We start from the raw sequence: 144179 nt of genomic DNA, 5'->3' as shown, positions 1-144179 counted from the left end.
GACATGCCAGATGCTTATAAAACCATAAGATCTCATGAGAATTCACTCACTATCATGAGAACAGCATGGAAAACCACCCTCATGATCCAGTTATCTCCACCTGGTCCCACCTTTGATACGTGGGGATTATGGGGATTGTGGGGATTACAATTGAAGATGAGATTTTGGGTGGGGACACAGCTAAACCATATCACCATCTCACACTAGTCAGAATGGCTGTTATTAAAAAGTCAAATAACAACAGATGTTGGAGAGGCTGAGGAGAAAAGGGAATGCTTATACACTGTTGTTGGGAGTGTAAATTAGTTCAGCCACTTTGGATAGCATTTTGGAGATTTTTTAAATAACTTAAAACTGAGCTACCATTCAACCCAGCGATTTCATTATTAGGTATATGCCAAAAGAAAACAAATTACTCTACCAAAAAGACACATGCACTCATATGTTCATTGCAGTACTATTCACAATAGCAAAGACTTGGAAGCTACCCAGGTGCACATCGGTGGTGGATTGGATAAAGAAAATGTGGTACATATATACCATGGAATACTACACATTCATAAAAAGGAACGGCATCATGTCCTTTGCAGCAACGTGGTTGTAGCTGGAGTCTAGAATTCCAAACAATGCGGTAACGGAAAACCAAATACTGCAATTTGTCACTTACAGGTGGCAGCTAAACTTTGAATACACATGGACATAGAGATAGGAACAATAGATACACAAACTATTAGATGAGGAAGGGAAGGAGGGGGGCACATTTGAAAAACTACCTATTAGGTGCTATGCCTACTACTTGAGTGACAAGATCCATACCCTAAACCTCAGCATCATGCAATATACCCATGTAACAAACCTGTACAAGTAACCCTTGTATCTAAAATAAAAATTGAAATTATTAAAAAAACTGAAAAATTAATAATTATATAAATGTCTTGGCAGGCTTAAAATGTATAAAGATGTAATTGGTATGAAAGTAGTAACATACAGGAAGACTAGAAGGATAGGAGCATACTGGAAAAATATTTCTATATGCTACTGAAATTAAGTTAGAATTATTGCAAAGCAAATTGTTTCAAAATAAGATGCTAGTTATAAAACCCAAGACATCTTAGAAAATATCTCAGGAATAGAGTAAAATATACGAAAAGGAATTTAAGTGACACATTAGAAAATATTTTACTCAAAATCTGACAGTAATGGAAGATTACAGGAACAAAGGTGACATAAGATATATAGATAATACAAAAATGGCAGATTTCAGTTTTCTTGTCTGCATTATATGTAAATTGTCTAAACACTCAAATGTCAGAAATTGGAAGAATGTATTTTTAAACAAAAGTTCAACTTTAGGCTGCTTATATTAGACCCATTTTAAATAAAATGACAAAAATAGTTTGAAAGTAAAAGATATACCATGAGCATAGTATCTAAAATAGAGCTGAAGTGGCTGGAGTATTTCAGAAATCAAATGACTTGAGACTTAAAATTATTACTGCATATGAAGAGACATTTTATAAAGATAAAAGTGTCAATCTATCCGGAATATATACCAATTATAAGTATATACATGTATATGTATGTGTATATATATATTATCATATATTATACACATATATATGATTACATATTATATTTATTATGTATTATATATATCACACATATATTATGTATTATAATATGTTATACACACTATCAGAAGATCTGCAGTTACCTATAAAAGATAATTCAAAAACAAGAATTATGTAGTATTAACATGAAATAGTTTTCCGTGCTTTAGAAAAAATATTTTTCTTTGCTTTATGTGTGTATATATATTATAACATACATGCACACATATTATAAAGAAAGCATAGAAAAATATTTTAAAAATATCTTTATAATATGTGTGTATATGTTATAATATATATACACACATATTATATCACACACACACACACACACACAACAACAGAGCCTGAAAAGACATGAAGCAAAACCAACAGAATTTAATAAGTCATAAACAACAATGTTAGTTGGAGGTTTAAATATCCCACTGTCAGTAATGGGTAATTAACTAGCCAGTAGATCAACATAGATATAGAAGACTTGCAAAAATCAGTGAGATCTAATAGACATCTGTGGAACATTCCATGTAATAACAGCAGAATAAATATTCTTCTCAGGCATACATGGAATATTCTCCCAGATAGACTATGTCTTACAACATAAAATAAACCTTAATAAATTTAAAAGTGATGTAATGGTGTACAGTATGCTTTTTGACAACCACGGAATTAAATTAGAAGTCAAAAATGGAAATAAATTTGGGAAATCCTTGAATATGTGGAATTTAAAACAACATACTCCTAAATAACCAATAAGTCAGAGAAGAAATCACAAGGGAAATTAGAAAATGATATGAGATGAGTGAAAATGAAGACATAATTGACCAAAATTTAGGAGGTGCACCTAAAGCAGTGCTTAAAGGGAAATTTGTAGTTGTGCATACCTGTAGTAAAAAAAGAAGAAAGATGTTAAGTCAGTTACCTAACTGTGTCTTAAGTAACTAGAAAAATGAGCAAATGAAAGACAAGGCAAGTGCAAAGAGGCAGTAAGAGAGAGTAGAGTGAAATAAAATGATATGGAAAATAAATCAATAGAGAAAATAAAATAAAAACAAAAGTTATTTGAAAAGGTCAGTAAATAAGCTAATTTACCTTGACTGACAGAAAAAGAGAGAATACTCAAACTCCTGAATTAAGAAATGAATACGGAGACACCACTATCTACCTGAAGAAATAAATTAGAGATAAATACTAAGAAAACCTGTATGCCCATAAATTTGATAATTTGGAAAAAACTGACCAATTTATAGAGTTAACAAAAACTATTGAGCTGACTCAAGAAAGAATAGAAATATGATGCACCTACAACAAGTAGAGAATTAGCATTTGTGAGACTTCCCACAAAGAAAACACAGTCTTAGATGGCTTTAATAGTGGATTTTACTCACAGTTGAAGAACTAATATTAATGTTTCACAAACACTTCTAAAAAGTAAAAGAGAAGTAAACATATTCTGACTTCCACTTTGAGACCAATATTATTACCTAGATAATAAATCCAGACAGAGGCATCATGGAAAATGAAAACTACAGATCAATTTTCCTTAGGATTATAGCCGAAATACTCTCAAGAAAATATTAGAAAACTGAATTCAACAACATTTAAAAATGATTATACACCAACATAGAATATATGGAATTGTATTACCAGAATCTATGGCGATATATGGACTTTCCTTACACTACTGGAGTGTTTGAAGATTCCTAGAAAAGAGAATTCAAAAACAAGTGTTGGTGAGGGTGTGGATAAAGGAAAACTCTTTTAAACTGTTAGAGTGTAAATTAGTACAGCCATTAAGATAAACGTTATGAAGTTTCTTCCAAAAATTAAAAATAGAATTATCATATGATTCTGTAATTCCACTGCCGGGTATATATTCAAAAGAGGTGAAATCTCTATGTCAAAGAAATATCTGCACTTTCTTGTTCATTGAAGCATTATTCACAATAGCCAAGATATGGACTGAACCTGTGTCCATCAACAAATGAATGGATAAAGAAAATGTGATATATACACAATGAAATACTATTCAGTCTTAAAACGGAAGGAAATCCTGTCATTTGTGACATGGATGAACCTGGAGGCCATTATGTTGAGTGAAGTAAGCCAGGCACAGAAAAGCAAATATTGCATGATCTCAATTATATGTGGGATCTAAAAAAGTGCAGTTCATGGAAGTGGAGAGTAGAATGGTGGTTATCAGGGGCTGATGAGGGGAGTTGTTGGAGAGATGTTAATGAAAGCACACAAAATTTCAGTTAGATAGAAGAAGTAAATTCAAAAGAATTGTTAGATCTTGTGTACAACGTGGTTATGATAATTACAACAACGTATTCTTGAAAAGAGCTGAGAGAATAGATTTTTTGTTCACCACAAAAATGGTAACTATGTGAGATAATGCATAGATTAATTAGTTTGATTTAGCCATTTCACAATGTATACATATATCAAAACATCATGTTGTACATCATGTACAATTTCTCATCCATTAAAAGTATGAAAAAGTTTTTTAAAGTATGCTAAATAAAAAAGTCAGTGACAGAAGTCCACATCGTACTGTTTAATTTCATTACTAATAATTGTTCATAATAGGCTCATATGTAGAGACACAAAGTAGATTATTGTTTCCCTGAGCAGTGGGGAGTAGGAAGATATAAGCCTCCAGTAAACTGAAAGTTGGGTTTAGCCAGGGTGTGGTCAAATGCTGCTTAAATATTTTTTATTTGTTTTATTAATACTGATGTAGAAATTTATTGAAACGGTTCATCTCTTTTGTATATCAAACTGCCTAAAGACAATTGTGCATGATTGATGAGAGCTATTCAGACCTTCTAAGCATCAATGATCTTGATATAAGTAGTAACAGAATATAAGCATTATTTGTTTTGTAAGAATAATTTCCTTTGTTCCATTTTTAAATAGGTTTGTTCTTAGATTTCTCTTCTACCAGATGTAGAATTTTTCTGGCTTGCTGTTTTTTAAAAAAGTGAATGATTTTATTGGAAGTATTTAAATTAAATTTCAGTTTGTTCCATGCTTTAAATTGTTACAGTAATTTCATGTAGTGTAATGTACTAAAGCATAGAAAAATATTTTATGTTGATACTACATAATTCTTTTTTTGAATTATCTCTTATAGGTAACTACAGATCTTCCGATAGTGTGGGGAAATCCACAAATTACTGTATACCCTTATAAAGAAATTCTGTACCTGATTCATGTGCGCCCTTGGAAACGTGGTATATTGAAAGGTATAAAATCCATTAATAAAATATTAGTCATTTTCCTACTACACTAGGATGGAAATATGATGAGACAAATAGAAATGCAATTTGTATTTCCACTTTCTATTAAATGACTCAGAAGAAAATTTAATTTTATATTTCAGTCATTAGCTTTCTAAATAATCAGGGCTTTGATGCATACATTTTATGTCTAGTGCTATATTATCTTGGCCATTTATTCACATTTATTTGTGAAACAAATTTCTATAAATGAAAATATTTAATTAAGGGTATTTACATTTAAAATGTGATAAATACTTTCAAATAGTTATACCCGTGTGTCAACCCAATGACATTTTAAGAGAGTGTTTATTTACAGGACTGGATATTATAAAAACATTCACATGCACTTACTTGATATATGAAAAATAAGTTAAAGGTTTGATATATGTGAATTTTTTTCCTTTATCTTCCCTTGTCTGTCATAAAGTATTTATTTATGCAGATTTCCCCAATGGTCCCAGAACAGAATTACTTACATGGGAATAGGAGGGAGAGGTGTTCCTGTTACTTTTTGAAGGGAGAGGGGTAAGAAGTGATAGAAGAGTAATAGCTAGTACTGAGGGATTGATTCATCAAAGGAATAAGTTGTCCTGTTTGAGAGAAAATTAAATTCCCTATGGTAGTTGGATACTGTTGAGGAAATTATTATAATGTAGGTAAGTGGATACAACTGTAGAAATGTAGAAAGTATATACATATACACATATTCTTTCTACACTTACATATGTAGCAGTATCTACTGCTCCTTGGATGTACTAGCCTCTCATCCCTGCTTACCTCAACAAAGTGTTTGAGGGAAGGGTTTATATCTAGTATAGAAGCGATAGAGAGCTGCTGCAAAGAAGAAAGTGCAGAGAGCATACCGGATGCCTATGCTATTAAAAAGCAGAAGGGAAATTTCAGAGTGCCAACCACAGTGATCCAATTATTACCACTGTAATAGAATTTATGTAGGAAGCAACAGCTGCCCATCCCCAATCCCTGCTTCTAGTGTGCTTAACCTCAAATGCCAACACAGCAAAAATGGTTAGCATCTTCTGAAATCTTCCCCTTGTTTTTGAGATGTTTAGATTTACAAATCCCGTTAATAAGTACTCATCTGACAGGTAAATTTGAGCTATAATGTCTCTAGTCCAAACATTTCAATAAAGTAACATATTTTACTATTTTTTAGGTAATCCATAAGAAGTGAATTGATTTAAAGAAATTTAAATTTTAGTTTTCATTTTAATTGTCATTGACAGTCCTAGTAGTTGGTATATTTTCCTTAATTTTAGAGTTTTAACTAGTCTTTTGTAAAAGGCAGCAAGTCATTCAGAATTGGCATAATTAGTTTTGATAAAACATAGTGAATTTCAGTTTCCTGTTCTATAGAAAGCAGTGAGTTCTACTATTTATGAGAAGAAACACATAAGAAACCACAAACTGTGAAACATCATTGAATTCGGAATGTTTATAGCTACCACAAAGCCCCTGGTCTGTGAATCAAACTCTTAAAGTTATTGGAATAGACTTACGAAAAATTAAATAATTAGATTTGGCAGACCTTTCCTTTGTGTAATCTTTTTTGTTGGTGGTGGTTTTAGCAGCTTTTGTGACATCACAATATTTCAATACATATTTTTACTATTCAGATATGGACTATTAACATGTTGGTTTGAAAGAATTTAGAACGTATTTGGTGAAGTTAAATGCAGCTCAGGATACATTGTTAAGTGAGGATGAATTAGGTTAATGTTTCTGGCTATACAAACCATTTTACAGGCTTCATAATTTTGAAAAATATTTACAAGATGTGATCATGTTAGCTCTTCCCAGGGCAGTGCCTTAGAGTTAAATTAATTGTCCCGTTATGCTTTGGAAAAAATAGCCTGTAAAAGGGAGCCTAGCTCTAATTTTTACTGATATTACTATTGGAAGACTTAAACTATAAATTAAACAGTGTAAATACAATTACTTCTGAACAGCTGCTAACTAATCGGAAGTGACATAAAGAAAACTAGATTGTAAAAATTTCACACGTATGAGAATTTTCCTGCTTTTGCTGGTTAAAGAACCGTATCCATGTATGTGTGCATGCATGTGTACACACGTGTGTATGTATCAGATACTTTTTAAAAATTTTGTGTTCATTTTCAATTCTATTCTTGATTATATAATAATTATTTACTACAGACCTATAATTTGGAAAGCTTTATAAACATAGTAGTTATGAACAAAGCTGACATTCAACTAATTATGCTTTGCTTATTGAAATATTGTAAAAACTGATCTTTTCTTATATGTTGGCAAATACTCAGTTGTTTGAGCTCCACTGTCAAGTAACTTTCGCCAGTCCAGACACCGCAGCCCCTCACCCAGATCTCTTGGAACCTCCCAACAATTTAGCAGCTACTAAAGTGTTAACACATAAAGCATCAGGATGCCTCAGGACCTAGATCAGGTGTCCTTTCTGGTTGGTCAGTATTGGGATAAAGGTTTGTTAATTATTTTAAATATTACCACTATATCTAAATATGAATATCATGTAGCTCCTTATTCCTGAGAATTCACATCTGGTGGTGGAAACAGGTATCCATAAATCATCTCAATCAAGGTATGCTTTGATATATCTAAAGTTTAATTATAGCACTGGGGAGCCTAATGGAAGGAAATATTAATCCCAACAATGGGGGTCTGAGAGGGCTTCACAGGGGATGGTGGGTTGGATCTGAACCTTGAAGGATACGGCAGGGGGTTGGGGAAACTTTCCAGCAGGAGAAATAACCTTATTGAAAACACAGAGAAGACAGTTTCTGTAAATTAAAAAGTGATGGGTGTGTTTGGAGTGCATGTGTGAGGTAGGGAATGCAGAGTGACATACAATTAGCAATGCAGGTAGACATTTTAGGGCAGAGTTTTGTTTTACTTATTGCACTGGGAGCCATTGAAGTTTGCTGAGGAGGCAAGAGGTATGAGTCAACTGAGTTTGAAAAAGAGAAATCTGGAGGTAACATATAAAACAGACAGGAGGGGTGAGATAGACCAGTAAGATCTGGGAGATCATTTAGGGGTCTTTGACAATATCCAAGGTAATCAGTTCTGTGTACCCACTCCCAAAAGCAAACCCTAAGGCAAGAGTTTAATTGCAAGTAGTTAATCTGAGAGGTGATCAGGAGAATCACACTAAGTAAATGGGGAAGTGAGATGCTGGAGGGAGAAAGCCAATAAGTAAGAAAGCTAGTTATCAGATTACTGCTGAAAACTGAGGGACCTCACTGGGACCTTCAGAAAGAATTGTCCTACTGAAGGGCAAGGGAGTTGGAGTATTTATCAGTTAATCCCTAATTGATTTTTAGTTTTCTCTTAGGTCAGAGATCTGTAACAGTGAGTTCCCACAGGCAAAGAGTTGTAGGAAACCACTGATGTGTATAGGAACTCTCTGCAGGGGGGATTTTTGTGAGGGCACTGACAGCATGTACTAATGTTACACCAATATTATATTTGGTATGTTTGTTGGTAGAAAGAAATGTTGGGAACTGGATGGATTTGGAATTTTCAAGGCAGCCTGCAGTGATCTACGATCATGTTCCAAGTGTGCCTGTGTGGAGGTTTGTTTTAAATGCCTGTTTGGCCATGGAACCAAAAGTGAAGATGTACCATTCTAAATCAGAGTTAAGGCAGAACAAACTAGGCAATGATAATGAATTAAGAAACAGAGGGACAGCTTCAAGAGAAATAAAGAGGGAAAATGGTGCTGTAACAGGTTGAGTTTCCAGGAAATCAGATTCCGAGATAGGAGGTTAGAATACAGGACATTTATTAGGGAAAGTGTTATGAGCAACACTTGTGGGAAAAAAAGGTAAGAAAGTATATTTAGCAGGGGTAGAAACTGAGCTCTGGCGAAGGCCCACTGAAGGCTTCAGCCAACTCATTAAGGCCCCTGAAGCTGGGATGGCCCTTCAGCGTTGTCCCGAGTTGGGAGAAAGAGACTAGACCTTCACAGTACTGTGTTGATCAGTCATTGAAAGCGGGCTACATGTGGAAGGAGGTTTGACCTTGAGTGAAGCTCTTATTTTTTTTTCAAGCAAGGCAATGCATAAAGAGGGCTGACCTGATGGCCATCTTCCAGCATTATATCCAGTAGCTATGGGAGTAAGTTCCTCATTCCTGAAAAGATATATAATTAGTGCATTGTAGTGTCTTCCACAGTTGTATTTGATGAAAATTGAATATGTAAAAGAAAGGAGAAAATAGAGTCAAATGTACTTCAGACAGTAAGCAACTCTAAGCAAAGTGAGACCAATAACTGTGAGGGGGAAGTAATCAGAAGGGTAAGTTTACTGCTTAGGAATGAAAGCCTAGTTCTATCTTGACTTCAAAGTTATCTTTTTATGTCATTAAGTTTCAGAAAAAAAATGACAGTATAGAATAAGTAAACCTAGATATAAAAACATATAACCTTAAGGAGAAACAAACAAACAAATCCAAGCAAAAATCACCATGTTTGCAGGTGCGAGAGAAATAAAGTGTTAATGACTGAATGCAATAAAACATGATTGCTTAATTCTTTCTTTTGTAACTACAAAATGGCCTATCTGGTATAGATAAATATGAAAATGCAAAAAGCTATTATTGCTGTTCATTATTACAGGATTAGTGTGTAACCAACTGTAGACACAGAGTATTGGCCTGTTGCTTATTTGCAGTGGTGAAATACGCAAATAAATTTTCATTTATCTTAGCTAGAAGCTGTTTTGTTTTGCAGAAGACTAGTATATAGGTGAAGATGAGTAGGCCTTAGTGGTGATTATATACTTTATTAGTAGTAATTCGTAATTTTATTTTGATTGCAACAACATAGTATGATTCAGAAATATGATTTAGAGATGGCTGTAAAGATGCATGTTCACAACATAAAGCAACTAATTTGTAATGTAGCGCTAGCAAAATAACTTGTAAGTGTAAGAGTTAAGACTGTATAATTTGGTATAGCTTACATATCATTTTCCTAATAATTGGCTCCAGTTGTTTGTTAATAATCTACATAGACCTCATGTCTCTGGCATGACTTTTCTGAGCTCTGTATGAAGATGTCATTAACCAGCTTAGCTTTTTTCAGCTTGTGAACATCAGGGTTAAACTACAACTTTAAAAAACATGTTTTACAAACAACAAACAGAGGACTGTGTAAACTTGTAAAGATACTTCTAGGGACCCCTTTCTATGTCTAGAGCTAGGAAGCTAAATAATTAATTTGGGGCTTGGTGATCCAAAAATATGTGAAAACTGTACCCCAAACCATGCAAATGTGAGCTCTTTAACTAATGATTTTGCTCTTTGATTCTCATTTATGGTCCCTAAAGCCAAGATTCCAGCCATTACTGAGTAGCACATGTTCCAGAACAAATGTCATCTCCAATGATGACCCACTACGGTAGATTCATGCTGTTTTAGTTTCTGTGTGTTTAACTTAAAATTTTCAGTTGAGAGAGGATTCTCTGAATATCTTTCCAACATATTATAAAAATGGAAACCCATAAATATTTTTAAAGGCTTTTATTTTATTGTTAACTAGTGCAGTTGATTTTTTAAAGCCTTAGTATAGGACTTCATAATTATCTCTTGTGGACTTCTACATGTAAGCAACAAATACACTTTCATCTCCAAGGAAAAAGTTTTTAGAATTTCTTACAGTCATCAATGATGTTTTATTTGTGAACCTGAAGGACATAAAAAGAGGGGGTAGAACTCAGTAATCGAGTATCTTCCCTTTGCCCACAGGATTGATGGAAGGGCAACAGAGAAAGGATATAACAAGAATAATTTATCAAATCATGAGCCATTTAAACGTATGAACAAAACCAGGATAGAAGACTTTAATATGTTGATCATGGCCTGGTGGCCTAAAACTATCTCCAAACATTACCCAACAAGAATATTTTCTTTTTCTTTTTTCTTTTTTTTTTTAATTGAGACAGGGTCTCACCCTGTTGCCCAGGCTAGAGTTCAGTGGTGTGAACATGGCTTACTGTAGCTTTGACCTCCTGGACTCAGCAATCCTCCCTCCTCAGCCTCCCATGTAGTTGGAACAACAGTTGTGCACCACCATGCCTGGCTGTTTTTGAATTTTTTTAACATATGGAGCCTGACCATGTTGCTCAGGCTGCTCTTGAACTCCTGGGCTCAAGCAATTTACCTGCCTTGGGTTCCCAAAGTGCTGAGATTATAGGCGTGAGCCACCACACCTGGCCAACAAGAATGTTTGCACACAGTATGTACTTTGTGCACTTACAGTGGCAAGTCTTTGGATTTTATATAACCCTACATGGACTCAGTTCACTGTAGTCACCAAGGTGCTTTAAATATTTTTACTCCATACTAAAAAACTAAATACAAAGGACCAAAGGGTTTCCAGTCATATTAGTAGTCTTCGTTTCTACCTTGAACATTCATGCTATAGTAGTGTGAAATTCTCTTATTATCCATGACCCTTAGTAGCCTGGTAGCTCCAGCAAATAAGTAAGAATGATCAATTTTGATTTTGTCAAAATTCAGCTTGTATTTTGTTTAATAGCACCCAAAAGTGCTTTCTTACTTGCTGAAAAATTACTGTGTTCATTAACACAACCATAAACTTTGTACTTGTTTATGTATAGAGAACATTCATTTCTAAAAATTTGCAATTTGGAACTTGCTACACTGGATGGGATCTTTTCATGACACTGGCATAAGAAAGCTTCATTCAAATCGCAAACAAGCTTTTAGTTCACTTTTGTAAAAGATCCCCAAACCAATAGAGTTAGCTTGAGAAATATAAAGTTTTGTTTTTATTCAACACTAAATATATCCATAGTAGGCTTATTTTGTCTTTACTTTTATAAAACAATTTTTAGATATTACTTTCTAGAATATAAAGAAATAATTTTCTTTACAATGAGAGCTCTTTAATATTTATTATTTTTATTCTGGAATATAAGCCAAGCTACATTTAAATATCCTGAATAAGCCATCTTTGATTTTTGACATTTAATTGATGCACAACTATTTTCAGGGCTTCAAACAAGAATATTGTAGCAATTGAGGATAACTTTACATAAAATGTAGTTTCAGTGTGAGTTTGTGTATCTTAGGAATATGTAATATTTTCTCAAATAAATGCGGCCTTTTAAAAATGAAAGGCCACCATCGACATATAATTATTTTTCTATATTTCCATGTTACATAAATAAAAGACTCGGGTTATGTGCCTGATACCACTTTTAGGCTGTAGAACCTCAGCCAGGTTATTCCATCCCCAGAGCATCCATTTCTTTATCCACAGAAATGCAATATAAATACTTTCTCTATCACCTGTTGCTGTGTCATCAATGGGTGATAGCACTGTGAAGCCCCTAACATAGAACATGCAGAAGGTAGTAAACAAATATTCTTATTATTTTATGCAATTTGATACACATCACTTCAACTACCAATATTATCCTTCTCTAACTGTGTAATCTTGGGTAATTTACTTAACCTCCCTGAATGTCAGGTTTTTTTGTTTGTGAAATATAGATAATATTTAGACTTTCAGGGTGGCTATGGGAATTAAATGGAAATATACGAAAAGTGTTAATTTAGTAGGTGTTCAATTAATGTTGATTGCTCTTATTTAAAACACTAACTGTCGACTACCCATCTGCCCCTCACATTTGGGAAAAGTCATTTCCAACATTGAAAAAGATCATTTAGGGGCACAATTTGCACAAAATCACTGTGTTTATTAAAATTTATCTTTTATTCTTTAAATGTAGCAAGTCCTAGAAAAAAATCTGTGTGAGAAACTGGCTTAGGGGATGCATGATACAAATGTAAAAATATACCATTTACATATATATTTGCAAAATATATAAATATATGTATGTATGTAGTATTTGAAGCTTATTAGAATTTTGCTTACAATTGTCAGTTTCATTTTTATGTCTCCTAGTAACTATTGAAAAATGCATGATTTCTTTATTAATAATAACTATTAACAGCAACTACATATACTTCTCTAATCCTCTAACACTATTTGATATAGGTACTATTATTTTCTTTGTTGTACCGAGAAGGAAACTAAGTCACAGAGAGCTTCATTTTTTAGTCACATCGTTTGTCAATGGCAGAGCTGGAATTGGAACCTGGGAAGTTTGACTCCAAAGTATTTGCTCTGCATCACCCTACCACATTGTCTCTTTATTCATTTTTTTTTTGGCCTTTTCTACTTTTATTTTAGATTCAGGGAGTACCTGTGCAAGTTTGTTACATGGGTAAATTGCATGTTGCTGAGGCTTGGTGTGCAAATGACTTTGTCACCAAGGTATTTAGCATAGTACCCGAGAAGCAGCCTTCCAACCGATGCCCTTCTCCCACTTTCCCCCTCAAGCAGTTCCCAGTGTCTATTGCTCCCATCTTTGTGCCCATGTCTATTCAATCTTTAGCTCCCATTTGTGAGAACATGTGATATTTGGTTTTCTGTTCCTGTGTTAGTTTGCTCAGGATAATGGCATCCAGATGCATCCATGTTGCTTCAAATGACATAATTTCATTCATTTTTATGGCTACATAGTGTTCCATGGGGTGTGTGTGTGTGTGTGCGTAACATTTTCTTTATTCAGTACACTCTTGATGGTCATCTTGGTTGATTCCGTGTCTTTGTTATTGTGCATAGCCCTGCGATAAACAATACGAGTATATAAATTCTTTTGATAGAACTATTTACTTATTTCCCTTTGGATATATGCCAAATAGTGGGATTGCTGGGTCAAATGATAGTTCACAATTCTTTAAGAAGTATCCAAACTGCTTTCCACAGTGGCTGAACTAACTTACGTTCCCACCAACAATGTATAAGTGTTCCCTTTTCTTCACAGCCTCACTAGCATCTATTATTTTCTGACTTTTTAATAATAACCATTCAGATTGGTGTGAGATGGTATCTCATAGAGTTTTCGATTTACATTTATCTAGTATTTAGTTAATGATCAGCATTTTTTCATATATTTGTTGGTTACATGTTTGTCTTCTTTTAAGAAGTGTCTGTGCATGTGTTTAGCTACATTTTAATGAAGAAGTGTCTGTGCATGTGTTTAGCTACATTTTAATGGGGTTGTTTGCTTTTTGTGTATTGATTTAAGTTACTTATAGATTTTGGATATTAGACCTTTGTTGAATGCATACTTTGCAAATATTTTCTCCCATTCTGTAAGTTGTCTGTTTAATCTGTTGTCTGTTTCTCTTGCTGTGCAGAAACCTTTTACTTTAATTAGGTCCCGCTTGTCTGTTTTTGGTTTTGTTGCAATTGCTTTTGGTATATTCAACAAGACATCTTTGCCAAGGTCTATGGCCAGAATGGTATGTCTTAGGTTTTGTTCTAGGGTTTTTTTATAGTTCAAGGTCTTACATCTAAGTCTTTAATCAATCTTGAGTTCCTTTTTTTGTATGGTGAAAGGAAGGAGTACAGTTTCAGTCTTCTGCATATGGCTAGACAATTACCCAGTACTATTTATTGAATAGGGAGTCATTACTCATTGCTTGTTATTGTTGACTTTGTCAAAGATCAGATGGCTATAGGTGTTCAGCTCTATTTCTGGTTTCTCTAACGTGTTGGATTGGTCTATGTGTCTATTTCCTTACAAGTACCTTGCTATTTTGGTTACTTTAGCCTTGTAGTATAGTTTCAAGTCAGGTAGTGTGATGCCTTTGGCTTTTTGTTTCTTTTAAATTTTTTTATTTTTAATTTTTGTGGGTATATAGTAGTTGTATGTATTTGTGGGGTACATGAGATGTTTTGATAAAGGCATGCAATATGAAATAAATCATGGAGAATGGGGTATCCATTCCCTCAAGCATCTATTATTTGTGTTACAAACAATCCAATTACAATCTTTTAGTTATTTAAAAATGTACAATTAAGTTATTATTGTCTATAGTTACCCTGTTGTGGTATCAAATAGTAGGTCTTACTCATTTCTTCTATTTTATTGTACCAATTAACCATTCCTACCTCCCACCAACCCCCGACTACCCTTCCCAGCCTCTGGTAACCATCCTTCTACTCTCTATCACCATAAATTCAATTGTTTTGATTTTTAGATCCACAAATAAGAAAATGCAATGTTTGTCTTTCTGTGCCTGGCTCATTTCACTTAACATAACGATCTCCAGTTGCATCTATGTTATTACAGATGACAGGATCTCATTCTTTTTTATGACTAAATCATACTCCATTGTGTATATATACACATTTTCTTTATGTATTCATCTGTTGATGTACACTTACGTTGCTTCCAAATCTTAAATATTGTGAACAGTGCTGCAACAAACATCTCTTTGATATATTGATTTCCTTTCTTTGGGATATATACTCAGCGGTGGGATTACTGGATCGTACGGTATATCTATTTTTCATTTTTTAAGGAATCTCTAAACTGTTCTTCGCAATGGTTGTACTAATGTATATTCCCAACAACAGTATATGAGGGTTCCCCTTTCTCCACATCGTCGCCAGCATTTGTTATTGCCTGCCTTTTGGATATAAGCCATGTTGCCTGGGGTGAGATGATATCTCATTATAGTTTTGATTTGCATTTCTCTAATGATCAGTAATGTTGAGAACCTTCTTACGTGCCTGTTTGCCATTGGTATGTCTTCTTTTGAGATATATTTATTCAAATATTTCTCCCACTTTTATCAGATTATTAGTTTTTTATAGAGTTGTTTGAGCTCCTTATATATTCTGGTCATTAATCCCCTGTCTGATGTGTAGTTTGCAAATGTGTTCTCCCAATCTGTGGGTTGTCACTTCACTTTGTTGATAGTTTCTATTACTGTGCAGAATATTTTTAATTTGCCATTGTCTTCCGGCATATAAAATTTCCCCTGAAATGTCTGCTGTCAGACACATGGGAGCTCCATTGTATGTTTCTTATTTCTTTTCTCCTGCTGCTTTTAGGATCCTTCCTTTATCCTTGACCTTTGGGAGTTTGATTATTAAATGCCTTGAGATAGTCTTCTTTGAGTTAAAACTGCTTGGTTTCTATAACTTTCTTGAATGTGGATAGTCCTATCTTTCTCTAGGTTTGGGAAGTTCTCCATTTTTATCCCTTGGAATAAACTTTCTACCCATAGTTATTTGCTTACCTTCCCTTTAAGGCCAATAACTATCTTTCCAAAGGCAGAGGAGCCACACCTGTAGCTGCGGGCCGTGAGGAATACTGCCAAATGACAGCCAATGTTCCTTTAAGGCCCAAGGGCTCTCAAGTCAGCTTGTGGTGAATGCTGCCTGACCTGGGACTCACCCTTCAGGGCACTGGGCTCTCCTCTTGCCCAGGGCAGGTTCAGAAACGTCATCCAATAGACAAGTCCTGAAATCAAGGACGCCAAGAGGCCCTGTGGCCATGCTGGTACCTAAGGTGCAAGATGATGTCCCTTTGACTTTTTGCTCTGCTTTTCTCAAGCAGCCACCCTATAGCCACCACAACTGGTGATGTGCTGAGTCTCACCTGAAGCCAGAAAGTCTCAGAGGCTCACCCAAGGCCCTTGATGTAGCACCTGGGTATTACTGCTGATTATTCAGGGCCCGAGGACTCTTCAGTTAGCACGTGATGAATGCTGCCAGGACTGTGTCCTTCCCTCCAATGTATCTGGTTCCCTTCTGACCAAGTGTGTGTCTAGAAATGTCGTCTGTGAGCTAGGGCCTAGAATGGGATCCTCACAACATTGACTGATGCTTATCCTGCTGTGGCTGAGCTGCTATCCAAAATGCAAGACAAAGTACTCCTCATTCTTCCCTCTCCTTTCCTCAAGGGGAAGGAAGGGGTCTCTTCTGGAGCTACGAGCCTTGCAGCCTGGGGTTAGGACTTCGGTGATGCCAGCTCTCCCTCACCCAGCTGGTGTCTCAGTAGGTCATGTACACCCCCCAGTCCATTGTCTCTGGGCTAGATCTAAGGTTTGCTTAATGATTGCAGTCTTTATAGACTATACTGCCTTTCCAGTTTATTTATAGACCCAGCACAGTTTAGCCCTTGGTTGCAAGGTTTGTAGGAACTCAAGTTCAGACCACTGGGATTGACAATTCCCCTCTGGTAAGGACTGGTTTAAATGCTCCCTCTGTGGGTGGGCATCAGCTGATTTTGGTCTGATTTTCCTTTCTGCTCTAACAGAAAAGCACTGAGTTAAATGCCCCACAATTGCTGTGCTTTTCCTCCTCCAGCACCCAGAGATGCTCTCTGCTCACTGCCACCATTGCTGCGGGGTGGGTGACGGGTGACGTTGGAGACTCAAGACTTTTTTTCTATTTCTTCAGTGCCTCTTTCAGTGACACAGATATAAAGCCAGGTACTATGAGGGCACACCTGATTTTTGGTTCTTATGAATGTATTTTTTCTGTGCAGGTAAGTGTTAAAATGCTGTTGTTGCAGGGGAGGTAATCAGTGGAGCCTTCTATTCTGCCATCTTGCTCCATCTCTCCCACCTTTGACTTTCTTCTTTTTGCTTAGGATTGCTTTGACTATTTGGGCACTTTTTTGGCTCCATATGAATTTTAAAATAATTTTTATTTCTAATTCTGTGAAAAATGTTGTTGATAGTTTCACAGAAATAACACTGAATCTGTACATTTCTTTGGGACATTTGGCCATTTTAATAAGACTTCTTCTTCCTGTGCATGAGCATGGAATGTTTTTTCATTTGCGGTGTCTTGTGATTTTTTTTTTTTTTTCCTTTGAGACAGAGTCTTGCTCTGTCACCCAGGCTGGAGTGCAGTAGCGCAATCTCGGCTCACTGCAAGCTCCGCCTCCTGGGTTCATGCCATTCTCCTGCCTCAGCCTCCTGAGTAGCTGGGACTACAGGCGTCAGCCACCTCGCCTAGCTAATTTTTTTGTATTTTTAGTAGAGACGGTGTTTCACCATGTTAGCAGGGATGGTTTCATCTCCTGACCTCGTGATCTGCCTGCCCAGTGTTTTGTAATTCTCATTGTAGTCATTTTTCACCTCCTTGGTAAGCTGTATTTCTAGGTAGTTTATACTTTTTGTGCCTATTATAAAAAGGACTGTGTTCTTGATTTGGCCCTGAATTAGGACATTTTCCATGTGTAAAAATGCTACTGATTTTTTGTGCATTGATTTTGTATCCTGAAAATTTACTGAAGTCATTTATCAGTTCTGGAAGCCTTCTGGTGGTGTCTGTGAGTTTTCTGAGTATAGAATTGTATGTGAAGAGATTGTTTGACATCCTCTCTTCTGATTTGAATGCCCTTTATTTCTTTATGGTGTTTGATTGCTCTGGCTAGGACTTCCAGTATTATGTTGAAGAAGAGTAGTGTGAGTGGACGTCCTTGTCTTGTTCCAATTCTCAAGGTGGGTATTTCCAGCTTTTGCCCATTCAGTAGGATATTGGCTATAGATTTGTTGTACATGGTTCTTATTATTTTGAGGTTTGTTCCTTCGGTGAGTAATTTGTTGAGGGTTTTGAATGTGAGGTGATGATGAATTTTATTGAAGTCCTTTTCTGTGTCTCTTATATCTTGATGTGCTTTCTTGCCATCCAGATTTTGAATTCTATGTCTGACATTTCAGCCATTTCAATCTGGTTAAGAACCATTTCTGGGAAGATAGTGTGATTTTTTTTGGAGGTAAAAAGATACGGTGACTTTTAGAGTTTCCAGAGTTTTGTGCTGGTTCTTTCCATCTGTGAGGGCTGATGTTCCTTTATCATTTGAAATTGCTGTCATTTGGATGGGCTTTATATTTTTATGGTCATTATTGCCCTTGAAGGTGTGACTGTGGTGCAAGTTGTGTGTAGTTGAATGACTTAGTTTCTGGATGCTTTCAGAGGGCCAGTGCTCAATTCCACATTGCTGGGCTATGTGATCTATCCATGAGTGGCTGGTACTGGATCCATGGCTTTGCCCACTGTTCCCTTGAGGTTAAGCCCCAGCTGAGATGTAGGAGCCGAGGCACTGCCAGATTATTGGCAACAGCACTCCATAGGGAATGGTGGGGGCACGGTGGGTGTAAATGCACCAGTGGGGGTGGTGGCAGCACTGTGGGTGGGAAGTGCTCTGGTGGGGGACTTGGGGGTGCCACAGGTGAGAGGCTCTCCAGCAGGGGTGCCATGGGTGGGATGCACTCGGGCTGGGTTGGTGGTGGCACAACTGGTGGGACACACTGTGACAGGGGTGGTAGGGGTGCCACAGGTGGGATGCACTCCAGCAAGGGTGACAATAGAAGGAAGTACTTGGGGAGGTGGGGGGCCATGGGCTGGAAGTGCTCCAGTGGGCACAGCATGGTCACTGTTTGTAGGAGGTGCTCTGCCAGGGACATTGTGAGTGGGAACCCTTCTGACAGGGGATGCCATGGGCAGAAAGTACTTCGGTGGGACAGTGATGGTGCCACAGCTGATTGTGACCCATAGGGACAGTGGTGAGATTGCAGGCAAATGCCATCTGGTGGGATGATGTCAGCAAAAGTGCTCCAGTGGGGTGACAGGAGGATATGGTTAAAGTGCTATGATGGTAGATGCTGGCAAAAAACCTTTTGGTGGGGTAGCTGAGGCTGCACTGCATGTAGGCATGGCCTGGCAGGAACTCTGGGAGGGGCTGGAGGTCAGTGGGGCATGCAGATCAGATTCGCCCTGGTCCTATGGAAAAGACAGCCCTTCTTTCTCCAGGTCTAGCAGCTTACACATGTCAGACCCACCACTTTCCTCAGGAGCTGTTCAGGGCCTGGAATGTATCCTGGCACTGAGCAATCTCATGCATGATTTCCAGCTTCCTCTTCCTTCAGTCCCAACATCTGGGCCCTCTCTTTAACCTCTCTCAGTGCATTCTTTCAGACAGTCTGGTTGAAGCATGCCATATTCCTCAATATTCTGATCTGTCTTGGTGAGAGAAGTTCTTCCTGGCTGTGTCTAGTTAGCCATCTTGTCCAAGTCTTTGACATTGAAAGAAACTTATTGACCATAGTCCCACAGAAACAGTTGAGATATTATCTAATGTAAATTTTGCTTTTTTCTGTGTTTTTCTTTCTCCTCACTGTTCCCTTCTTAATTTGATTTGCAAAAGCCAAAAATGCCAGATGATTGTATATACCTCTCTTGACAACTTCCAAATATGATATGGGCATATGGGGGATTTGGAACTTCTTTTGTCACCTCTCTATCCTAGCTTATTTCAATGAAAAAAACTAGGTAGAGTGCTATCAGTATCTTGGTTGAAACTGAATTTGGATATTTTTGGTTTTTTGCCATCACCAATATTGACTGCCATACTTGTAGAAACAAAACCAATCAGGTGTCATTGGTCTTTGAAAATAGTCATTGTTTGCTATAGAGTGGTTCATGTTCTTTTTTTTTTTTTTTTTTTTGTGACAGAGTCTTGCTCTGTTGCCCAGGCTGGAGTACAGTGGCACGATCTTGGCTCACTGCAAGGGTTCCACCTCCCGGGTTCACGCCATTCTCCTGCCTCAGCCTCCCGAGTAGCTGGGACTACAGGCACCTGCCACCACACCCAGCTAATTTTTTGTATTTTTAGTAGAGACGGGGTTTCACCATGTTAGCCAGGATGGTTTCAATCTCCTGACCTCGTGATCCACCCGCCTTGGCCTCCCAAAGTGCTGGGATTACAGGTGTGAGCCACCACGCCCGGCAAGGTGGTTCATGTTCTTTTAGGTGACAGGAGTGATTTTTAAAAGCAAGACATTGAGGCATTGTGGAGATCGTATATTTGGTATTCTTGGATGCTCTCATGGTCCTTTGGACATTTTTCTTTTATTTTACAATTTTAGCTTTCCCAGGTAGCCTATGCTCTGATGTTTCATGATGGCATTACCCTAGAGGGTTTGTGAGTACTAGACCTTTTCTTTCTGACTCTTGATACCAAAATCGAGATGAGTATTAATTCTATCCCCAAGTTGTACTCACATGATTGTCTAGAAATGAATTCATTTGTGTAAATAGATCTACAAGTAATGTCACATATGGCGTTTTCTGCCTTTACACAAGATGATCTGTCCTCTGATTGCTAGCCTGGCTTTGGCCTCCAGACCAATTCCTGGCATACAACTGCAGGTGTCCAGTCAACAATGAATAGAAGAAGCAATGCATTTTCAAAAATAAAGTTGCTCCCAATATATTTTAAAAGTTACTTAGTATTGCAATAATAAGAGTACAATAAAATATGAGAACAAGGAAGATTTACCTGCTTGTAGAAAAGTAAATTTGAAACTGTCTATACTCTGTCATGCTGAAGGAAAGACATTCCTGCAACTTAATTGTTTGCCACGAGGTCCAACACTCACTTGTAATTTTTTTTGATTATATATTAGATAAATAGTTCTCACTGGAAGTGAAGGCTATAGATGCTCTATTGAATATAAATTTGGGTTACTTTAGGAAGAAGTTTCTAGTGGCTGATGAATCCACCCATTATATTCTAAAGAAAGTCTTTATCTTTGAATTTTGAGCTACTAAGATATGTTTAGCATTTTTATTTAAAAAATTAAACTTCTCTCTTTCTTTGTGTGTGTGTGTCGATCTGTCTGTCTCTCTGTCTGTCCTGCTCGCTCAATCAAAAGAATTTGTGTATGTTGTGGAAAGTTATTTACAGTCAAATGAAAATGTGATTTGGCAGGTTGTTGGCTTTTCTCATGCTTTAGGACACAAGAATCACAGATACAAGGGTTTATTGTAAAGTATTTCATTATATAATTTTTCAATCAGAAACTTTTCAAGTTTAAAATACCCTTCAATGATAATTTTCTAAATGTCAGGATTCAAGCATAACCTATTGAATTTACTAATTCAGTTAGATAATTTTTCAGAGAATTGGCTCTTAAATCTTTTAAAATATGTCAGTATTTCAACAAGGTTTGCAAATACTGATAAACCTTTGACTCTGGCCACTCTTTACGCTTCTGTGAAAAGTGATCTCCCTGTTGTTATTGCATGGATAAGGACCGAAAGATACTTTTAATACTAAAATTCCTTTTATAGCTAATGTAAAAATAACTCATAGAAAAAGGTTCCACTAAAGTGAAAGAAAAATAAATGAAAACTTTACACAGAGGCTTAGAAAGCCACCCTCCTAAGTGCAGTGAATCTAAACAAATGGTCAGACAATTCAGTTTGATACCAATGAGACATACTTGACTTTAAGGACCTAAGAGGAGAGGTCAACTAACAGAGATTTTAGATAGATAGATACAAACAAACACAGGTGATAGACAGATAGATTAAAGTTCTTCTGGATATATAAATATGGTGGCTTCAGTCATTATTCTGCATTAATTTTCTTGCACATGACATTGCTTAGTGTTGGGAAGATCCATATAAGTGACTGTTAACTACACTTCTGCACTTTGTACAATACTTCTGATTTGGGGTGACATTTTTCAATTCCTTTCATACTGCTGAGCAGTGCTTGCTGGAAGGGATGGGTATAATTTCTGCAGTGTATTTTTTAACAGCTTTATTCCTGTATAATTGAGATACAGTAAATTGTGGATACTTAATGTATAGATTTTGAGAAATTTTAACACATGTATATGCCTATGAAGCCATTGAGATAATAAGTATAACTGTCACTCCAAAAAGGTTTTTTTGCCCATTTTTAATCCCTTTTCCCCTCCCCCTCATATGCTAGACTACCCTTGCCTTAGGCAACCAGTTACCTGTTTTCAGTCAGTTTATATGCATTTCAAACATTGTATATAAATGAAATCATACAGTGTGCACAGTTTCATGCTGTTTTATTTTGCGCAAAATAATTATTCTAAGATCAGTCTACATGGTGCCTAAATCAATAGTTTATTCCTTTTAATGCTGAGTAGTATTTAATGGAGGATATACCACAATAATTTGTTTCTCCATTTACCTGTTGATAAACATTTGTTTTTTTCCCTATTTTTTGGCAATTAAAAATATAGCTGCTGTGAACATTCATGTATAAGTCTTTGTATGGACATATGCTTTTACACCTCTGAGGGAAATAACTTATGAATGCAATGTTTAGATCATATGGTAATTGAGTTTATACTATTTAAAAAGAAACTGCCAGATAGTTTCCCAAATAGAGTGTTTCTTTTCCCATTTCTCCCAACAGTGTATGAGAAATCCAGTTCCTCCACATTCTTGACCATACTTAATAGGGTTACTCATTCTAATTTTAACCATTTAAATTTGTAGATACGGCTATCACAGTGTGGTTTAAATTTTCATTTCCATAATGAATAATGACATTGAGCATCTTTACATGTCTTTATTTGTCATCCATGTATCTTGTTTACTAAAATGCCTTTTAAAATCCTTTACCTATTGCTCCCCCATTGGGTTTTCTTATTGTTGAATTTTGAGAGTTTTAAAATTTGTGTGTATATATATATATATATATATATCAGATACCCTAAACATGTATTTGATAAAGGATTTGTGTCTAGTATGTATGTATTATATATAGTATATATATAATATAGTGAATATATATAATTATATATTATATACATATTCTGGACACAAATCCTTTATCAGATACATGCTTTTATATATAGTGTATATATACTATACTGAATATATATACTTATATACATATTCTGAACACAAACCCTTTATCAGATACATGTTTTTATAAACTTTTCCCCAGTCTGCAGCTTGCCTTTTTTTCTTCATGATGTCTATTGAAGAGCAGGAGTTTTTTATTTTGATGAAATGTAATGAATTACTTTTTTCTTACATGAATCAGAAAGAAGCACGTGGTTTTAATAGCTATCTGAACCATCACTGCTTTAACATTTTGCCCCAGCCTCTGTTTTTCATCAGCCATGTAATTTTGTTTTTCCCACCTTGCTGTTTTGGTCCCCTAATGAAGGGGCAATAAAACAAAAGAAAGTGGGTTAAAAGTAAGCTTAAAATGAAGGGTGGAAAAAAGAAAGGGACAGAAGGAAGATAAATATTAGTGGAAGACTTTTTAGGCCATTATAGTCTTGCTTCAATGATTTTATAGATTTTGTAGGGTAGTATGATATTAGAGAAACAAAACTTTATTCAAATTTATTTGATCATATGTAATACAATGTTCACAGAGAAGATACTTATACCAAAACTTCTTGACTGAACTAATTTGCTTCCATGGTTCGCAAATTGATGAAATCCCAGTCATACAGAGATTTTCCTTACAGTATGTCTCCTTAGCAGTTGGAGGCAATGAAGCATGGAGTCAAAGGATGATGCAGGGTAGGTGTGAGGGGACCAATTGCAAAGACAGAAAATGCTTTGCCAGATTTACCCATTACTATGGAAACTGGCTTTTGGCAGTTTTCTGAGGGATGAGAGTTTAGGTGATTAATGTGCAGTATCTGAGCTCTATCTCTTTAGGTCAAATTAAATGTTATGTAAGGACAAGTGTACTTCAAAACATTTATGAAAATGCATATTATGAAAAAAAATCTATTCATGGGTTTCAAAATACTTTTTGCACCAAAATAAACTCATGCTAACTTGACATAACATATCTAAACAGGACCTAGTTTGAGATTCTAAGTAGGATGAGACATCATTTGAAAGAGACCCAATGAAAGCAATATGAATTCTGCTAATATTGAAATGAGAGCAAACACCAAATTTACGGTGAAGCTTTAGCAGAAAAAATGGTGAAATCATTAATGCTTTACAGAAAGTTTACAGGAACAATACCCCAAAGAAATCAGCAGTTTACAAACGGGTAACTCATTTTAATAATGTACAAGATTCTGTTGAAAATGAAGTTCACAGTGGCAGGCACATCAATTTGAGAGTAAAAATTCATCCTATTTGAGTCCTAGTTCAATAGGACCTACAGTTACTGGCAAAAGCAATAGCCAACACTATAGACTTCTAAATTTGTTTAGCTTATAGAATTGTGACTGAAAAGTTAAAGTTGAGCAAACTTTGTACTTGATGGGTGCCAAAACTGTCACACCCAGATCAGCTGCAAACAAAAGCAGAGCTTTCAATGGAAATTTTAAACAAATGAGATCAAGATTCTGAAGCATTTCTTCAAATAATTGTAACAGGTAAAACATGGCTTTACCGGCAAAATCTTGAATACAAAGTAAATTAAAGCAACAGGTGGGCCGGGCGCGGTGCCTCACGCCTGTAATCCCAGCACTTTGGGAGGCCGAGGCGGGTGGATCACGAGGTCAGGAGATCGAGACCACGGTGAAACCCCGTCTCTACTAAAAATACAAAAATTTAGCCGGGCACGGTGGCGGGCGCCTGTAGTCCCAGCTACTCTGGAGGTTGAGGCAGGAGAATGGAGTGAACCCGGGAGGCGGAGCTTGCAGCGAGCCGAGATCGCGCCACTGCACTCCACCCTGGGCGACAGAGCGAGACTCCGTCTCAAAATAAATAAATAAAAAAAAAAAAAAAAAATTAAAGCAAGAGGTGGAAGTGGGCCAGTTAAGCAAAATATGAGAGCAAAGGTCATGGCAACAGTTTTTTAGGATGCTCAAGGCATTTAGCTTGTTGACTTTCTGCAAGGCCAAAGAACAATAACATTTGCTTATTAAGAGAGTATTTTGAGTAAGTTATCCAGAGCTTCAGCACGAAAAATGCCCAGGTAAACTTACCCAGATGGTTCTTCTGCACCATGACAATGCTCCTGCTCATTCCTCTCATCAGACAAGGGCACTTTTGTGAGACATTCAATAGGAAATCATTAGGCATCCACCTTACAGTCTGGATTTGATTCTTTCTGACTTCTCTTTCTGACTTCTGCCTTTTTTTTCCTTAGCTTAAAAAAATCTTTAAAGGGCAGTATTTTTCTTAAGTTAATAATGTAATAAAGACTGTTTTAACATGGTTAAATTTCCAGGACCCTCAGTTTTCTTAGGGATGAACTAAATGGCTGATACCAACACTCACAAAAGCGTCTTGAACTTGATATAGCTTATGTTGAGAAATAAAATTTATATAATTTTTATTCTTTTAATTCCATTTGTCCATAAACTTTTTGAAGTTCCCTCGTATGTGAGTGATTTTTATATTTTTCCAGTCAAAATTCTGTTTATTCTGTAGTATATTTTGTGATATTCAAGCACAATTTAATTTATAATTTCTCATATTATATGCCAGGAAAATATATATGCCTTTGCCACTTACTAACTGTGTGATCTAGGCAAAGTTAGACCACCTTCCCTAAGCCCAGGTTCTTCAGCTTTAAAATGGGCCCAATGAGTAATTAACTCCTACGTTTCTTGCAAGAGTTAACTAAGATGATGAACAGGAAGCATTTAGCATATGCCTAGCACACAGTAAGCATTCAATAAATATTTTAAAAATTATTTTCAAAGGAAAACCCATTAATATAAAATTATGTTTTTCAGCCTTTAAACTTGAGGCTTTTATATGATAATATATACTTGGAAAAAACTTGATTAAAAAAGACTTGTATACTAGAAAATGTTTTACTGACTGAAAAAAATGATTTTGAAAAATCAATCACTTAATGTTTAGCAAAGAAACAAGTCTATTTTTCAAAATTAAAACTTGTGCTATTAAAAACATAATGGGTTTAATTGCTATTCCTATTAGATTTTTTTCCCTTCATAGTCTATTGAGACAAACTGAAAATCTCCATTAATTCAATGAGGCTGTTATCTTAATGTGGGGAGTTGCTTCTAGATACTAGTATTATTACTGTCATATTTCTCATTTTACCAAAGCGGTCTAATAATTTTCCTATTACTTTGACAAACTCGAGCACCAAAAAACCAAGTTTTATATTTATTTTTGTTTCCTGTTGGAACAATTGACCTTACCCTGAAGAGTGGAATATAGGCCAAAAAAATAGCATGTACATATGTTGTGTAAAAAAGTTACCATGTTTTGGAAAACATATTATTCTCATAATCATGATTTGCTGCGTTTCGTTTGCAGATGTACTGCTGACAATCAGGTTGCTAAGTATAATGTTATTCATTATAATATGTGACAAGAATTTGACTGTCTCTTCCACAGTAGCTAATTAACAATAAAAAATATATGTAAAATGAAAAGAAAAAAATGTTTAGAAACAAAATTAAATTGACATTGTCAAGAAAAAGGTTTTTCACTAGAAAAATACCTGGGCAAATTAATGGCATACTTCTAAGATACATTGTTTAAAAGTGTTCCTTCAATTAAAACATGAACTACTGAGTAAACACATAATTGCTTCTGTAGTTCTCTTCACCAATTTTTATTTTTTGTGATAGTTAACTATTTCTCACTCTGTTCTATAATATACAGTCTTGTAATACTCATATAGGGCTTTTAAAATATTTTACAAATGAATGCCTAATTTCTATTTGTTAAGGGATAATAAAATATAATAAACTTTAAATGAGTGAGTTAGGGGAAAGAAAAATATGCTGAGTCTATAATGGACTGAAATGAGTGAGAATGGAAAATATGTACTTTTAATTTGTGAGAGTACAGATGGTCCTGGAGTTACAATGTTTCTACTTATGATTTTTCAACTTTATGATGGTGCAAAGGCAATATACATTTAGGACACTCTTTGACTTATGATGGGGGTTATGGCTGTATAAATCCATTGTATATTTATAAAGTATGGTAAGTTTAAAGTACCTTGTCAGCTTATGATATTTTCAACTTATGATCATTTTACCAGGATATAAGCCTCTTTGCAAATTGAGGGGCATCTATACTTGATAGTATTTGAAATACTGATTAGATTTCCTTATTATTTAAGCCAAGCATGTTGTGTAACATATGTAGGTTTATCTAAATATTGGCTTTATCTGACTGAATTGTTTTCTTAATTTCCTACTCAAATTGTTCATTGCTAGTGTATAAAAATGTAACTGATTTTGCATGTTGATTTTTTTCATGAACATTTGCTGAATGCTTTAACAAGTTTATATGTGGAATCCTTAAGGTTTTCTGTATATAGCGTGTCATATAAAAAGAAAAAAAATTTTTTCTTTCTAATTTGGATGCCTCTATTGCTTTTTTTCATAACTCCTTTGCCTAGAATACCCAGAACTATATTGGATAGAAGTGGAAAAAATACAGGCATCCTTGTCTTATTTCTGATCTTAGAGGAAGAGCTTTCTGTCTTATACCTTACATATGATGTTATGTGTGAGTTTATCCTACATTGCCATTATCGTGTTTTGGATGTTTCCTTCTATTCCTAGTTTATTGAATGTTTCTTTTTAATCATAAAAGGGTGTTGAATTCTGTCAAGTGCTTTCTTTTTTCTTTTCTTTTTTTTCTTTTTTTGAGACAGGGTCTTACTCTGTCCTCAGGCTGGAGTGCAGTGGCACCATCTTGGCTCACTGCAACCTCCACCTCCCAGGCTCAAATGATTCTACTGAGTAGCTGGGACTACAGGCGGGTGCCACCACACCAGGCTAATTTTTGTATTTTTTGTAGGAACGGGATTTTGCCATGTTGCTCAGGCTGGTCTTGAACTCCTGGGCTTAAGCTATCCACCCACCTCAGCCTCCCAAAGTGCTGGGACTACAGGCATGAACCACCACAACTGACCTGAATTTTGTCAAAAGTTTTCTATGTATTAAGTGAGATCGTGTGTGTGTGTGTGTGTGTGTGTGTGTGTGTGTGTGTGTGTGTTCCTATATTCTATTACTGTGGTATATTAAATTGATTGATTTTTGTATGTTGAATGACCATTCATTCATTCATTCTGGAAATTAATTTCATTTGATCATAGTGTATAATCCTTTTACTATGTTGCTGAATTCAGTATGCCAGTGTTTTGTTGAGGATTTCTGCATGAATGTTCATAAAAGATACTGGACTTTAGTTTTCTTTTCTTGTAGTGTCTTTGTCTGGTTTTGGTATCAGGGCAATGCTAGCCTTCTAGAATGAGTTAGTAAGTATTTCCTTCTCTTCAAATGTTTGGAGATGTTTGAGAAAGATTGATGTTAATTCCTCTTTAAATGTTTGGTAGAATTCAACAGGGAAGACATCTGGTCTTGGGCTTTACTTTGTTGGAAGTTTTTTTATTACTGATTCAACATCCTCATAGTGTTGTATCTATGCAGATCTTCTATTTCTTCGAGAGACAGTTTTAGTAGATTGTGTGTTTCTAAGAAATTTTCCATTTAATCTAAAGTAATCCATTTTTTGGTGTATAATTATTCATAATATTCTCTTATAATCATTTTTATTTTGGTAAAATTCATAGCATAAAAACATTTATATGTATATATATATATAATCTTAATTCATGTCACTGGTCATATATACCAAGATTGAAATCAAGTCCCTCTTGTTTTGCATTTATGAATAATATTTCAACAGCATCTTTGTATATAACTCTTCACTGACTGTGCTAGTTTACCTGTAGGGATAACATTTAATATACAAGTTATTTATAGGATAAATAACAAAATGGATATATCAAAGGGGATATGCACTTTCAAGTTTGTGGATTTTGCAAAATAACTCTCCAAAAAAATACCCGTTTTTACTCTCACTACTAGTGTTTGAGATCAGGGCTGTCACTCAACATTTTTATCTAAGGTGAATGTTACCAAAGGTGTTAAGAATTGCCAATTTGAAAGAAAAATATCTTTTTTTATTTTTGGAGGGGAGTAGAAGTAATTTGAATCTATATTTCCACATAATGTGTTTATTAAATTTTAGTATAAGTGTTATTTTAGCTTTAAATATTAAACTACAACTTTTACTCTCTACCTTTAATGCTTTCTAAAATTTTAAGTAGCATGACAATCTTCTGTTATTTACAGATTTGCTTAGGTCAGTGTCAGGTATGTTTTGAGTCATTTCTGGTAATTTATGTTGCACATTCCATCCAGATTGTAGAACTAAGCCTAGAATAATATTAGCATGTGTGTGTACATAAACATAAAATATATAAATATACAAATACATATCTACACACCCATTAGAAAGAATTGGTTCTCAGATTTATGTGAGGGTTGAACAACTAGATTAATGTTCAGAAGTAATTGAGAAGGAACGACAATACACCATGTGTAAAATTATTAAATTAAATATAGGATGGTGATCTTGAGTCTAATACATGACTACCCACAGATGATAGCAGGCAGCATAGTCTAATGTCATGCTTTTCAAAGAAGCCTGGAATTTTGAGGGAGTTGGGAGGAGAAATCTTCTAGAGGAAGCAATGCAGAAAAAGAATACTCCCAGAGTTCCATGACTGTGGGACAATGAGAGGACTGCAGTGAGAACCTTCCTGTGGCTTCTTTGCATACAATTTCTTGCAATATATTCTTATTCTGATTTAATTTGTTTTGCTACTATAGAAGAAATTATTTAATTTCATGGACATGTACAGTAAATTACTCACATTTAGTTTCATAATAGCAGTTATATCCCATGTAAACATAAAAGTGATCCAATAATGGAAAAATGAAGCTGATAGTGAATATAAGATGTCACATTGTCTTGTCAAGTCTCTATCCTCTGTCTTTTAAAATGGAAAAAAAAAAGCAGCAAACATTCTATTGATGATAGTAAATGTTGTATCTTACAAGTATTCAAAACCCGTAACAGGCATGATCTGTGCCTGGAGGAATTCATGGCCTGTTCCTGTGGCTTGCTGCCACTGCATTGGACAGTGAGGACATATATGTACCTGAGGACAATGCATTTTTAAAAAGAAGTGGATTTCAAACATTTTTGTCTAAGACCTAGAATTTAAAAAAATATTGATTTTACATTGTGACTCAATAAACATAAACATACACATATTCTCTATTATATGCACAGCTACAAATAAAATGGAAACAAAATTTGTATGAAACAATACTTTCTTTACTACATAGAATATGTTTTCAGTTTAATCTCTGTGCTGTCCAGTATTAAAGATACTGGAAACAAGTGACTATTTCAATTTCAGTTAATTAAAACCCAATAATATTACATTAGCCATATGTGGCTATGGGCTACCATACTGGATAGCACAAATATAGAATATTACCATCTTGTCAAGTCCCTATGCTCAGCTGCAGGTCTGTTGGAGTTTGCTGGAGATCCACTCCAGACCCTGTTTGCCTGAGTATCACCAGTAGAGGCTGCAGAACAGCAAGTATTGCAGAACAGCAAATATTGCTGCCTGATCCTTCCTCTGGAAGCTTCATCCCAAATGGGCACCAGCCTGTATGAGGTGTCAGTCGGCCCCTACTGGGAGGTGTCTCCCAGTTAGGCTACACGGGTGTCAGGGAACCACTTGAGGAGGTAGTCTGTCCGTTCTCAGAGCTCAAACACCGTGCTAGGAGAACCACTGCTCTCTTCAGAGCTGTCAAACAGGGACGTTTAAGTCTGCAGAAGTCTCTTCTGCCTTTTGTTCAGCTATGCCCTGCCCGCAGAGGTGGAGTCTACAGAGGCATCAGGCCTTGTTGAGCTGCGGTGGGCTCCACCCAGTTCAAGCTACCCTAGCTTCTTTGTTTACCTACTCAAGCCTCAGCAATGGCAGACTCCCCTCCCCCTGCCAGGCTGCTGCCTTGCAGGTCGATCTCAGACTGCTGCACTAGCAGTGAGCAAGGCTCCGTGGGCGTGGGACCCGCCAAGCCAGTTGTGAGATATAATCTCCTGGTGCGACATTTGCTAAAACCGTTGGAAAAGCACAGTATTTGGGCAGGAGTTTCCCGTTTTTCCAGGTACAGTCTGTCATGGCTTCCCTTGGCTAGGAAAAGCAAATCCCCCAAACCCCTGTGCTTCCTAGGTGAGGCGATGCCCTGCCCTGCTTAGGTTCACCTTCCGTGGGCTGCACTCACTCTCCAACCAGTCCCAGTGAAATGAACCAGGTACTTTAGTTAGAAATGCAGAAATCACCCGTCTTCTGCGTCGATCACGCTGGGAGCTGCAGACCGGAGCTGTTCCTATTCAGCCACCTTGGAACAGACCCCAAATGTATAATTTCACAACATAGCTAACATACAATTATTAGTAGTATGTTTTACATTCTGTTTTACACAGTCTGTGGAATATAATGTATATTTCACACAGCACATCTTATTTAGGACTACCAACATTTTAATTGCTCACTAGCCACATGTGACTAATGGCTGTCATATTGTACAGGACATGTCTAAAGTTGCAACTTTCAGGACTTTTGGTCACCTGTCTAACTGTCTGTAAAAATATGAAACACATGAAATATCTGTATCGCCCGTCAACACACGAAACACTTGTATTTCTCACCTCCCCCCAGAAACAAGTTAAATTTTTTTTTTTTTTTCCCAAATTAGGCATTTCTTTCTTTTAGATATCTGTCCTCTTCAAGAGCAGTGTGACCAACAGTATCTTACTGTTTTGGACCATCTCCTAACCAGGAATAGTAAGAACATAAATAAAGATGTCATTTATTGGGTATTTGCTCTGTACTTTTGGCTGTTTTCCATATGTGTTTCATTTCAAGTTGGTTTTACATACACACATTATTATATCTTAAGATGATTTTACTTCAAGCTCTCTCTCTAAGGAGACCACACTCCAAAAAAATAGAATTTACTAAAAAAAATTCAGAAAAATTTGTTACTCTCAAGTAAAAACCAAGAAAATATTGATGTTTAATTTTAGTTCTACTTGTCTTTACAATTAATGAAGTGTGGATACTACCATAATTCAACTACACAATATTTATAGGCATTGCTGTAAACTATTTGATTTTGATGCATGGCTAGAAACACATAGTTTTGTGTGCAAAAGTTTGTTTATGTCAAGCTGGTATTTAGAGGTCAGGGACCATTTCTGAATCATTTCCATAAGAATATAAACTTTAATTTAAACATTAATACCAACTTATATAGGTCAATTTTAGTATAAAAAAATTCCAGAGAGTAATGATTTTTGATAGTAATAACTTTTGTTTTTTTGTTTTGTTTTGTTTTTGAGACAGTTTGGCTCTTTTGCCCAGGATGGAGTGCAGTGGTGCCATCTCGGCTTACTGCAACTTCCGCCTCCTGGGTTCAAGTAATTCTCCTGCCTCAGCCTCCCAAGCAGCTGGGATTACAGATGTGTGCCACCACGCCTGGCTAACTTTTGTATTTTTACTAGAAACAAGTTTCAGCATGTTGGCCAGGGTGTTCTCGAACTCCCGACCTCAAGCAGTCCACCCGCCTCAGCCTCCCAAAGTGCTGGGATTACAGGCATGAGCCGCCGCTCCTGGCCTCACTAATAACTTTTATAACAAAATGTTTAACATTTTATATATTAAATATTTTCAAGAAATTTCATGCTTGGGATATTGTGATATTATATAAAATAAATATTATTTTAATGGGGTAATAAATAGAGCATTAAAATGACTTAGGAAGAAAATAAGAACAGTTACCCAGGGGCAATAAGTATTCTGAAAGTTGATGCATTTATATTATTTTCCAGTTTTTAAAATTATCTCAAAAAAGCTGTTGAAAAATTACCATTTTAATGGAGATTTTGAAAATATTTCCTTAAACTCTTTCCTTGAGCTTTTCCTTAAAATGTTCTGAATATGTATCAGGTTTATTTCTAATACATCTAGAATTAATTTTTGCTTTATATTTGTATGTTTTAAGCCAGAGTAACTTTAATATCTGTAGCTTACCTGTTGTTTTAGAAAACTAAACCCTGATTAATAGGGCATCTTGTACTTATGTGTTGTAGGTAGAATTACATTTTCTACTACAAGAAGGAAACATGATGATTATGAGAAATACAGAGATCAAGATCAAGCCTTCTCCTGTCTTGATTCAACAGCAGAACGATCTAGCATTTTAAATGATGCAGCCACATGTAAGTTTATGATGATAGAGTTTCACTATTAGTTTGCATAAATCCCAATCGTCATTCACTTTTGAATGAAATAGATAGTTTACATGCATAATACATATCCAAATTTGTATTGCATATTTCTGTAAGAATTTTATTATTTCAGTATTAACTATATGTAGCATGTATTCTGGAGTTCCACTGCTATTAATGTCAATAGTATCAAAATACTTCAGCTAGAAGGGTGCCCACTCTTTCATAATTGAAAAGCTTTACATATTTTTCTGTCACTATACAAAAGCATACAGCAAATTTCTAATAAAATATTAATGAGTGTATTGTTTTAATGATGTAATATGCCTTGCTTACTTCAATATAAGAGATACTAGCAATCTTCCTCATATGCCAAAGAAACTAAACACTATTTTTCCCCCTATATTATAAAGCTTTATTTGAATGTTGTTAAACATCATGTCTTTTTAGTACAAGTTCCAAGTAAAATAAGGTGATGAGGAGTTGGAATACTCAGGGCAGGTTTCCTAGAAATGGGTGAATGAGTTTTTCTTTTATGGGTGAGTAGCAGGGATGCAAGGTCTTAGTAAAGAAAAGTGGTTGAACAGGGACAAACTTGTGGAGGCATTTTAAATGTTATACAAAAGAAGAAATCTTTGTTGAATGAATTTGTATTAGATAGCATTCTTCACAGAAACAGAAATGATGGAGTGTATGTCTCTGTGTGTATTCAGAGAGAGAGAAAGATTTGCAATTGACACCATTGTGGGAGCTGGTAAATCTAAAATCTGCAAGGCAAGCCAGCAGGCTAAAAAGTCAATGTCAGTGTTGCAGCCTTGAGTCCAAATTCCCCAGGATAGGACAGGCAGGCTGGAAATTCAGGCAGTGTTTCTATGTTACAGTCTGGAGAAATAATTGCTTCTTTTTGGAGGAACATCAGTGGTTGCACTTAAGGCCTTCAATTCACTGGAGGAGGCCTACTCAATGGAGGATAATTTGCTTTACTCAAATTATACTAACATAAATGTTAATCACATTTCTAAAATAGCTTCACAGGAACATCTAGACTAGTGTTTGTTCATACAACTGGGCAGTATAGCCCAGCAATGTTGACACATGAAATTAAGCATCACAGAATCCATGGACTAAAGAGTGGTATTTAGGAATATTCAAAACGATTTGGGAAGAGAAGTTGGGCCAGTTAGACTACTGCAACAGCAAATCGAGTTTAAAGTGAAGACAACCAGGTCTTTTATGGTGGTGGTGGTGGTGATGGAAATATAGAAATATCACTAAAGATGAGAAATATTTCAGAGACAAGCATTGGATGACTGTCCTTATAGAAGATAACAAAAAAGGGCATTGATTCCAAAAAATAATAATAGAGTTCGTTTGTATTTTGGTCAATAGAAAAAAAAAAGAAATTCAGAAGGAAAGAAACAAGTTTTGGAGATTGTAACACTTAGCAAAGTTTTGCACTTCGTGATGTTGATCCGACATCAAGATATTTACATAGCAATATCCAGTTGCCAATTGAATCTTTGTAGCTGAAACTAGGAAAATAAACAATATTAACATGAGTTATAAAGGTTTAGGGTCTTTTTCAGTGAAATCATGCAGGTGAGACAAAGGAATAGATAATTGCTGTAGATGTGTTATGTTAAAAGTTAAATCCTCATTAGTATCTAGGGCAGAAGAACCATGAAGGAAAACCTTCATGAGGGTTAAAGTGTTCAGAAGAATTTGAAGGAAAATCAAAATATTATGATTTTATGTTAATAGGCTAAAAAAGAGTAATCTCTAATAAACATACTAACCTACATATTAACAGGTTGAAAGATAGATTAAAAGCTAGGAAAAATGTACCTGACAACATTAAGTTATCCCTAATTCTTCAGACAGGTCTTTTCACATCCTTACTCTCAGACAGAATCAACTTTTCCCCTATAATAACATGGATCCTTTTTTAAAGACTGCTCCACAGTATATTTATTTTCAATTAGAGAAATCTTCTAGCTTTCCTCTCATCAAAGAAATGAAAGCAACACCTAAATCAGAATGTTTTAACCTTCCAAATAGGGAAATATGAAAGATAATGGTAACACCCATTTTTAATGAGAATCAGATCAAAAGATGCAATCTCATGCATTACAACAGAAATTTAAATGGATAAAAACTTTTTTAAGACAACATTTATAGTATGTTTAAACTTTTAGTAATTTTTTATCTCCTTCAATCCAATGATTCATTCTAAGGGATTTGTCAGAATATTCAAAGATATACAAAAAATATGACATTTAAGAATGTTTCTTTTGTGATACATTGAATAATTGAAACTAAAGTTTTAATAGTGAATATTTTCTGAATAATATAAATGTGTATATTTTTATGTACATATGAATGTATCAATTATGTATATTGTATACACCCCAGTATATTTATGTGTATATGTCTATAAATCCATATCTTTGTTGATATTTTGAGTCTGGAATTTTATACAAATATATTAAGTAGCTGTCATTTAGTCATGAAATTATGAAGAACTTTCATTTTCATACTATTCAGGAATTCCTGAAATCACTATAGTGAATGCTATTGATTTTATAATTAGAAAAATATTTTAATTTAAGGTTCAGAGTTAAAAAACAATCATGATTTTGTTGTTGTTTTCATCAATAAATCATTCACCAATCCCACTCTAATCAATAAATTCATACTCGGTGTACATGTTTAGCACTGTAGGAACTAAATCAGCTACATCACAACACTGCCACGTGTGATACTCACAGTAATTATAAATAATAGGTGTTATTGTCCCTGCGATGGTTAATTTTATGTGTCAACTTAGCCAGGCCACAGGGCCCAGATATTTGGTCAACTTTATTTTTAATGTTTCTGAGAAAGTGTTTTTTGGATGAGATTAACATTTGAATCCATGGACTCTGAGTAAAGCAGATTACCCTCCATAATGTGGTTGAGCTTCATCCAATCAGTTGAAAACCTTAGTAAAATAAAATCTGACCTACTTCAATATACTTCAGATTTTGGATTTACCAAGCCTCCACGGTTGTGTGAGCCAATTTCTTAAAATCTCTCTCTTCTTTACACATCCTGCTAGTTCCATCTCTCTGAAGAACCATGACAAATATAGTCCCTGTTTCACAAATGGGCAGACTCTTGAGATTCTTTGCCAGAAATCACAAACTAATGGTGGTCACATTGGGATTTGAACCCTGGTCTTATAACTCTGAGTCATTCCACTGATCTTTGCACTAACCCAGAGTCATGAAGCAATCTCCTCAGTCATAGCTACTGTTTATTTCCAGAATTATTTTCTCTGTGAGTTCAGTGTGGGTTAAAACATTGGAAAGGCCCAGATAAAATATGCATAAGCTACCTAGAAGGGAAAACACTTTTCATTTTAAGAACTTTGATTTATTTTGGGAGAAGTCACGTTTAAGTGTCATGAAAGCACTTAAAGTGCTTTTATAAAATTGAAGGAGCAAATGTGAGCAGAGGCTTCCTTAATAATCTCTCATCAGTATAAATTTGGTAACCTTATTTTCTGCACATTTCTGCTTTTAAGGGAATGAACTGATGTCTGAAAAATAAACAAGTACAGGAGTCAGTTCAAAATGTGGAAATAAATTTGCCCTCAAGAACTCCTCATAGTTATTTGGAATAAGAATTCAACTGGGTCTTATTAATTGTAACTATTTTTTCTCTTTCTCCCTCTTACTGGCTGTTTACTTTAAATATCTGGATTGTTCTCAGGTCCACCAATCTTATAAGTATTTTAGATACCTAAAGTGTTGAAACAGGATGGAAAATAGTACAATATAGTATGGTACAGAACAGTGCAGTGCAGTAAAATACAATGTCATGCAATACAATCCAGTACAAAGCTACGAATGCCATACAGTGCAATACAACACAATACGATGCTATTCACTGTCATACAGTGCCATACAATACAGTACAATGCAATGCAAAACATATACTCATGAAAAACCTTTTCAGTAGAGAGAAACTGAGAATTCCACTAGTTTGTGCTTCTTATTTCATAGATGAGGAAACTGAGGCCCAAAGAGGTTAGCAATTTACCTAAATAAGTTAATCTAGCATAACAGTTCTTGAAATCTTTTAAACATGACAATACTGATATGAATATGTATGCAATTTACTGAAATTGGAGGACAATCTTAAACCATGACCTAGTTCAACACAGGAAAACAAAAGAATATCAAAATGGGAAGCTGAACAGAGAGGAGAAACAAAACTGAATTTGACGGACATAAAAAGCCTTTTTATGAAGGGCCTGGTTGATGAGGACTCCAGTTTTAGCGTGAGGGAGTATGGTTTTGGTTATCATCAGGGGCAGAATTGCCTGCTTTTTAAAAATATTAGGGAAGCAAGATATAAAAATAATTGTCTCACGACTTAGTCTATGTCCCTTTCAGAATTTCCTTGGGGTAAATTCTTGGGATCCTTTTTCACATTTTCAGGAAACATGCAATCTCATTTTCCTGACTTTCTCCTTATACTAGATTCTTATGGTCCTGGAAATGTAGCATTGTAAATTGTAATGACTTACTTAGATATATCTATGTACAAATACATGAATAGTTTATCCATGAGAAAAAAGATTGGTTATTTCTTTTTGAAACATTAATCCTTAACTTAAAAGTAAAACATTTCGAAATTCATTTTATGGAAGAACTTAATGAGTTACTGGCATAGGTATAGGGCCAGGAACTTGTACAGGACATTCTCTTGGCCATGCAAGGATGGAGCTTCTCTTATTCCTCACTAACTGTGATAAAAACATCTTCTCACCCTTTCTTCAGCTGTCTTGACAAAAAGTCCATTTAAAAAAAAGGTTGAAAATGATGCCTGTTCATGATTCTCAAATGTGTATGTTAAGTGTGGTATTCTGAAGTCTATATTAAAAAGTGTTTTGTTTTGTTTTTCAGATGGTAATTTTAACAATTTAAGATTCTGGTATAATCTTGAGATCCATAGCACTCCTGGACCACCCATAGAGATTATGGAAATGACATGTATTGCTCTGGTAAGTGCCCATTACATGTTCATAGACTCTGTCATTTTGTGAGCACTCAGACCTTTTGTTGTATATTATTTACTATCCCTAAAAACGTCTGTATCAGATGACTGTATTAAGATAAATTAGTCAATCATAGCAATTTTATTTTTAAATCTAGTACTATGGACTTTAAATGTTTTTGGAAAACATCTTTTAGTTATATGTTATAGTGACTGCATTGATTAGCATTCTATCTGTTTCAAGAGTTACTAGAGCAAACTTAACCTTAGCCTACATGTTTGTTCACACATAGATGATAAAAACAGGATTGTGCTTCTAGACTCTTTCAGCATTGCTTTTTCATGGTTTCTACAGCAGACCTTTTACTTGGAAACATATTTGGAGCAACTGGCATACATTTGGGGTTTCCATTAATACTCGGAATAGATTTGTCTGATGTGAATTACTAAAATGTTACTAAATTTGTGTCCAAAATTATTTAATAAAGTTAAATATTAAGAGTCTTATTTTAAATGAAACATGAGGACAATATTGCTATTAACAATGTTTTAATTAAATTTAGTTTCCTTATTGTTAGTACTCAAATATTTAAATTGATAATAATAAATGTTATTTTTATTTTTAAATATGTGGATAGATTTCTTTATAGGATTGATTACTTAGAATCTTGAACTTTGGTTCCAATAAAGAGAAAGTAAAAAAAAAAAAAGATTTAAAATACTATAAGTTTACAAATTGATTATTTGCCCACCTGATTTCTGGGTAAATCTCCATTTAGGCATAGAAGATGAATGATTAAAATTTTGAAATGTGCTCAAGTATAGACTGCAAAAGCATTATCTTCTAAGTGGAAAAGTATTTAATATGACGGGAGGATCATTCCACTCAATGAAAATGTCTTATTTCTGTGAATCGGTTACCACTGCAGTGTAAAATCTTCCTTAAAGGTTATTTTAAAATATACATTAAAATGTATCCCTTTATCAAGACGTAGAGAAAAAAATTTAAATAGGCTTTGAAAAAATTGAGTGCATGATGTAGCACCTCAGAAAAGGAGAAATTGGCTTTCTTATTAACTATATGCTTAAAATAGGAATAGAGATGACAAAATATGCAAAATAGAAATAAATACAATTTTAAAATAAATTATAGATGGTCAATTGTTGCATCTTCTCATTAAATGGTGTATAAAGTGCTTTTTTTCTGCAAGAGCTATTAATCCTTCAAGAAAATACTGATAGAAATTGAGATTTCTATAGCTGTCAACCTTAAAAGGTGAAGACTGTCACACACCATCAGGGTACTTTATGTGGATATGTAAGAAGATTGAGCAAAAAGCAAAAACAAACAAAAAACCAAAACCAAAAAACCACTACTTATCTCTTTGAATGAGAAATTTCAAATATGTTTTCATTTATGAAATTAAATTTGCATATACCCTTTCAGGAATATATTATTTTAATAAATAAAGTACTTTTGAATAATGGCCCTTGTTCATTTTTCATCAAGGACTTGCCCCTCCCCATGTATATTATAATGTAATCCTAATTCAGTTTGTACTGATTTCCTATAAGTTTTCAATTTAAACCTCTTTTTGTTTTGGCACTACAGTGGGATATGTGTAACTCGTCTTATGCACATATATATTTCTAATTGCTATCATTATTGCTTTTATTATTCATTATGAACAGTTAGCATAGTTATTTCATAAATATACTTAAATAATATTCTTTCATGGTCTACTTAGATTAAAACGCAATTATCAAATCCCCTTTTCATTGAGTAGTTTTACATTATAATGCAGGAGCGAAACTTCTTAACACATGACAGCTGCTAGATAGTTCCCTTTGTTACTATAGGCAGGTTTACTGTATTAATTGAATGTTCACATTTAACTGAGATTTGTTGAGCAGGGACATCTTTTTCAACTAAGTTTACCAACTTAGGCTATCGTGGCTAGTGATGTTGCCAAATTATTAAGTTTTCTCACGTTTCTAGTCATAATTGTTGAAGGTAAAAATCTATTCCCTCTTTAACTTTCAGACATGAAGATTTATTTACTAGAGATAGTATGATCTCTTTTAAATAATGCCATCAAATGAAACCTTTGTCCATTCTTTGAAGAAGATGCTTTCTGACTACTTTCAGAAGTATACTAAAATTGTGGTCCTCACTTGTATATTATTTCCTAATATTATTGACTGCATATTCTGTTCAGATGAATCATTTGAAAAATACTTTATTTAAACTTTATACCTCCAGATGTGGCATTGGTGCACTCAAGATACTAAGCCATCTCTTATTTCTTTATCTGCATCTCAGTTTTTATTATATTCAACTCAATTTCCACATTTTTTCTACAGATGAATGATTGATCAGAATCTCTCTAAAATAGGGTTCATGTAAGAAATACTTACAATCTTGAAACACATATATTTGGTTACTTCTTGCTGCAGGTTCCAAAAGCAGATTACATTCTCAGTAAATAATACTTGCTTGTTAGTAGTCCATTCTCTGTTGGCATAAAGTATTTAGGATTTCCTTTGGAAATTTTAACATGTAATAGCTGCTGTTCCATTTTGTGTGATCTTAAAAATCTCTTGTATGTCATATAGTTCGGCTATGGGAGAATGATGACAATAACCCGCTGTCTTTCCACTGACACTCAATAACTCTAATGTATAGCACTGAGCTATAAATATTTTGTGGAAACAAAACTTAAGTGTGTGAGCAACTCTTTATATAATTTACATTTTAAACAGCCATAGCCTTCAAAATACTTCATTGTCAGTGAAAATTGCATGATCATTTATTTCTTTCTGAGCTTTTAATTCTATAAACAACCTTCAGTGAAATTCGCTATATTGTTAATAAAGAGATCCAGAAATCTCTCCACAAACTAGCAAAAGAGAAGCACAGTTAAAAACACTGTTAATCTTCTTGGTGTCAAATATAAAAGCATCCATACAAAACAACACAAGTGAGACCAGGTGCGGTGGCTTATGCCTGTAATCTCAGCACTTTGGGAGGTCAAGGCGGTAGGCTTGCTTGAGCTTGGGAGTTTGCGACCAGCCTGGGCAACATACTGAGACCTTGTCTCTAGTAAAAAAAATAAAAAATAAAAATTTAAAAAACACATGTGAGTTGCCAACCATTTTTAAAACGTTTTAGTTTTAGCTCCATAAATTCAAAAATATATTTTGAGTTACTGTTTTCAATGTATTTTCTTCTTTCATCCTTTTTTTCTTTTTTTTTTTGATGGAGTTTCGCTCTTGTTGCCCAGGCTGGAGTGCAATGGCATGATCTTGGCTCACCACAACCTCCGCCTCCCAGGTTCAAGCAATTCTCCTGCCTTGGCCTCCTGAGTAGCTGGGATTACAGGCATGTGCCATCATGGCCGGCTAATTTTGTATTTTTAGTAGAGATGGGGTTTCTCCATGTTGGTCAGGCTGGTCTTGAACTCCCGACCTCAGATGATCCGCTCCCCGCCTCAGCTTCCCAAAGTGCTGGGATTACAGGCATGAGCCACCGCACCCAGGCCTCTTTCATACTTTTTATACTTTATTTTTCTAGATGAAAGATCATATATCATAAGTGTTGTCCATGACATTGAAATTTTTCTTCCTCATGAAATGTTGAGGAAGCAAAATTAGCATTCTGCTTTTAATTTATCCTGACAAGTTGTAAAAAATTCTTAAATACTATTTTTTAATCCGGAAAAAATATCTCATGGTCTAATTTGAGTTAAATACAAAAAATGAAGATGTAGCTCTGGGGGGTATTTTGATTAATGTTAAAGACACTCATATAAAAAAATTCTATAAAAGTTAGAATTATGATAAAATCTCATCTCTAATCTGCCTATACTCTATTTTTAAAAAATTTAAAGCACTTGTTGGCGCCCAAAAGATATAATGTTCTTCCTAAAATTATAGAGCTAATGTACTTGGATTTAATATCTACATTAATTGCCAGAATATTTTCTGATTCATTTACTTATTTCTAAATTCTGAATTGATTTTGTATATAATGTCTGTGGCTTTAAAGATCAGCAATAATTAGCCACTTTCACGTCAACTGACAGTGGACTCAAGGCCATGCCTAGAGTTAAACTGTCAACTGTCTGCACTTCACTGAAGTGCCTCATTAAAGGGAAAAGGTTGTGTGTGGGGGAGGGTCTGCTGTCCAAATAAGGTGCTCTGCCAAATGGACAAAAGGAAGGCTGCCTTTATTCTCTCTTTCTCTCAGTCTCCCCCCAATCGTCCCATTCTCCCTCCACACCCTCTCTTCCTCCCTCCCTCTTCCCTTCCCCCTCCGCGCCCCTCGCCTTAGTTCTTTTTATTTTTTCATCAAAGTCATCTATGCTGGCCAAGCTCTGTGCTCTGAAGGCTGATTCCTTTTCTAGTTTTCACACATACAACTTTTCCAGTAACGACTCTGTATAGAATTTCAACAAACAAAGCTTTTCAGGAAATTTTTACTACTAGTTAAAGCAAGAATGCTGACCTGTATTCATGAATTCTATTGACACTCTTTGTTCATAATTACCAACAATGCTGTTCTGGTTAGATATGATGTTAACCAGTGTGATTTGCAGAAATGACATGGAAATAGAGATTTAGCTATTTACTCTTAAAAACAGAGAGTGGGATAAACAGCTGATTTTAGAAGCTGAACTTAGGTTTGTCTTTACTTTCTGGTAAACTCAGTCAGCTTCAGTTCCCTCTGAGGTCAGATTCAGCTCCTTCTCAGTGTTCTCATGCTCCGTTCTCCTGGGTGTTATGGAGAGGTTAAAAGGAAACTTAGAGGGCATCCTGACTCCAAGTTCAGAGATGGAGGGAATTTGGTCCTGACATCAGCAATATAAGAGTCTTACTGGCTAGTCATTGAATATCAAGGGGCTCTCCCCATCAAATTTCATGTAGCCCCAAAGGGGCACAGCAGAACATCCTTAAGGCTTCCTAAATTCCAGTGAAAAGTCACTAAAGCAGCTGAGATAGGACAGGAATTTAGGAGGAAGTTTAAGTCTTGAGTAAAGTGTGTGTTTTCTGTCTGTCGCCCCCACCAGCTGAGGAAAACTCAATTTATTCTTTATTGGCTATTAACACTGGCTAGGCAGGTTTTCTCCAAAAACTGTGGTTTGTATCAGAACAATAGAATCAAAACAAAACAAAATAAAATATCTAAAACAAGAGTATGTTGGAAAAAATAGATGAACATTCTTTTCCTTGCATTCAGGGTATAGCAACCCCACCCAGTGTGCATTGAGCTTAGAAAGCTTTAGCATTGGAAATTAGGTGAGGGTAATGGAGTGAGGTGACCTGGGTTAATATGGCAAACTGTCAACCTATTGTACCTGATGAGGAAAAGCTAGCATTAGCTCTGATGGAAACAATCTAATTTGTGATTTTGTGGGCAAGTTCAAATTTTACATAATGAGTAAGGAAGTCGTTCTAAAACTCAAATCGTACCTTGGAAATTTTGAGATGAAAAATTATAATTGTTTTGAGATATCTCTGTATTTCTGAGTGAAATGGTGTTTAGGGGATAGAAAGGAATGAGTCAGGTAAGAAAATCATCACTGTCCATTCCTTCTTGTGTAGGTCTTTAAGTCAGGAGTATATTAATTAGTTGAAATCAACATCACAGCTATCTGAAAGACCGTTATTTCAATTAAAGTTCACAAAACATTCCAAAGTAAAACAATTTTTGGCTACTCTGTCATTATGAACTATTCATGCCTCTGCCTTCTTCCGTAAATGCAGATGAAGAAGAATTGACTGAACATGACATTGGATTCATTTATACAAGTTCAAACACCTGACATGCAAAAAAAAAAAAACAACAACATGGCAAATACCCACTCACTGTGTCAAGAATTACCCCCTGGGGTACCCCATACCCTATGATTATTAAATCATGTGTAATGTATCTAAGCACTGTTTGCTTAACTCGTGACAAACACTCTTCAAAATGGCTGGCCTACATGGTCGTTCAGAGTTAGCATTTTAATAATTCACACACATGCATATACATATATATGTATACTTACATGTATATATGTAGAGAATAAATACATAGAGAATACATACACACATATACGGCGGGGGAGGTGGAATGCTATCTTAAACAGTTAAGCAGGAGGTTACTTCCTAGGGATCGGTCCTTGCAATTAGAAATATTTCTATTTTTAATAGTTTTCTTTTCTCTCTCAAGGTTATGGAGTGTGTCTGAATACAAATTAATAAACTTTAGGCTCTTCCAGTGTTTTCTGGCTTTTTCACAACTCCCAGGTGCCTATTAATGCATCCTCAACATACATGTCCCCCAGTCTGGCATTAGCAAACCACGCTGATTGCATCTCAGCATTCTATACATTTCAAGTCATATGGTGGAGGATTGGGGATTGGGGTGGGTATAAGGTATGACATCATTAGATACAGTGTTGTACAGATGAAAATAGCAAAGGAATGACAATGGTGTTTCTAAATATAGCTGTCTACATGGTTTATTTGAGTTCTGACTTTTCAATTTAGGAAAATTATTAACCCAGATTATAATGATCACTTCCTCTCAATTACATGATACTTTCAAAATACCCATTAGTTCAATTTGTTTACTGATTTGATAATGTTTTCAAATTGAATAAAATTAAAATTGAAGATTTCCTCAATAATATGCCTTACTTGATATTATTGTGTGTTTTCTCCTCAGAAATAATCCTTTTATAATGAACTTGTGATTATCTTCTGAGAGATGGTATGGTGAAAATGCTTCGTGCTAGTGCATACTGAATTGTCATTGACTCAATTAAGTGATTATGTGGAAGTAAATAATCTTTATCTATTCTGACCAAGGAGGAAAGGATGAAGTGTTTATTGCACTCAGTGAATTACACTTTTCCTCTTAGAGTAGGTGTGAACCAGCAACCAACTGACGAAGTGATAAGGCAATAAAGTCTTTCTCCCATCTGAAACTGCTGTCTTCACCCAGTAACTTTCAAGTAAGGAGGCAGGCTGAATTAACTGGAGACTTTTAAACTCCTTTTGAGTTAGATTTTTACAAAGTTGCTTTATTATTTAGTTAACAGTTGTGATTATCCAACATATCAGACATATCAATAATTATATATAATATGTAATATGTAATGTATAAGATGTAATACATAATAATGTATAATATGTAATACATAATATATAATGTATAATATGTATATTCATACACACAAACACTAAATCATCTCATAAATTGCACATTTTATTTTCTAATGAGTATTTACTGGGTATCTCTGATATTCCTGACACTGTTCTAGATGCTAAGGAACAGTGATGAACAATACAAGCAAGGCCCCTATTTGCATGGAGCTACCATTCTAGTGGAGTTAGAAAATGAATAAAATAACTGAAATGGGATGTTTCCTGGGAAGTTCTCCTTTTATCCCAGATTTTCAAATGAAGTCACAAACCTGGGAACTGGGAACCGTAGATAATTATATTTCCATATTATGAAAGTGGTTGCTGTCTTGTTTAAGACTCTGTAAATACAGTATTCAGAGTATATCTAGCTGATACAGCAAATAAACCCTAAATCTGCAATGGCTAAACACAGTAAAAGTTTTTAACAATTGTAACATTCTAGTGAATGTGTCCCTGGTTGGTGGGTGGCATACTCCGTGTTGTGATTCAGGGAGCAAGGTTCGTTCCATCTTGTGATTCCTTCCGTTTTAGGCACTCAGAGGTTCCCACATATAGCTGGAGAAAAAGAAAGCAGAGAGAAGAGAATTTCCAATAGTTGTAATGGCCTTGACACACAGGTGACACATCACTTTCACTCACATACAATTGGAGAAAATTAGTGACACAGCTATGCCCAGGTGAAAGAGGGTCTGGGAAATGGAATCTCTAGTTGGACAGCCACTGCCAAGTGACATTTTCATGCCGTGAAAGGGGAACATAGGATTTTAATGGAGAGATGATGTTTCTGGCACATCAAGGGAGGGGAGGCCTCTTTAGCCCATCACCCATTTACAGCTCGTTTCTATGATGGCCAGAACAAAAAGACAGTGGGAGTGTCTTCTTTAAGGAGGGGAAGCTAATAGTTTAATGCCCCTGGCTCTTGGTGAGTTCCTACCAACAGAATGGACCACAGAGGGAGGGAGGGTGGTTAGAGTGAGTGCAAGATGCACTTTCATCGGCACAAGTCAAGATGTAGTGGGCCAAAGTGAATTTGACATAATGAAATAAGGCCAGGCTTGAGCTTATTTGAAAGGACCCAACCCAAGAAACATTCTTCTAGGGTGAGAAGACTCCAGGAGAGTCTACATGAGGGTAATTCAAGATAGAAGAAGGCAAAAGGAACTTACATAGTAACCTGGGTAAGATCAGGTAGCACCAATTAAGTAAGTGCGTATTGTTCTTCTACCTGTCATCTCATTTCATCCTGCAACCTGAAAGAGCCAGCCATGTCAGCACAATGATCATAGGAGAGAAAGCTGGAGTAGAGGGTTGAAAAGAGCAGGCCATGTTTACCTCCTTCCTCACAGGCAGTGTGCAAAATTCCCAGACAGGCCTGAGGGTGAGGATGAGGTGCCAGAAAGGATCAGGAGAAGACTTCAATTGCATGTGAGAAGAAAGTGTTGATTGATTTGAGATTTCTATAAATACCTCAAAATTAGACTCTTCTGGCACTGGGAGCCATCTTGAGATAATAATAGGGATGGAGGAAGGCAGCTCCTTCAGGGGTTTGGATAGCAGTAGCGGGAGGAGACTTTTCAGATTGCACTCCACTAAGGTTAGTCTATCCGGTGTACCTGTTACAATGACAATAGATGACTGAGGTAAATTTAGACAGTGATAATTCTATGAACAAAAATATCCCAGGGTAACATTGAGGGTGGCTTGAAGACTGTGGCAATGCACCCAACTAGAGAGACTAACGGTGCAGAAGCCCTCAGAACAAAATGAGCTCAGTGGGAAGGGACACAACAGGAAGGAGCGTAGGCAGTTCAGAAGCAGGGAAGAGGTAGAGAGGCCAGAGCCGGGCAGGAAAGGTTGCAAGATTGATGGGGTAGAGGTGGGGCTGTTACTTGTGATTAGAGTTTTTGAGGTGTTTGCAGAGCCAGATCTCCTGGGGCCTCAAAAGGCAAGAAGAAAGATTTTAGTCTATGTGCATTTAGCCAATAGAGGGTGTAAATGAAATGAATGACCTGATTTAATTTATGTTTTAAAACTTCTCCATAAGTTCCTTCCATTGTAAGAAAATATATAAATTATATATATGGGTCGGGCACAGTGGCTCACGCCTGTAATCCCAGCAGTTTGGCAACCTGAGGCAGGCAGATCCGGAGGTCGAGACCATCCTGGCTCACACGGTGAAACCTCGTCTCTACTAAAAATACAAAAAAAATTAGCCAGGCGTGGTGGCAGGCGCCTGTAGTCCCAGCTACTCAGGAGGCTGAGGCAGGAGAATGGCGTGAACCCGGGAGGTGGAGCTTGCAGTGAGCCGAGATCATGCCACTGCACTCCAGCCTGGGCGACAGAGCGAGAATCCATCTAAAAAATAAAATAAAAATAAAAATAAATAAATATGTATGTGTATGAATATATATATATATAAATGCTGAAAATATCTAATATTTGTTTTAAAAGTGTGTAGGTATTCAAACTTCCTCTGAAAAGCTTTATAATGAGCAAAATTCAATACAACTGTTTTTATATAGTTTAAGAGAGTATTCCACTTCTACATGAGTGGTTAAATGTTTTAATTATTTTCAATTTCAGCATCTTGTGAATGTCTTTTCTGTTTTAAAATTTTTACTTGTATTTCACGGGATTAAATATGCATTGTTTAGTCCTCTTACAAAGGAGTCTGAGAACTGGAAGCAATTTCTTTAAACAGCCATTATGTTTGCTACAATATTCCTAAGTACAAGCCAGAAAAACTATTGGGATACCTTATAAAAGAATGCTTTCTATCATTAAACCTAAAAGAGCCCATGTGAAGATGAAAGAAGGCTTTAGAAGTCATCATGTAATGTTCAGCCATTACTGTTTTACTTGAGTTTCAAAAAAAATCAGTCAAAACCAATTTATGTTTAATTCTGAACACAAATTAACTTTAAAAGCCTACTCATGAAAGTGAAGGAATATGCCATTTGCAAAACAGACACCAACCAAGTATTTCAAACGTTTTTATAGAGTATTCACAGAATTCAGTGGACTGTGTACTTCTCATTTAGTAAGAGTTCTTTATAAAATAAAATGGAATGGGAGGTGGCAGGATAATTTAGCCAAAACAATCTTGTTTTAATCTTAATGTTTTATTTTGTATGTTATTTTCTCAAAATGGTTATGCATTTCTGTAATCATATAGATAATCTAAGAAAGTTGTTTCAAGAATAAACAAGAAGTTTGATCATCTTATAAAATGATGGATAACAAAAGTTTCTTCTCTTTAACTTGATGAACATATCAAATAATTTGAAAATGTAATTTTACAACCTTAAGAAACATTGATATTTAGAAAAGCAATCTTCCCTAAAATTTTGAAGATATTTTGGCAGGTGGATATTTAAAATATAAATTATTCATTATGTTAAAGGTGTCATTTAAGATTTTTTTTCTTTTTTCTTTTTTTTTTTTTTTTGAGATGGAGTCTCGCTCTGTCACCCAGGCTGGAGTGCAGTGGCGCGATCTCGGCTCACTGCAAGCTCCACCTCCCGGGTTCACGCCATTCTCCTGCCTCAGCCTCCCGAGTAGCTGGGACTACAGGTGCCCGCCACCATGCCCAGCTAATTTTTTGTATTTTTAGTAGAGACGGGGTTTCACTGTGTTAGCCAGGATGGTCTTGATCTCCTGACCTCGTGATCCGCCCACCTCAGCCTCCCAAAGTGCTGGGATTACAGGCGTGAGCCACCACCCCTGGCTTAAGATTTTTTTTCTGTTTAAACCTAGAAGAAAATAATATCCAAACAATAATGAAATTTAGAAATCATTTTTGTAATATTATAGTTACATTTGAGATACTTTCTACCATCCTAGAAATATAGTACAGTTAATTAGAAACTTAAAGCTTTTGACTATAGTGAAACATTTATTTCTATTGAGTCTTGCTATTTTCAAAACTCCAAATAATTAGATTCCAGAGATTTTCAAGAGATTGCAGTACTGGTAGCACTAAGCATTCAATGACTGCTCTCTGGAAGGCTGCTCTGTGAAGGATTTTGAGGATGTGTCCAGACCTACTGAATAAGAGTGAAATGATCAGTTAATAGTATTTGCCATGGATATTGAAAGGATGCCAAGGAGGAGCTGTGATTTAAGTACTCCACAGACACCATCCGTATTTCCCACTCTTAAGATCTGGCCAATTGTAGAATATTATGACACTTTTTGTACCACGAGAGCACGGTCTTGTTAGATAGGTTGTAGTTTACAGAGAAAATAGTAGGTTTAATGTGATTTTGTTTTCATTTTGTTTTCAAGACTTATATATGTAATAAGACTTCAAATAGTTCTATATTCCAATATTTATTCCTCTTTAGACCAGAATCTAAACCTAAATCTAATGTGTAGGTCACAACATGTGAGTGGCTCAACATGTGAGTGGGAAATAGAATAGAATGAAAGGTAGTAGAAAGTATCAGAAAATATTACATGTGGTAAATGCAGGGATTGTTTTGTAAAACTTTTATGATATGTGTATGTGAACCATATTGTGATATAAAACAAATTATTCTGGGTTGTGTGGTTAAAACATTTTGAAACTCAGTGGTTTAGTTTCTAGCATTTTTGCTTCTATGACAGGCTATAGCATTCTGTTGAATGGACACTGATCTTCTCTGAATAATGTCTGAGTAGTAGACCAGGACAAATGTCTAGGCCAAATGTGTCATTTCCATCTTCTGTCTTAAGCCCTGAGCAAAATCTCTAGGCTCATATTGGGTTGATAGTATTTATTACCTTGGCATACCCTTTTTTCTAGTTGTTGTTAGTTTTGACCATTGGAAATTATTTAGAGGCCAAGTCCTCTGTCAACTTTATAAAATATGCCAGGTTACCCAGGAAATTAGTCACTGTTTAGTATTTTACATTTTACACCTTTGTTTTTCCTTCTTTATAGTTATAAGCATGAATATTTTGCTGTAGAAGTTTAAATGCCCACTTATTTTAAGAATTCATAATTCTAATGTCTCCGAAACCATTGTAGAAGACTATTTTTCATTGCATTTATAATCAACACTGATTTCTAATAAGTGATATCTGCTCTAATCTAATTATTAATTTGTATATATTCTTGGTTTCCATCTTTCTTCACCAGATGTTGTTCACCACACTAAATGTTTCCATTCCTCTAAAATGTAGCATCCCTCCAACTCATTTATTTATTAGAGGTGATCAGGCAAATATTCTGAGCTAGGTCCTCTGAAACAGCCATAGACAAAGCTGTAATATCTACCTTGAAAATATGTTCCCAGAAGCTTAGTGAGAATTTTTTGTCACCCCTGTAACATGATTTGATAAATTTCATAACAGCTCCATGTTCTAAAGTACGTTTATTACCAAGCTTTGATTTATAATTGAAATGCTCAACCTTCTCCATTTCTTTAGGTTGAAACATTTAGGCAAATGGAATTTGTTAAAATTGAGATGCATCCTGTCTACTAATTATCTTTACTACATTTGCTTCAATTATAGCTTTTGATGTAGCAGAGATCATGGCTGAAATGGGATGCTTTATAAGTCATTAGCCAGGATGGGTCAGTATGAGGATCAGGAAATATCTTAGAACTTAAAAGAGTGCCTTCCAGAGCTAAGACAGTGTACCTTGGGGGAAGGACAGGACAAACAAGAACAGAAGGAAGAAATCTAAACAGAAAGATGTATCATCAACACAATTTGACTTTTTAGTTTAGATTGTCCCTACTACTTGATGCTAAGGTACGTTGCTACTTTAAGTGTTTCCTTTGGATCAGCAGCAGCAGCATCATGTGGAAGCTTTTTAGAAATATAAATTTCAGACCCCATCCCAGAGCTACTGAATCTCTAGGATGGAGAAAGGCTGTGGGGGAGATGTGGATAAAAATCTGTCTTTTAGCAGGCTCTGTTGGTGATTCTTATGTATGATAAAGTTTGAGTACCATTCCTAGAGTAAACCCTGAAAAATGGACCTCATAGAAATAATGATACCAGTGAAAAATATATTTTAAATGTAATTTTACAAATAGCTTTCATCCATTTAGTTACATGGATCTCTGTGTAGTATTTGCTGTTGAAAAAAAATAAGGTTACAATTTTTCAAGGCTAATGAAAGAAGACATATAAGAGATTCAAAGCTAGTGAGATATATTCAATAGTATATCAAGGAAAAAAAATAAAACAAATGGCCTTATATTATGTAATAATTTCCTTTACATTTCCTTTCATAGTATAATGACTTCATGCTGACGCTAAAGGCTGATTACATATTTGTTGTATAATTCTAGGACAGCACTTACATTGAAATACCTCTCTCTAATCCAAAAGATAGAGTTCTTCACTTAGATGTGCAGTTAACAAGTGCTGCTCTTAATGGGGATAATGAAATTACCCTGAGTCCACGAAAGTGCACCAAATATATGGTATGGTATTCTCCAGCAACTACAGGCTATAGCGATGAAAGGTATGGTTTGAGTGTGGCATTATATTTCATTGTTGATCCTTAGAAATTAACCTTCAAAATTTATTTTTTCTTACACTATAATCATTAAAATTACACTTGCTCATAGTTTTAACTTTGTTTAATACTAGTCCCTGAAAAAATGTACTGACTTAGTTAGAATTAGCTTTTGCTTGCTTCAGTGCAAAAATAGTATTTATCAGAATATCAAATTAAATAATTTCTACATTTCTCCTTTTACCCCCTTTCACTTCACTTTTTACTGAGTAAATCTTTATGGATGCAAAAATTGAACAAATGAAAACAATTGCATGAGGACTAGGGATTAAACTTTCAATTTTCTTGATGAAAATTGGTTTATATATTTTACTTCTTAAATACAAATAATTCACTTGGAGGATGTAGAGGAATTAAAGTAATTAATTACAGTCATAATGTCCTACAATAAATATCTTGAACTTATTTCTGCTAACTGAAATTTTGCATCCTTTGACCAGTCTCTCCCCAAAGTTTGTGTCCCCTCCACCTCCCAGCGCCTGGTAACAGTAATCATTATACTTTCTGCTTCTGAGTTCAATTTTTAAAAATTCTACATATAAGTGAAATTTGTCTTTCTGTGCCTGGCTTATTTTATTTAATGTAACATCCTTCAGAATAACTCATATTGGTGCTTCAAGTACATTATCCTACAATAGAAACCAGTAATTGTTATTTTAATGAGTCAGTAAATAAATGAATACATCTGTGAAATTTTAAAGGATAAAAATTATTATTCTGTGAAGCATGAAAATAAGAATATAACATAAAAGGTACTATTTTGAAAAAATTATTAGAAATATGGGCTAGTCTTTTTGCCCCAGTAAGACTGCACAGGCTTTGTGAACATATACTGAATCTTGAATTTTCTTTATCAGCATACATTAAAAAAATTTTTGGCTAATACTTACTGTCTGCCTACTCTGTTATCATCACTGGGGCATGTATTTTACATACATAAACATAAAATTCTCATAGTAACTGTAAGAGGTAAGATTGATTCTTCCTATTTTATAAATGAGAAAATTGAAGCTCAAAAAGTTAAGTGACTTTTTCAAGACTGCACAAGTAAAATATGACAGAGCTGAGATACCATCCCAGTTATACTTTTTTTTTTTTTTTTTGAGACAGAGTCTCACTCTGTCGCCCGGCTGGAGTGCAGTGGCGTGATCTCAGCTCACTGCAACCTCTGCCTCCCAGGTTCAAGCGATTCTCTAGCCTCAGCCTCCCGAATAGCTGGGATTACAGGCGACCGCCACTATACCCAGCTAATTTTTTGTGTTTTAATGGAGACGGGGGTTCCACCACATTGGCCAGGCTGGTCTCGAACTCCTGACCTCGTGATTCGCCTGCCTCAGCCTCCCAAAGTGCTGGGATTACAGGCATGAGCCACCGCGCCCTGCCCCAGTTATACTTTTTTAGACTGTCACAAGCTCTGCTTCCCTGGGAGTTGAGAGTATGCTGATCATAAAGGAAGTTCTCTAGAGCTATATGTCACTTGATAGCATTCACATGAAAATGCACATGCATTCAACTAAAACTAAATTTGACTTAGTCACAGTTAAAAAGCAGGGCTTTTACTGTTCCACCTTCTGCAAGACATTTAAAATACTCATGTTTAAACATTTTTATTCATCCAACAGGCATTTATTAAACAGATATTAATGACAACAACACTGCTTTTCTTGAATAATGAAGTGATTTTCTCAACCAAAAATGAAAAGTTAAAAATACATCTACAAAAAGATTAGTATGTGTTACAGAGTAGTTGTTAAATGTATTTAAAACCAACTATTTATACTAGTTTGGAGTATACTTCTTCTGCCCAATTTATTACACAAACTAAAACTGCTGACAAAATTTTGTGCATTTCTCTCCACCAGCGTTATTTTTCAGCCTGAAATGGCTGAAGAGTTCTGGTATTTACTGAAATTAACTATTGAATTGCCAAAACCAACCACAATGCCAGAAATACAGTGCGACCTTGGCAAGTAAGTTCTACTTAATAGATAAAGTTATTGCTTGCAAGAAAAACAGTTAATCTATTACAATATTGTTATAATGCATTCAGTTTCTAAAATAAAGAATAAATATATCTTTAGTCATTGATTTTTTTTTCCCTAGGGAAGGTTTGATATGTAAACTACCCTGTGGAAAACTTGTCAAAAACAAATCAGGACTTAGCAAGGAAAGAGTTTTATTCAAAAGGATTATTACAAGGGATATAAAGGGACCATTGCAATAGGGAAAGACTCCCCTCTTAGAAGTCTACAAGGGTTTACAAAATCAAACAGAAAAAAGTTCGTCTTTTATAAAGTAAAGGAAGGTCAAGCAGATATAGACAGAATCTTTGGAAGGAAAGCTGGACAAGCAAGGGAAAATGACCAGTGATGTCTAACAGGAAAAGGGTTTTACTGTCGTCAGCTAATTCCCAGGAGAAGCTGAGAAAGGGTCATGTTACTTTGTGTGTCTGCATGCTTGTTTAGGCTTAGGACAAGCAGAGTTCAGGGGCTGGTGGGAAGGAGAGAAACCTGGCAAACTTTCCTCAAGGCAAAGCAGAGGTAAGCAATGAACAACTGTGAACATTTGGTCAGTGGGTTAATGCCGTGATCCCTTGAGATATGCCCATTCTTATTTAGGTAGTTGAGTTCCTACTGTTTATCAAGTCTGGTGCTGGTAAATAGGGGTAAACAAGGCATAATCCCTACTTTTAAAGAGTATACACCGTAGTGAGCAAATTAGTGCCTTTTAACTAATTCCTCTCCCTTATCACATCAAAAGAGTGTTGCATTCTTCCAGTACCAGCTCTTTAGCCAAAACAATGACATTTGAAATTTTTTTCTTACAGTAGCATAGATATCTAGTATGAAAATATTTTATTCCTGTTTTTCTAAGGTATTGTGTATGAGAAAACTTGGGAAATTGGTAATATACGAAGCAGATGCTAACCAAAAAAGATGGGAAATCTGTCATGATTTTTAGTGTATTTTATTCATTATAATTAATGAAGTTTTGTTTATTTTCATTGAATTTCTTCATATGTCCCTGGTGAAAGAACAAGTTCATGATTTACAGAGACTTGTTAAATTTGTAGTCTAGAATCATAAAACTGACATATAATGTTCTTTTTAAGGTGAATCATAATATACATATACTTTATATAAAAATAAGAAAATGGTGCTTTATTTGAATTATATAATTTGAATTTATGAACTGAACTCTGCTCAGCACATATTACCTAATTTTCTGCTGTCACAGGGCCATGACATTGTGAAAAACAATATATATATAGTGATGATTCCATTCTTTTTATTACAGATTTGATACCTAAATATTTTAATCTTAATTACTCTATATTGTAAGCAAGAAACAGTAAAAAGATATGAAAAACTGTACATAGATAAAATTATGTTATTATGTTATACTTTAACATTACAGCAAGAATGAAGATGACAAGTTGGATGCTGTACATTAAAAACCATCAGAATTGATAGTTGAGAATTATGAACACTCATTTATTATTTGTTTAGAGCATAAATAGTCACATATTTTGGGCATTTATTCATCATGAATTCGGATCTTGTTAATGTTATCAATGAAAACTTCGTGCATTTATTACTCTGTTATTACGACTAGACTGTGTTAGCTTTTTTGGCAGGATTTAGCATTATAAAACAATAAGTAAACATTATTCCTAAAACTGGAATATATTCTAATATCTAATATGGGATAACATTAGGTCTTAAAAATAGAGAACCAAGGATTAAAATGTCATTAGTTCATACATAATGATTTTGATTTTGAAACTACAAGAAGTCATTATATTAGCTTCCTAGGGTTGCCATTACAGACACCGTAAACTGGGTGGCTTAAGACCACAAAAATGTATTGTCTCACAGTTCTGAGGCTAGAAGTTTAAAATCAAGGGTTCACCGTGACCATGCTCCTTCTGAAACCTGTAAGGGATAATTCCTTGCCTCTTTTAGCTTCTACTTCTTCTTCTTTTATGTTTTAGAGACAGGGTCTTGCTCTGTCACTGAGGCTGGAGTGCAGTGGCACAATCATGGCTCACTGCAGCTTCAAACTCGTGGGCTAGAGCGATCCTCCTGCCTCAGCCTCCCAAGTATGTAGGACTACAGGCAAGCCACCATGCCTGGCTATTTTTTAAATTTTTTGTAGAGACAGGTTCTTGCTGTATTGCTCAGGCTTGTCTTGAACTCCTGGCCTCAAGTGACCCTCCAGACTCAGCCTCCCAAAGCACTGGGATTACAGGCATGAGCCACTATACCGGGTCTCTTTTAGCTTCTTTTGTTTGCCAGCAACGTTTGGCTTTCTGTGACTTGAGATACATCACTCTAATCTCTACTTCCACTGTTATATGGCCATCTTCTGTGTATCTTCACATGATTCTATTTACAAAGACACCAGTCATACTGGATTAAGGGCCTGTCTTACTCCAGTAAGATGTTATCTTAACTAGTTATATATGCAGTGACTCTATTTCCAGATAATATCACATTCTGAAGTACTAGAATTTAAGACTTCAATATATCTTATGGGGTGACATATTTTAATCCTAGGGGTCATCAAGTTTATGGAATTAACACTAAATAAGTTTATGAATACCAGCAACTTTACTAGCTTTTTTTTTTCTCCCAGGCATGTCACTCAGATCATTCCTTTAGTTAATCGTACGCATGAAACCTTAAAATTGCAAGCAACAAACAGTAATCCTGAAAATTTTGTCCTGGATATTAACAGAAAATCACAAGTAAGTAAATTCAGAGAGCCATGAAATTTACTGCTGCTACATCATTTTCCAGTTCTGATTTTGGGACACTGGTGGAGTATTATCACTTGAATTATTACTAAGGATTTAAATTTCTAAAATTTAAGAATTGAATTTTATAGGCCCCGCGTGGTGGCTCATGCCTGTAATCCCAGCACTTTGGAAGGCTGAGGCGGGCAGATCACTTGAGGCCAGGAGTTTGAGACCAGCCTGGCCACCATGGCGAAACCCCGTCTCTGCTAAAAATACAAAAATTAGCCAGACGTGGTGTCATGTGCCTGAAATCCCAGCTACTCGGAAGGCTGAGGAATGAGAATCACTTGAACCCAGGATGCAAAGATTGCAGTGAGCTGAGATTGTGCCACTGCCCTCCAGCCTGGGCAACAGAGCAAGGCTCTGTCTCCAAAAGTAATTAAAAAAAAAAGGGGTTTTCTTTTATATACTTCTCCCCTTGATTTTAATTTATCAACAAAACAATATCATGTTAATATAAATGTTTAAAATTATATATGCTAGAGTCATGCTCATGATTACTTCGTTCTAATAAATTGGTTGCATTTTCTTTCTCACCATTTTAGTAATCAGTTTTTGTAATAGTTTCCAGTATTATGATTATTAACTCTATTGTCATTATATGTTACCAGGGCTCCAAGGGACCAGTTGTTTTCTAGCCTTTCCTGAGTTCTTGCCCATCCCCCATTCCTCACCCCTGCCACAGACACACACTTTGAGACAATGCTGACAACTCTAGCCCTCTCCGCTTCTTTCTCTGCCCAACTTTCTCATTCTTAGATCCTGGCAGAGGCTAGGTCCAGTCAGTGATACTAAATCACTCTTCTCCTTCCTGCAAGTTACAAAATAAGATCCTCAGGTTTAGCATGACTATCTCTGTTTCTAAAGCATAGGACACCATTCATTTGCAGTGAGTGTCATACTTTCAGGCAACCATCAAAATGATAATTACAATAGACTGTTTTTATCAAGGGACTTCAAAGTAAATCATGAAGCCCTGCTAGTAGATATAGTATTTAAATAAAGGCTTTTACTATTTGTTGTTTAATGATTGTTTAACAAATCTACACTTTGATTTCTTTATTTATATCTTAACATCTGTCTCTTGTCAGTTACTGGTTGCCAATTTATGTGATGCTATAAAAGTAGATCTTAGCTATCATAATATGTCAAATTAGAAATCACTAATTACTATATTGCTAAAATTTAATCTTAGAAAGAGTATATTAAAATGTACACACATTATTATATCATTCAATACCACATTTTTCCATAAATTATATAAAGTCTGATATTCAGGATATAATTTACATATTACTGAAATTCCTCATTAGAAAGTGGTGTTTTTGTATCCTTTATATCTCTACTTTTAGAGAACAGTCTAATCTGTGGTCCAAGGGAAAATAAATGTAATATATTGCATATCCAAACTTACATTACATAATCCTAAAGTGTATATTAACTGATAATCCTGAAACATTCAAGATACCAGAGAGCGAGCCAGCCTGAGATAAAAATATTAGATGTAGATAAACTACAATTGTATAATAAACAGGTGACTCTGTTCTAAATATAAAATTTAGTTTGCATTTGCATTTCATAGATAACTATCACAGTTTATTGGGCATCAACTGCTGTATTCAAGAAGGATCGAAAGATACTGCTTAATTGTAATTTTGCCTTTTCAAAGTTTTTCTGGCAAAATATATTAGTGTAAAATAATAGACTTCCTTTTCATACATGTGCCACTCATGCTATCATTTTGTAAGTGTTTATCTTCAAATTAAATTATTTCCAGTGTAGGATTTTGATTACATAATATACTCAAGCCCTTATTATATTGTGATGGAGTCACTGGCTTCTTTCACAGTCTCTAAAGAAGTAACTTAAACTAATACTATACAGACTCAAGTTATCCTAGCAGGTCACACCTTGAATGTGTAGGAGGAAGAGGAAAATTTCCTTGCACATTAAAGAAGCATGTCTTACACCTTTGCTTAGAAACAGTTCATTTCTTTTGAAATGAACAAAAGTAATAAGTTACTGGTGGTTTGACATGTACCTTGGGATGGGCAGTATGCTATGGGATCTTACATAGAGTGTATATGTCTTTTATTGAAGGTTCAAACTGAACTTTAAAAATTAACCCTGACTTCCTTGTACAGAATGAGTCCTTCAAGTGGTGATTATCTTGGATAAGAACACGATGTGATCACCCCTAAACACAGTTTAACACGGACCCTTTGAACAATATTCAAGGAGCAGCATACTGAGAACAGATAATGCGTGCAAGACAACACATTAATCACACAAACGTCGACCCTGCATATGCCTAGTACACAAAGATACCAACTCAATCCAATTGGGAATTAATTTTTGTTCCCCCTTTGCTTTTTCTATTTACACAGCTGATCATATCTCCTCACTCCACCACAGAATTACGTGTTGTCTTTTATCCTTCTGCACTTGGAAGAGCTGATCATCAAGCTTGCATCAACTTCTACTGTACTCAGGTATGATAGAGTATTCTTGGACCAAGCCAAGTTAATTAAATTTTAAATCAATATATAAATAAATATAATTCATCATTCACTCAATTATCGTACTTTGCAAGTAAAACAAGTTAATTATAAGTTAATTAGTTAAATGATTTTTGTAAAATACAATATGCATTATGTACATGCAGACATCTGAAGAAGGTATTTTTAAATACATAGGTCGGTGGAATGAAGAGAAATATATACCCAGATTTAAAACACAGATATTTTAATGTACATGTCAAATCACTGGCATTTATGTTAATTTTCTGACTTGAGTTTTACTACTCAAATTTCCATAAACTTAAATATAAAATATAGAGTGCAATTTGTAAATATTTGTTATTTTTTCCACTGCATTTCATCTGAACAGTGTTCCTAATTATTAATTTTTAAAAACAATAGTTTATCACTTTTGACAGTCTCTAAATATGTCCCATATCATTCTAAGAATTATCCCAATTCATTCTCACCATAGTCCTATAATGGAAGTACTGTTATCGATCCTATTTTATGCATCAGGAATCTGAGACACAGAGAAATTAAAATCAGGCAGCTAGTAAAATGTTGAAGTGTGACCTGAATCCAGGATAATCTGGTTTCAACTCATCTTCATGTCTACTTTTCACAGCTACTTAGTTAGCCAAGTGATTGTTAACTCTCTTACTACCAATTAAAATTTTATGTAAAATTTTACCATGTATACTGTTTTTACTTCTTCAAATGTTCATGGGGAGGAATGCAAATGGAGGAATGTACTTTATATCTTAGAAGACATCAAGGAGCTTACAAAACCCTGACATCTGAGGGGCAGTGGAATCAAATATAATACAGGGGTCTCCATGTCAGTACAGGGCCTATGGGTAACTGAAGTATCATTTCCAAAAAATTTGCAATTTATTTTTAGAAAACTTGTTTTGAGGCTGTTAACTTGTCTAAATATTGTAATGACTAACACGTTACCTGAGACAAATACTATAGAAATATGCTTTTTCAAAAATATTAAAGGAGATAAACAGTAATCCTTCTCACACAGAAGGAAATATATAATGGAGATTATTTTCTTTCAGACAAGTAATTTTAACAAGGCTGTTCTTTTAAGCGATTGCTACATAGCAGGATTAGAACCCCTTCATCGTAATTATTGGGGACAATTTTTTTGCTTGCATTTCTGGTGGAAAGCATTATCTATTCAAGGACAGTCTTAGAACTCAGCAGGGAGATAATCAGTTCTGTATCTTAACAGCTTTAAAAAATCCTAGCCTAGAAGTTGAATGTTAAATTCTTTATCAAACACAAAAAGGCTCCAACAAGAAAATATTATCAATTCAAACTTTCTATGAGTCAGTTGAACACTGATGGTTAATTTCAGTCACTCTGAGTGTCTCCTTCCAACTTGTAGCAAATCTATAAGGATTCAGCCATGATTAGACTTCAATCAATAATTCATGCTTTCAGCTACCAGGTCTAGACCTCCTCAACCTTTTCAATATATTGCTGTAACCTTTGTGATTTTTCTTGCCGTATTTATCACTGAACCATTTAGGTCTTCCTCTTTTATTTAATTCATCCAGTTGACATCTTTTGCAAGAAAAACTAGTTCATCATAAAGTATTAACCGAATGAACTTTTGAAAATGTGTTATGTATTATGTATGAACAGGCATCTAAAGAAAATATTTTTTAAAATAAACTTTAGAGTTTATTTTTCTAAGTCTGAGTTTGGAATAACATTTACCATTAGGGAAATAGCCATATAGATTTCTATCCCTCTCTTGATTTAACTGATTAAATTTATCTAAACTGACACACACAGCTGATTAGCTGATTAATCTAAAGCCAACTAATGGCTATTCTTCTAGGGTAAACTTTATTTCTGATGGTACCTCTTTGCTGGATTGAGGGAAATGGCTATGGTTCATTATCTGCTTCGTTTGTTTCTGGTTTCAATTCATGTGAAAAACTCTGCAATGTAAAAAATCCAACCATTCAGTTATGGTTAGGGTTTGGGTTAAGTTCAAATTGTTTGTGCAGATTTTGAATCCTGTGATTAATTTGGTCAGGACATCACAAGTGCAAATATCATGAACTTATATTTTATGCAACCAGAGTCTCTAATTTACGTTACTACATAACAGAATAAGAGGAGCAGTAGTAAGCAGCAAATGTGGTAAATTATAACTTCTCTTTGGTTTCAAAGATTATGTTCTGAGATTTTCTTAGTTTTCAGATGCTTCCTTTTTATTTTCAAATAGGTGCCTTGTTTATTTCATTCATATTTGATTGTATGATTTGTTTCATCTAAAGGTCAGAATAGCAAAAATTAAGGAAGAAGTTATAAAATCAGAGTGGTTTTACAATCCAGCATGAGTCTGTGATCTTTGTAGCCTGTGCCTCTGGAAAGTTCTGATTATTCTTGACAAGTTTCAATTCTCTGGAGCTCAGTGTGCAAACTAGATTTGCTATCCTTTATATCCACTTGTTTTCTCTTTCGGAAATATCAAAATTGTATCTTTAAAAGTTTTAATGTCTCTCCTTTAGAAGAAGATTGAGAAAAATATGGGCTGAATATATTAATTGTTGAGTGCATATGTTTGCTGGGTTACTTTTTAATTTGCTATTCTGAACCCAAGTGAATAATTTAATCAATGCTAAGAAAAGTGTTGGGTGTCAGTGTTCAATAATCGTGGGATATGGTTTAACATAGAAACTCCAGTACTCTAGGCTACTTGAGAAAACATGAAACCGTGACCTTCTTTTTGTCACTTGGCTCATTTACAATGGTTTAAAGTAACACAAGTTCTGCCATTTAAGATTCCTTTTATAAAATATCCAAATAGTAAATAATTTACTTAAACCACTTTTTAATTTAATTGAACTCTGATGCTTGACTTTAGACAGTCAATTTTGTAAATTAAGTTAGGATGTTATTATTGAAAATACAGTTAAGTTATATTATGCTAGTCAAATCTGTGACTAATAGTAATATAGTCATTTGAAGACAATATCCAGATGAAATTTGCCTTTAATTCTCTCTACTAAGGAGGCAGGATTTTTATGAGTTTTCTTTCACTACTTCTCCTTATTTGAAGTAATCTTCAAGCAAGTTTCCCTCTTTTTATCAGAATTTAAGCTTGGAAACATCTGTATAGTTTGAGAGATTATAAAGTAGGACATTGTTTGTGATCCCTTTATTCATCTGCCACATTAGCAAAGTGTTTGTTGCAGAAGTTTGAGAGACCCTAGAACTCAGTTACAGTGTACTGTACTCTGAAGGAACTTTTATCCTAAAATACAAAGAGATTTTCAAACAGAGCTTTACATGCTTATGAAACTTAGATAAAAATAATAGCCACATCCAATCTCCTTCACATAATTTTTGATTCATTTATCCATATCATGTGATAACAGATAATGCACTGGACTCGATGATGGGGATAAATAATATGGCATGCAATTGTACATACTTCCTTTTATTGGAGCTTCAGTCTGTGCCTTATCTTCTTTGCCTTAATGTGGCAGCTATCTGAATTTCATTTGAAATTCACCCAAAGAGTTTGGAAATTACATGCAGTGTTTGGTACCAAGTTTGTTAAAAAAAAAAAAAAAAGAAACTTGAACAAAAGTGCCAGGTTTTCCATTAAACTTTCTCTTTTATGTTGCTATAATAACTTTATGTGCATTGAAATATGTTTGATATTTGAATATTGCACTTTTGCCCTCTTCTGCCTCAAAGTAAAAATACATAGAATTATTTTTCCATAAAATTAAAAGGAATTTGGAAAAGAAAGGAAAAATAAAACAATGCTTTTTAACAACGAAACTTTTCTTATCTGTCCAAATTTTTATATGCATTATACTTATTAAGCATTGCAAATAAAATATATGCAGTTAGGACACATAAGTTACGAATACTTATCTTCAAACAGTTTACAGAATGGAAATTCTACTTATCTGGAGTAGGACTATTTCCCCAGCCTCTAGACACGGAAAGAATAACAACATGCATTGGTCTTCAGTCAACTACTGTTATACTTTTCAAAAATCCCACAATGGAAGATGTCCTCATTCATGTAACACTGACAAGTAAGTTGTTTTTCTTATATTTTACATGTTATTTTATAGGTATTTATCAGACTTATTTTATTATAGAATCAAAACATTTTAGGACAAATGAATACTTCAGAAATCTGTAAAGAAAATTATCTTATAAAAGAGAAAACAAGATTTGAGACATGCAGTATTTTGGCTGAAATCACAGCTCCTAATAGTACAGAATCAGAATTAGATATCTATATAACAAATCAAGTTCTTCCAATTTGATCTGTAAACCCAAATATGTAAATTAGTAGACTTGTAAGATTCTTATGATGTTATTCAAGTATGCCAATGCTTATTCCTCAAAACTTTATAGAAATTCTGATATGGTGATTTTGTTTCCTTTTTGCATTTTCTTAATAAAGAGACAAAATATTTGGAATAAATTTTGGCTTCAACCAGACTTGTCCTTTTTTTATGCCATATTGAGGGTGCATGTTTTTAATTAGATTATTTGAAGAGTTTGATCACTTTATATTAAACAAATAAATGTGAGTCTGAATTAAAAATTAACTCAGCACGAGTTTTTTGAAACACATTTTCAATCTAATATTGAGCAGTACCAATTTATCCTTTCAACTGTTATTACTACTTCTACTAAAACTATTATTAGTGCAATTATTGGGTTAAGGTTATATATTTTATGGTTTTTTATATACATGACCAACTTACTCTCCAGAATGTTTATACTTTTGCAATTCATGCTGCAATTAGAAGTATAATATAGACATTACCTATTTTCCAGGACTGTGTAAGCCCTGAGGAATAACATTGTCTTTAATCTCCATCAATCTGATTGAAAGAACATTATATTGTATCATCATTGCAAATTTTGATTAATGTTGAAGCTGAACATGTCATTTACCTGTTGCACTTTGGTACTTTTCCATCATTTCTTCATCTTCTTGGAATGAAATAATTTTAAATATTAAGAAAGTAATGTCATCTCATGTAAAATTCCCTTATAAGAATTTTGGCTGCGATCAGGAGAGGCATGGGGTGTTCAATAAATGTTGATTGCAAGCTCAAGGAAATTAGCATTTTCAGATGGAAAAGACTTGAGCATATGTATAAGCAGAAGGGAGAAGCCAGGGTTGAACAGGAGTTAAAGATATAAATGAGGTAAGGTTTAACTGATAGACTAAGGGTCTAGGAGGGTTGGGATCAGAACAGAGGTAAAGGAAGAGCTGAAAAGGAGAGGATTTCTTCCTTAGGTGGGGGTAAAATAAAACAAATATGGATGTCAGTAAATTGGTAGGTAGTGGAAGCGCTTTGGAATTAGGAGCAGTCATATATTTACATTTTTATCTGCTGAGGAAAAGAGATATAGCAGAGAACTTGAAGAATGTAGTGGTGGTTTGAAATAACTGTTGGAGAAAAAAGGAACATGGAGCTGACAAAATTAAATATCAAAGTTATTGTGTTTGGCTGGGATTTAAATCATAAATTTAGATATGCACCAAAAAAAAATATGTGTTTGTGACGTTATACCAATTGTAGGGCACAGAATTTCTAGAATGTCAGCATACATGGCGTATCAATGGATCTTTCCAGGGAATGGAATTTTCAGGATAGGTGCAGCCAAATGACTTTATAACTATAAGCATGTTATAAAAACAAATTTGGATTAAGATTTTAACATTAAAAATAAATTTTAAAATAATGTGTGACTTTCTAGTTTTCTAACATTGCTATACGTTTCTTTCTGCTATGTAACAATAAAACATAGTAAGCTTGACAATTTAAAATTGATAAGTCTTTTGCAGTTCAAAACAGTCTCTTTTAAGTAAACTCACTTTCTCTTGGGCAAATGTTCAGGCTTTTTTTCTCCCCCTTCTGCCTTAAACCTGAGGAGATATGAGACAAAGGAAGATTCACAGACCTTTAATATCTTATTTCTCTTTCTCTGTCTCCTTATCCTATGTGAAAAAGAACCTCTTTCCCCTTTGTTGCTGATGGCATCTCCCTTTCCGTTATATTCTTATCCTTCTCCCTTTTGTGGTATCTTTTTTATGCATTATCTACATATCTACTTGTGCTTATGGTCCTTGGTGTCTAAGCCTCACAATTTGATCTACAGAAAAACATGGTCTACAGAAAAACATGACTGATGAGAAGAATTAAAATATTTAATATATATGCAAAATATACTCATTAAAAATAGAGATTAATACTGTATTAGTTCATTTTTGCACTGCTATAAAGAAATACCCGAGACTTGGTAAAGGAAAGAGGTTTAATTGACTCACAGTTCATGGCTGGGGAGGCCTCAGGAAACTTACAATCATGGTGGAAAAAAACCAGGCATGTGTTACATGATGGCAGGGGAGAGAGATCAAGTGTGTAGGAGGAAATATCAAACACTTATAAAACGATCAGATCTCGTGAAAATTCACTCACTCTCATGAGAACAGCATGGGATAAACCGCCCCACAATCCAATCAGTTCCCACAAGATTCCTCCCCTAACACCTGGGGATTACAATTTAAGATGAAATTTGGGTGGTGGGGACACAAAGCTAAACCACATCAAATACCTTCTCATTTAAATATTTGTAAATATCTTTAGATTATTTCATGATAGGAGTAGGCAATCTCATTTTGTCTTTTAAAAGAAGATGTAAATTTTCTTACAGATTCTACAGAATTTAAAAAAAAAATTCTTAGGCAAGTTGATAACAAGACTCATCTTACCAAATGGTTCCTTGCTGGTGTGAGGAATCTCACAGCTTTTCAGATCCTGCATCCTGCATTCCTCATTTCTCTCTCTCTCTCCTCATTAGCTGCAAATCCTGGAATGACTTCTTCCCCTTGTGGATAGCATGGCGACTTGTGCATAGCTTGATTTAAATATCTGTCACACTTATTGTAGCTAATATTTGTTAATCCCACAATATTTGTGAGATCTTTGCAGACATGATCTGTCTATTAGTAACTTGAGCAAATAAGACAGAAGAGGCTTTTGATGCTTGTCTGCTGAATGACTGGACCATAAATAAAATACCCAAATTTCTAAAACTTAGAGATAATACAGTAGAAATTAAGTACCAAAGATCTTTGGAATATCAAAAGACATTATTTCTGGGAGAAGTAATAAAAATAGAAATAGCCAAGACATTAGCAGGAGAAAAGACAGAGAATTGGGCAATCCAGAAGTTTGATAGTGAGTTTGAAATTCTAAACATGCTGCCTTCTTGGAAAAAGTAGTGAATTTGAAGATCTTTATATATTTTATATATTTCTAACTCTGTCTGTGTAGTGATAGAAGAAAAAATTTAGCTGAATTAAGTTTAACAGAGTTTAATTGAGCAAATAATGATTCACGAATCAGGCAGCCTCCTAAGCCACAGTAGGCCCAGAAACCAGCATAGCCACGTGGTGTAAGATTTATGGACAGCAAAAGGAAAGTGACATACAGAAAACAGAAGGGAGGTACAAAAACAGCTGATTGGTTGCAGCTCTGAGTTTGCCTTATTTGAACATGGTTTGAACATTTGGCAACCTCTGATTGGCCAAACCTCAATGATTGGCACAAGAGTAGGCTTACAGTCTGTTTACAGTTCCGTATAGCTTATAGTTCTCTATGTACAGAGAAACTTTTAGGCTGAACTTAAAATATGTAAGGAGGCAGTTTTAGGCTAAACTTTTTAATGCTATCTATCTATCTGCCTATCTATCATCTATCTATTTATCTATCATCTATCTACCTACCTATCTGAGAGAGAGAGAGGCCAAAGAGAGAGGAGATATGTTAGGATATTGAAAAAGTCTTAAATACTATCACAAGGAACCCAACTTTTATCCTCTAGATAATGAGAGTTTTCAAAAGATTACCGGTGCTTTATAACCCGCATTTTGAACGCTAACTCTAGAATTATTTGTGGATGACGGATATGGGTGGGTTGGAGGAAAACTGGAATTGAGAAGCAAAGCTCAGAAGATTTAAGCCAGTAACAGTGGAAAAGTCCATGACCCCAGGTAGCAGAAAAGCTCACAGTATATACCTAGAATTTTCCCAAAAGCCTGAGAATCTGTTTCTTTAGCAAACATATTTAATGTTTCATGTGTCCAGACTACTTTTTCTTCAGACAACTATACTATGTTGCCTAAAAACATGTTTCTAAAGGCTTACCTATATTCCTGATATTTTTAATACTCAAGGTGAGTGTTTTGTTTTATCCATCTTAAAATAGTCCGATGCTAAATATTATTGTGGTTGTGCTGTTTGGAGAAGAAATTGAGCACCTTGGGCACACACTGGTCTGTGCGTTACAACAAACTTACCATTATTTCCTAAGGAGAATTTTGGCACCATTCACAGGGAATTACTTAGTGGAGTGGCTTGCCCTTCACTCAAGCATAAATACCTGTTATGCTCCACAATTTGCACACGAGGGTGTGAACCCGACCTTTAACTTAACTTTCAGTTAGGGCATATGGTGCCCTTGTAATTTAATGGGTGATACACAGTTGTGATTGAATCTGGGAACACATAATAGTTATCAGTTATAAAGTCTATACTGAGCACTTCATGTGTGTGATTCTTTAAGTTATCTCAGGACAACAAATATTCAACTAGTATCTATTTGGGCCATTGTCCAGCTACCAACACCTGTAACTCTTGGATATTTCCTCTGGCTGCCCTAGTGAGTTAATTTTTCCTCAACCTATGGATGACAGGAAGTGGTGGAAAAATATTACAGTTCCCATTCCCCTGAGCAGTATACCTTTGAGATGTGTGTTCTGCACTGGCTTTCAGAGTTCCCTAGCTGCCTTGAGCCTCATGTATCCACAGTAGTAACTTCCTTTATAATACACCATTCATTGGAGTCCTTCTAATCTTTGTCTCACTTTTGCTCTTTCCTACTGGCATTTCCTGAGGTCACGTCCCAAATAACAGCTTCTGAGGAAACCCCAACTAAGACAGGAACCCTCTGAAATTGGCATTATATCTGTTTTAAGGAGGATAAAATTGATTAATGGAGAGGCTTAACAACTTGTTCACGATCACGGAGCTATTAAGTGAAGGAAATAAGATTAAAAACCCAACTCTGTAAAGCCAGGTTTCTGTGTACCTTTGCACATGGCTTCTCAGTAAGCAGGCAGAACAATTTCTCACTAACTGTTCACCTAGTTATATATAAAACTGAAAAGCTCAAATGGAGAGATAGTAAAGGATTACAGGAAAGACTTGCAATCTGTTTCTGTGAGTGGTCTGAAATCTACTTAACAGATTAAATAGAAGGAGCCAAAAGCCCAGTACTTGAAATCAACTACACCCTCCCCCAACCACATTAAGAATTGTGTTCAGTGAATTTCACTGTCTTGTGATGTCGTTTACCCGTAACACCAGATTGCATAGAAATATTCTAAGGAGGTCATCAAGATGTATTGGTGAAGATGTTATCAAAGGCTTTCTTATTGCATTGCAATCTTTTTTAAATGAAATCTTTTTAAGAATCAGTTGTTAGTATCAGGAAGAATGGTTGCCTCTTTTGAGCAATTGTCTGGTTTTTGTACTGTGGAGCCTGATTATGTCGCTACATTTTTCCTCAGTATATTAGTTTCTAAGAAAACATTTTGTCTTATTCCAAGTAAGTGACATGACCATATGCTGTGTCTCATCCCTGACTGCAGGTAGAGTCCCTAATCTTGTTTCAGATTTCTAAAAAATTATTCTAATTCATCTTTTTTGTGTTTTATATTTTTGTGATATACACAACTTAGGAATAGAACTCTTCACGCAAGGAGATGTTCAACCTGTAACAGGAACGGGGGAATTTTTTGTTTTGTTTTGAGACATGGTCTCACTTGGTCCCGTAGGCTGGGGTGCAGTGGCACAATCTCAGCTTACTACAGCCTCCACCTCCTGGGCTCAGATGATTCTCCCACTCCACCCTTCCCAGTAGCTGGGACCACAGGCATGTGCCACCATGCCCAGCCAATTTTTTATACTTTTTATAGGGACGAGGTTTTGCCATGTTGCCTAGGCTGGTCTGGAACTCCTGACCTCTAGTGATCCACTTTCCTTGGCCTCCCAAATTTCTGGGCTTATGAGCCACCGCGCCCAGCCCTCAGAGTGAATGTTGGAAAGAGCTTTCAGTTGAACATTACGCAAGGCAAGGTGTAGAGAAGATAATGTTTCAGACATCCGTACATATTTGAAGCCATGCCAATTTCAAAAGGTTAATAAGATAGGGTGGCAAGAGAGGAGGTACCTGAACAACCTAAGGATAGTAAAGATGTCTCTAAAGCAAACCACTAATGAATCCCATGAGGAGCAGGATGCTACAGAATAGCTCTCAAATAGTCTGGGAAGCTAGGATTTATTAAGATCCCTTTATGTTACCACACCTGAGCTTTATCAGCATGACCGTACCCAAACTCCTCGCAAAATCCCGGAGGTTAGTATTCCTGCCTTTCCAATGAGGAACCTCAGGGTGAAAAGTTCCCTTTTCAGTGGTGGAACAGCATGTTGAGCCCATCGTGTCTGACTACCCTCTTTAGGACCACTTAAATTTTTTTATCTGCTCACAGATGGCAGTTTTAAAGCCAGTTATATGATCTAAAGTATGGCACTTGCCCCTCTCTTTGACACCTCCGCTTGGATATTAGGGGAACAGGCCTCCCTCCATTCCGTCCAAAGTCCCCAAGAAATGCCCCTACTGCCACTCATTTCACATTTTCTCAGCTGTCTCTCCTCTTTTTCAGACACTCGCTTCGCCTGAAATATACATGCTTTGGCTTCCTGTCGTGTACATACATGCTTTGTACACATACATATGTCCTGTGTGTGTACATACATCCTGTCGTGTACAAACATCCTGTCGTGTACATACATGCTTTGGCTTCCTGGACGTGTACCCTCGCTCAGTGACTGGTGTCCGTGGACACAATTCTCACAGTATTTTCTCATCAGTAATTATGTCCCTTACCCAAGACCCTATCTCTCATGTTTCGACCCTGCTCAGATGGGAATAAAGGTGGGGAAAGTAGCTGTTTTCATTACTTTTCTATTAAAATAGCTATAGTCTGGAAATTATTTACTTTCTATTTAATCCAAATGTAAATGCAGTATTAGTGATCTGATTCAAAGATTTAAATAAAGATGAATTCTGTTTTATATATCAGTAGTTTATTGGTGCAAAACAAAATAGCACTGAATAAAAATGTGCATATAATTAACATAATATATTAGTTTTACAGATATCAACTTTCATACGAGAATTAGTCAATGAAAACAAAGTACATTGATGCGTTCTTCTTGGCCTTGGGTTAATTATGACCATGATGTTCACCAGCAGTAAAGTAATAAAGTGCACGATGTAGCATAATTATAAATTAATCACACTTACATGATGTGGAGAAGAAATACCAGTGCATTTCATTTCACATGGTAGAATTAGTTATGAAAATCCCTGGAGGTCCTCTGAATCTTATCTCAAGCACATCCAGAGTTGAACAAATATTTAGGTAATATATGTAGTAATCATTGCAAATGGCCAATCAGTATGAGCATGGTTTTATATTTAAGAAGAGAGATAAATTGGTGTAAGAAAATCTCCCAGAACCTAAATATCCCTCCCAAATTCAGACATGCAACTTTTAAAATATTTGAATTAAGAAATAAATAGCATTGAGAAATTTGAGACTTTTTGGCAGGGAAGTTGGGGTATCAAATATATTAAGTTTTGTGGGGTTTTTTTTCTTTTTGAGATGGAGTCTCGCTCTGTCGCCCAGGCTGGAGTGCAGTGGTGTGATCTTGGCTCACTGCAAGCTCCACCTCCCGGGTTCATGCCATTCTCCTGCCTCAGCCTCCCGAGTAGCTGGGACAAAGGTGCCCGCCACCACGCCTGGCTAATTTTTTTTTTTTTTTTTTTTTGTATTTTTAGTAGAGACGGGGTTTCACTGTGTTAGCCAGGATGGTCTCGATCTCCTGACCTCGTGATCTGCCCACCTCGGTCTCCCAAAGTGCTGGGATTACAGGTGTGAGCTATGCACCCGGCCTATATTAAGTCTTTATAACTTAGTTTAATTGGGTTGTTTGTCTTAGTTTATTTTGCTCATAAGAAATAGTTAATATTATTGTATTAATAAAAAGTAAATGTAGAATAATTATAACCGTTTTTGAAGTGAGTAATCTGAGACTTTACTTGATTACAATTATTTCATTTTTAGATGCTGATATCTTAACATTTGGAACTTGTTTTATTTGATTCTTGATTAATAGCTCTCCAAATTCAGTAAACAATATTTGAGAGCTTATAAAAATTCATATTCCCAGGTTCACATTCATTTATTCTGATTCATAAGGGCTGGGGTGACGCCCTGCCATCACAAGCTGTTCCAATGCAGGTTATCAGAAGACTGCACTTTTAGAAACACTAATCTATATACAATGATCTCAAAACGTTTCCGTTTTATTGTATACCACTGTTAGTAAATATCTTTTGGCATTTCCTTCAATGTATATATATTTACATTTGAAATATAACCACTTAGCACTATCAACTCATATTTTTAATGTAAGTAGAGCTTATCTTTTTAATAAAGAATTAATAAACATAGTTTTGTATTTATTAGTTTGAACTTGTTAACATTGGATAAATGTTGTTTATTTGTGCATATTGGCCATCCTTCTGTATCCATAGGGGATAGATTTCAGAACCACCAAGGATATCACAATCCACGAATCCCCATGTCCCTGATACAAAATGGCACAGTGTGTGCATGTAACCTACACATATACTGTCATATATTTTAATCATCTCTAGATTACTTAGAACACCTAATACAATGTAAATGCTATGTAAATAGTTGTCATAGTGTATGATGTAGGGAATAAAGACCAGGAAAAGAGTCCATACATATTCAATGTAGATGAAACCATCCATTATCTTTTTGAAGATTTTCAATCTGTCTTTGGTTGAATCCATGAATATGGAACCCATGGATACAAAAGGCCAACTGTATTCATCAGTACAATCTATTTTTAAATAGGAGGCTCAGATAGACTTTTAATATCTGCTTGTTGAGTAGTTCACTCTTAATATCTGCTTGTTGAGTAGTTCAAATTAAAATTCCAAGATTTTTAAAATATAGAGATGTGGTTTTGCTATGTTGCCCAGACTGGCCTTGAACTCTTGGCCTCAAGCAATCTTCCTGCCTCACACTCCCCAGTAGCAGGAATTTTAGGCACATGCCACTGTGTCCACCTGAAAGTTCCAAGAATTTGTGAGTTTATTTTTTAAACATCATAGATAAAACCATTTATATTATTAAATATGTTCTTCAAAAATGCCATTTAAATCTCATTTTAAAATATACTTTGAAAGATATTCATCTTATAAGTTTCCTATTAGAGGATAATTTTTATTCTATTTCCATCTCCACTGCTGTTTTTCTTCTTGAATGTGACATTGAAGTGTAATATCTCTTTATTTTTTAATTAGGTGTGGAACGTCCCAGGAATCTTGTCATTGATCATTGCTGGGATAGCTTCATCTATGAGAGTTCTGCCTTCAGGTTGAGTTCTCCGAGTGAAATACAAGGTACAGGATTTCTACCTTACATTCTATCATTCTGTTTGTTGTTGCATTTCAGAGATAATGAAATATATGTCTGTTGCCTTAATAAATATTGAACACAAATTAAAAATATAATTTTAAAATTTTGGAACAAATTTTAGTAAGTTGATAGAAAAACATGGATGGTAAAACCTATATATATATATATAACATTTGTATTATTTTTAATTCCTCAGAACATAAGTAAGATTTGCCAAGTATTTTAACTTTGAAGTTTTCCATGATTGAATAGCATACCACTTAACACATGGTTATATGAGTCAAGAAAGATTTCAGAAAATTATAAATAGTGTGTTAAAACCACTGGTACTACTAAAAAGTAGTATCAGTAGTTTTAATACTAATAAAAAGTATCAGTAGTTTCAACTACTGTTTGACTGTGAATTTATTACAGGGTATAAATTTTTGTTGTTGTTTGGTTTTGTTTTGTTTTTGAGACAATTTTTGTTGTTGTTGTTGTTTAGTTTTGTTTTGAGATGGAGTCTCACTCTGTCACCCAGGCTGGAGTGCAGTGGCGCAATCTTAGCTCATTGCAACCTCTGCCTCCCAGGTTCGAGCAATTCTCCTGTCTCAGCCTCCCAAGTAGCTGGGACTACAGGTGCACACCATCCTGCATGGCTAATTTTTGTATTTTTAGTAGAAATTGGGTTTCACCATATTGATCAGGCTAGTCTCGAACTCCTGACCTCAGGTGATCCACCTGTCTTGGCCTCCCAAAGTGCTGGGATTACAGGGGTGAGCCAGTCAATGTCTATTTCTTCTGTATATTAACCACCCCACCTGTGTATTGATGAATAGGAAAAATTCTAAGAACTAATGAAGTTTCTTAAAAATCTAACGCTAAAAAATTATGAATTTGCTTAACCATAATAATGTTTTAAAAATATAAAACATAATTGTTTTGGTAAATATAAAATATGAATTATCTTAACATAATTAATACAAAAATACTAACTGAAATAAATAACCATTACTAACATTTCAATAAGAATGGGTTAATTAATTTCTCTTACATTTTCTGTAGCCATTTATAAAAACATCCTAAATGTCATTAATTGAATTCATTGGCTACAACTTCAAGGGACAGGTGGATGTTATTATTATTCTCACTGAATTATGGAGAGTGCAATTCAGAAAAATTAACTTACACAGAATCAAAATAATTGCTTAATGGCATACTTGAATCTTTTTGTGTTTCAAAATTTTTGCTATTTCTTTGCAATGCATTAAAAAGAGTATGAACAACAGTTCACAAAAGATAAAGTACAAATGGGCAACAAATGGTTTAAAATATGTTCAATGTCACTAATAATCAGATATTGATTTTTAAAAATGACCATCTAGATTTTTTCCCTTTTTTTAAGTTTGTTTTTGTCTTTTAATGGAACTACAAATGCTAATGTTTCTATAGTGAAACTGGAATAATCAAACAATACTTGTGGGAATACAAATTACTACATAGTTTTTGGAAAGCACTCTTTGTAATGTATAAAAAGAAACTTTGCAACTGTCATTCTTTTGACCTAGTAATGCCAATTCTGTTGGTTGGAATGTAAAGTAGTACAACTACTATAAGGATCAGTTTGGAGGTTCCTCAGAAAACTAAAACTAGAGCTACCATGTGATCCAGCAATCCCACTGCTAGGTATATACCCTAAAGAAAGGAAATCAGTATATTGAAGAGATATCTGTACTTCCATGTTTATTGCAGCACTATTCACAATAGCCCAGATTTGGAAGTAACCTAAGTGTCCATCAACAGATGAATGGATGAAGTAAATATGGTACATATACACAAGGTAGTACTATTCAGCCATAAAAGAGAGAGAGAGAAACCACCATTTGCAACAACATGGATAGAACTGTAGGCCATTATGTTAAGTGAAAGACAGACTTCTCATGTTCTCACTTATTTGTGGGATCTAAAAATAAAACAATTGAACTCATGGAGATAGAGAGTAGAATGATGGTTACCAGAGACTGGGAAGAGTAATGGGTGGGGGTGGGGCCATGAGGTGAAGAGGGGAGGGTTAATGGGTACAAAAAAATAGAAAGAATGAATAAGTTCTGGTATTTCATAACACAATAAAGTGACTATAGTAAAAAATAATTTAATTGTACATTTAAAAATAACTGAAAGGGTACAATTGGACTATTTGTAACACAAAGCATAAATGCTTGAGGTGGTGGATATCTCATTTACCGTGATGTGATAATCACACATTCTATGCCTGTATCAAAATATCCCACATACCCCATGAATATATATACCTACCAAATACCCGCCAAAATTAAAAATTGAAACAAAGATATATTTAAAGTATGGTTAATGTATGAATAAATATACTTGATATTGTATTTTTTATAATAGCAAAAAATTGAAAACTGCCTTCATGTCAAATAATATTGTTATATTTGTGGCAACTATTTATGCATCTGCTTATACTTAATTTTACTGATTCATTAAATATGTGAGCCATTTTCTGTTTTTAACATTTCTTCCATTGATTCTACACTATCAATGTCATTCCACATTGTGAAATCAATTGAAAATTCGCCTACATTTTCTTTTTCTTCTCCTTTGTTTTTAATGAGGAAATGGTTACAGGTAGGTAGGCAACTTTTACTCCTTCAATTAATCTGTATTGTGCTTTTTTGCTATGTAATGAAAACCTAATTTGATTGCCTCTCACTTATTTAGCCACTTTTCCATTTTTTCTTGAATAATAATAATTATTTTGTTGCTATTTATGTTTGCAATGTGACTTATCTGATATTCAGATCATATATATACTTTTCCCTGCATCTGTATTTCAGATCTAATCCCAATGCCATACAGTTTAAACCCCATGGTTTTGTTTTCTTATTTTCTTTCTTTCTTTCTAGTGTCTTTAAATGATTTATTTTCTCTTACCTACTTATTCTTCTGGTAAAAATTATAATAAATTTTTATCAAGTCCCCCACAAATCCCAATAATTATTTAATGGCAATTACATTTGGGGACAACTACATCTTTATAGCATTTAAACTTCTTTTTTCAGGGCCGTTCATTTCCTCACTATTTTGAAACACAGTATTTATGACTGTCAATAAAATCTATATTTACAAAACAAAAATATATACCTTCTAATAACTACTTTTATTTTAAATACCACAATTAGTAGTTATATATAATGTAATTTTTATGCAACACAGAGACCAACATTTGTGTTCCAATTTTAAGAATTTTAGCTTGAAAAATAGAAATTAGAAAATTAGAAAAATAGAAATTAAATGTAGTTTATTAATTACAATTTCTGTTTTTCTTATTGTCATCAAATTTTTTTTCAAATTTAAACCAGTTTCTTGGTGAATTTCTTATTGTCTTCTCTAGTTTCTGCCATGACTTGCTTTCTGAGATAAACAATGCACACCAGCCTATGTTGTGTGTTTGACAGTTCATGATGTGCTCCCTGATGCTCTATATAATAAGATCTCCAAAGAGGCTTGTTTATTTTATTGAAACTTTTTGTTTGCTCTGTTATTTTTACATGCTATAATACTAGTCGTAGGAGTTTTTCTGCTTATTTGAGGAACATAAAACATGAAGAGTACAACAGAAATGGGAGTTTGGCTTCTTATATCACTTTTGGCATAAGACATTGGGGCACTATTGGTATTATAAAAATTACCTCTAGGGACCTATCACGTAACAGAAAAAGCATTTATACCCTTAAAACTAAGTGTTCCTACATTAACATAGAACATTTTCTTGGTGAATATTTGAGAACTGAAAAGATTACCTTATCCTTGACCAGTGTTTACCTAAGTATTTTGTAAAAACAAGAACACAAAGAAACAGAAACAACTAAGTTATATACACCTACTGTGTAGCTACAAAAATAGAATTAAAAACCAATAAAAACCCTAAGTTCTATGCTTAAATGAATTTGAGAAATATTTGGCTAAACAAAGTTTCTTTATGGCAGGGTTTCCTAGGCCTTTTTTTTTTCTCTCTCTCTCTAATGCTGTGTGTATTTTTAGATAGAGGAAGTGGTATGTATTTCAAAATGTATTTGGCCAAGAAATATACTTCTGTAAATGTTATTTTCTCATGAACTGATTCAGCAGGGAAGTTCTAAACTTGCACCTTCTAATTTGCCATATGATGTCACAATGCATTCTATTCAATGTTATTCAATCTTAGGCAGTAAGGGAGACTGAGTGACAACTGTTACAACTAACATGTGTTCCTCAAGTATGAATGCTACTGCTTCATTTCATAATAGCAGCCATTCTATTCATCATCCCAGTCAATCTGACTTTACAAAAATTTTAGTCTCTGTATTACAAAAGGACATGGATAAAAATAATTTCTGTAAATATTTCTCATATTACCTTCTTTCAGAAATTTTACAATTCCTTGTGCTTATAAAGTTGTTTAGTAAAATTAGATCTAGATGTAGTTATATGTTGACATAGATTGGAGCTCTAGCCATTGACACTATATTTTTCCCATTGGAAAAAGGGTTCACAGCCCTTTTATTCCTTTAAGCAAATATATATTTCTAGAAATTATTTCCTTGGAATGAGTTTCATACTATACTATAGATAGCGAAGTACTTCATTTTGTTTTTAGAAAGTTCACTGTTCCTTTCGTTATCATTCAAAACTGGTGACAAGAACTAGACAGGAAGAAGAAAAGGGTCTTTCTGTCAGTGAAGAATCTTAACCTGCCGGGTTTTCACTTTGAAATGTTATCTTGTCTACAGATTTAATTAGGTCAAATAACCAAGAACGAGACAAGAGTGTGGGTGAATTGTGATTTCAAAGGACATCCTTCTACAAAGCTAATAAAGTTATAGGACTTGCAGTATTCTTTTTTCTCTTTTAATAGGAAAGAATCAAATGTTACTGAAACAAAATTAAACTTGTGGAAATACATTAGCTGTAACATCGTACTGGGTCACCTGACTAACATTTTAAAAAAGTTGGAGGTTTAGCATTATTACATCTCTAGTGTCACATACTGTAGCACTAGAGAATAAAGTGCTACTTTACAAATCTACACATAGATGTAAAATTAGACCTAGAATGTTAGGAAGGTAGCCAAGGTATGGGGATTGAGCATTATGGTCAAATAATCTGTGCTCTTCTTTTGACTGTAACATGGATAAGCTGTATTAGCTTGGGCTAGTTTCTATCCTGTATGAACCCTATTTTGGACATTATTAAAAAATCAGTTTTACCTAATAAGACTTTTTGATAAACATACATAATTGTGTATGTGAAGACATTTCTAAACACTAAAACTATGTACAAATATATGTTATTGGGATTATTTGTATAGATGGAAATAGGTTAACTTCAAAATGGACTCCTACTTTTCCTCAATTTTATAGGAAACAAGATCTTTCACCTGCTGTTACATGCCAGGAAATACATTACTGGAAAAGAAAGAAATAGTTATTTTTCTTATGAAATCCATTTTTTTCTAGATAAAACAATTCCTAAACAAATGGTTTTAATTTTATACACTAAAATTACTAATTGATTAAATAATTTTGGTATCTTGGTGAATACCAGTTTTCTAGAAAATAACTTCTTATGGAACAGTTGATATCTATATCTACAGTTACATCTATATCTAGATTTAAATAGATACAAAAAAATTATCCAGCCTTATACCTTTTGACATTCCTAACCCTCCATATATTTTACTCTTCTTTAACATTTCTGTTAGAAAAGACTCTCCGTATTTCAGTTATTCATATGTTACCTTCACAATTTTTGGCATACCTTTGTATCACCTATATAATAATTTACTTAAAGGCATTCTAATGGAAAACGGTGTCATTTACCATGAACAATAGCAATATACAATGTGCCAGGAGCTATTTTAAGCACTTTACAAATATTAATTGATTTAGTCCTTGCAACGCTATAAGATAAATTCCATTAATATTCCTATGTTAGAGATGAATATGCCGAGATATATAGGAGTTATGCCCAAGAACTCACAGACAGTACATGCTGGAACTTAGGCTTCAATTTGGGGCCTGGACTCTTACCCTCTACACAGTACTTCTATAAAACACCAATAAATAACTTTAAAAACTGTAAACATATAGATCCCAGTGTTACTCGAAAGTATCTTAAACATCACTGTTACAGAATAGTTTTCCTGGGAAGAAGACTCTGAAAGGAGGGTAGTGGGTAGGAAGTATGTTAGGGAGTGCTCTGAGGATCAACACAACTGACGGAAGAGGATGAAGCAGGATTGAGTAGGGGGAGAAGGTGGGGACAAAGGTGTCAGCTCACAAAATGGCTAGCACTGAAGCTAGGATAGCTCCTCAGAGTTGCCCCAATTTGGGATGAAGATGCCAGGATTTTACACATCCCTCCCTCACCTTCCACATCAATTCATCTTTGAATGCAGTCTGCCCTCAGGAAAGGAGTTTTACCCTGGTCAGGTGATTCTCTTCAGCTGAAATTTAGGTACTGTATACTGGCAATAATCTCAATAATCTGGGGCACAAAAAAGTCATGAAGATATCTTTCTCTTTTACCTACAAGCTTTGTTGTTTACTTTTCATAATACGTATCTCGATAATTTCAAGTATGGTAAGATATATGACTCAAAGTTCCATTTAGTCATTATGTATACCAAATTTTCCTAGCAGCATTTGTGAGTAAAGCCATACATTTTTTCATGGATTTTTGGTGCTATTTTTCTCCCAAATCAGGTGACAGTATATGTATGAGCCTGTTCCTAGACTTTATTTTTTATTATTATTATACTTTAAGTTTTGGGAACATGTGCACAACGTGCAGGTTTGTTACATATGTATCCATGTGCCATGTTGGTGTGCTGCACCCATTAACTTGTCATTTAGCATTAGGTATATCTCCTAATGCTGTCCCTCCCCCCTGCCCCCACCCCACAACAGTCACCAGAGTGTGATGTTCCCCTTCCTGTGTCCATGAGTTGTCACTGTTCAATTCCCACCTATGAGTGAGAACATGCGGTGTTTGGTTTTATGCCCTTGCAATAGTTTACTGAGAATGATGGTTTCCAGTTTCATCCATGTCCTAGACTTTATTTAGTTCAAATATTCTCTTCATCTATCCTTGCACTAATACCATACTGTCCACTACTACAGCTATATAGTAAGTCTTGACATTTGGTAACATCGGTACTTCAAACTTTTTCTCTTGTTTAGGATTTTTATAGTTATTCTAGATCCTTTGCACTTACATAAGAATTTTGGAATCAGCTAGCCAATTTCCACACACACACACTCACACAAACGTGCTAGGATTTTGATTTGAATTGTGCTATAAAAATACCCAAAAATGTAGAAGCAACTTTGAAACTGGGTAATAGGTAGAGATTTGAACAGTTTGGAGGGCTTAGAAGACAAGAAGATGTGGGAAAGTTTGGAACTTCCTAGAAACTTGTTGAATGGCTTTGATCAAAATGCTGATAGTGATATGGACAATGCAGTCCAGGCTGAGGTGGTCTCAGATGGAGATGAGGAACTTGTTGGGAACTGGAATAAAGGTGATTCTTGCTATGCTTTAGCAAAGAGGCTGGTGGCATTTTGCCCCTGCCCTAGAGATTTGTGGAACTTTGAACTTGAGAGAGATGATTTAGTGTACCTGCAGAAGAAATTTCTAAGCAGCAAAGTGTTCAAGATGTGACCTGGGTGCTCTTAAGAGTGTTCAGTTTTAGGAATTCACAAAGAGATGGTTTGGAATTGGAACTTATATTTAAAAGGGAAGCATAGCATAAAACTTGGGAAAATTTTCAGCCTGACAGTGAAACTGGGGGAAGCACACCCTTTTCTGTAAACGGTGTGGGGATAACTGGCTAGCCATATACAAAAGTATGAAACTGGACCCTTCCTTTCACCATATACAAAAATTAACTCAGGATATATTAAAGATGTATATGTAAGACCCCAAACTGTAAAAATCCTACAAGAAAATCTAGAGAATATCTTTCTCTACATTGGCCTTGGTAAAGAATTTTCAACTAAATCACCAGAATCCATTGCAACAAAACAAAAAATTGACAAGTGGGACCTAATTAAACTAAAGTTTTCTGCACAGAAACAAACAGACCAACAAACATACAAAAACCTATAAACACAGTAAACACATTGGGAGAAAATAGTCACAAACTTTACATCTGACAATGGTCTAGTATCCAGAATCTATAAGGAACTTCAACAAATCAACAAGCCAAAAACAAATAATCTCATTAAAAATGGACAAAGGACATGATAAAACACTTTGCAAAAGAAGATGTAGAAGTAGCCAACAAACGTATGAAAAAATGCTAAACATCACTAATCATTAGAGAAATGCAAATCAAAACCACAAGGCAGTACCATCTCATGCTAGTCAGAATGGCTATTATTAAAAAATCAAATAATATCTGATGCTGGCATGGTTGTGGAGAAAACCAAACACTTCTACACTGTTGATGTGAATGTAAATTAGTTCAACTTCTGCGGAAAGCTATTTGGAGATTTCTCAAGGAAGTTAAAACAGAGCTTCCATTCAACCCAGCAATTCCATTACTGGGTATATACTCAAAAGAAAATAAATCATTCTACCAAAAAAGACTCAAGCATGCATATGTTCATCATAACATTATTCACAATAGCAAAGATATGGAATCAATCTAGGTGCCCATCAACCGTGGACTGAATAAAGAAAATGTGGTACATATATATCATGCAGCAATAAAAAACAATGACATCCTGTCCTCTGCAGCAACATGGATGCAGCTGAAGGCAATAATCCTAAGTAAGTTAATGCAGGAACAGAAAATGAAATGCCATATGCTCTCACTTATAAGTGGGAGAGAAACATTGAGTACACATGGACATAATTATGGGAAACAATAAACACTGTGAGGGTGGGAGGGAAGGGGGATTGAGTTGAAAAACGATTTATTGCGTACCGTGCTCACTACGTGCATGACAGGATTCATACCCCAAACCTCAGCATCATGCAATATACCCATGTAACAAGCCCACACATGTTCCCTCTGTAGAGAATATAAAAGGTGAAATTATTTTTAAAAAGACTCCTTATGTTGAACATACAAAAATCAATTCCATTTGAATATACTAGTAATAGATAATTGGAATTCGACATTAAAAATGTCATTTACAAATACAACAAAAACCCTGAAATTGTTAAATAAAAATTTAACAAAACACATGCAAAATCTTTGTACTAAATACTAAAAAATCTGATGAACAAAATCCAGTAAGCCCAAATAAATAGGAAGTGTATTATGTTTATTGATTGGAAGACCTAATATTGTTAAAATGGCAATGTTCTTTAACTTGATATATAGATGAAATGAATTTCCAATCTATGTCCCAATATACTTTTTTGTAGATATTGACAAGCTTGTTATAAAATGTATATGAAAAGACAAAAGAGCAGTAATGTCCAAAAAATTTTGTAAAAGGAGCAAAATTGGAAGATGTACACTAACAGAGTTAAGGATAAACTTAAAACCTCCCTAAATTTGTATTGGCTAAAGATAGACATATGAATCAAATGAGCACAAGGGAAAGCCCAGTTTTAGACACACAAATATAATCAACTGAGGTTTTATGTTCTCAGGAAATACAAAATATATAATTCATACAAGCAAGATCCACTTATGGATGATTGAATTAGATGGTGAAAGCTCAAAGACAAAGAGAATATGTGCATCTGCTCAGTGTATTTCTGTGAAATATTTATTAAATACAAACAGAATATACTAGTCTTACAGTGATGAAACCTGGAGGATACCACCTCGATCCTATGAGAAAGATTATCATCACTGGTAATAAAATATATCAACATCATATATCCCATGATAAAGAGGCACTGAAAAGGGAAAATAGTCTCTCTGATATTATTCCCCAAAATATATATTCTCAATCTTATCATAAAATAATCAGGCAAACTCAAATTGAGGGACATTCTATAAAATAATTGACTTGTACTCTTCAAAGGTGACAAAGTCGTGAAAGACAAGGAAAGGCTAAGCACTTGTCACAGGTTGAAGGAGACTAAGAGATAATGGCAGCATCTAAATGCAATGTGAAATCTTGGATTGTATTCTGTGAAATGAAAGAACAGCAGTGGAATAATTGACAAGTTAGAATACAATATATAATTTAATTATCTTGTTCCAATGTTAATTTCCTCATTCTGATAAGTGTACATTTTCAATAATAAGTTTATTATTTATAATAAGTCAGTTGAAAAATATCATTTCTGGCATTATTGCAGACATCATTTTTGTTTTGTTTTGTTATTAAAAATCTATTGCATAGTATATAATTTCTATAAGATCAAGGGTTTTTATATTTTAGGTATTATAATTTAAAGGATAAAAAAATTTTTTATTTTTAATTTAAGGTAAATTTGGGAAAGTAATTTGATGAGTTTTGCTTGCTACTTTACAAAAAGCAGAACAAGGAGGATATCAAAACTAGACAGCTTATGTTAATTCCTGGAAAAATCCTTGATATGCCAGTAGAATAATGTAAAATGCTTAAAATAAAAGCAAACATGACAAGTAGCAATAGCACAGACAAATTAAGAGCAAGTTCTGACATGATAATCTAATTTCATTTTGCTAAATTCTTATATTTTTGAAAACGTGTAATAATGATATTCTTTATTTTCAACAAAGCATTGGATAAATCTATCATAATATCTTTTTGTACAAGTATGTGTATTTTAGTACATTGAACACTTATATCCCAAACTTCTGTTAAATTATCTTTATAGATTTTCAATAATTATAGTCACTCGCTTCCTTATGCTTTCAATTTTGTTATCTATCTTCCAGCTTCTATTAATATTCACTAGGCAAAACTAGAACCATGATAAATTAGTCAGTGATTGCCGCATTAATACTGAGTAGCAAACAACCCTATAATCTTAGTGTCTTACAATCAGAAATATTTATTTATTTTTTTTGCTCATGGATCTGCTTATCAGCTGGGCATTTTAGATTTTTGCATCAGATTAAGGACTGCTCTGTATATTTGCACATTCTGAGACATAGCTAGAACATGTTTTTCTCATTGTGGTTAGAAAATGCACAAAAGGGCAAGTGGAAATCCAATATACCTCTTAAGTTCTCAACTTCTATATTATCACGTAAATCCACATTCCATTGGCCAAATTAAGGTACACGGTTATATTTATTATCAATGGAGATGGGAAATATACTCTGCCTACCTTAACACGGGATGCATCAATGTCAAATCAAAATCAAAGCAAGGGCCATGATTACATAATAATAAAGAGGAGTGAAATACCTGGAGCAGTAACCCAGTCTACTACATAAGGCACAAGCCAACTCTCTGCTCTTTCTACACTTGCACACAAATAGCTGAATGTGGCTGGAGGACAAAGAAAGCAAAAAAGAAAGCTCTAACATTACTTCCATTACTAAGACTAAATTGTCTGTGCCACCATCTAAAGCCAGCCCCTCTACTCGAACCCTATTTTCTGCCTTTTCTAATTTTTCAATGATCATACCCCTCAATTATCCCTCATGTCACCTATATCTACCTATATCAATGTTTCCCTCTTTTAGATTATTCCTACAGTATATACCAGCAGGTTACAATATCAATATATATAAATAAACACTTTGATCCCATCGTCCAAACAGTTACTTCTCTTATGAATCAAAATTCCTAGAAAGAGTTGTCTGTATTAACTGTCTGTACTTCGTTACCACCAATTTTCTAACTTACTTCATTGAAGACTTAATCCTGTCAACTTTACTGAAATTGCGTTTGTTAAAAAAATCAGGGCTTCCATGTTGCAAAATTTAAAGGTTAGTCTCTTTAGCTTATGTTCTCTCTCAATAGCATTTAATATAATTGACTTTTCTGTACTTCTTGAAATGTTACATTCGCTTGACTATTTTTTTTCTAATCTGTCATTGTTCACTCTTCCTAAGTCATGTTTTCTGCTCTTATATGCTATCATAACTCTAAATTTTGGCTTGCTTGTGGACTCACTTCTGCCTCTTCTTTATTATATTATCTTCCTGGTCATTGATTGCAGGTTTGTGGATACCATCTAATTTATATTTCCAACTACAAACTCTCTCCTGAGTTATAACAGCACATTTTCTTCTTCACGTGGATATCCAGTACACTTCTCAAACTGAATATTATTCTTGATATATTTGACCCCTCATTCTCTTCCTAATTTACTCCCCAAAGATTTCTCCATGTCAGTTAATGGCACCATTATTTATCTAGTTTTATCTTGCCAAAAACTTAGGAGTTGTACTTAATTTATTTTTGTCTCACTGCAAATTTCCAACACATCAGTAAATACTGATAGTAAAGCCATCAAGATGTATCACATTTCTGATGACTTCTTACTACCTCCACCACTTACACCCTCATCTTCACCAACCTAAGCTGCTGCGATAGCTTCCTTTATTTCAGTCTTGCACCGTGCAGTCTATTCAAACAGAACCCGGAATAATATTTTAAAACAAAAAATAAATTGGGTCATATCAACATGCTGTTTAAAACCTCCTTGTAATGTGATTTTGTAGGCTTAGCATTTTTGTTTTAATTTTCAGACTCTGATAAGCTAAAACATGCTCTAAGCCATGCATTAGGGGCCATCTAGTACACTTTAAATATGAAAATTTCTGTTTTATGATAAGCAAATATTAAGTTGCTCATTATATTTACTTTTGATTGGAAAAATATATCAAATTCCAATTCCATGTAGATATTATATTCAAACAGTAAGGTTAATTAAAATATTTGATTACTTCAAACCTTTATTTAATTTGAAGTAAAATTTCTGGAAATAACAAAATATGTTGGATAAGAAGAGTTTTAAATGAAAATCAATCCATCAAATGTAGTTGGAGCTCTATCTGATATGTCAAAAATTTAATTACAACTGAACTAAAATTATCTTTTTTTTCTTTTAGCTGACATCCCTATGTATATTTAAGTCTAAATATAATATTAAATGGCTATCAGTTGTCATGTCTCCATGAGTAGGAAATAAGTACACAAATGAAACTCTCTACTGTCATCAGCGTTGTGGGCAAGTCAAAATTAATTCTTACAGAAAGGATTAGATTTATGTTTTTTCAGTTACCTCAAAAAAGGAAAATGATGAATGCATTCTATGAAAACATTCATTTTAGAATTTTCCTATTTTGACTGGGCACAACCACACATTACTTTTTGTCACTGTTATTCTCCCTGACTTCTGGTAGCTATAATGGGTATCCTTTCTGAAGCACTGGGCATATACTGGAATCCCTGCCCCTGTCAAGGAGAGGAAGAAGCCATCGTTGACTATTGTTCATTTTATTATTGCATATAAATGGTGCTGTGATATTTGTCACAACTTCTATCAGGAGGAAAACTAGTAGGGGTAAAATGGCAAATGATGAGACAATCATTTTGCAACTGAGTACTCAATTCCTGGGTACATTAGCAAACTCTCCACATATCACATTATTGTGTTATTAGTGAGGGCTAAATTTTGGGAATGCTAAGCCCATATACAGCAAAGTATATACATAGGTTTAGGTAATTAGAGTGTGTTGAATAATTAATGGATTATTTTCAGGCCATCAGCAAATCTTTATATGTAATGTTTATTTTCAAAGCTATCAATTCTGTCCCATCTCCAAAAGGTAGTTGGGGGTGTGAGATTTTCCTACCACTATCTATCTTTCTTCCATGTGGAAACATCTTATTATACATTTATCTCTCTTTATATCTGTCACCATGTGAACACTGGTTCTTTTGGGTCATCCTTCATCTTTGCATTCATATCTATCCCAAAGTACAGTATATATCTACATTTTTTTTACCATAATTCTCACTCCTTTCCTAATCCTAAAACTTTACCATACCATTAATTCAAACTCATGTTCTGTCATCAGAAAAATACCCTCTATTCTCTACATCAGCTTACCTGAACTTTCTCTGTACTTTCTTGGAACCTGACTCTTCCCTGAGAAGATACTTCTTTCCCTACAGCCTTTCTAAATTGTGGCTTTTTCCCACACACAATCCTGGGCATGGAGGTAGGGAAGCTGTCCTCTTTCTTCTACGTCTCTGCTTCTAGACCATTCTCCTTCTCTCCTAAAAATCTCTAGTTTTGATTTTTCAGCCATCAAAGAAAATGCCTCTAGCTCCAAAACTGTATTTCTTAAAATCCCTGTTGACTTCAATATCCACATAGTTGATCTCTTCTATAACTGTTGTACTTTCCCTCAATTACCTGCTCTTTACCCAACTTAGCCGTGCCTATGTTCAGATTCTGTACTCTCATTCCCAATAACTTCAATCCCTCCATAATCTCCATTTCAAGTGTCTCATTCTCTTACTCCCACCTCCTCTTTCTCCAGTTCATTCCCTCTAGTACTGCAATTCTGGAACATGCTCACAACTTGCCCTTTCTCATGCCTTCACCTCACCAAGTCAATTTCAAGGTCCATAGGTACAATAAATCTGTTGCATATAGTCTCATCTTCCTTGCTTCCTCAGTATCCCTTTCCCCTACCTTATCTAATACTTGTAATTGTGAATGGCGACCTCATTTATGCCTGTCTCTGTTCAGATAAATGTAGCTGAATAAAAATATACAAATGTGCTGAAAGGGATCACATTAAATCCATGACCGCTAAATACAAATTGTTCCCTAAGGAATTGTTGCAATCATACTACATTTCCTGAGCCCTCTCACTCTTGACAATTTCATTCACCTAACTCCTCCCTCACACCTCCAAAATCTACATTCTCAATTTTAACTAATGACCTAGAGTACTAATTCATTGAGAAAAATACAGGCTACAGGCAATCAAATGAGAACCTCCAAAAGCTTCCACAATCTCAATGAAACAGACGACTGTACTTGTCACCATATGGTCTGCCTTCCCTCCTGTTAGAGTGGATGAATTCCTGTTACCCTTTTCTTTAGGTCTGTATATAATTGTCCACTGATTCCATCTGTGATGACTCCAGATATCCTTTTTTATCAGTAGCTTCATAAATGTTTTTCTCTTCTAAATTATTCTAATTTTTATATAAAGTTATGCAATTTTACTTGTATTAAAAATTAATGCTTATCCTCACATCATCTCCTACAAGGTATCACACCATTTTATGTCTCTCCTTTATATTAAAGCTCCTAAACATTGATGACACCTGAAGAGTTGAGTACTCCGATTCCAAACCTCCCACTTTTTTTTTCTTGAGCCAGTTCAGTCGGGCTATTTCTTAACACTGTGCCAAAGCAACACTTATCCAGGTTTATATGATCTCTGTGTTGCCAAATTTAACTATGAACTCATTCTCCTAATCTTACCTCACCTCAACCCCTCCAGCCTGAAATAGTTTTTCACTTGCCTTCTAGGATATCACACTATCCTAGCTGTGTTCCTACCTCACATCCTGCAAAGTGTAGCTTTCTTTTGCTTGTGCCTTTTAATCTCAAATACTCTAAATGTTGGAGTATTACAAAACATGGTGTTTGTTTCTTTCATGGCAATCTATGATGAATTTTATGGATCTCTATCTGTGCTCATACCGTAGGTGATCTCATCCAGACTCATGGTTTTAGATGCCATGTGTATGTTAGTCATTCTCAAGTTTTTAATTTTTTTTTCCAACCTACAAACATTTTAAAATTTGGGCTTAAAAATTCAATGGCCTGCACATTATCTATATTTAAATATCTAATAGAAATCTCTAAATTTTACAGTTCCCAAAACAAAATAACTCTCTCTCTCCAAAATACTTTGTCCTTCAGTTTTAGTTGTCTCATTAATTGCAACTCTGCCATGATAGGTACTAAGACAAGGTACCATGGTGTCATCCTTGCTCTCACCTTTCTCTCACATCACCCAATCAACATGCCAACAAGCCCTACCAACCTTTTTAAAAAATGCATCCTGAATATTCCTCTTCTTAACATGACATCTACCTCTACCAAACTACTTTAAATTGTCATCTGTCACCTAGTTTGATAAGCTAACAAATACCCCCCGCCTCAAAAATATATCGACTTTCTCATCCCAAGAACTATGAATATTACCTTATATGGCAAAAATCACCTTATAAATAATGTTATAATTTACCAGTGAAGCTATCTGGGCCTGAAGATTTCTTTTAGGAAGTTTTAAACTCATAAATAGATTAATGCCCTCTTTTGGATGGTGTAGTGAGTTTCCACTCTGTTGGTTCCCATGAAAGCTGGTTGTTAAAATAACATTCTTGATGTGACAAAATTAAAGAAATGGAAAACAGATTAGTGGTTGTAATAATTCAGGAATGGAATGGGGTAGGAGTTGGTGGTGGCTATAAAAAGCCAACCTGAGAGATTCCTGTGGTGGTGGAACTTTCCCGTATCTTGTCTATATCAATATAAGTGTTCTGATTTTTCTTCACTATAATATTACAAGATGTCATCATTGGAGATAATTGGGTAAAGAGTGCATGGAATCTTTCATTTCTTACAACTGTATGTGAATCTATAATTATCTCAACTATTTTTGTATTAGAAACAGATATCATGAGAAAACTGTAAAGGACGAAGACATACACTACACTTGGCATTTGTAATATCTTATCATAAATTTGTTTAATATAGTTGCTGCCTTGGCATCCATTTTTGTGCCTGACATAAGTTATTTGAAACCCATTCATACAGGTGGCCTAGTTAAGACTTCCCCTCCCCTTATGTTTGTTTGCTATTATAACCCATTTGTTTCTCATCTCCACTGACCCAAAACCCAAACCCAACACATTCTCTCTCTCTCTCTGTCTGTCTCTCTGTCTGTCTGTCTGTCTCTCTCTCTGTCACAGACACACACACACACTCACGTTCTCCACCAGCTGGTTGAGCTCCAAGGAACTTCCCATTGGTCCTCTGCCTTCATGCCTAACTTCTCTGGGACCTGTGAATAATAAATTTCTTCTGTTTCTTGCATTTGGTTTCACCTCCTTATTGTGTCTCACCTGACACACACACCTGAATCTAACTCGTCACCCATCAAGGCTCTCCTAGACTGTGACTACTTTGGCTAATGTCCACTATCAATAGACAGATCTCAAGACCAAATTTGAAGGAGCCATAACAATCAAAAGTATAACATATCTAATTTTTAAAAGATAAAATATTCATCATTTATATTTATATGATTGCTAACAACCAGAGCTTAACTGTCAGAGTTCTAGCATCAGCATTTAGAAAAGAAACATTTATGCTGTCTTTCCTTAGAAGATATAATTGCTGTGACTCGTGTCATGTTGATTTTAGTTGACATGTATAATTTAGTTTGACAATAAATAAGAAAAATATTATTTGAAAAATAGTATGTTTTTGAAATAAAAGGCTACTATTCATAAATTGGAAAAGGTCTTCAAGAACCCAGTGTTTAGTGACATATGATGATGTTTACTGCTGCTTTACATAAAGCATGCCCAGATCTCCAGATAATTGTCATGGAAGTTTATCAAATTACATTGGCAGCTAAGAATGGTTCCACGTTTTAAAATAAACCTTCCTCCCTATTATGTCAAATATTCAATTTTCCACCCAACTTAGCTCAGGTTTCAATTATATAGATTTGTAATTATGATTTATAGCATAAAGCATGTGAGTTTCTGAGCTAGTCAGTGAAGCTGCTGATTTTATTGAAAAACACAAGGCTGTAACTCTCATTATGCAAAGATGCCTGGGAGCTTGCCTTTAAAAAAATCTCCATAACCTGAAATGTAGACCTATTTATGCCACCAGAATATTTCTATGAAGAGAGCAGAAACTGCATCTATTAAAATCACTTGTAAGTTTCTGGTTTTATTAAATGGAACACAAAGCACAGTGTCATTTCTCTTTTCTGTCATTTTATGCAGTTTTCTTCAATTCAGAAATACAGGTAAATATTATAACAAAAAAAGGACTAATACCTGCTTAGGAGTTATGAATACCAGGCCTTTACAAGAGGTAGATTAGTAGGTGGATATATATACATGGTAGAGAGAAAGGGAGGTAGAGAAATAGGTAAAATGTGTGTGAGTGATGAACTTGTGATGGGACATCATTTTCCTTTATTAAAATTTGCTATAGTCAAATTTCCTACAGTGAATTGAAACCTGAAGACTACTAGTGACATGCAACACTTCTGCCCCTTTTCTCGCTGATATTCATCCTATTTTATTAAGAATATAGAGGCAAAACAGAGGCAAATTTTTTCTGTCATTACATATTAATAGATTAGCTTAATTTTATTTGCATCCATGCGCCTTGCCTTCCCTCACATTACATCAGAAAAGGACTCTGCTCTTATTGGCCAGTCCTCCACCAGTTTACTGCATCCCATACCTACTCAATCATGTGAAGCTGTCCAATTTTCTCCTCTGTTTTCCACAATACTTTTTTTTTTTTTTTTTTGAGACAGAGTCTCGCTCTGTCGCCCAGGCTGGAGTGCAGTGGCGCGATCTCCGCTCACTGCAAGCTTCGCCTCCTGGGTTCACGCCATTCTCCTGCCTCAGCCTCCCTAGTAGCTGGAACTACAGGCGCCCGCCATCACGCCCAGCTAATTTTTTTTTTTTTTTTTTGTATTTTTAGTAGAGACGGGTTTTCACCGTGTTAGCCAGGATGGCCTCGATCTCCTGACCTTGTGATCCACCCGCATCGGCCTCCCAAAGTTCTGGGATTACAGGCATGAGCCACCGCACCCAGCCTTCCATAATACATTTTTAATGGATTATTCTTATCAGCATACGCATGTTACAATAGCTCTCAGTTTAAAAGTCATACGGCTGTTTATCCCCTGACCCTACCAGCTGTCATCCCATTTCTCTGATCCTCCTTGATAGCAAAACTATTTGAAAGCCTGACTGTATTTACTGCCCTCACTTCTTATATCATTATCTCACTCAAGCTAATCCAGTTTTATTCACCATCATTCTCTTTTACTCTCTGATACAGCTCTTTTAATTAACTAATAACCTAACATTGCCAGATCTAATTATCCATCATATGCAGTTCTCATCTTGCTCAATCCATGAGCACTACTTGAAACACTTGCCCTCTCACTGTTTTGGAAACAGTTGATCTCCAGGAATCAATTCTCCTTTTATTCTTCTTCTATTTCTTTAGTGAGCCCTGCTCATTCTCCTTTGCTGTTCCTGCCCCCCTAACTTCCTAGAGGCTATCTTCTCTTTTTATTTCTATCCACATTCATTTCTAATGGGATCTCATTTATTCACACATAAAATGTCAAGTTCTAAATTGATAGCCCCAGCCTCAACCTCTCCTTTAAATCCAGACTCATATGTCCACCAGCTATCTCAATATTCCCCCTACAGATATCGAGGAGGCTTCTCAAATTTCTTTAGGTGCTCTGCTCAAGTGACACCTTATCACAGAGACCTTCCTGGAACACCCTGTGTTAATATGGATTTCACTCTCTAACCTTTAACTGTTTTATGTAACACCATAAGTACTATACCTTTTATTTATTGGTTAATGTCTACTCTCACTTGCCAACACATTCTGGAATCTCTGACTCAAGAAAACAGGAGATGTGTTTTCTTTAGTATTTTATCCTCAGTGCTTATTATAATGCACAACACATAAGTATTTTCTAAATGATTAAACAGAAGAATAAAATAATGTAGAATAAAAAGCATATTGCACAAAATGGAATTATCTAGACAGGGCTGGGGTTGTACCTTTTCCATAACAAAACCTTGGTGTGTATATTATGTTAGCTTCCTTTTTTATATGAAGAAAATCTCACTTATAAATATAAATAACTTTCCTAGTTTCCCAGAAATAGTGAGTAATTGAGCACAGAATTAAACTCTTCTTAGTACAGTGCAGAGGAAGAGGAAGACATGATGATTGATCAATAAGGTATATTAGTTATAGTAGTAGTAGTAGGAGACATTATTTTATCTTTAAATTATCTGTGGGTAATTTAATTAAAATTAAAACCAGCCACTTTCCTAGAAAAAATATACAGTTTCTTAACAATGTTTTAAATCTTAGTTGTTTCTTCAACGTATAAAGAAAAATGTTATCATAGAGTAATAGGGATGGAAGAAGCATTAAGATATTCTAAACACACCTGTAAAGACAGAAACCCTTCCCTGTTACACATGTCAGTGGTTATGCAACGTGTGCTTGACAGTCCTCAATGTCAGGAAACTTTCTCCTTCATTGTGCCTCCTATCAACAGTCTCTGATAATGGATTATTCACTCATTTTGAGCCAGGAATGAAGTGTTCACAGTAAAAGCAATTTTTGCTTTAGGTATAATTTTGTTATTTGTGCTAATGTATTCTTAAAAAGAAAACATAAAACTTTAACTTACAGGTACTTAGACCATATTGTAAAGTTTACCTTAGCAATCATATTTGCACTGAATAACCCCAAAACCTACTTAAAAAGCATTGTGTCATGTCTCAAACTGAACATTTTTCTAAGAAGCATGGATTTGTGTTTATTCTCCAGTTGCATGTATGAGTAATGTGACCTTCTACTTATGCTTCCTTTTTCTATGCTATTTCCTTTGACGGTGTCTTATTTGGATAACCTTCTATTAAATCTCAAACATTAGCTAGCTCTATGAAACGTTAACAGGGTAGAACAGCAACAGTCTCTAATTCTTTAGGAGAAAAATATAATCCCTTAAATGCCCTTCTCACTATTCAGTAGATACTCCCATTCAGTCAAGGGAGTATAGGTAGGAAAGGGAGAATGATTCATTCCTAGCTTTTCCATCATCAGAGCAACCAAATGGCAGTCAGATGATGTTTTTCTATCTGCCCTATGTTTTGACTGCAAGGAGTTAGAATCTCTGTAAGTAAATTTAATGACATCCATGCCACAGACTCTGGGATAACATATGAAAAGAAAAGACAATCTCATGAATTAGTTTGCTCGGGCTGCCATAACAAAATGCTCTAGACTGAGTGACTTAAATGAAATTTACTTTCTCACAGTTCTAGAGGCTACAAGTCCAATGTCAAGGTGTCAGCAGGTTTGATTTCTTCTGAGGCCTCTTTCCTGGGCAAGCTGTGTCTTCCTGTGGTCTTTTCTCAGTGCATTTGCCCCCAGTGTCTCTCTGTGTTCAAATTTTATCTTCTAAAAAGTCACCAGTAATATTGGATTAGAGCCCACACTAATAACCTAATTTTCACTTAACTCTTTAAAGGCCTAACCTCCAATCACATTAAGAGGTACTGGGGATAAGGTTTCAACATATGAATTTTTATGTTGGGGGCACAATTCAGCCCCTAACATCTAAGAAGAACCAATTACAGGATGGGACTCTCCTTCAAACCACCAATAGAGTAATTATGTTCTATTTTTATAAAAAAAAATTAACTACTAGAAATGCGAAGTATTCAAATGGAAAAATACATCAATTTTATGTTTGAAAATGGTTAATGAAAAGTCACGTTCTTGATCACTTTATGTTTCAAAAATAAAAAGTATTCTTAATTAAAAATAAAAAACTTGAATTCGTATTTAAAACAAAAATAATAGTACTACTTACGGTGCTCGTATATTTTTTTTCTTTTTTTTTTTTTTTTTTTTTTGAGACAGTGTCTCGTCCTGGTGCCAGGCTGGAGTGCAGTGGTGCGATCTCAGCTCACTGCAACCTCCGCCTCTTGGGTTCAAGGGATTCTCCTGCCTCAGCTTCCCAAGTAGCTGGGACTACAGGCATGCACCGCCACACCCAGATAATTTTTTTGTATTTTTAGTAGAGACAGGGTTTCACCTCATTGGCCAGGATGGTCTCAATATCCTGACCTTGTGATCCACCCGCCTGGGACTCCCAAACAGCTGGGATTACAGGCGTGAGCCACCCCGCCTGGCCAGTGCTAGAATATTTCTTAGTGTCTCTTGGATTATCTGACATGGGCCATTTCTAATGCCACAGTAATTATTAGAAACTGTGCACAGTTTATTAAAAAATGGGAGCAGAAATGTAATACAACTAAAGTGATGAAAAATGAATTGCCCAAGATGAAATAATTTTATTACTAAAATTAGGGTTATGTTCACTTTACTATCTTGAGAAAATTTTCTTGAAAGACAGAAAACCTCATAGCTATTAAAACACTGTACAATTTCCATATTTCAAATAGGAGATCAAAGGGTAAAAATTTCTAACGCCTTTAATCAAAAGAACAATCAAAATAGCAGTTTTAAATATACACCAAATAAAATTTGAATGCTAATTGTAATTGGGCTATAGTAGATTTTAAAAGCAAAGCACAAATAATAATAATAGTAATAATAATAATGTCATTATTTTTAGTATTCCTGAGATACTAAACATGATTTATTATCAGAGTTTCTAAAACTTAAAAAAAGTATAACTCTTTTAAAATATATATAATGTGTAAAATAAATTGTGTAAATTAAATATGCATATTTTCCCCAGATGCTTAGTACAGTTGAACTTTAAGAATGATGACTGTAATGGAAAATAATAAATCTATCTGTAGTTAAATTATGTAGTTACTGTATGGAAATGGATTAAAAAAAGAAAGAAAAAAGCTCAAACATTTTGACTTTATAATATGTTTTATTAGATTACTTAATCTAACAAATATAATCATTATACTAGCTTGATTTCCCGGTCAGAAGATACAAACAACTGATGTAATTACTTCCAGCTTCCTGGTAAACACATGTGAAGATGTGTTTAACTTCTAGTAACACTGAAAACTAAGACTAGCTGAAAACCTATTCCAAGAACCTAGAAACACTTTATATAATGAGGTTGGCACTCAAATAAGAAAAATAAATGGTATGTTTTTGTTCTTGGGTAGGTATGGATGAACAAAAATTTCGACTATCCCTAAACTGATGTATAAATGTAGGGTGATGGCATTAAAGATACCATTTGTTTCCCAACCCCAGACTGCTCCCTGGAGCTAACTGTTCATTGCAAGTTTTAAATATTATTTTTAAAAATGAGCTGGAAAAGAAAGCAGTTAGTCTTACTAGAAAATAGAGCACCTATAATTGAGACAATGTCATACTTACACATGAAATGACAGAAAGACCAAAGCAAACTTCTAGGAAATCCTGAAATAAACCCAAATATATATGGAAATGCTATGAAGCTAGCATTTCAAATTCATACTCTTTTAAATAAGTGTGTTTTTTGATAATTAGTTCCATATTTAAAAAATCAATAACATTAGATGAATTCTTCACTTCAGACGTGTAAATTACAGATGGATCAAATATTTAACTATAAAAATGAAAACATGCAAGTGTTAGAAGAAAACATGGGTAGATGTTTTTTGTTGTTGATATGTAATTCATGGTGTTTCTTTTTTTAAATTTAAGTTCTGGGATACATGTGCTGAACGTGCAGGTTTGTTACATAGGTATACATGTGCTGTGATGTGGTGGTTTGCTGCACCTATCAACTGTCATCTAGGTTTTAAGCCCCACATACATTAGATATTTGTCCTAATGATCTCCCTCCCCTTTTCCCCCCGTCCCCTGACAGGCCCTGGTGTGTGATGTTCTCCTCTCTGTGTCCATATGTTCTCATTGTTCAACTCCCACTTATGAGGGAGAAGATGCAGTGTTTGGCTTTCTGTTCCTGTGTTAGTTTACTTAGAATAATGGTTTCCAGCTTCATCCACATCCCTGCAAAAGACATGAACTCATTCTTTTTTGTGGCTGCATAGTATTCCATGGTCAGTATTCCATCCAACAAAGGTCTAATATCCAGAATCTACAAGGAACTTAAATAAGTTTACAAGAAAAAAACAACTCCATCAAAAAGTGGGTGAAGGATATGAACAGACACTTCTCAAAAGAAGACATTTATGCAGCCAACAAACATGAAAAAAAGCTCATCATCACTGGTCATTAGAGAAATGCAAATCAATACCACAATGAGATACCATCTTACGCCAGTTAGAATGGCAATCATTAAAAAGTCAGGAAACAACAGGTGCTGAAGAGGATGTGGAGAAATAGGAACACTTTTACACTGTTGGTGGGAGTGTAAATTAGTTCAACCACTGTGGAAGACAGTGGTGATTCCTCAAGGATCTAGAACCAGAAATACCATTTGACCTAGCAATCCCATTACTGGGTATATACCCAAATAATTATAAATCATTCTACTCTAAAGACACATGCACACGTATGTTTATTGCAGCACTATTTACAATAGCAAAGACTTGGAACCAACCCAAATGTCCATCAATGATAGATTTTTAATTAGAAGGAAGAACAGCTTTCCTGTCCATAGTCAAAGTATTGTGAAGGGCAATGGGAAAACCATAGAAGATAAAACTAATTTGTGAGATGAAAAATGAACTCGATACATTCTCAAAGTTCTTTTCAGTGTTAATTTTCAGTGATTTCTTGGAAGTTAACAGCATTACAGAGTGGTTCTTATCCATCCAAGGGTATAATAATAGCTAAAGAAACCTGTGGTGAATTCAACAATGAACTTCAGTTCTACTTGTAGGCTTGGTAAAAAAGTTACAACCACAAATGGGGTACTAGATTTTTAATAAAATGGGCATGTTTGTCATGACATCATCTTTCTATACTTTCAATTTAAACGTTAAAAAAATCATGGTATAAGTAATGAGCTACTCTTTTTTTTATCTGTCTTGACTTCTTACACTATCTTCACTAAAAGCCTAGGTTTAATTTTACTGGTAATTTTTTTTTTTTAGTAATAATGTAATCTTTGTAAGGCTAAGTTATAATTTCTAAACTTTATCTCCTTGGGGATGCATGCATGGTTTATTTGAGTTAGCCTTTGCTGTTTTTATCCAAACATATTTTAAAATGAATTAATCCATAGTTTCCATGAAATTAAACATAATGAAATCTCCATAAACTATACTCTTAATACATTTGCACTTATGACCTGTGAAATACGTAGTCATCTAGCTTACTCTTTCATTACCTTGAAGGGAGGTTTATAGATTTAAAGTCACAATAGAAAATCTATGTTATTGTACTAAGAATAATTGAGAACCACAATAAAAATATTAGTCAAAAACAAAAGAGTAGGTTGGGTTCAAATATATTTTACAAGTTCTTGCAAATATCTCTGTGTATATAAAATGTAATGACCTTCATAATGTATAATATTTTTTAGGAAGTGTGTTTATATTAATTAACTTTATCTATTTCATGTAACAATGATTCATGAAAATATAGAACTCATAAAAACAGAGTTGAAGATAATTGACTTTGTTTAGATCAGCAGTCCCCAATCTCTGTGGCACCAGGGATCGGTTTCATGAGAGGCAATTTTTCCAGAGATGCAGTACAGGGTCGGGGGAGATTTTTGGGATGAGACTGTTCTGCCTCAGATCATCAGGCATCAGTTAGATTCTCATAAGCAGCCTGCAACCTAGATCCCTCACATGTGCAGTTCACAACAGGGCTCACTCTTCTATGAGAATCTAATGCAGCCACTGATCTAACAGGAGGCAGAGTTCAGGTGGTAATGCTCACCCACCTGCTGCTCACCTCCTGCAGTGCGACCCAGTTCCTAACAGGTCACAGACTCTTACTGGTCCACCGCCTGGGGGTTGGGGACCCCTGGTTTAGTTATCTTAGTAAACAACACAATCTTTCAAGAGGGCTTTGGGCAAGTTATTTAACTAAATTGTGTCAATTTTTTCATTTCTAAAATGAGAAACATAAAAGCATTTAATTTATGCTGGTTTTCTGAGAATTAAATAAATTGTTGTATAAAAATACTTAGCACGGAGCCTGAATATAGTCAATACTCAACAAATATTAACTATTAATTATATTAATTATTAATTATTATTAGCAATGTTACTAGGCTTTAGAATGTTTTAATTTCCTCAAGGAATAACATTTAAAATTTGAAAATTTACAAGAATTTTGAGTTGGAAAGTCTTGCAAAGAGGCCATTTTTAGGCCGGGCGCGGTGGCTCACGCTTGTAATCCCAGCACTTTGGGAGGCCGAGGCGGGCGGATCATGAGGTCAGGAGATCGAGACCACGGTGAAACCCCGTCTCTACTAAAAATACAAAAAATTAGCCGGGCGTGGTGGCGGGTGCCTGTAGTCCCAGCTACTCGGAGAGGCTGAGGCAGGAGAATGGCGTGAACCCAGGAGGCGGAGCTTGCAGTGAGCCGAGATTGCGCCACTGCACTCCAGCCTGGGCGACAGAGCGAGACTCCGTCTCAAAAAAAAAAAAAAAAGAGGCCATTTTAAATTTCCATTTGTGATGTTTTAAATAGTTTAATAAAATAATTTTATTTGAGAAAAAATGACTTTGATTATCATCAGTCTTACAACAGAATAAAAAATGAGCATAGTCAATAATCCTCTATTATCTTGTAAAGCAGTGTTACTTTAAATGTAGATATTCATAGGCTTGGAAACCCTCACTGTTAAAAATGCCCTGAAGCTTAACATTCTTCAAACCTCTGGAAACTTGTCCAAGCGGTAACTTGTTTTTTGTTTGTTTGTTTGTTTCTGTTTTTTTTTTTTTTAATAAGTTTTCATGACCACCTGCCTTTGGATCCTATAAGGTGCTACTTAATCATGCAGCTTCCTGGGCCTTAGCTAAATAAATCAGAATCTCTTGGAATAAGGCTCTGCAGGTTCCATGTCCATCAAGTCTCTCAGGTGACTCTTATGCATAGTAAATGTTGAAAAATTCTAATCCACTGGACCACAAGAAAATATTGTCAGTGTTTCTGTCTTCTGGTTTTCACAACTAAGAGCAGATGCCCCTTTCTTTCACAGATAAGCTTTGGCTTTCCTCATGGATCAGCTAAATAAATTAACAGCTTTTAGTGGCAACAATTTGGGGGCTCTAAGCAGAGACTTGCACCTGTTATAGTCTAGAGAAACATATAGGAGAAAATAAAGGATCAAAAATTGCTGTACTTTATCCTCTGCAAAATGTGGTAAGATATGGAAAGACTCATGGGTTTTGTGGCTCTTTTATCACTCTGGGAAACCTCAGCCATCACTTTCAACATTTCCTCAGTTCTTCTGGCATCTTCAGGAGAACCTTCCTACTTCAGGAAAATGTGTCTTTTAAAAAAGCTTAGACGTAAGACCTAGGACCATAAAAACCCTAGAAGAAAACCTGGGCAATACCATTCAGGACACAGGCATGGGCAAAGACTTCATGCCTAAAACACAAAAGCAATGGCAACAAAAGCCAAGATTGACAAATGGGATGTAATTAAACTAAAGAGCTTCTGTACAGCAAAAGAAACTGTCATCAGAGTGAACAGGCAACCTGCAGAATGGGAGAAAATGTTTGCAATCTATCCATCTGACAAAGGGCTAATATCCAGAATCTACAAAGAACTCAAATTTATAAGAAAAAAACAAACTGCCTCATCAAAAAATGGGCAAAGGATATGAACAGACACTTCTCAAAAGAAGACATTTATGCAGCCAACAGACATATGAAAAAATGCTCATCATCACTGGTCATTAGAGAAATGCAAATCAAAACCACAATGAGATACCATCTCACACCAGTTATAATGGTGATCTTTAAAAAGTCAGGAAACAACAGATGCTGGAGAGGTTGTGGAAAAATAGGAACGCTTTTACACTGTTGAGAGTGTAAATTAGCTCAACCATTGTGGAAGACAGTGTGGAGATTCCTCAAGGATCTAGAACTAGAAATACCATTTGACCCAGCAATCCCATTACTGGGCATATACCCAAAGGATTATAAATCCTTCTATGATAAAGACACATGCACACGAATGTTTATTGCAGCACTATTCACAAAGCAAAGTCTTGGAACCAACCCAAATGTCCATCAATGATAGACTCGATTAAGAAAATGTGACGCATATACACCATGGAATACTATGCAGCTATAAAAAGGATGAGTTCATGTCCTTTGAAGGGACGTGGATGAAGCTGGAAGCCATCATTCTCAGCAAACTATCACAAGATCAGGAAATGAAACACTGCATGTTCTCACTCATAAGTGGGAGTTGAACAATGAGAACACATGGACACAGGGCAGGGAACATCACACACCATGGCCTGTTGTGGGGTGGGGGGCTAGGGGAGGGATAACGTTAGGAGAAATACCTAATGTAAGTGATGGATTGATGGCTGCAGCAAACCACCATGGCACGTGTATACCTATGTAACAAAACTGCACATTCTGCACATGTAACCCAGAACTTAAAGTATAATAATAATTTAAAAATAAGGTTGATGACATCTAAGGTAAAATAGTGAACTTATAATTTTGCATAATGTTTTTTGTTCAGAAGCAGTTTTTAAAAATTATAATCAGTAATCAAATTAGGTGATTACTTTCTCCTGTTAAAATTATAGTCTGTTAATATTGACCATATTAAAAATTATTTTTTGTGTGTTTTACAGGAATTGCACTGCCTCCTAAAGGAAATATAGCTATCTCATTGTTATTTATACCTCAAATTATGAAATTACACAAAACAATGGTTATTATTGAGATGACGAAAGCAAATGGAAAATATTGGCCTATTGACAATTTTGATGAGTTGGATATAGGATTTAAAAGGTAACATTTAAATAAGGACGTCGAAGGAAAATAATTTTATTTTGACAGCCACTGACATGCTAGGTTTCTTTTACATGTTATACATATATAATGTCAAGCTCATGATTTTATATTCTCTGAACTGTTGAAATTCATATGTTCAGAGGAGGAAAATATATTTGTTATATGGATATATACAATGTATAGAAAATAATATATACATATACATATCTAATGGTTGATTTGAAGCTCAGAGTGATGAACAAGTTTAATCTTAAGTATCATTATCAGTGAATCAAAGTCAGAGACATGCAAAGGGACTCCTTTCTGACATGGAAAATAGTGACGGCTAACAATAAATAATCAGTATACAGAGGACAACCTAAAACAGCTTGTCTGAGTGAAGTGAATTCATGATACTGGAATTCACACTGTGCCAGGTGGATATGACATCCATCATATGAAGCTGCCATGGCTAGAGGTATTCTGCCATTGCCAGAATGCAAGTTACTTGTATCTTTCTTGCTTAGCTGGAAGTTAAGCAAAATTCAATAATGGTGCAAAATCTAAATGTGTTCTCTGTTCTTATAGTTTAATTAAATGATAATCTGGAAATCTTAGTTAAAAATAAATTTTCTTTGTCCTACATGTGCATATTTCTTTCCTTCATTTTTTGCCAGTTTTTGCTGTGGGCCCATTACTATCCATTCTACCATGCATTTTCACCACTCTTATAGTCAAGGTTGGCTACATAAATTGTAAGTCTCAGTGAAAAGTGAGAATGAGCAAACAATATTTTGCTCAAAAATTATTAAGAATTTCAAAACAGTTACAGGAATGCATTAAAGAAGCTTGAAGGCCTTCTAAGGATGGGATCTTATTCTTCTGCATAAGCCACATGCTCAACCTGTCTTGCCTGCAATGTCTTGTCTTTCATTTTAATGAAAAAAATCCCAACTTCAAAAATGATCATAAATTTTTTTAATTAATTAATTAATTTTTCGAGATGGAGTCGCACTCTGTTGCCCAGGGTGGAGTGCAGTGGCATAATCTTGACGTTTGCCTCCCAGGTTCAAGCAATTCTCCTGCCTCAGCCTCCCAAGTAGCCAAGATTACAGATGTGTGCCACCACGCCCAGCTAATTTTTGTATTTTTAGTAGAGATGGGTTTTCACCATGTTTGCCAGGCTGGTCTTGAACTCCTGACCTCAAGTGATCCGCCTGCCTCAACCTTCCAAAGTGCTAGGATTACAGGCATGATCCACCATACCTGGCCTATAAACATTTTCTAATATTGCTGTGCTCCTAATGGTGTATGATGCATCTAAAATATTTGGACAAATGCCCCCTTTCTTTTAAGTAGTATCTTCTGAAAGTAAATGCCTCACAAAATTCTGAAGTACTGTACTTCATGGCAGTTTTTGTTCTGTGCTTTGCCCATCCGATATAGAATAGATCCCAAGAGGGCTGTAGTACCTTTCATTAAAGTAGGGAAAAAAGCTCTTCAATTTTAACTTATATTTCATGATGGTTTCATTACAGTTTGCTTTGTGATGATTTTGCTTTGAAATGTTTATAAAATCAGTATTTGCAGAAAATGTTCTTTCTTTCATCTGTTTCTCTCTACCAAAGTCTGAATTTACAAGCTTTACTAAAATACCATAAAGTTAATACATAATAAGCTTTTTGTTAATATGGAGTTTCTCCTTTTGTTCCCTCTTAATATTTTAATTTCTAATTAGTATTATGGGAATCAACAGCGAGGAAATCCAGGCAATACACTGGATATACCCTATTGTTGGACTCCCACAAGCACCACCTCCTAAATCTCCTCCAGGTAGGTATACATTAGAGTCAGACAATACCAGAATTCTTAGAGACCTTAGATATTCTCTATTCCCATTTCTTTTTTGTTTGAAGTCCAGAGAAAGTAGGTAGTCATGTGAACAGTCCTACTGATGGGAATTCTATGACATAAACATGCTCTCCCAATGTGTCCAATGAGTTTCCCACAAAACCACACTATTTTTTTGTTGCCTTCCTGTTGGTGAAATGCAGATATCAGCTAGAATGAAAATCAAATTAACTTCAGACTCCTTTATTTCACAGAGCTCTGCACTACATTTGTAAGATTCTCAGGTATACTTGCTCTCAGATCACTTTTAGTCATCCTATTTCGGCTTCTGTGTAACTCTCGATCTCATCTAAGAACTATGCTGTGGAGATGCGGATCCCTTCATTATTGTCTCAAGCATAAAACTTTATGGTGTTCTCCCAAACCAGTCAGAATGTACTGAAGTTTTCAGGAAGGTTTACTTTGTCACAATAAACACAATATAAAATCTCTGCCCTTAAATGCCTTTCTTTTTCTCATTGACCTTTTTATTATTATTATTATTTTTTGCCTCGACATACCCTAGACTTCTCTAAAGTTTCTGTGTGTTCTCTTTCCTCAATACTCTTCTCATTTCTTTTGCATTCCTTGGTTTTACCATTGCCTTCCCAGGATCAGCCTAAGAAACAAAATTTCTCTTATATAACCAGTGATATTTAGTATCCAGACCTCTTACCCGGCTCTAGATGGCATTCCGCATCACTAAGATGCACTGAATTGCTCTGCAAAGCAAAGGAATACTTATTTTGAATCTCTCCCTTTAGCAACACAGATGAGTTAAAATAAGTCTTGAAATTTTGCTTTTTCTTTCTCCCTCCGATACCAATCTTTGTAAATGAAAAAGAGTTAGACTTCCACTGATGTAATTGTATCACCACACTTAGAAAGAAGAGACACTAGTAAGTTTTGCTTGTAAGTAAGTAAAGCATTGCCCCAGATACACTGGTTGTAAAGGAAGATCAAGACTACAAGTTTCCTTATGTAGTTTAATTTGAACTGGAGTAAAAATCCACAAATATAGTAATACCTGTGACCACAAATGTCATTTATTTTACTTGAAGCATTTTTATTCTTGACTTTAAAAAAATCAACACATAAATATTTTAAATATTCTAAATTATCTTCAGAATATTTCACAAACTTGTCATAAAATTTCTTTTATTTCCTTCCAGAAGATAGTTGATTGTATACTTCCGATAGAGCTGAACTGCTTAAAATTTATAATACACAGTCATCTGATCAAAGTGATATAATAAGCCCTAGACAGTACTCTGTTGGAATGCTAATAATACTGTTGCTCAAGTCTACTGCAGACAGATTCATTTTATCCAGATTAAAGTTTTAAAGCCAAATTTTTAGTCAAAAACCATGCTTATGAGAACACAAAAACGTAGATTTCTTGCAAATTTTTCTTCAAAGACAGTTAAACATGGTCTAGAACATTTTTTTTGAGTCATTTTTCTTGGTAATTACTTGATTTTTAAATTAAATGTGAGTTCTGTAAATAGCTTGTGTTAGATTAGCACAACCTATCATAACATTAGTGTTCTGAAGTAGAGTGTGTATTACTTATTAAATCATTTTCTCCAAAATCTAAAATCTATGCTGGTGATTATTTTTATCTACACATGCCCTCGAAAGGCAAGTGAGTATGATTTTATAAATACATATCATTTACTTTCTGTGTAGTCCATTTTTTGTTCTTAGTAACATCGGATATAACCTACTGCTTTCCCTGCTCACCTATATCATTAGCAAAGTTTATTAATTCTTTTCTTTTTTATGTATCTGTCACTGAAGTTATTCTCAAACCCAGGATACTTTTTTGTTCTTTAAGCCACATTTTCTCTTTGTGCATTCTTATCTACTACTGTCTATTGGGCCAGATAATTGGAAAAATGCTCTACTACCTGTCACACTGTAAAGACAATGAAATGAGAATTCATTGTGATTGAGTGGTCCATACATTGTCAGAGCACTAATTTCCTAAGGCCCTCTAGGACACAACCAGTGACATGATACTAATTGTAACTTTAATAACATTAATTTCTGATTTAATGCCTTGATACTGAAGATAGTTATAACCAGAAAAGCTTGTACAGTTTTTCCTAGCCATTTTAAACCTTTTAATTTATATATATCATTGTATTCTTATTGTACATTTCACATACTCATTCTAAAACCAGAATGTTCAATATAAATTTTTAAATTTTAGAATAAAATTTACATTTATTATAGTATTTTAAACTACAAATATATGTATTGTGAAAACACATACATATGAGGACATCATCTAATTTTGTAGTTTGTGTGAATATATTATTATTGATGCCACAGAATCATAGCATGATACATTTCACAAGCTTTTTTATATTATGACTCTCCTTTTTCCCCTGTATTCAATGTGTATTTGACTTGATAGTAGTAGAGCATTTTATATGTTTGGGAGAAATAATATTCTTATTTATGTGGACTCCAGTACACATGGTTATAGAGCTTATGTCAAAATAATACATTGATATTCCTTCTTAATATAAATGGTAGTTGTACATAAACAGACTATTTTGATTTCTCACAACATTGCTGACAAAGTTTTTCATCACTGGATATGATAAAATATTGGAATTTAATACATATGAAATATATTTATATATACATATTTAATTCTGTACATTAAATTAATATGTAATCACATTTAACTTGAATTTTAAATGATTACAATTTTACTTTTATGTGTTTAAAAGGTAACTTTTATAAACTTAAAAGTAAAAAAAAAAATTTTAAATATTTTATTTAATTTGAATATGAATTTCATGGTACATGTAAAAACGTAATGAATCTAATAGGAAATATTTTTAAAATATTGCAAAATAAGTGTTACAGAACTTATTTTTTAAAATTATTTGAAGGCATTTTCTGTAGTATTGTTATAAAAGTAAAGTTTAGTATTATCACAACGAACATATATTTCAAAAGGGGGAAAATTCATGCATTTACAATTGCCCCTTGAGTTATGGATTTAACTACATCAGTTCCCGAATCAAATTTCTATATCCTAACGTAATGTTTTATAATCTAGTATATATCTTACAGATTTATTTTCCTGTGCTATTTTTACCTAGTCTTTAATATTCATATTTTCTTCCCAAATGTTAACTGATGTAGATATTGCATGAATGTGTGTGTGTATGTGTGTATGTGGCCAGATAGAATGACAAGTCAAAGTATATCAAAGGAAGTTTTATTTTTATGCCATAGTTCACTTTCCTCTATCTCAAGAATGATCATATCACCTACAAGTCAAGTTAACTGGAAATATTTCTCTCCTGTAGTTGTCATACAATGTCAGTCCAGGAAGCGGGCAGAAGAGAAGGTGGAAATCATACTGAATGCTGGTTTTTCCGGGTATAGTCTTACTCCAGACCTGACAGAAGTTTCAGTGATTCCAAAAAGAAATTCACATAATTTTTGTGAGGATCCCAATGGTAAGAGAACTACAGTTATAGAAAAAATAAAATGAAAAAAAAAACACTTAGTTTCCATGAATTGCAGGTTGCTGATTGTGCAGTTACATTAAGATCCATGTCCATTTACTTTTCATTTCACTACTTATTCACATAGTGCTTAAGGAGTGTTCAGTTGTTATGTGTGTTATTTTCACATAGCTCAAAAATAACAACAGTTACAGTTATCACTAGATTTATAAGATGTAGATTGTGATTCCATCAATAGTGAGAAGAACTGTAATAAACTGTAATAAACTGTAATAAACTGTAGTAACTATAATTTCCACTTCCCCTCAAGTTTGTTTTTTTCTTTTACTCTTTCTTTCTGATTTAAGGATTATGATAATGCCATAAAATGCAGCTTTAAATTTAGAAACAAAACCTTGAGTAAATTATTTTCTAATTTAAAGAAATAGAAAATGAACATAAATTAGATATAATATCCAAATAAAGTTTGTATAATAATAAGAATGCTTCATGTATTTACTGTATATTCCAGATTTGTATATAAGAATTTACTATCTCAGGCCGGGTGCGGTGGCTCATGCCTATAATCCCAGCACTTTGGGAGGCTGAGGTGGGAGGATCATGAGGTCAGGAGTTTGAGACCAGCCTTACCAACATAGAGAAACCCCGTCTCTACTAATAATATAAAAAATTAGCTGGGTGTGGTGGTGGACGCCTGTAATCTCAGCTACTTGGAAGGCTGAGGCAGGAGAATCACTTGAACCTGGGAGGCAGAGGTTGCAGTGAGCCGAGATCGTGCCACTGCACTCCAGCCTGGGCTGCAGTGAGAGACTCTGTCTCAAAAAAAAAAAAAAAAAAAAAAAAAGATTTACTATCTCAATTAAAAAAAATCAAAATAGTTTAAAATAGGTTATCTAATTCTTCAAATATGTGGTGTTTTACTTGAGGTAAATATATGAAACTGAGTGATATAAGCAACAAGGGAAAGTAGAGAGTTCTGGACCCTCCAAACACCCACAAACACACCAATTCAGCAATAATTCCCTTCGTAAGACAACAGAAACTAATTGAAAGTTTCTTGCACTTCAGGAGGAACCAGACTTACCAAAGCCTTTAGGGAGATTTAGGACACCTTCTTGCCAAAGACCCTGTGCTTGGCAAAGGGTCTTCTCATGACACATTGGTCTTGGCAATGATTTCATGGATATAACACCAAAAGCACAGAAAAAAATAAAATAAAATAAGTAGGACTACATTAAACTCAAAAGCTTCCTCACAACAAAGGAAACAATCAACAGGGTAAAAAGACAACATGTGGAATGGTAGAAAACATTTGCAACCCATATATCTGATAAGTGGTTAATCTTAAGGAGCTCCTACAACTCAATTAAAAAAAAAAACTAATAATCTGATTTTTTAAATAAGCAAAATACTTGAATAGACATTTCTCTAGAAAAGACATATGAATGGTGAAAACTGTATGAAAAAAAGTTCAATATCACTAATTAGGGAAATACAAATCAAAACCACAATGAGATATCACCTCACACCTATCACCATGGCTAACGTCAAAAAAAAAAAAAGTGTTGGTAAAGATGTGGAGAAATTTGAACCCTTGAACATTGTTGGTAGGAATGCAAAATGGTTCATCTGCTATGGAAAACAGTCTAACAGTATGAAAGCTCCTCAAAAAATTAAAAAGATGATTATCGTCTATTATCTAGCAATCCCTCTTCTGGGCATTTATTCAAAAAAATTGAAATCGGGAGTTCCAAGAGAAGTCTGTATTCCAATGTTCATTGTAACATTATTAACAATAGCCAAGATATAGAAACAACTTAAATTTATGTCCACAGATGAATGGATAAAGAAAATGTAGCATATACTATCTTGAAATAATATTCAGCCTTAAAAAGGAGGAAATTCTATAATATGCAATATCATGGATGGACCTAAGAAGTGAAATAAGCCAGTCACAGAAAGACAAAACTACATGATACCATTTAATATGATAAATTTGAAATACTCAATCTCATAGAAGCAGAATAATATGGAATAATAGTTGCTAGGGTCTGGAAGGGAGATGAAATGGGGAGTTGAACATTGGGTATAAAGTTTCCATTGTACTAAATGCATAAGTTCTAGGGATCTGTGGTAAAACATAGTGCTTAGAGTTAACAATATTGTGTGGTGCACTTAAAATGCACTTAAAAAATATTAAGAGGGCAGAACTCATGTTACAGTAACTGTAAAGGAAGGTAAATAAATGCTTATACATAGAAACCATTTTAACATGTCCTTGCTACTTTAAATTGCTTAAGTTGTACTCTTGTCAGGTTGTAAACTAAAGAAATTGCAATTCTGATCATATACATTGATTATACTTATTACCTAAAAAATCCACTTAACTCCTAGATAATCAGGGTCTTGAAAGAAGCTACCAACATCATTTTGGGAACTTTGAAAGTCATGTTAGGAGAGCAATCTCTCTCAAAATAGCTCTTGAAAATATACCTTTTGAGATGGCTCTTATTTTACTGCTTCCTTATTTTTCATGATGAAAAACACTATTTACTATTGAAAATAACTGTAGGGAAGGTTTGCAGTCTTATCTCCACCCGTCATTCTCTCTAAAACTGCTTTTGTTTTCTCTGCTCTCTGCTCAATACCACCAAACTCAACAAGCTCATTCATATTTTGGCTAACTTGTGAATCTTTTTTGTTCTCCTGATGTATGTCCTGCTATATAGAAGAATAGACCAGTCTCTTCTCAAATTTAACATATTTCTTTCTATATAGTGCCTAAATATTTAAAAAAAGGAATCGACCTCATTGTCTCCTTAAAGACATATGGCAATAACTTGGTTCCTTTCCCCTGCCCTTATTCCAAAGGTGTAGCCAACTCTCTACACAATCTGTAATTCACTCTGCTTGGCCCTCCTTTGACACCTTTTTCTTTATGAAAGGACAAATCTTACCAGAAAGTCTGAATACTAATTTAGTCTTTAGTATATGCAAAAGCAGACTAGCTCCTTTCTCACTCCTGCGCAATTTAATTACAGTTTATTCAGCACATTAAGAATAGGAGTCATGTTGACCATGCAGTCTTGTACTTCCTGTTGTCTCCTAAGTCCCTTCTAGTGGAAATTAAAGCACTACACTGAGTGGCATGGACTCTGATAGGATTTTAAGAGTGATAATTAATCACATACTTGTCTTCTCTCATCTGAGTTTGAAACTAACTGAGAGGCAGATATAAAAATAAAACAGATGGAAATCAAAGTGTTAGCTTTATTAATTATACAAATGAATTGGAAAATGACTTGGAACTATGGAGAAATTTGGGCTTTTTAATACCTTCCACCAAAATTGAATGCATTCATGCCAAACTGGCCAGTTGTGAACTCCTTGCAGGGACAAACAACTTACACCTGAGCGAGTAGAAGAAAGTGTGAATCCTGGAATCAAGACATTGGGGAAGAAAGAGAAGGGTATGCTCACCTGCTCATGTTCCATTCCTTCACTCAAATTCACTGATCAGATATGTTGCTTTTCCACCTGTGGCAAGTCATCATGAAGGAGGCAGATTGAGGCTGAGATATTTTTCTCCTATACTTTTTCCCTTCTTGAGAGTGAATAGGCCTCTTTATGTAAACCTGATAAGTAGGAGGTAAGAATTCCCAGCATTCCCTTCCCATTATCTTCATCATAGAATTTCTGAATCACATAAAACTATCAAGCTTCATTAAACGAAAATACAAGGACCACTGTGCTCTCTTCATCCTTACTCATCACACATACCTTTAAGTAGACTGGGATTGATTGCTTTCATATCTTTATCATTCAGCAACAATCCAGCAAGCATCTTTTCTGCCAGATACTACATTCAGCTCCAGAGATGCCAAAATTAGCAAAACACATACTCTGTGGTCAAGGTTTTCGAAAATATTTATTCAACATGATAAATCTATGCACCTGTACTACTTAAATCAACTGGTATTGTCCTATTGAAATATTATTATTCTTGCATTTTTAGACTGTTTTGCAATGTCACTTCTATAAGATTACAAATTACTCTGTGGGCAAGATTCCTCCTATAAGTGTATTTCTTCTTCCTAAGTACCTCCTGGTCCATGCATTCTTTGTAATTCTCTGTGGATTAGTTCAGTGACTTTCTTGGGGCTTTCTATCGGAAAGTAGTTTTAGTCATGCACCTTAATTTTATTTCCCAATTGTTCTATAGCTCAAGACCGTTTTTCTTTAATTAATCTGTTGTCTTTTTTGTGTGTGATGTTCTGATTTATGTGACATATGTGTCTCATTTCATCCCAGGCCAGTCATCTTCCTGTGTCGTATTTGCCTGTTTTTTGGAAACCCCCATGTCAGGTTTGGCCTGTAATCACAAACAGCTCCTGAGAAACCTGTCATTGTTCCTCCTGTGACCTCATATTCACCTCCTGTCCTTGATTCTTTGCTCTGTTTCTCTTCACTTTGTTTTTTCTGATCAGCTTACTTCATTCGGCCTTCTGTCCTGCTTACTCTAATAGGATTACCCTTGAAAAGACTGCCAACCTTATCCAGTGTGTCTAATACAGCAGTCATATTTATGTTCCACATGTCATCAGCATTTACCAGTTGATCAAGTTGAAGTACTTTCTGCTTTTGGCTTTCATGACTAACCTTATTAATTTATTATCACACTAGTTGACCCTTCTTGATTTCCGTTGTTTTCTTTTCTGACCTAACTTTTTGAGTGCCCTAGGGCTCTGCTCTGAGAGCCACCACATTCCTATGCACAAATTAGGTCCTGCACCCTTCCAGACAATGATGCTAATGGTGCTTCTTCCGCCATTGTGCCATGTGACAAGCCTGCTATACTGAGTTGTAAAGTCTTAAGTCAGACTGCTTGGGTTCTTTTATTTAGTATTAATCTTGAATAGAGTCTGAAATTGGATGCTAATCACTAGTAGTCTAGTTGTCTCCTGTTATTCTTAGAAGTCCCACATCTTCATCACACCCTGCATTGTCTTCACTCTTTTCTACTTTGCCTGCTTCATTGTTTGATAAACTCCTCTCACCCTCTCTGCTCTGCCCTCCTAAGTTCTTTCTCAACTGGGCCCAGCTGGTTTTCACCATGAACAATTCCTGCAGTCTGAGTAATTCCTGCAGGCTGCTTTGATGAGTAGAAGGAGTTTTCCCCTCTCTACATCCAGCTAACCTTAACTCATCCTTCAGTTTGGTGTGTTGGTCTCTTCCTGTGGAATCCTTAGCAGTGATGTTCCCAGGACCTGTGCTCTCATGGGATCCTCTACTTCTCCATGGTAGTAGTTATCACAGTAGTAATTTAAAAACCAGTTGTGGCATTAGCAGTTATTGTCAGTTTCTTCCTCTTGATCAGCAACTCCATGAGGACAAGAATTGGACGTCTCATGTCAATGAAAACCTTTAATTAATATTTGCTGAATGAATAAAGAAATGAAAATATAAATAACGATAAGAAAAACATTATGTTTTTAATGTATGTTTAGGTGTTGGCTGTGGAAACAAAATTATTTGCCCCTTACTCATGAATTTAGCCACAGCTATAAAGTTTCACCGAGGTAAAAATTTATAGGTCTTCATCAGCAGTTCATGAAAATATATACAGAAGGGGAGGCAACTGACAATAGAGGTGCTTCGAGAAGGCAAGCATGATTACTATTTTATATCATAATATAGAAAAGTCTATTTTCAGCTGATGAGAACTTCAATCACATACAAAAATACTTTTACTCCCCCTAAACACACTTTATATTATGGATATTAAAAGCCATTTTTTATTGTATATTCATCAACTAATTTTTTGTGGCTATAGTTTTTCTAAATACTTTTAACATTTCTACTAGGGTTAAAAGTTATTTGTGCGCCACTATTACAGTATTACATTATTCTGCATTCGTATATGTATTTACTTTGCCAGTGAGATTTATGCTTTTATATATTTTTATGTTGCTTTTGAACACCCTTTCATTTCAGCTTGAAAAACTCCTTATTAGTACATTTTATAAGTCAGGTCTAGTAGTGACAAACTCCTTCAGCTTTTGCTCATCTGAGGGTTTTCATTTCTTCATTTTTGTTTTTATTTTTTGAGACGGAGTCTCGCTCTGTCACCCAGGCTGGAGTGCAATGGCGCAATCTGGGCTCACCGCAAACTCTGCCTCCCGGGTTCACGCCGTTCTCCTGCCTCACCCTCAAGGGTAGCTGGGACTACAGGCGCCCGCCACCATGCCCGGCTAATTTTTTTTTGTATTTTGAGTAGAGACGGGGTTTCACTGTGTTAGCCAGGATAGTCTCGATCTCCTGACCTTGTGATCCGCCTGCCTCAGCCTCCCAATATCTCTTTATTTTAAAGGACAGATTTGTCAAGTGTAGTGTTCTTGGTCGACCTTTTGTTTACTTTTAGCACTTGGAGTGTGTCATCTCACTGTTTCCTGTCCTGCAATGTTCCTGTTGAGAAGTCCACTGATAGTGTAATAATAGTTCCCTTGTATGTGATGAGGTAGTTTTCTCCAGCTGTTTTCAAAGTTCTATTTTTTGTCTTTGACCATTTTTGACTACTCCATAGACAGAGAAGGGACATCCCATAAGCAGAGTGGCCCAGAGTAGCCTGCCTTTGACTTTTGACAATTTAATTATAATGCATCTTGGTGTAGGGCTGGTGCCTGGGTCTGTAGGCAGATCTGGGGCTGTGATTGGGGGCACATCTGGTGCCTGTGTCTACAAGGACAGGCCTGGAACCAGGGTCCATGAGGGCAGGCCTAGTGCAAGGATATATGACAGAGTTGGCTTCTCCCTTTACTATTCCCTTCCCCTGTTTAAGAGCTCCTGGGCTAAGGGGATGTCTCATCACTGGGCTGAGAGGGTTGGATTCTGGATTAGCACAGCTGTAGATCCAGTCAATTCATGATTCTCTGACCTCTCTTCCAAGTTCCATATGCAACAAACTTCTTGATTTGTGAATTGGGCTCCTTACATATAACTGGAGAGTAAGTTTAATACATGTTTGTACCTCTCATCTACATGCTAGTTCTGGATTTAAGATATTTTTCATGTGCAGTGGACAAAAAACTACTACTACTTTTCTTTGGTAACCTACTCATTAAGAAAATATTTGTTCATCATATTGTCTGTATACTCCAACACTAAAACATGAGGAACAGTTTTTGTTAATCAAAATATACCAGAAATTGAAAATCCTGATCTAATAGTTTGAAATGCTGTTTCAATATTGTTTAAACTTAATTCAAAGCAAATTTTAAATGACTTCTTCATAAGTTTTAAGTCTATAGGTTTTTAATACATTTATTATATAGAGCAAATGTCGTTATTTTCATTAGACAGTTAATGATTATTAATTTCCATGTGGCCTTTCTTGTTTTATAGACCTGAATTATAAAGATTTAAGAGTGGTGAGAATTGTCTTCTATGTTTATTTTTGTATGCATTCATTTATTTATTAACTTATTAGCAAAAATATACTGAGTATCATTATGTGCCTGATAATGCACTAGACTTTATAGACACTAAGCTAAATAATATATACCCCCTCCCTTTCTCTAAATACCTGTGCATTGTTAGTCTTGACAGGTAATTGATATTAAATCTATGCATATTTAATTAAATTGAAATATATTTTCATCTTGACTTTCCTAGAAATTCCTAAAATACATGAATTTGAGTATGAAATTCAATTTGAATCTGAAGCTATGAAGTCTAAGTTGGAATCCTGTGTAGCTTTATATATGATTGAAAAATCTTATGATATTACGGCTAAAAGGATAACATTTATCTTCAATCTGGTATTCACACCAAAGAAACCATTAAGGTAAATCTACTTTCCTCTTTTTTATTTAAACAATAGTATTACCCTTTTAAATGTATTAATATTGATTTCTCTTTTTATTTCTCAATATTTGAATTCCATTACTTATTTGATATTATTGAGAGAAATATTTTGGGCTGGATTACATCTAACTACGAAAAATATTCTGAGAAGAATGTAGTCTAAATGTTTGAAAATCTAAGATATCCCTCAAGAATTATGACTTCCCTAAGGTCATTAGTGTATCACATTGATGAAAGAGAATAGTCTCTTCTGTAAAATCTTTTTTTTAAAAAAGCTGACTTAGCGTTGTGCAGTAGCAACATGATATTTCTTGATGTTGCTTATCAGAACCAGATCAAATGATGCAAATATCTAAGCTATATTTTACATTGCAACTGCTTTCATTACATTTTACTACTCAATACATAACATTACACATTCCTTAGTAAGATATAGGTGAATCTGTGTGAAGGGTGGCCTTTAAATGTCTGTCCTCTGGGAAACTTCATCCAGTGTCATTATATTTGCTTTTTGGACACCTGTTACTCAGCATCTGCAAACACTATATGATATTTCACTGTGAAATAGGGCTTTATTGTGTCTAAATGCAGAGATACTGATGAGCACCATGATATACACAAAGTACAGCCTGGCAATGAAAAAACAATTGAAAATATTATTTACGTTTTTAATGATTTCTTTTTTCTTCTCTCAACTTTTGTTTTAGATACAGGAAGTATATATGTAGGTTTTTTACATGGATATGTTGCACTCAGTCAGTGGGCATAGTACCTAATAGGTAGTTTTTTAACCTATCCGCTTTCCAACTAGTAGTTTGCAGTGTCTGTTGTTCTCATGTTTATGTCCACAGGTGCTCAATGTTTAGCTCTTACTTGTAAGTGAGAACATGCAGTATTTGGTTTCCCATTCCTGCCTTAATTTGCTTAGGGTTATGGCTTCCAGCCCCATCCATGGAAGGAGGACATGGGTGCATGCAAAGGACATGGTTTCATTCTTTTTTATGGCTGCATATTATTCCATAGTGTGCACATGTCATATTTTCTTTATTTAATCTACCACTGATGGCCACCCAGGTTGAGTCCATGTCTTTGCTATTGTGAATAATGTGACAATGAACATAGGAGTCCATGTGGCTTTTTGATATAATGATCTATTTTTCTTTGGGTATATACCCAGTAATGGGATTGCTGAGTCAATTTCTAAAGTTCAACCTTGTATTCGATGTAGTCATACATCTAAAGTGGCTATGAACATGTAGTTTGATAACGAAAAGATACCAGGGTCATATTCAGGAAGCAGCAATAAAATCAAGCTACAAGAAGAAAGTATACCATACATATTGACATTTTCTATGTTTGTATTTTCTTTCATTTTTCACAGTTTTCTATGTTTGTTAATTTTTTTCACATTTTGCTTCATATGTATTAATATAATGACATGGAAATTACAGCAACACTAGAAAGGGAACAATGTTATTATTTGTGAAAATGGGGAGAGCCAATGTGAATTTATACTCATGAAGATTTTTTGGATTTAGAACATCTTGGTGAATATTTGAGAGACTAATTTAGGGCAAAATTTTTTGATGATTGATAAATTTCTGTGAGTGTTGTGTGATGTTCTGATATAGCAATTCTCTTTTGTGTATATATGCATATATTCATTTACTATGATTTCTTCTTTTGTATGTACAGTCGTGCACCACTTAACAACAAGGATATGTTCTGAGAAATGCATCCTTAGGTGATTCCATCATTGTAGAGTGCATTTACACAAACCTAGATGTTATAGCCTACTGCACACTTAGGCTATATGGTATAGCCTGTTGCTTGTGGGCTGCAAACCTGCACAGGATGTTACTATACTGAATAATGAAGGCAACTGTAACACATTGGTAAACAATTGTGTACCTAAACACAGAAAAGGTACAGTAAACATACAGCATTATAGTCATATGGAACAACCATTGTATGTACAGTTCATCATTGACCAAAATGTCAATGCAAGAGAAACAATTAAACAAGAAAAATCAAAATTATACCAATAGCATTGAGCTATGAAAAATAACGGGGAAATAATTATATCATGCTTTACCTAGATTAATGAATTAGTACTAAATTCAGTTCTGCTCTTTTTTGTGGGAAGGTTAAAAAGAACATTTATATGTTTTGATAAAAAGAAAATATATCATGTTTCACAACAGTGAATACTAGGTAATTTTGACATTCATCTTTTCACAGAATACAGTGTTGTGCATACTAAAAATAATAATCAATATGCTAAATGATGGTATTACAAAAGAAATGCAGGAAAATTATTTCTATGGGCCTTTTTCCAATAAAAATCAAGGGTCCAATACAAAAACGTATGAGAACAATGGTTAAGACTGTAATGAATCAGTCTGAAGATCCTAATTTAACAGGTCGTAACTTTTTTAAAATAATGAAATAATAGATATCATTTGTTTTATGGTATCTTCAGAAATGCTAATTACCTTAGCTTGACATTTTCCTAGAACTTTTTACCTGCTCAAGAGCTGAACAGAATGAGAAACAAAGTTCTATTTCAGAGTTTGTGGGTGGCAACTTAAAATAGAAATATCACACATATGCACTGTTATGAATCTACAGTATTGATCATAAAATGGTTCACCGTGTCATCCATGAAATTGTGTGGTCTTCTGCCGACGGGTCTCACATTTTGACTCAGCAACTTCTCATTAACTCAAAGAAGTCACTTGCAGAATAGAATTATTCAGCATTGTTCATTTGAAACTGTACATTAATTTATCAAAAATCATTTAACATCTACAAAAGAGACAAAATCCCTGCACTTTAGAAGTGTATCATCTAGTGAAAGTGATAGATAACAGAAATAAATGAATAAGCAAGAAAGTAAATTTCAGATTGTCCTAATAAATAAATAAAGGGAGATAGAGAGCTTAAAGGATGCACATCAGATAAAGTGGATAGGTAGGCTTCCATGAAATGATGTCTAAGCCAAGACCTTACAGACAAAAAAAGTCGGAAAGAGCATTTGAGCCAGAGAAAATAATAAATGCAGAAGTCGTAAGACAGGAAGTGTTTAGCACAAACAATGAATAGTGAGAAGGCCAATCTTTCTCTAAAGGAGTGAGCAAAGGAGGAAATAAGTTTGGAGAATTTTACTGGGATTTGTTCACATAGGATCATGACAATATGCGTTGGTCTTTGATATTAGAAACAGTAGAAAACTATTGAAGAATAAATATTTGGGAAACTAGGAAAACGTGTGTACATGATTCATCAAATTTTGTAAGTGTTGATACCTGGTGTAACTTAACAATTACATTTTGTGCATAGATATGGCAGAAGTAAATGAATATGCATATATATATATATGCATATTCATTTACTTCTGCCATTCCTTGTTCCAGATTAATTTGGAATGGTTTACTGGAAGACACAGAGTTAAATAAGAAAAAACAAAAGGAAACAATAGCTCTAAATTGTAGAAGTCTTCCTGTAAGATGGTAACAGCAGAAGTGGAGAAACCAGTTCTTGAAACAATGGTCTTGAAATAGTGGGAAGAGAGGAATATAGTTTCATTTACAAAGACAGGAGAATGTGAAAGAGGTGTGGGTTTAAAATGTATATTTGGATGTGTTAAGTTTTAGATTATGTATTAATCATCATTGACTAAATTATGCTGCATAGTATTCCATTGTTTCTATGCAACACACTTCATTTTAGCAGCACCCTATTGAAGAACATTTTAAATTTTTACTCCCATTTTTTTGACAGTATAAACAATGCAGTAATGAATACCCTTATATACATCACTTCTTGAAATCTTAGAGGCATTTCTCCAGAGGAAAGTACCAATAGTGGAACTCCTAATTTACTGAGTGAAGCTTTCTTTTCTTTTTTAAAACCTTTTATTTTAGGTTCAGGGGTACATGTGCAGGTTTGTTATATAGGTAAACTCGTGTCATGGGGGTTTGTTTTACAGATTATTTCTTCACCCATGTATGAAGACTAGTACCCAATAGTTACTTTTCCTTCTCCTTCCAACCTCCACCCTCAGGTAGGCCCCAGTGTCTGTTGTTCCTTTCTCTGTGTCCATGTGTTCTCATCATTTAGCTCCCACTTACAAGTGAGAACATCTGGTATTTGGTTTTCTGGTTTTCTGTTCCTATGTTAGTTTGCTAAGGATAATGGCCTCCAGCTGCATCCATGTGTCTGAAAAAGACATGATTTCTTTTTTTAAATGGATGCATAGTATTTCACGGTGTATATGCACCACATTTTCTTTATCCGTCTTCCTTTGATAGGCATTTAAGCTGATTCCATGTCTTTGCTACTGTGAATAGTGCTGCAGTGAACACACGAGTACATGTGTCTTTATGATAGAACGATTTATATTCCTTTTGGTTTATACCAAGTAATGGGATTGCTGGGTCCAATGGTAGCTCTGTTTTTAGCTCTTTGAGAAATTACCACACTGCTTTACACAGATTTCGTAAGATGCTATCCAGTTGCTCACAAAATGGTTGAGTAATTTTATAGTTCTACCTAAGAAGAATAAGAGTTCCCAGAACTGTTCTTTCTGTCACTTTTAAGTAAGAAGTATGAGATTCCTTTTCTAATCCTGACTTATGATATTGAAACCACACTGTTACATGTTTGAGTCATTTCTACCCTAAACAAGCAAACAGATAACCATTCATCAACTCTGGCTACTGCCCTATCTCTATACTCTTTGTCATAGTCAAATGCTTTGAAAGTCTAAAGTCTGTCTCTACTAACTTTCTTCCTTAATTCAGCTGCCACTCAATTTTATCTTATTCTGCAAGGTGTATGTGATCTTTACCAATTGCAATTTAATTTTTTTTTAAATGCTATTTAAGTCAATTATATGGGCTTTGCATGTTTTCACAGAAAATGTATTTTTTCTTTGTGAAACAAGAGTTGAAAATACTTTCTCATAATGTTTCATTTTTGAAAAAAATCCCCGAATGGAATATCTATTAGTATAAAACATGGGTCCATTTTGCCAAATCCACCCTTACCTTCTTATGCACTATGATAATCTATGCTGGTTACAGAAAATTTGCAGAGTTCATTCTGCATATGTTATTGGTTCTTAGAAAATAACTAGAGGATAGATAAGATGCTCTAAAAATGATTACTTCAAAGGGAGAATGAAAATATAATCTATGACCTAAAAAGTACTTATAAAATGTAATTAAAAGTCATTTACATTACTTTTAATAATTAAATGTCCTAGTGTTTTCACTGAAACCACAGAGTTTACTTACATTTTTACCTTAGTTTAGTTTGCTATATTTATTCTCTTTACTTGTTTTCATGTAGTATCATTTAAAATCTCCTTTTATATTCAAGGTCTCACATAACACTGAAAATAGAGTGCGTAACAGAAGGGATCTGGAAGTTTCCCATAATGTTGATCGCTACTGAGCCTGATACGGATGCTGTCATTGACATTGAAGGAGTCAGTTTATTTAAGGAATCTGTTTTTGAATTTAGGCTGAAAAGTCAGACAAGGTAATATATTAAACAAAAGTATGTAGCTGTTTTAGTGAATATGCTGAACTTTGGAATGAAATTTAAGATGGAAAATTCTTAGTTCATCTTTTGCTGGTTAAGCCAGGGCAACATTGGTTCTCTGTCTCAAAGCTTCATATACTACATAAATTTTTACTTAATAATTGGAAAATAGGGTATACAAAGTGAGGACCAGAAAGAAAAACAAAAGTAAATAATTAAAAATTGAAATATAGGATACTATTCATATTTCCATTTGTTTTCAAAGGATGTTTCAGTGTTTTTCGGCAAATGTCAATTGTGTTGGTATATCAAATGGTTTAACTAAGCAGAAATAATTGGGTAAACCCACGTTGATTCCATGTTATGTTTTATTTTCTTTCTATCATAGCTGTCTTTCTTATATTTGTGCTAACATACGCAGTCTGACAATACTTTTACCTAAAATCTCACATGTAAAATGTACTTTTACAGCTTTTTGAGGTACACCATATAACATAAAATTCATTCATTGTAAATGTGCATTTTAATAGTTTTTAATTATAGGATTTGCAGTCATAACCACATTCCAGATATTGAACTTTTCCATTTCCCTCCACATTTCCCTCAAACCCTTTTGCAGTCAACTCCCATACTCATTATCAGTCTCAGTCAACCACTGATTTGCTTTGTCTCTATAGTTTTGCCCTTTCTGATATTTCAAATAAATGAAACTACATAATATGTAGTCTTTTGCATGTGACTTTTTACACTATCCTTATCTGAAGTTCAGTAGTTTTCATGAATAAGCACCTGTTAGCTTTGTATATATTTGGTCCATTTCTCGAGGGCTGAAATGGTTGTTTGTAACAGTTGTCCAGCTTTATGGTCAAAATGAGTGGTGAACAGTTAAATGTATAATCACTTGTGCCAGGTGATGCAAGGCTTTATAGATAGGATAACCACAAAATTCACTGTCCAAACTTGAACTTTTGAGAATGAAAGAGGATAATTAATAATTAGGCTTGGCAACAAGGTAAACTGGGACAGATCTGAGCAAACCAGCAGCTAACAGTTACTGTGCTTATAAGATGTTTGCTGTTTATCCAAAAAAAGACTAAAAAGTCATTAAATCAGCAGAGTGATATATTTGAAAAAGAACATTTAGCTGAAATGTGTGGAAAACGAATGCAAAAAAGGTAAGAGTGAATGGAGGTAGATTAGTTAGTTGGCTAATGCTGTTGTCTGAAGGTTGCTTGAGCTTTTTGCAGGGCGAGTGGAGAGGGAAAGTAGACAGATTGGAGAGGCTTTAAGGAGGTAAAGTCAGTTAAATTTAGCGATAGTTTCGGGGATAAGAACGTTCCACTTTGCTAGAGAGTATTAAATGTTAAGTCAGAGAAGTACCTGTAATGTAGAAGAAACTAACATCAGGTGGATATTGGACTATATGACCTGGAATTTCTCTTACAGTTTGAAAATATGATACTCTTGTGAAAAAAATTGGTTTCATAGTCAAACAGAATGAGAAATAATTTTTTGCTCAACCACTAAATACCTGTGGAACTTTTAGCTATATATTTTTGTTCCTCTGAGCTTCCGTTTCCTCATTTATAAAGTGGAGATAAAATATAACCCATAATGTTGCCATGAGAACAAATAATGCAATGTATATAAATTACTTAACACAATGCCGAGAACGTTTAAATATTCAATAAATGGTATTGTTATTATGTATTTTTTCATATCTTTGATCAACCTGATCAGTTATCCAAAACCTAATATTGGGAGAGTAAATGTTTTTGATATTAAGTCTCCTATGTTTTAAAACCCAGAGATTGAGAGCCAGGCAACTCTAGTCAGCCACCTTGCTGATGTGGTACTACAGTCAGAGTAGTCCAGGTTTATTTTTAATTAATATTACTAAGATTCTGTTAGATGTTTGGTTTAAAATTAGAAGTAGTCTCTTTCTTCTATTCTGATACATTTCTGCAAGCATTAAGTTCAAGGGCAGTTTCTACAGAAATATACAGTAGACTTAGTTCATTAGATTGCAATGAACATTTTTCTAGTGGATAAAGGCAGTTGTCAGAAATTCTATGATATACAATTATGTATGAAAAACACATTCAAAATATTAAAAAAAAACAAACCCTGACTCTTCTGTGTTGAACCCTGATGACCCTGTTATATTGAATGAACTACTTAGAATTAGGGATAAATCTGAAAATCTCAATAGGGTATTTTCTAAAGTATAGATTTTGATTTTCTTCTATTTTTGTTCTAAGGGCATAATTATATACCCTTTATAATATTGATGCTGGAGAGTGATTTTTTTAAAGATTCAATAGCAAATGGAATTATTCCCCATAAGTGCTTCTAATGTGCAGATTTGCGATACATTTTAATAACATAGGGTCACTCCTGTGGCTGAAGTCACATGTTGGCCATGTCTACAGTCATCTGAAGGTTTTACACAGCTGGATGATCAAAATAACTTACTTTTATAACTGGAGATGTTTATTTTGGATGTTGACTGATAGTGCTTCCATGTAGTCACTCTTTAATGGATGCCCCGGATAGCTGAATTTGTACATTGTGATTGGTTTTCCATAGAGAGCACATTCCGAGAGAAGCACATAGAAGATGCATGGCATTTTCTGACCTACACACACAAGTTCAACAACAATCACTCTAGTCACATTTTATTGGTTACAAAGGGGTCACTATATTGGCCTGGATTTAAAAAAGGGAACATAGATCCCACCTTTCTATGGGAAAATTGTTAAAGAATGTGCAGGCTTGCCACAGTGGAGTATGCTAACTTGAATGTTTTTAGCTTCTTCTAAGTCAAAAAATTTTGTCCAGATTCCTCCTGGGTATTGTCACCAGCTGCAAGTCTTTGGGTGGCAAGGATCAGATCATGATGGGTAACATAACCAAGTTACAGAAGAAGGTGAATGTCCTTTCTCTTCATGATTTCTTTTCTTTTTTAAAATTATACTTTAAATTCTAGGGTACATGTGCACAACGTGCAGGTTTGTTACATAGATATACACGTGCCATTTTGGTTTGCTGCACGCGTCAACTCATCATTTACATTAGGTATTTCTCCTAACGCTATCCCTCCCCCAGACCCCCACCCTCCCACCCCCCAGCAGGCCCCAGTGTGTGATGTTCCCCTCCTTGTGTCCATGTGTTCTCATTGTTCACCTTCCACTTATGAGTGAGAACATGAGATGTTTGGTTTTCTGTCCTGGTATTTTGCTAAGAATGATGGTTTCTAGCTTCATCCATGTCCTGCAAAGGACGTGAACTCATCTTATTTTATGGCTGCGTAGTATTCCATGGTTTATATGTGCCACATTTTCTTTATCCAGTCTATTATTGATGGACATTTGGGTTGGTTCCAAGTCTTTGCATGGGTTTATTTTCTACAGCAAATGGAAACTACCTGCTTCCATACATTAAGTCTGTTTTAAACTTTTTTTTAGAGGATTCAGTGATGTAAATAAGCTACTGAATATTTCTAGCTTATTTACCAGCCCTTGGGAGGCTTACACCTAGGTAGGTATTAGAAATTTCAAGTTATCTTGAAGATCTAGGGAACTGGAGGGGCGTATATGAAAAAAATAGGATAGGAAAACAGGCAGACCTAATTATATTCAGGATTTGACTGGTTCCTCATGAACCCAGTAATATTTCCTTTTTCTTTAAGGAATCAAGAGTTCTGAAAAGGAATGACCCCCTGTCCTAGTGACTATACATTTTTCTTGTGTGCTGGGCGTACAAGGAGAGGAAAGAAGGACAAAGATGCATGACAAACCCCATGGTGGTAGCTACTCTGTTTCCTAAATTAAATATGTAAAGCATTAGTGTATCCAGGGGTAATTTTAAACATAATAATACAAAGTATTCTGAAGAATCAGTATAAAAACAGAGTTCAAAGTATCAAAATAGGTTACCTATTCCTAAAATATTTTATGTGCATATAAGTGATTAGCAATAAGTAAAACATTTGAGAAATATAAAATCCTTATTTTTCTGAATATCCTATTTTTTACTAATGTCTGCCCTTTGTGATAACATTTAAAAATTATTTTTATATAAATGTGCATTATGAATTACACAAAAAACTATAATGTAAATCTTAGGAAATGAGAAATCCACCATCTCTTGGCCACGATCACTAAGTCCAACTCAATTCTGGTAGAGTACAGGAATTAGAAACAAATGGTTTCCTAGTAATATAAGCTAATCATATTTTGAAATAGTCATTTGGGATGATGCTACATAGAAATTATCTTGTTATAAAATGAAAATCTTCTGTAGATGAGCATTTTCATTAAGAAAACTAATTGTAGGGCTGGGTGTGTGTGTATATAGGCATGTATATGTGTGAATATATATGTATATATATAAACACACACCTAAATACATATAATTTAAGAAGTCTTTAGTGAATCATGCTGCCCACATTGTTTAAATCCTCTCTAATTCATTAACACTTTTATACCACAGCTGAGTCTCCATTTATTTCTAACAATAACAATAAAGCTACTTTCTTTAAAAAAATGATGGCATATAAAGAAAACTTGATGTGAATTTATACTCATTAAAAATTTTGTGGATTTAGAACATCTTGGTGAATATTTGGGAAGCTAATTTAGGACAACATTTTTTGATGATCGATAAATTTCTGCGAGTGTTGTGTGATATTCTGACATAGTATAGCAATTCTACTTTGTGCGTATATGCATATATTCATTTACTATGATTCCTTCTTTTGTATGTACAGTCATGCATCACTTAACGATAAAGATATGTTCTGAGAAATGTATCCTTAGGTGATTCCATCATTTTGCACACATCATAGAGTGCATTTACACAAACCTAGATGGTATAGCGTACTGCACACCTAGGCCGTATGGCATTGCCTATTGCTTCTAGGCTACAACCGGCACAGGATGTTACTATACTGAATAATGAAGGCACCTGCAACACAATGGTAAATATTTGTATACCTAAACACAGAAAAGGTACAGTAAACCTACAGTATTAAAATCATATGGAACAACCATTGTATGTACAGTTCATCGTTGACCAAAATATAGATGATAAAGGTCCAATTTTATTTATTTCAGTGTAGATATTGAGGTTTCCCAGCATCATTTATTGAAGACACTAACCTTTTAAAATTGTGTGTTCTTGATGCCCTTGTCAAAAATTACTTGACAGCATATGCTTAGGTTTATTTCTTGGCTCTCTATTCTGTTCTATCGGCCTATGTGTCTGTTTTTATGACAGTAACATACTATTTTAATTACTGTAGGTTTGTAATATATTTTGATATTAGACAGTGGGATGCTACCAGCTTTTGTCTTTTTGCTCAGAATTGCTTTGGCTAGTTGAAGTGTTTAGAGATTACTATTTATTTAAAATACAACACTAGAATTTTTATAGATAGCATTAAATTGGTAGATCACATTGGGTAGTATGGACATTTTAACAATGTTAATTATTCAATCTCATGAAAACAAGATATTTTCCCATTTGTGTTTTTGTCAGTATTTTAAATCAAATTTTACAGTTTTCAGTGTATAGATCTTTTATTTCCTTGGCTAAATTTATTTCTAAGAATTTTATTCTTTTTAATGCTATATAAATCTTTCTTGATTTCTTCTCGGGAGAGTTTGTTGTTAGAATATATAAATGCTACTGTGTTTTGTATGTTGATTTTTCATCCATCAATGTCAGTGTTACTGAGATTATGTATTAGTTCTAACAGGTTTTTGCATGCGTGCATGTGTGTGTGTGTGTGTGTGTCTGTGTCATCTTTACAGTTTTCTACATATAGGAACACACCCTCTGCAGATAGGGATATATGATAGTATTTCTTCCTTTCTGATTTGGGTGCCTTTTATTTCTTTTACTTGCTTGATTGCTCTTGCTGATATTTCTAGTATGTTACATAGACATGCAAAGAGGGGGCATTTTCTCCTTGTACCAGACCTTAGAGGAAAAGCTTTCAGTTTTTCTCCATTGATTATGATGTTAGCAGTAGGCTTTTCATAAAAGGCCTTTATCATGGAGAGGAAATTTCCTTCTAAACTTAATTTGTTGAGAGTTTATCATGAAATGATGTTGAACTTTACCAAATGCTTATTCAGCATCCATTGGGATGATCATGTAGCTTTATCTTTCATTCTTTTAATTTGGTATATCACGTTGATTGATTTGCATATGCTGAACAAAACATGTATCTCAAGGATAAGTCCCACTTGATTATGGTGAAGAGCCTTTTAATGTATTGACAGAAATGGTTTACTAGTACTGCACTGATGATTTTTGCTTCCATGTTCATCAGATATATTGGTCTGTAGTTTTTTTTTTCTCTTGTTGTCTTTGTATGGCTTTGGTATCAGGGTGATCCTGGCCTCATAAAATGAGATTTTATCTTTTGGAAGAGTTTAATAAGGACTGGTATTAAATCTTCTTTGAATATTTAGTAGAATTTAGCCATGAAGCCATCTGGTACTGAACTTTTCTTTGTTGGGAAGCTTTTAATTAATGCTACAATCTTTTTTAAAATTGGCCCCTTCAAGCATTCTATTCCTTATTAGTTCAATCTTGGTAGGTTATATGTTTCTAGAAATACATACATTTCTTTCTCGGTTTTCCAATTTGCTTACAGATAATTGTTCATAATAGTAATTATGTGTTCCTTTATATTTCTGAGAAATCAATTGAAATGTCTCCCCCTTTATTTCTTACTTGATTTCTTGGAGTATTCTCTCTTCTTATCTTAATCTCACTCATGGTTTGTCAATTTAAAATTTATTTTTAAAAGACTCTTTGTTTTGTCAAATTTCTATGACTTTTCTATTCTCTATTTTATTTATTTCTGCTCTTATTTTTTATTATTTTCTCCCTTCTGCTAACTTTGGGTTTAGTTTGTCCTTTTTCTAGTTCATATAATTTAAGTGGCTTATTTTGAGATCTGCCTTTTTAATGTAGATATTTATCATTATAAGATTTCCTCTTAATACTGCGTTTGCTGCATCCCATTAAGTTTTGTTTTGTTGTGTTTTCATTTCCATTTGTCTCAATATGTTTCTTTTTTTTTCCATGAGGCATTTTATTTGTAAATATGTATTACATCTCTAGAAAAAGAATCCCAGGATTTTCACTCCTGTGTGTTTTCGTCTTGCTTCTTCATGGTCCATGATGCCAGCTGAGGTTGTCAGTATAGTGAAACCAAACTGGCAGAATGGAATCAGTTTATTCTGCCGTTTTTCTGGACCTTTGAGTTGCACATCAAATCTGGGCTGATCACTCCCCACTTGTTTAGCCTGCCTGTGAGGTTCACAACAATTTTTCCAGCTCTGTGATCATCAGTGATTTCAAATTTGCCAATGTAACCATACTTCATCATCACACTGAGAAGCCGGATGATGACTTTGGAGCATGACTTAATAAGAACCTGGCATTTGCCTCTCTTTTCGGCATGTTGATACTTTTGAGAGCATCAGCCAGGACATTCATGAGCACCATTGTAGCAGTGCGGAAAGATGGCGGAAAGAGAATGGGAGGGGAGAGCGCACGCGGTTATAGGGAACAAGATATTTTCTAATACGCCTTTTGATTTCCTGTTTGACCTATTGGTTGTTCAGGTGCATGTTAATTTCCACGTATTTGTGAATTTTCCTGTATTTCTCCTGATATAGATTCTCAGTTTCATACCGCTATGGTCAGTAAGGATACTTGATATAATTTCAATCTTCTAAAATTTGCTGATTTGTTTTGTTGCTTAATGTATGATCCACCCTGAAAAATATTATGTGGCCCTTGAGAAGAGTATATTCTGCTGCTGTTGGATAGAATGTTCTGTATATAGCTGTTAAGTACATTTATCTAAAGTGTAGTTCAAATCCAATGTTTATTTATTGATATGTAATCTGGATGATCTATCCATTGTTCAAAGTGCAGTATTTTGTTTATTTGGTGGTGTAATATTTCCCTGATTCTTCATGATCTTTCTAGCCTTGCTAAGAAGTTTGCTCATTTAAAGAAGTTATCTTTTCCAGACTTTATGAATTGGCTTCAGTAAATAAAAACTTTCACCTTTAGGGGAACAGGGCACACTGGGATGTGTTGTGGCACTGGGTCTAGTTCTGTAGTGTTCTAAGTGTGGTGGCATGCAGTAGCTTCAGGCTGTGAGAGATTAATATTGCTTTGGCTCAGGCAGCTAGAGTCTGTAACATCAGCAACTGTATGATCCATGGTTGCAAGAGATATGGGATGCCCATGGTGGCTGTGAAGACCCTTGAGATCCTTAGTCTTGACTCTGGGTCAAGAAGCAAGAGGCCAGGGCAGGCAGCAGTGAGGCTAGAGCCAGCAATGTACACACACTCAGCTGCAGGAGCCAACTATGGACACTTCTGTGGAGGCAGAGGCCAGCTTTGGGCTTGTTCGTGGTGTCTCTCTTAATCTTCACAGACTGGCTTTCTACTGGGAAGATTTTCACCAATCATCCTGGCTAGAGATTCTGGAGGCCTTGCAAACCTTTTATGTGGATGTGTATTTTCTGGACTTGTTCATGTATATTTCTATTTAGAGAGATGTATTGGTTTATTTCTTTTTTCAGAAAGTTATAGTCTCTTGTTCCTTCTGGTGTCTGTCTGCTGTACCATTAGTCCTCTGAAGCAGCAGCACACCACTCAGCCTTTTTTTTGTTCTTAGTAGTCCTCAGAAGTCTAGAGCATGCTAAGTCCCATCAGCATTCTGAGACAGGCAAATCAGAAGCCAGCCCCTTGAGCAGCCTCACCCTCCTGTAAAGTCAGAACATTGGATGTCTGGTCCAGCCTTCTTCTTCCTTCCCTACAGAGAAGCCAGAAGCTGAGCATTTCTTCCCAATTATGTGGCACTGTGCCAGCAGGAGGGATAATGGCAAGAGGGTGCCAATAATTTTCCTACTGGCTTCAATATAGTTCGTTTTATTATTATTATTATTATTATTATTGTTGTTGTTGTTGTTTAAGTTCTAGGGTACATGTGCACAACATGCAGGTTTGTTACATATGTATACACGTGCCATGTTGGTGTGCTGCACCCATTAACTCGTCATTTAGCATTAGGTATATCTCCTAATGCTATCCCTCCCCCCTGCCCCCACACCATGACAGGCCCCAGTGTGTGATGTTTCCCTTCCTGTGTCCAAGTGTTCTCATTGTTCAATTCCCACCTATGAGTGAGAACATGCGGTGTTTGGTTTTCTGTCCTTCCAATAATTTGCTGAGAATGATGGTTTCTAGCTTCGTCCATGTCCCTACAAAGGACATGAACTCATCCTTTTTTATGGCTGCATAGTAGTCCATGGTGTATATGTGCCACATTTTCTTAATCCAGTCTGTCATTGATGGACATTTGGGTTGGCTCCAAGTCTTTGCTATTGTGAATAGTGCCACAATAAACATAAGTGTGCATGTGTCCTTATAGCAGCGTGATTTATAGTCCTTTGGGTATATACCCAGTAATGGGATGGCTGGGTCAAATGGTATTTCTAGTTCTAGATCCTTGAGGAATCACCACACTGTCTTCCACAATAGTTGAACTAGTTTACAGTCCCACCAACAGTGTAAAAGCATTCCTATTTCTCCACATCCTCTCCAGCATCTGTTGTTTCCTGACTTTTTAATGATCGCCATTCTAACTGGTGTGAGACGATATCTCATTATTGTTTTGATTTGCATTTCTCTGATGGCCAGTGATGATGAGCATTTTTTCATGTGTTTTTTGGCTGCATAAATGTCTTCTTTTGAGAAGTGTCTGTTCATATCCTTCGCCCACCTTTTGATGGGGTTGTTTGATTTTTTCTTGTAAATTTGTTTAAGTTCTTTTTAGATTCTGGATATTAGCTCTTTGTCAAATGGCTGGATTGCAAAATGTATGCTCTACTGTGCTACAAAAGCCTCTTAACTGGTTTCTGGATTTCTCACAAAAGGGACTGTTGTTGAATTTGTGTCTTCATTTGTGGAAGGAACGTCTGGGAGTTCCTGTTCTGCCATTTTATTGATGTAATTCCCTTAGGTGCCCTGTCTTATTCATTCTCATTTATTGTATCATTCATCATAGCCTAGCACTGGTAATAAAATATTTTAAAATAAGAACAACAGTGATAATGATGACTCAATTATTATTGGCTAGTCCTTATAATGTACTTTTTGTGTGTCAGGCACTAATCTAATGGCTTTGCAGTGACTTAACAATTTAACAGATGTCAACACTGAAGTAGGGAAAAGTTAAGTAAATTGCCCGAAGTCATCCATCTAAATAAAGCTGTGGTTCCAATCCACAGTCCATGTTCTCAAACCTTCTGTTATGATACTCAATACATATTTGCTGAATAGATCAGTGAGTTCCAGCCTGAATCCTTTCTGCATCTCTCCTATGTTTCACTGCTGAATCTGTTTTTGGAGGCTGAACTTGGCCTTTTATGAGTGTCACTTCCTGTCAATTTGAGTTTTAAATTTCTCAAAACTTCCACGCAGTGTTCTGCTCTTCTTCTGTATTCTACCAAGAAATTCTTCAAATTATTTTGCAGTCCTTATCTCAAGTATAGTCAACCTTGACATAAAGATAGTCACTTGAATCTCAAATGTCACTCAATTCACTTCAGATCATAACAACCCATTTTCAGGCCCAAGAATGTTTAATGAAATTATAAAGTGCTTTCATTTCACTCAGCAAGTGAAAAGCTAAAGGGAAGATGAGTAAATATCGCCATGGAATAGAAACAGAAACGAAAGGTATTATGATAGCTTTGTTGGTCAGTCATTTTATATATGGATTAATTTACAAATGCCTAAATTTCCATTAAGGACATTGAATAGTTCCAATTTGTATAGATTCAACATTTTTTTATTTGTGCATTATTATTATTATTTTGAGATGGAGTTTCGCTTTTGTTGCCCTGGCTGGAGTGCAGTGGTGCTATCTCGGCTCACTGCAACCTCTGCCCCCCGGGTTCAAGTGATTCTCCTGTCTCAGCCTCCCTAGCAATTGGGATTACAGGCATGAGCCACCATGCCTGGCTAATTTTTTGTATTTTTAGTAGAGATGGGGTTTCACCCTGTTGTCCAGGCTGGTCTGGAACTCCTGACCTCAGGTGAACCACCCGCCTTGGCCTCCCAAATTGCTGGAATTACAGACGTGAGCCACTGTGCTGTGTCTTACTCTATCACCCAGGCTGGGGTGCAATGGCATGATCTCAGCTCACTGCAACCTCCACCTCCCAGGTTCAAGCGATTCTCCTGCCTCAGCCTCCTGAGTAGCTGGGATTACAGGCGCACATCACCATGCCTGGCTAATTTTTGTATTTTTAGTAGAGATGGGGTTTCACCATGTTGGCCAGGCTGGTCTCCAACTCCTGACCTCAGATGATCCACCTGCTTCGGCCTCCCAAAGTGCTAGAATTACAGGCGTGAGCCACCACGCCCAGCCTCTTTGTGCATTATAAGTATAAGATGTGATTTTAAAAATCTTTAGAATTTCATTTTGTCACCCTGAGAAGAATGACTTAAGTAATTTTTTTTTTTAAATGCCTCCTCACTATTATTTGGTAAGCATTCAGCATTAATGTTAACCAGGCCTATTGCAGGAGGATTCAAATTCTACTCAAGTTCTCACAAAGAGAATGAAGTAATGATGGAATTTACTAAGTTGCATTTTGTACTTTTGTTCCAGAAATCCTGAGCCGTTCACCGCACACTTCCTACCTGGCAGTGATCTGGAGTTTTTTGTAAAACCTCAGGCTGGAGAACTTCTTCCTTTTAACACAAACGGAACTCTCATCACTGTAGGATTTAAACCTAAAATGTCCTGTAGGAAATATAAAGCAACATTAGTAATACAGGTGAGTTCTATAAAGGCAATAGTCAAGGATGTTTGATGCAACTAAAGACACTAAATAAACTAGCAAGAAAAGGTTTTACTAAATGGTGACAGATAAAGAATAACAATTTTGCTGTGCAAAAATCAACTTATCTCAACTGCTGCATCTTGTTTTACTTTTCTTTTGTCCAAGAGCAGAATTTTAAGTATGGTGTATAGCAAATAGTTGTCAACACTAGAGGAAAGTTAAAAAAAAAAGTTTCCTTCCATATTAAGGAACTATGGAAGAGACAAATAATGACTGTAAAGTGATTTGTATAGTTATGTATCACTTTCTGTAACATACCTATTCAAGGACTTCATTAACTTTAGGTTATTTGAGACAGGAATTTTGGAGCCCTTAATTAAGGCAGAGTATTGGCAAGATGTTGAAGTCTAACACAAAAAAATGGAATAAAAGATAACATTTACTTTGAATTGAAAAAAAATGATGTGAGCTAGTAATCATCTGTTAAAGTCATCATTTTATTAACAGTTAAGGTATATACAATTTTGAACATTTATTCAGTAAACAAAGTTGGTCTATAAAGTTTCACGCATATTTTATAGTAAGAGCTTTCAGGCTAAATACAACTTTCAAACTATTTCTGAAAAGATAGATCTATTACCACTGTCTACTTTCAGTAGCATCGGCACACCAGCATGTTGTCGTATACACACAACTCCTGGTACAAAAGCGATTTCTAGATTTCTCAATCAAGCAATAATTAGCCAGTGCCATAGGCAGAAAAAAATTATTGTTTTAGTGAACAGAGACCAAATATTGAATATTGTTTGAGTAAGTTATTTCTATTCTTTTCATCTTTCTAAGAGTCCTTACAATCTAGGTAGTAAGAAGAAAAAGCCTTTGTTGACATTTTGCACATACCTTGCTGCCTACATTGATACATAGTTTGTTTTTTTTTCCTGAGACGGAGTCTTGCTCTGTTGCCCAGGCTGGAGTGCAGTGGTGCGATCTCGGCTCACTGCAGGCTCCACCTACCGGGTTCATGCCATTCTCCTGCCTCAGCCTCCTGAGTAGCAGGGACTACAGGCGCCTGCAACCACACCCAGCTACTTTTTTGTATTTTTAGTAGAGATGTGTTTTCACCGTGTTAGCCAGGATGGTCTCAATCTCCTGACCGCGTGATCCACCCGCCTTGGCCTCCCAAAGTCCTGGGATTACAGGCGTGAGCCACCGCGCCCGGCCTTGATACATAATTTAAAGTGATCATATTGTACTTGCTTCAGTTTGCTTTAAGGGGATTAAATGGCATCTTTAAAATTATTTTCAAATTAAAATTATATTCATTTTATCTAGCATACAGTAGGCAGTTCTGCAATTAACGGAAGGCTTTACTAACAAAACCTGTGCCCGATTTCTCTGTGTTGATTTGACAAATTACTGGCAGCGCAATTAAAGATTTTATGTGAGGGAACAAGTTGTTACATGGGAACAACAGAGAATATGCCATTTTTGGCCTGAAGTGGTACAATTTGATACAGTTTATGTAGGGAAAATTGAGTTTGAAACGTTTAAGAAATCATGATTTTCTTAATTCTACTTTTATTATTGAAAATTCCAAATATGTGTAGAAATAGAGAGCGTAATTAATCACCATGCACTAATTATCCAGTATGAACATTCATCAACTTATGGCCAATTCTGCTTCACCTATCTGCCCACTCTCTTCCCCACCTTCTGTATTAAGGGTTACCTTGTGCTAAGCATATCCAGCACTGTAATTCTTGCCCTACCCCTGACAACCACTAATCTTATAATTTCTAGAACATTATATAAATGGAACCACTAAATCATTAAAGCATTATCTAAATAAAAAATATTATTTGCATTATCATCTTTTTTAAGTGAATGATTTTAAGCATTAAGTCAATGTTTGCAACTATATTATCTTCATTTTGCCTCACTTGGAAATAAAAATGATGATTTTAAAGAATGTGTTAATTAAATATTAGCCCAAACAAACCTCCATAATCTTGTTCAAAGTTTCATAATTTCACATTCCATTAAATCAAATTTAAAATTATTAAAAGCTGTCTTTTCCCACTAGTAAACAAGATATATAGCACTAGCTTTGAGACTTTGAGACTAAAGTTTACTTATTTAGTCTGTTTTACAAAAAGCGGTGCTACTCAAAGAGAGTAGTAAATCTGCTCAACTTTCCCTTGGTGGATATGATAAATCTTAGTTTATGAAAATGTGAGGATGATCAGAATTATCTAACATAAAATATATGATGCTCTATCTTTATACTTATATAAATTATTCACATATATTACACAGTAATATATAATGTATAATACATAAGATTATATATTACACAGTAATATATAATGTATAATATATAATACATAAGATTATATATGATTGTGATTTCATTTATAAGTAATATAGTATTCGTATAAGTAATATTTATATACAGATATACCTGTTATAACTAGAGACATAACCAGACATTGATAATTTGTGTTTGCTTTTAAAGGAACAAATCATTAGCATGAAATTGTGGGAAATGGCATTGTAAATATCTTGGTTTGTATTTCCTCAGATGCAGATCTTGAAATAAGGATTGAAATCCAAGTAGCATATTTGCTATGTGATCTCAATTAACAGATGTAGGGAAGATAGGATGTGAGATAGGGAAGGGGAAGAAATCAATAAAGGGTACTTTATCCAGGCATCTGCCACAGTGAGCAACTGGAAATGAATCCCGTGGAAGATCTCTGGGAAATGGCGTGGAACACATACCTCAGAGTTTTCACACCTGAGAGGTTAAGAAAGTTTGGTTACATATACAGTAACTGCCACTATTCCAATCCTTGATTGAAGAATGCTCTCAGGAATCGTTCAAACTCTAGCACCAGTAGAGAAGCCTTCTGGGGTTTCTGAACAATCTTGAGCCAAAGAGGTACAAAATTGATCTATGAAGTTTCACACATATTTTATAGTAGGGACTTTTAGGCTAAAGACAACTTTCAATCTTACAATTGAAAGTTGAAGCAGGCAGTGTTATGAAAACACCTGAGGGTTGTGGGTGGACACAGACCACATCTGCTAATGGATAATTATCAATTGTTTCCATTCGTAGAACTATACCTTAAATATATAGCTTTCTTAATGGAAACTTGGGAAATAAAAATATATATACAGCTTTGGTTATTCAGTCCATGAGATCATGGACTTTGGGTGATCTCTTTTCAGAACACCAGAGACACAACCTAAATGTGGAAGTTTCATCTGTTTATTTTTTTAAATTTCTTTAAATAAATAGTTGAGAAGTATAATTGTCAATGTGGCATTCTTTTGTGAAAAATCAATGTGGTAATTCTATGAGATGTTAGTAATATGGAAGTATTAACATATTCTTATATTATTTTAACTTCTGTTTTGTATTTATATTTTCAAAGGGAGATTGGGGATAGAAGATATAAAGTTACATCTTTAAATTTTTGTAAATATACATGGATCGTTGCTTTTATTTGTGGTTAGACTGAAGAAATGTGGCTATGTATAAAGCAACTATAATGTTCAATCTTTATTTCATAAAATAAGCCTATTAATGTTGTATAGCTTTTTGGAATGAAGAGTATGAACAACTTCCATACGCACACACAAAGCACACACACACAAGCACACACACACTCAGCATCACTTACTGTAAAATTTAAATCTTAATTGAATTTCAATAAATATAATTGGGACTTTAAAACAATGTTTTTAAAAGTAATTATTTTCAAAGTGTCTTGGCGAAGGTGAAGGTACAAGTCCCTACTTTTAGCTCTCATTTGTACCCACTAAGTGCTGAATAAGGATATAGATCCCTTCATATAGCTTACTCATGTGTGCCCACTAAATGCTGACCATGGGCGCAGGGCCCTTCAGTAACTCAGGCATTAGTATCAAATGCCAGGCATGGTGTAGGTCTCTTCATTTAGCTCACTCATTTTTACCCATCAAGTGGGTCAATGTACTGGAAAATATATGTATATGCACAATCACTAAAATATAGCTTTGTTTTTCAAATTAAACATCCTTATACAAAGTAAAATGTTTTTTTACCCAGTCATATTATACTCCTTGGTTTGGTCCACTTTTGACACACTGATTCTGAATACATAATTATTACAAACACTAGATAAATGGGCCAGATATGATTAAGATGAGGCTATGACAGTTGTGCAAGACATTCTTGCACTTAATATTAATTGACAGGTATCACATTACATATAAAGCTCAGGGCATTGCAATATTCACTTTGTCTGGACCTGTTCTGAATGAGTTTTCTCAGTATATGTGGTGTAAATCTTAGTGTTAGGAGGACGCCAGCATAAACACAGGTGGTTTCAGGAAGTTCTGCACAAGGAATGAGACTTCAGTATAAACATAAACATATATGCAGAAGAAATGAAGAATGTTTAAATAAATCACTATATAAATTCTACTCAGTTGGATTTAGATGGTGATTGTCAGCAATGATCTTACATCATTTTTGGTATATTAAAATGGTTATACATACGATGGGCTGGGTGCGGTGGCCCATGCCTGTAATCTGAGCACTTTGGGAGGCCAAGGAGTGTGGATGATCTCAGGTCAGGATTTTGAGACCAGCCTGGCCAATGTGGAGATACCCCGTCTCTACTAAAAATACAAAAATTAGCCGGGTGTCGTGGCACACACCTGTAAATCCAGCTACTCGGGAGGCTGAGACACAAGAATTGCTTGAACCCGGGAGGTGGAGATTGCAGTGAGCCAAGATCGTGCCACTGCACTCCAGCCTGGGTGACAGAGTGAGACCCTGTCTAAAAAATAAAAAAATAAAAATAAACAAATAAATAGTTATACATGCTATGTACTTTCATAATATTCAAAGCAGCTAAATATATTTTATCAGTCATTTCTATGGTTACACTTAAATTCTTATGAATGTGTTTACCTTGGAAGGTACTATTTCCATTAGTTGGGGTTCATACTGTACAACAGTCTTATGCAAACCAAATAGATTGCTTTCCCTTATTATCAGATGGATGCCTAGTTTACAGGGAGAATCTCAGAGATTTTTTAGTAAATAATTCTTAATTCATAAAGTGAAATACTTTCTTTATTTTCCACATTAATTGTCACTCCAAGTGGTTTCAGTTTTGTACCTTTCCCATACTCTACATGGAGAACAGAAGATGTTAATTATAGTGAACTTTTCCCTACATGTTTTGAAGTCCCTGGATATTTCAAATAAAAATTTCTCCCTCTTTGTATCCAGACAGAAGAAATGTACTGGAAGTATGAGATCAACGGATTATTTCCAACTACCGTGCCACCGAAAAATGCAAAAGCCAAAATTGATGCTACTCACAAGACACATGACAACATGCCAGTCCGTCCACGTAATTTTGTCTGTGAAAATACTAAACTCATAAGAACGGGGGTGTCTTCCCCCATCAAGGGTGCTCCTCTGGTGAAGAAGAATCAATAAAATTTTTTTCCAAAATATTTCTTGGTCTCAGGTAGAACTTTGATGACTATTATTTCATCTTTTGGAATATTTCTGAGGAATAATGGTTTAATTATAATAGGCCTTCTATATTTCCTTGTCTTTTAAAATTCAATCTGTTCTCTGAATGTATTATACTTCATTTGTGAGTTATGAATGTTTTTTGGTTGCAAATATTGGAATTGGTTCACTTTTAAAGTGCAGGTGTATATTTGTGGTAAAACAAAATATAATTTAAATGACAGCAGTATTTCCAATAACAGCGTTGCTAATAAAGCTAAATTTCTCATGTAGATATTCCTTGTTAGTCTGTATGTTTTAATTGACAACTAAACATTGTATATGTTTATGGTATACAACATATTTTGAAATATGCATACATTGCAGCGTGGTTACCCTGAGCTAATTAATACATGCATTACCTTACATACTTATTTTTTGTAGTAAGAACACTTAAAATATACTTTCTTAGCCATTTTCAAGTGTGTAATACATTGTTATTAACTATCGCCACCATGTTGTTCAGCAGATCTCTTGAACTTGTTGCTCCTATCTAACTGAAATTTTGTATACTTTGACCAGCATCTCCCTATCATCCTGATTCCCCCCCACCCAGCTCCTGCTAATTAGCATTGTACTCTTGTATGAGTTCACTATTTTTAGATTTCACATATAAGTGAGATCATGCAGTATTTGTTTTTCTGTGTCTGGCTTGTTTTACTTAATGTCATATCTTCCAGGTTCATCCATGTTGTCACAAATGGCAGGATTTCCTTCTTTTTAAAGGCTGAAAGGTATCTCATTGTGTATATATTTCAAATACTAGTATTGCTATTAAAGCTCAATGTCCCATGTAGATGTTGCTTATGAGTCTTTAAAACATTAATGATTAAATTAGCACTGAAGACAGACGGATTGACCATTTCTTATATCCACTTTATAAAATATATGCTTATATCTTGTATCTTCTATTTGGAATATTATATGCTATTTAAAAAGTAATTAATTAAAAATTCCATGTATATATGTGTATGTAGTTCATCTACTTGTATATTGCAGCATTTAACTAATATAGGAATATCTCAAAAGGATCCAGGAGAAAGTTCATTTCGATGTGTGTCTGATCCTTTTCAGGAATGTATTAATCGAAGTAAAGGGGAGTATGTTGCTTGGTACTTATCATTAAAGGGAAGCCAGTATGGACCAGTTTTAAGATATTTTGACACAAACTGGCTCTGCCACAAAACATTCATGTATTCTTAAGCAAGTTGCTTACCCTTTTTTACCCTATTTTCTTGTTTCCAAAATGAAGGGACTATACTAGGACAGAGGTTGGCATACTATGGTCCGTGGGACGAATGTAGACTGCCACCTATTGTTATATAGCACGTTGGCTAGGAACAATTTTTACATTGTTAAATGGTTGAAAAAATAAATAGGAGTATACTGTGTGACAGAAGAACATTATATAACATTCAAATTTCACTGCCTATAAATAAAGTTGTACTGTAGTACAGCACAATCACTTCCTTATATATTGTCTGTGATTGCTTTGCACTACAACAGCAAAGTTGAGTAGACAGAAACCACATGGCTGCAAAGCTTAAACTATTTATTCTCTATCTCTTTACAGAAAATGTTTGGAAATGTATCTTTGGGATTAATTTGTATTGTCTGTAGCAATTGAGAAAGAGGGGAGTGGAAGTCCATAATCAATGGATTTAACATCTCTGAAAAGGACAAGAACTAAAACTCCATGAATTTTCAAAAGCCTTTCTCAGTCTCTGCTCCTCTAAAGATGTCTCTTTGAGTATGGAGTAATAGGTCATTTGTCTGTCCCTTCTTCTGCTGTACTGCATCACAGCAGGTGGTGGTGGGTAGGTGGTCAGTTTCTGAACATACTTCCCATGGCCTTCCTAAAACCTCTCAAATCCCTTAAGAAAGTAAAATCACCTTTGCCGTGAACATACTTAGAGATCTAATTGCTTTTATATTTTGGTGTTTATAGTAATGGATAATATTTAAATAATCTTAAAAGCTTTGTATGGAGTCTTCTGAAAATCATGATTGCTTTCCTAACTGAAATGCTCCAATTATTGAAAGTGCCCAGAATGGAGTGCATTTGGATTGGACTTTTCTCAGTCAGAGAAGGAAGTAAAGATGAGATACTGAGAGATATGCTATCATAAATTTCATGTTGTGAATATTTCAAAAATCCTTAAAACGTTGGTGCTAAATTGTCTTGTTTAATTTTATCATGGATGTTACCTTCTTAAAAAGAAGTGTCTTTAATTTGAAATTTAGGTGCAAATTACTATTTGTCCAAAGGGAAGTAGAGTGAGGGCAACTCAGGTAGATAAAATTGAATAGTGAAAAAAATTCTAAGACCTACGAGAGAACAAACTTTGCTGAAATATGTTTTGGAGTCACAAGGACTCGAGAAAGTCCTCTGCCCATTTCCCAATGGCAGCCACCATTTCCACGTAGACCAAAGGCTTTCTGCTGCAAGCGCCTGTGACTCTCTGCCTCTGGACTTTCTCTGGCCATAGGAGCCTGCTTGACCTGAAAGGGCAGAGTCCAGCTGGAAATGCCAGGAGTTCATGCCCGTGGGAACAGGCTTTGATCAATAATTAATCAAAATAGACAAATGAAGATTAATAATATTTCTGCATCCTTGCTCCTTTGGTGGAACCGCTCTGAGGTGTTTTCTCTGTTCTCCCTATGTCCCTAGCAAGATTGAGCTTCTGTTGCCTGCAATGGTAATCTCAGTAGCACATCCCTGATTAGCTTTCTTCCTTTCCTGTGTCTCCTGCAGTCCCATTTCAAATAAACTACCTGCACTAAAACTTTTTCTCTAGGTCTGATATGAAAGACACCTACCTGACATCCCTGAACCTGCACATTCAAAAACAATATAGAAAACCCTCCTTCCTACAAAACCAATGGGCAGAATGAGCTTTGGATCTATGATTTTAGTTGATTTGTAGTCGCCCTCACATTCCATTACATTATGTTCCTAGATCCACAAGGAATCTAAATTGAACCTTAAGACTTAGCAGTAACTGAATCAACAGAAAAACAGGAAATAATTAAAACTTGATAAATATGAGCCACTTTAACCTCTAAAAGTAGGAAACTTATCAACAAAATTAAAAAATTGGGAGAATCATAAATGTTGGTGGTAAAAGGGACCATAATTATCATTTAAAACTGCTTTAGAATGTTTGAAACATTGTCTACTTGTACTTTTTCCAAATTTCCCAAGAAAACCTAAGGTACTCAGCATCATTCTATTTGTTTTTTTAGATGCACTCAGTACAGATGCTCAATACGTTTGCTAATATTGATTATTATATTTTCCCAGTGAAAAACATTGTTAAACTTAAGGGCTTATCTAACATTTCCCAAATTCAATGTAATATAACTTCTGTTTATTTAATGCTACAAGTTTGATTGCTGCAGTATCAGATCAAATAAGAGAGCCAGGAAATTCTAGGCATCATTAAATGACTTAAGGTTTCCACAGGGTCTTTGGGACACATTGGTGATGTATTTTCAGTGACTTCCTACATAGCATGACAGTAAAAATGATACTTAGAATATTTGAATTGAAAGCATCCGTGAACATCATCGTGGTCTAAACCTTTAATTTATCACAGAAATTTGCAAATTTTATTTCTTATATTTAGCAGAAAACTACAAAAGAAAATTGTACACAAACCCAATAACACACAGAGTTCATTGTAGAGACACACACAAGAGCCTCTCCTTCAATCCAACTTGATTCTTGAGATACATGATGGAACCATGCCTTCCACAAATAGTTTTAAAGACACAGACTTCATATGTGGTCCACAAAATTTTCATTTCTCTCCTCTAATTATTTTTTTGCCAAATCCTCTTGATGGATCCTGTATAAAGTTTGGTTTAACCATCCTCCCTTTCTAGGCTGACTGCACCTGCCTTGTTCAGAAAAAGCATGTCTCGATTTCTGTAGCCTGTGGCCCTGCAATACATTCATGGGTTGTTTGTGGTTGTTGTTATTATTTTTATTGTATCTGTCATGTTCACAAGCTTGTCAATGGTTGCTCATTGCTTATGAATAGATTATCCTCTCCACCTGGAAATTCAAAGCATCCAGCGATTTACTCCCCATCAATTTACTGTCTTCTCTCCACAATGTTTCTCCCTCTTCTGTCTCAAAACCAAAACCAGAACTTAGGTCTCACTGAAACTGTTGCCCCATACATTTGCTTGTGAAGTTTTGTTTCTCTAAAGTGCACTATTTTCTCATGCCTGACCAGCCAAATACCTTCCATCTTTCAAAACTCTACTCAAATTATTATTCCAACAGAAAGTGTTTTAGATATCTGATGCCTTTCATCTAAATTATTTTTTTCTTATTTCTTTATCTCTGTGCTTTATGCTCTTGTAGTTCTTATCACACTATGGCTCATTATCACTTGAAGATAAATATTTCCCACACTTAATTTCTGAGCTCTTAGGGGAGAGGTATTTTAGCTTAATCATTTTTGTATCCATCACATTACCTAGTGCTGTTCCTTTTACACAGCTTTCATAGTGTATATTTTGTTGAAGTGAATTTAGCATATTCATCAAAAATTCTAGATCAGTAGCAGGACAAGTCCTGGAACCTGTCTCCCTGTTACTAGTTCAATGTTCTTTCTGCCTACCACACTTTTGAAGAACAGCAAAAGCAGCTTCTAGAGAATTACCACAAATTTAAATATGTTTATCAAAAGCAGGATTCATAACAGCTAAAGTAGGCTTCAGAAAATGTCCTACTTATTTTGTTTCTTTGACTTCCCCAGCTGGGCTACAATCTCAGGATGAAATGCGCTCATAGTTCTGCCTCGGTGGTTACAGCAATTCTCTCATCATTGCCCTTTCCATTCAGCCCCCAAGCACTTTCACACTCACATGTGCATAGAATTCAAATAGCCAGTCTTGTTTGGATTCTTGGATACTTTGGTTGTTGTCAGTCACCTCCCTTTCTGACCTCTGAATAGCCTCTTCTGATCCATGCCTTGATATTCCACCTGGCTTTTCATTTTTAGTTCACTTGACATTGTCTTCCAGTTTTCATTGTTCCTTTTTTTTAGACAGAGTCTCGCTCTATCACCCAGGCTGGAGTGCAGTGGCACTATCTCAGCTCACTGCAAACTCCGCCTCCCGGGTTCACGCCATTCTCCTGCCTCAGCCTCCTGAGTACCTTGGACTATAGGCACCCGCCACTGCACCTGGCTAATTTTTTGTATTTTTAGTAGAGACGGGATTTCACTGTGTTAGCCAGGATGGTCTCGATCTCCTGACCTCGTGATCTGCCTGCCTCGGTTCATTGTTCTTTAATATCACACTGTGGGTTACTCCCAGCACCCCATGTTCCTTCAGGAGGAGAGATGACACATTAAGAAGAGGGAGGCATCCTAACTTTGCATCATACACAAAAATTATATAATTATTAGAGACGTAGTTATGAATTATTGATGTATCAAACCACATCTTAAGCCAACAAATATCAATCATACCTCTATTTACCTCTCCATCATAAAATTATTTTGGGGTTGCTTAAGAAGCTCTTTGATGATCAGAGAAACTGCCTAATAAAAGGATGAAGAGGAATGATACAGTTTGAATATTTATCCTAACCCAAATTTCATGTTGAATTGTAATCCTCATTGTTTGAGGTGGAGCCTGGTGGGAGGTGTTTGGATCATGGGAGCAGATCCCTCATGGCTTGGTGCTGACGTCATGATAGTGATTTCTCATGACATCTAGTTGTTTCAAAGCGTGTGGCACCTTGCCCCTTTTGCATGCTCCTGCTTTTGTCATGTGACATGGCTGCTCCTCCTTTGCCTTCTGTTATGAATGTCAGCTTCCTGAGGCCTCCCCAGAAGCCAAGCACATGCCAACACCATGCTTCCTGTAAAGC

At 35.0% G+C, this 144179-nt stretch overlaps 1 protein-coding gene across 1 annotated transcript; it reads left to right on the top strand.

Annotated features, from left to right (window-relative positions):
• The first annotated feature begins 24102 nt into the window (after positions 1-24102).
• On the top strand, positions 24103-138225 carry LOC115835470 (cilia- and flagella-associated protein 47-like). Its single transcript, XM_030814169.1, has 17 exons — positions 24103-24125; positions 32138-32226; positions 33534-33662; positions 38624-38721; positions 52199-52374; positions 54291-54398; positions 57067-57178; positions 59617-59721; positions 63674-63830; positions 73294-73392; positions 101874-102033; positions 103754-103848; positions 107238-107390; positions 115071-115242; positions 120648-120809; positions 132531-132699; positions 137996-138225. The coding sequence occupies exons 1-17, from the start codon at positions 24103-24105 to the stop codon at positions 138206-138208; spliced, it is 2220 nt and encodes a 739-aa protein (XP_030670029.1). The 3' UTR covers positions 138209-138225.
• The last annotated feature ends 5954 nt before the right edge of the window (positions 138226-144179 follow it).

This window comes from Nomascus leucogenys, chromosome 1a, assembly GCF_006542625.1.
Source record: "Nomascus leucogenys isolate Asia chromosome 1a, Asia_NLE_v1, whole genome shotgun sequence".
NCBI classification, from domain to species: Eukaryota; Metazoa; Chordata; class Mammalia; order Primates; family Hylobatidae; genus Nomascus; species Nomascus leucogenys.
The sequence above is the reverse complement of the archived record's forward strand: the minus strand, read 5'-3'. Positions and strand labels throughout refer to the sequence as shown.

Coding starts and splice junctions, on each gene's coding strand:
- LOC115835470 (XM_030814169.1), top strand. CDS start 24,103: ATGGAGTCAAAGGATGATGCAGG. Junction 32,227..33,533: donor CCATCTCCTAACCAGGAATA/GTAAGAACATAA, acceptor TATGTGTTGTAG/GTAGAATTACATTTTCTACT. Junction 107,391..115,070: donor TTTTTGTGAGGATCCCAATG/GTAAGAGAACTA, acceptor TGACTTTCCTAG/AAATTCCTAAAATACATGAA.